The sequence below is a fragment of the Vigna unguiculata genome, chromosome 3, assembly GCF_037176805.1.
Source record: "Vigna unguiculata cultivar grain cowpea cultivar isolate G323 ecotype 2 chromosome 3, ASM3717680v1, whole genome shotgun sequence".
Taxonomy (NCBI): domain Eukaryota; kingdom Viridiplantae; phylum Streptophyta; class Magnoliopsida; order Fabales; family Fabaceae; genus Vigna; species Vigna unguiculata.
In genome coordinates this window covers 21989236-22133414 of record NC_140794.1, presented here as the reverse complement: position 1 = coordinate 22133414, position 144179 = coordinate 21989236, and the positions used below count along the sequence as shown (strand labels likewise).

The window sequence follows — 144179 nt, the reverse complement described above, 5'->3', positions numbered from 1 at the left end:
TGATATATTTTCTAAAAGCCAACATGCTAGAACATTGTGTACTCCACTCTCTGATGTTACATATAATTTTTTGGCTGGAGAAGACTTAACAATTCTGGAAGAGTACAATGTCATAAAGATAGACATGTAGTTCCAGATAGTAATGCTTCTCATCGACAAAATCTATTGCTTAGGTTTCAGATGGTTTTTTCAGAGCAGGAAAAAGGCAATCAATGCTCATTGAATAAGAGTAGTACTTGTGAACAATCTTCCTTAACTGCATCTCATTTTCATATGGCTGAAGAAATAAGTCAAGTTAGTAGTAATGCAGATACTGCAGACAATGGCCAAGGTATTAATTAATTTATATACTAGTAAATTTTAATATTCATTAATTCTTACTATTTTATATTATGACAGTTGAACAGAGCGTTAAAATGCGAAAAAGTCAACAACATCGAAAGAAAAAAACATATACAACTTTGGACACTGACTATTCCATACAATTAGATGAAAGATAAGATATCTACTAATTACATCCTTTACTTTACTATATTATTGGTTTTTTATATATGTTTACTAAATAAACAATACACATTCACTTCTTATGCAGATATAGATGACCTAGTATACATGTGCCCCTATTGTAAAGCATACATGTGGTATGAAGAAAGGATAGACAAGCATAAACATTTTGCAATTCCAAAGTTTCATTTGTGTTGTGGAAATGGAAAAGTGCAGTTACCTCTATTGAAGGATGCTCCTACTGTTTTGAAGCAATTATTGTTTGACTCCAACAGTAGAGAAGGAAAAAATTTCCAACAACATATTCGTACATATAATATGATGTTTGCTTTTACATCACCAGGTGCCAAAGTTGATAACAGCTATAACAATGGTCATGGTCCAACCAACCTAAGGATCCAAGGGCAAGCTTGTCATAGAATAGGTAGTTTGCTCCCACCTGCAGGACAAATGCATAAGTTTGCTCAGTTATATATTTATGATACTGAAAATGAAACACACAACAAAATCCAATCGTTAATGTACGTCAAGCTAAAGTTTTTTTATATTACCAATTTGATATTTTGATGCTGTATTAATTAAGATTCTATTCATTTTCAGAAATGACAACAAAATTGATGTAGATATTGTAAAAAAATTGACAAAAATGTTAGATGAATACAATGTTCATGCAAAATCATTTTGAGTTGCTAGAGACCGTTACAGAGAACAACCTTTCCATGACCTTAAATTAAGGCTAATTGCTGATAGGAATAAGGATGGAAAGTTATATAATATACCTAGCGTTTCTGAAGTAGCAGCACTAGTAGTTGGTGACGTTGATAGTGCTTCCCCGAGAGATATCATAATGGAAAATAGAAGTGAAAAATTGGAAAGAATTAACGAAATTCATACGAGCTACCTAGGATTCCAATATCCTTTACTATTCCCATACGGAGAAGATGGTTATAGGCATGATGTTATTCATCGAGTCACAAGTACTTCAAAAAACATGAAAAGAAATCGCTTGACAATAAGGAAATGGTTTTGCTTTCGGATTCAGAGTAGAGAATTAGAAGCACAGACACTACTAAGATCTAGGCGATTGTTCCAACAATTTGTTGTTGATGGATATACTATGCTAGAGTCTGAAAGGTTATCATTCATAAGAAACAACCAATCGAAGCTTAGAGTGGACAAGTACGATAACCTGTTCCAATCAAAATCAACTACCCAAGAAGAAGGATCTACGAAAGGCAAAAGAGTTGTACTACCTTCTACTTTTGTTGGTGGGACACGATTTATGGAACAACTTTATTTTGATGGAATGGCAATTTGCAGTCATGTTGGTTTTCCATATTTGTTTGTTACTTTTACATGCAATCCGAAGTGGCCTTAAATACACAGAATTGTATCACAACAAAATTTAGCTGCATCTGATAGACCAGACTTAATTGCAAGGGTTTTTCGAATCAAATTTGATCATCTTCTAACAGATCTTACGAAGAATCATTTGTTGGGCATGGTCATTGGATGTATATCTTTTTATTCCTATTATTTGATTACCTAAAAATATTTTTGTTCGTTGATATACTAATCGAATGAATTTACAATGCAGACATGTATACTATTGAATTCCAAAAGCGTGGTCTACCTCATGCTCATCTGCTTCTTTTTTTGCACCAGAATGACAAATATCCAACCGCTGATGATATTGATAAAGTTATATCAGCTGAAATTTTGTGCCCAATAGAAAATCCAAAACTACATCAATGTGTGAAGAAATATATGATTCATGGTCCTTGTGGAGTAGTAAATAAATCCCTTCCTTGCATGAAGAATGGTAAATGCTCACGGTTTTTTCCTAAAAAATTTCAGAGTAGTACAACTATTTCAGAAGATGGATTTCCACAATATCGAAGAAGAGATAATGGAGTCTATGTGGTCAAGAATCATGTTTCTTTAGAAAATCGATCTATGGTTCCAATATACTGATGCTGAACGTTTTGTATATAAATGTTTAGTAAAAAGTTTGTTTAAAATCCCATCAATGAAGAAGGTATGAAAGCAAGTTTTGAGGAATAACTTTATTTCATTTCTGTTGTTTAAAGGATTTTAACTTAAATTTTTTCTTTTGATATAGGAAGTTGTATGCGTGACTGTTGCAACGACTGTTAATGTATGGATAATGTTGTATGGCTGTTTGGGTGTGAATGTGTGGCTGTTACAGGAAGAACAATGGCGAGATCTGTCGTTTTCGCCCAAGCGAGCCTGTCTCGCCTAGGCGAGACTCGCAGAAACAGGCCTAGGTTCACACTCGAGCTCTCGCTCAGGCGGAGAGCTCTCGTTTTGAGCGAGGTACTACCTCGCTTAGGCGAGAGGGGCTCGCCTAAGCGAGAACGCGTGAGGGTTTGAGGCATGTCGCTGCAGTTGTGGCCCAGGCGAGGGACCTCACCTTCGGGCGAGTGGTGGCCTCGCTCAAGCGAGGAAGGCTCGCCTAAGCGAGAAAGTGCAGAAGGCTACTGTTCCTGTTTGTCGAGCTCTCGCTTAGGCGAAAAGAGCTCGCCTAAGCGAGAGACCCGCCTGAGCGAGATCTTTCTGCTTGAGCGAGCAGTTGGGCGAGAATGAGTTATGTCCTGTTTATTTCTCTGCTCTTGGATGAATGTCACATGTTTAGTTGGATTACTGTATTAAAGCATGTTTTGAGTGATGTTGCATGTATGGAATGGTTCATGGGCTGAATATGATGAGTTTTGTATGATTTTGGCATGAAATATGAATGAAGGTTGGTTATAAGTGTTGGCATGAGTTTGGTATGCATGACAAGTACACTCTTTGTTGGTGAAACATGATTTGTATGTGGTTATGGCGTAATTCCATGATAGTTTTGTGGTGGTGCCTCATTGGTTAGGGCGTAATTCCATGAAGCTCTAGGTGAGACCTCATGGTGGTGCCTCAGTTGGTCGGGACGTAATTCCATGACCCCTGTTAGTGGGAGTTCATGGTGGTGTCCCATTTCTATAATTTAGTAAGGATTCAAGGTAAGGATTGCATCCTGACACTCTAAAGAGTCAGTTAGTCTCTCATAGAGCGTACTGACTCGAGTGGTGAGAGTAGCAGGAGGCCTGGAACCCATTAAGGGCTAACCTTGTGTGTGGAGGGTCAAACATTGGAACAATTAGCTCGGTAGAGCAGATTGGTAGAGTAGTAAAGACCACCACAAGTACAAGCATCTGCTGAATCCGACTAATTATATGTATCCAGACGAGTCGCGTTTGAGTCTTAGTGTATTGAGTGCAAGTTAGAACATGATTGGTTGACATTTGCATCGTGGACTGCGAAATTGTATGTAATTGTATGATAAACTGTTTTCGATTCTAGCTTACCCTTTTGTTTGTTGCATGTTCTGTTTGTGTGGTTTTCTCTTTTTGCAATGATCATCAATTTATTGATGTGAGCATATGGGAGAAATCCTTGTGGTCAACAGGGGAATGGTGACTCCGCTGTATAGCTCGCCTGGGCTGGATTTCGCTTATTTGGGCTTTCCTTTTAGGGCTATGGCTCATGTATTGACTTGTCTTTTAAATCTTAATTTGATTACTATTAAACTTTGTACCCTGTCTTGTATTGGCATCGTGGTAAGCCTCAGGATTCCATTTTAAGTACCTTGGGTATCTTTAAGGAGTGATTTCATACTCCTCATCTTGGCTCCTTATATTATTCTGTGTAATATTCCATTTACTATGTTATTATTTAAATCGGGTGTTACATTCATCAATTTTGTTCAATTGGATCTTTTTTTGCTAACACCGTTTAAATCATTAACGGCCATGAACATTGACTGCCATATGTCACTTCGTAGTTTTTTTTTTTAATGTCCACGTGTCAACCCAATAGCGTGCCATATGTCAAAGTCAATGTTATAAATTCAATTTGGTCCCTATATTTGTTATTTTTGTTCAATTTAGTCCCAATTTTGTTTAAAATTGACCAATTTTGTCTCTATCGAAGATGTGACCAAATTTAATTTTTATATCAAAGTTATAATGATGTGAATTTTAGTATATTATATAAAAATATTTAATAAAAATGTGAATTTTAATATAAAAATTAAATTTGGTTTCAATTTGGAGAGGGACCAAATTGGTTCATGTTAACAAAAATTGGGACTAAATTGAACAAAAATAACAAATATAGGGACCAAATTGAATATAAAACATTGACTTTGACATGTGGCACGTTGTTGGGTTGACACGTGGACATTTTTAAAAAATTCAAAAAAAAAATTCAAAAAAATTCAAAAAAATCAAAAAAATCAAAAAAACCACGAAGTGACACGTGGCAATCACTATTCATGGTCGTTAATGATTTAAACGGTGTTAGCAAAAAAGGACCCAATTGAACAAAATTGACAAAAATTCGGACCTATTTGAACACAACCAAAATTATGACTTATTTGACAAAATTTGACGAAAATTGAGATCAAAAAGGTATTTTAACCTATAATTTTTGTAATGTTAGAAGGTCCCGATTGACCCATGTTTTGGTGTGGCCTCCATCCTTGATTAAAATTTCCTTAATGGCCATGATTACTCATATAGCTAACTTCCTCCTAAGATGTTCTTTGTATGGCACATTGTCCAATAGAATGGATTTCCCCATATAATTCACAGCCTTGCCCTAGTTGATATTGAGCTAGAGACGCATTTTGGTTCTTGAGGAAGTTGAGAAAGTTTCTTCATGAGAGTTTCAAGTTATTGGGTCATGATTTTGTTTTGAGCTAGCAAGGCATCTTGGGATTGAAGCTCTAAGACACCTTTCTTTTGCAAATGGGTTCTCTCATTATAAGTGTCATTGTCACTAGCTGTCATGTTCTCTACTAACTCGTAGGCTTCCTCCGATGTCTTCCACTTGATATTTCCTCCAGCTGAAGCATCCAACATAAGCTTCTTAAGGTTCATTGTTAAACAAAATGGGGTTCATGTTGACCCCAAGAAAGTCAAGGCCATCCAAGAATGACCTACTCCTAAAAATATTGGAGAGTTAGGAGCTTCCATGGATTGACAAGTTTTTATAGGAGATTTGTTCCTAACTTCTCTACTTTGGCTTCACCCCTTAATGAGTTAGTCAAGAAATATATGTCATTTGATTAGGGTAAAAAATAAGAGTCTGCTTTTTAGCAACTCAAAGAAAAACTCATTAATGCACCCATTCTACCCTCACCAGACTTTTCAAAAACTTTTGAACTAGAATGTGATGCATCGGGTGTAGGTGTAGGTGTTGTGTTGTTGCAAAGAGGTCACTCAATTGCTTACTTCAATGAAAAACTTAATGGTTTCTCCCTCAATTATCCCACCTATAATAAAGATTTATATGTTGTAGGTGTTGGGAACAATATCTATTGTCCAAGGAGTTTGTCATTTATGGTAACCATGAGTCGCTTAAATACTTGAAGGGTCAACACAAGCTTAATAAGAGACATGCTAAATGGATGGAATTCTTGGAACAATTTTCTTATGTGATAAAAAACAAGAAAGGCAAAAGAAATGTGGTGGGTGATACTTTGTTTATAAGGCATACCTTTTTTTCAAAATTGGGAGCCAAAATTCTTTGATTTAATCACATTCCAAAAATATATGCTAAAGATTTTGAGTTTTCATCCACCTATGTTGAAGTCTTGAAAGAGATCAAGGGGATTTCTATGTGAATGATGGGTAATTTTTTAAAGAAGGAAAAATTTGTATTCCCCAAGGTTTACAAAGAAAGTTCCTATTTCAAGAAACACATGAAGGGGGATTAATGGGTCGCTTTAGGGTAGAAAAAACCTTAGGTCTAATAAAAGAAAACTTCTTTTGGCCCCATATGAGTAAAAATTTTCAAAGTCATAGATGTATCTCTTGTTTACAATCAAAATGTATAACAATACCTCATGGACTTTATATCCCCTTGCTTGTTGCTTTAGCCCCTTAGGAGGATATCAATATGAATTCTTTTCCTAGGACTCCTAATAACCCAAATGGGAGGTGATTCCATTTTTGTGGTGGTTGATCATTTTAGCAAATTGGCACATTTTATACCCTACCACAAAGTTGATGATGCTAGCAACATTGCTAGGTTGTTCTTTAGAGATGTAGTAAAGCTTCATGCTATACCACGCATCATAGTATCTAATAGAGTCAATGATGAGTTCATATTTATGCCCTAATTTAATGTTTAATTCTGGATTTTTTAAGAATTTTGTTCTTAAAAGATTGATTTAATTTGGATTTCTTATAATTGGGTTTATTGAGCATGAGATCCAAAAACATGTTAAAAATAGCGTTTTAGTTGCATAAATGTTCTTTAGATATTTTGAGGTGTGTTAATGCAGTTGCAACTAAGTTGAGCTCATAGAGGTGTGGAAATAAATTGATTAAAGTTTCATGACGCCTTAAAGATAAATCCGAGAATAGAAAATTATCAAAATCACAAAAATTCAAGCCAAGCATTACATGAAGAAGCAAGAAAAGCTTGAAAACCTGAAGAAGTTTGGCTAAGCTAAGAAGAGGGAACAAGCGACAAAAAATTGGACCTTGCGGTTTTCTCTATCTTTTTTAGGAAAGGGACTTTGAAAATTCATAAATATTTATGATAAAAGATAATTTAGGGAAAATATGTCTTTAGATATTTTATTTGATATTTTTAAATAATTATCTTATTTAATTATATCATAAAATATCAAAAGATAATAACTACCACATCTTCTTAAATATGGCAAGATCTTCTTAAATCTTTTTAGATCTCCACAACAAACAAATATTTCTTGAAGATATTGGATTATTTAAAAGATAATTGGAAAAGATTGCAAATGGCTCATTTGAAAAATTAATGCAAATATTAGTTGGTGACAATTTATCATATATCTTTAAGTAATTAATTTATTTAATTATATCATAAATTGTCAACTAACTATATTTGTCAAATATTTTTAAATTGGCTATATCTCTCCAAATATTTTTAGATATTCATAACAATTATAAAGATAAATGATATTTATGAGATATTTGAGAGATTTTAACAACAGAAAAGCCTAGTCCAAGTCATATATAAAGAGACCAAGGGGAAGCAGAAAAAACAAGCTCGGAACTTTGGAGTTTAGGATCCCTTTACAGAGGCCTAATTTCGTTCTCTCTCCATTCTTCTCCTATTTTTATTTTATTTTGATTTCATGGAGTGAAGTTTCAAGGGTTGGTTCCACTGTAATTTCATTATGGATTCTAAAGTTAGAATGCAATAATTGGTTTGTTCATGTGATTGTTGTTTTGATTTATAACTTTCTATGTCTTTTGTATCTGAATCAAGTAAAGTTAATGATTTTTAATTTTAGCAAGTTAGCACGGTGTTAAATCTACATAACATATCAATCACATGAATTCAAGGATTTCTAATTTTAATTGAAAATGTACTTTGATTAAATTTAGAAACTTTCATGTGATTAAATGGGTTTTTGCCAATGATTGAGGATACACTTTGATTAAAGCTGAAAACTTTAACAAGAATTAATCAAGAATGTAATTTGGTTAATTAACTTTTTACTTGATATTAGAGGTAAAAGAAAATATATGATTAGGCGTAGTAATACTTAATTGAGAATGTACTTTGGTTAAATTTACTATGATTAATCTACAAAGTTCTTACTTTTAATTGAGAATGTACTCTAGTTAATAGAGAGAACGCCAACAAATTAATTGAGCAATAATTTTTCGATAACCGATGATGGATCTATTTTGAAAAAGCAATGGAATCAATCTATTTTCTTTACCATTTTTTTTAATATATTTTTATCTTTATCTTCTTCTATTATTTTTCCCAATATTATTTAACTAACCCCTTTTGTATAATTTTTATAAGAACTAATTTGTCAAAAATCAATTTCGTGTTTGTTAGGAGGCGACTTAGGGTTGACTATACCCATACTAATCTCTTGACTACTTTCTTAACAGAAAAGTAGTAAAGCTTCATGGTATATCCCGCACCATAATACCTGATAGAATCACCCAAATTGATGGAAAGACAAAAGTTATCAATAAATTTATCTATACTATGCTAAGGGCAATTTTGAAAGGAAACCACAAATTTTGGGATGAATATTTTTCCCATATTGAATTTGCTTACAATAGAGTAGTTCATAGGATTACTAAGGTATCTCATTTTGAGTCTATTTATGTATTTAATCCTCTCACTAGGTGGATTAACTACCACTTCCCACATCTTTTGAATTTGTTCATAAAGAACGGGTAGCAAAATCTAATTTTATAAACAAAATGAATGAAAGGGTTAAAAGACAAATTGAGCAACAAATTTAGAGGTATGAAAATACAATAATAAGGGGAGGAGAGAAGTTATATTTGTAGAAGGGGATTAGGTTTGGCTTCATCTAAGCAAAGATAGGTTTTCTAAGAAAATAAAATCCAAACTTAGTCCCCGGGGAGATGGTCCCTTTAAAGTTCTTAAGAGAGTGAACCATAATGCTTATAGGCTAGAGCTGCCTAGGGAATATGAAGTTCATACCACCTTTAGTGTCACTAACTTAATTCCTTTTATAGGTGCAACTAATGATGAGGCAAACACTTCAGATTTGAGGTTAAATCCTCCTCAAGAAGGAGGGGATGATGAGATACATCTAGCCAAGGGGCAAACCACCAAAGTTATTCCTAGGAGGATACAAGAAGAATGGGCCTCCTTTGAGCATATCAGGCATAAGTTAAGGTTCATCTAGGCTAAGGAGGATGTGAAGACCTAACCTAGAACTCTGTAATTGTAAATATTAGGTTAGGATTTAATTTTGGGCTTTGTATTATGGTCTAGTAGTATAGGATTTTCTTTAGGCCATGTATTGGGCCTTGGAGGGTTTATGGGCCTTAGAAGTATTTTGGACCAAGAAGAGTTAGGTTGGACCTTGGAGTGGTGCTCATATCATCTAGGGTTTTAACCCTAATTTGCGCCAAACTTGGTGGACAAGCTTTTCCAAGTAGCAATTACAAGCATGGTGCATGTGAATTTCTTAGGTGGCAAGTAACACCTTGCACATGCTCTCTTTTTTGCTCCAATTACAACATTTTAGGCCATTTTCCCCTCCCTTTTTCTAGACAACCTAGCTCTCCTTTTCTCCTATAAATAGAGAGCTCTAGGTCTTGTAAACTCATTCATGAAATTAGTAGAGTTATGTTGTTGAAATGCATCCACATTACTCTATCTTTGTGAATTAACTTAGGCTAGAGCTCCCCTTAGTGGTTTCCTTGAGTGTTGGCATAACCTCACTTGAGAGCACCTTTCCCTCACCATAGTTGAACCATTTCCTCTCATTTCTCTCTTGCTTCCGTGCATCATCACTCCATGGAGTTCTCCCTCACTTGCTTATGGACTTCAAGCTTGAAGATGGACTCATCAAGAATAAACCACATTTACATATTTTATATCTTACCACTATTGTGCACCATATAATATTGATTAGAGACCATATAATATCACAAACATAGTGTACCAAATATTTCTTTATACCAATAAAATAATTTTCGTAATAATAATATCAAAATCATAATAGTTTTAGAATAAAAGTTAGAATCACAATTATGCAACAGATAATTGTGAAAGAAAAAAAAATCACAAAATTATTTAACTCCTCTTACTTGGATTGTTATTCCCATCCCGTTTTGACTCAACTCGACCTTCAACTGGACTAACTCAACTTAACATTCGACTAAGCTAACTCATCTTAACCTTTGGTCAATAATCTCTTTACAACCTTCAGTTGAGCTGACATTGTTCAACCTTCGAACCAAGTCAACTCAACCCAACCCTAAGTCCGTATCGACTTGGGTCGATCTTCGGGTCGAGTTGACTCAACTTGACCTTTGGCTTGAGCCGACTTATCTTGATCTTTAGTCTAGGCCGACTTAGTTGGACCTCCAGCTCTGACAAACTTAGTTTTTCAGCTTGGCTCAATTCTTCGGCCTGATTGACTTGGCTCGACCCTAAGCCAAAGTTGTTTGGACTCAATTTTCAACCTGAACCATCTCACCTCGATCTTCAACCCATGTTGTCTTGGGCCGATCTTTGACTCAGATTGAATATTTTGACTTTCTTTACTCTTTTGTCCCCATGGACTTTTCTTATATTACCCTTTTAGTTTTGTGGATTCTTTTGACTGTCACCCATGTGACCAAAGGCCAAACCCTATATTCATTACACATGATACACATATTCATACTAAAAAAAGATAAAATTGGTAAATATTACTTTATTATTTAAATTTAATTTTATCCACATTTTAATATTTTTGTAAACTTTAATTTTAAAAATTTTAAAATACATATTTTTAAAATGAAATTTTATCTTAAAAGAGAAATTCAATTATTTTATCAATAAAAAATGAAATGTAAGATATTTTAATTATTTTATCCAAACAAAATATTTAAAAAATAAAAAAATTTAATTACAAATAATTTTAATATTATATACTTCAATTTCTTTAAATTGTTGAAATTCCCGTCTAAACACAAAAGTTAACTTCGTTTCGTTTCACATGGTTTAACCTATATGTTTTATGTGAACAGACTGTGTTTTTCTTTTTCTTTAAAAACATAATTGAAGCATTTCATTTGTCAAAAGCTACTAAACATTCATAATTAATAGGAAAAAAATTCTTAACTCTTATAGTTAAAACAATTAATATATTTCAGGAATAAATAAATAATATTTTCTTAAGAATATTGGTATTGAGTTACCATATCACTTAATCTTTAAATAAGGTAGCGTGTTTTTCAATCTTAGATGATTATTTATCTATTTTATTTTTTATTTCATGTTTTTTCTTATTCTTTGTGTGGACCAAGAGTCACTTCTAACCATGACTTTGATTGCTTGATTTGGTTACTATTAGATCTTCACAAACTCAAGGATTTCTATCAAGTAAACTTTTACTACAACGTTTGATTCTTTCAAGTCACCAATTAAGCACTATTAACAAATTTCTTTCTTAAGTATGTGTAATCAGCACCGATAACATTTAGGAATTGCAGGTTATTGTATTCTCATCCAAACCTTCGACTTATTTGGATAATCTTAAGAAGAAACCATTTACTAATCGGTTCATGTCCTCATGAAAGTAGACAAGCGAGTCGATTGCATATTATATTGTTACCTTTTTTTTTTTATTAACTTTGAATTTAATGTGGATGTGATAAGTTAATAAGACGCCAAATTACACTTATATCAAGTTTAAATTTTTTTTTGGTCTGTGTTCTATTAAATTTTTTGTAGTTAATTTTTTGTAAACAAGATTATAAAATTTAATAATATAAAATATAGATAGATGTAATTGTAGATTAACTGACATTTTTTTATTACTTCGCTTTAAAATTATAAAATAATAGTTTTCCATTTTAAGTTCAAAAAACATCAAAACGAAAAATATATTTTTGTGATACATAAATATTTTTCAAGAATTATTAGATACATAAATATTTTTGTGAAAGTCACATAAATGAAATCACACATTCTAAAGATTAACAAGTTTTTAACCTATGCAAATGCACAAAATATATATATATATATATATATATATATATATATATATATATATATATATATATATATATATAAAAGAACGTTGAAAAAGACAAATTTAAAGAGACATAGGTTAAATCTATAATGACATACAAATATTTTCTTTTTACTATCTTTTATTCCTATAATATTTTGCGTTTGATAGGACCTAAATTGCTAATAAGAAAACCAAAAATAAGACAACTCCAAATTATTATTATTTTTAATTTAAAATCAAACAATTAAAATCTAAGGATAAAAACGAAAGAGAGAGCAGATGTACCATTGTCTATATGCGAAGGTATTCTTACGTGGCGGCTGCTAGCCAGCTTTCATCTTATCCACTACCAACATCTGGACCCCATTTCGCGAGCAACTTCCAACACCCATCAAATTTAATAAAATGTTTCAAGAATAATCTAACCACGGTAATTTTCACAAGCACATCCCATAAATTTAATAAACCCAAATCATCTAGAAAAATAAAATCTTCATTATATAAAAAGAAACTTCACATTTTATGCGCATCCATGCATCCCAATCTTCTTGGTTCCAACTTTTGTAATAACTTTTCTCTTTCTTCCTCAACCACACCAGACACACTTTCATGCTATCTACCTTTTCCACCTCTTCTAGCGATTACTTTCACCTTTTCCACTGCTATCTACTTCTTTAACTTTCTTCACCTCCACTATCCCTTAAAGCAATGCACAACTTATCACACAACTTATATTATCTGAATATTTTCTGTTTTATAACCCAAAATTACAACAGATTCGTTACAACACATTAACTGAAAACCGAAAGTGTTACAAAAAAAAAAAAACCTAGTCTAACATTGTAACATCGTTCGTGATTTGAGGAAACATTTTCTGGAGATTTTCGGAGGATTTAAAATTTAGTTTTGCTTCCTGTTGCTAATCTTAATAAAACTGCAACAACCTCTTTAAATATGCTTGTCCAAGATAAAATTTGCCATAGAAGGGCCACAATCGTTTGGAAAAGCTTGATAAACCTTGAAGGAAGAAATTACACTCATCGAAAAATGTACGCAAGTACTCACAAGATTTCCTCTACAACAATCGGCATTAATAAACTTTCAACTTCAAAATAGAAGTATAAATTTCAGGAATTTTAAAAACCGGTTTTGTGCTTCAAGAACCAAGAAATATATCGATCAACATGATTTTGCTCTAAATGATTAGGATTTATTTTCGAGAGGGAAATTTCGATCAAAATATTCGCCGAGAGCCTGAATCACCAACGTGCCAGCACTCTGCTCAATTAGCCACTACCCATTGCATATGCTGAAGGGCACGCATCAAAAAATTCAGAATTCGACAATAACCTAGATCAGAACCTACCCATTTCGAGCCCAACCTTGAAATTGTTAAAATATTTTATTAAACCATGCAGAATTATGAACAAACACTGTATGACAAAGCCTAAGAGCCAACTGGAGAAGCCATGACATTGGTGTGACTACACCAGGTGGTGCAAAGAAAGGAAACTAAAACACCAAGAGGACTTCCAAGAACATACTTCACACAATCATCTGGTGAAGAGAATTTGCAGCAGCTCTAAGATCATCATATCCAATGCTTACCTAACCAGAAAAAGAAAAAAAAAAGGATGGCAAGAGAGGGGGAAAGGAGAAAACGGGGCAGGGGACGGAGAAAAGAGTGCAAAACAAGGGGGAAATTTAGTTGTGATCAACCGAGACTAAAAAACCCTACTCCTAAAAAGGAGAAAAAACCCAGAATTTCTTTAGCACCTTTTAGGAACAAACTCTAATTTTTCAAAATCATAAGTCGTAACCATACCAAGTCAACTGGATAAATGTGTTCCACAAAATATTTTCTCAGAAAAAATTTAAAAGTTGTACCACTACTCAGCAACAAGCTCATATTTTTCAAAACCAGAATTGAAGTTGTAACACCAAATCAAAATCAAATCAAGCAAACTCAACACAAAAAAAAAAAAACTAAACACAATCATTAAGATGACACTGAAAGCCACTCAATTTACAAATAATTGTAAAATTAATAAAAAGAAAAAGCATCATCGTGCACAGGGCAACATAAAGAACTAAGTAAACACCACGGACAAGACTGACAATTAAATCGAAGATGCTACACAAAATGAACCACCCAATAGTTTCACGAAGAATTACCTGTTGAAATCATTTGCATTTCAGCATTTACTTAAGTAAAAACTGTAACTCAGCCAATTCTCAAACGCAACATGGTGAAACTCATTGCAGCAACATCCAGGTTCAGTTGACCTTTAATAGAAGCTTTACCTAACCATGACAATTTCTTGGGGGGGAAATAAAAAAGAAAGAAAACAAAAGGAAAATGGGGAAAAATGTAGGAAAATATAAGCCACCAGATGATGGTAAAAAAATTGAAAAACAATACGTAGAGTAAATGCATTCATATAAAATACTAAAGTTAACAAGCCTCCCATATTGCTCTCAACTTGCTAGAAGAAAAACAAGTATGCTCTAAACCATAGAGCATCAGAATCTGGCTGCATACCTTCATTTACACAAGAGAAAAATCAACCCAGCATAATTGTATCTCAAAGCTCCAACAGATTTCAATGAGAATAACCTGCATTTGTTTTGGATATAACATGCCCACCATACCACAAAACATGAGTAAACAAAACGGAGCCAAAGGTTGGCCACATCAAATAACGATGCTCGCAACTAAACAAGATCATACCACAAAAATTGGTCATACCAGCTACTGGAATATAAATATAACCGATGAGGAGACAAACTAAAAGATTTCAGTAGTTTCAATTTAACACATTATTGCGATCATTAGCCAAACAAGTTTTAGATGCACATAATCGGACACTGGTTTAAAAGGGTTTCTCCCTCTACACTATCTTCGAAGAACTAGTAACCAAAAATATTAAGACACCATCAAATTTTTAAAAAAATATCAAAGCCAGACATAGCAAAAATTACCTTTAATAAAAAGAATATTATACTTAAAATAACATTCCAACATACATCAATCAAGCAGTATGCACTGTTGATCATGACTATAACAGGAAACTTCTTGAAACCTTAAACCACACCAACAGCTGTGGGATTCTACACCTGATCTTTTCCAATCAGACCTGCAAAAAAGAAATAAACAACCGAAGATGTTCATAAGCCAACAGAGAATAATCTGGGGACCAATCAAATAGTGGAGGCATCATCCTAAGAATCGCAACCCTCCCAAGAAACTGTAAATTCCTCGGAAAGATCTTGCTCAGTAAATCTTCAACATAGAAAGTCATGATCCTTGCAATTATACTATAGTGACAAGTAACAATAGCAGTCTTGGTTGGGTGGCACCGCTTCCTGATCAGCTTTGTAAGTAGTGAGCTTCAATTATCCTTGCTCCTTAGATACTTCTCATTCAAGACCAAATAACAGAAATCTGTACCAATAGCTATATTGTTAGCACTATCAGAAAGCCAGGTAGAATTTGGATTATCATTTGGAACCAATAACCCTGCAACACAGAAAGTACTGAGTATTAAAAAACAGGCAATGACAATGTATAATCACTTCTTTTCCTGTATGTAAGGTCATTAGTCATTACCAATCCATGTTTGCTTAATATTTTACATTTCCCACTTCTTCCACGCATATCCATCCTGCATCAAAAGAGTTCTCAGATTTTTAACCCTAACTGAACGAAATTAACAACTTTTGACAACAAGACTTCCTGTACCTGGGTTATCATCAGCTTCATTTGACCCTTCTAACCTGTAGTTACCATTCACTGATGTCAGCATCCCAGTATCATTAAGCATGATTGAGTCCTTGACATCTCCAGAAAGTTTTGAGTTTTCTTCACAGGTAGCATCGTCTCCATCATTCAAATTATGCTTAACTTCCGCAGATCCAGAATCAGACTGTGATTTCTCCTTTGAATCATAATCCTCGAAATTTCCTTGGAAGGACCCACTCCCATCAAATTGTTCTGATTTTGATTTAGGTGGGGTTTTCTTTTGATGATCTGATTTTTCATCTCTATTTGCATATTTATCACTGGAGTGATGCTTGACTTCAGGGAACTTTGAACTGGACTGTTTCAGTTCAAAATTTCTCTCATCCAAATTAATATGGGGTGAAGTGCCTCTTTTGTCCAGCTCACCTTCTAATGATATTGACCTTGAACGCCTTCTATCTCGATGTTTTGATTTCTTATCTCTACTTTCACCAGATTTATCTTTAGAGCGATGCTTCCCTTCAACAGATTTTGACCTGCCCCTTCTAGAATCCCGTTGTTTTGACTTTTCTTTTTTGCTTTCATCCACCCTGACATCAGACTGATCCCTATTTTCTGTAGATCTTGACCTAGAGTGCCTTTTATCATTATGCCTTGATCTTCTATATCTGTTTTGATCCAATCTCTCAGGTGAATCATGCTTATCATCCACAGATTTAGACCTTGAGCGTTTTTTGTATCTGGATCTACTTTCATCCACTTTTCTTGGCGATGACCGGCTCCTTCTGTGAGGCTTTTCATCCACAGACACTGACCTGGATCGCCTTCTCTCTTTATGTTTAGATTTTCCATGCAAGATTTCTTCATTTTTGCTATAGTGAAGCCTATTATCGTCTGATGATCTTGACCTTGAGCGCCTTCTGTTTCTTAATTTCTTTTCATCAGTCTTTGGAGAAGACCTACCTCTGTGACGGCTTGGAGAGCCTGAATCAGCACGTGACTGTTTCCTTGCTCTATGAGGTGAAGTTTCTCTATGACGTTTTGGAGAAACAGATGATTTACGTGTATGAGGACTAACACTCCTACTTTTGTTCCTTCTAGAAGCAGATAAACGATAATCAAGTGATCTATCCAAATCTCGTTTTCTGTATCTATCACTATGTTCCCTAATATCTCTATAGCGCCTTTCCCTTTCATAGCTCGAGTAATGATGGGACCTCAATGGTGACCGAGAACGATGATCCCTAGAATGACGAACAGGTGAATAAGAGCGAGATCTCCTCCTTCTCCGGTAATTGATAGGAGATCTTGATTTTGAACGAGATCTTCCACGAGGTGGAGAGGGAGATCTGCCAAAGGAAATTAAATCTTAGATTAGACAGAAAACTTTGTAAAGAGCATAATGTGACAACGACATGCATAAATTAAAAAATATAAATAACAAGACTTTTCACCACAATTTAATTAAATTTAAAAATGAATCCATTATCAATGACAATGATAGACTTGAAAATTGCCCGGCCGTCAACAACATATTTCTAAATGCAATTAGTTTTTCTTCTGCCCAATTTTTACTTTATATTTAGCATCTACATGCACATACATAACCCTACCATATCCAGCAAGCAATAAAGAAACCTCATTTGGATCAAATATCAAGGACAGCTTATTGGTAGGAGGGTATCTTGTCAATAATCAAATCAAAAGCTCAACAACGTATATCAGTTGAAATTCATATCCAACTGCACATAACTTCTCTAATGAAAAAACTCCCTTTCACAAAAAGGGATGTGGTTCATAAAATTCTTATTTAGCTCAATAATTGGATGTAGGGAAACTAAATTCTTATTTAGTTCAATAATTGGATGTGGTTCATAAAAAGAACTATGCCTTATTTGTCAAAAACCTTATGTTCAATCAAGGTCTGATTAACTAAAACGTGTATTGTGTAGCTAAAAAAGTACTCATATAGACTATAGATATTTCAAGTGTGTTCTAACAATGACATAATACTAGATATATACTATTGGACCAGCACAGGACCATCATGGGGGTCCTACAGGAGCGGCATTTGGCGGGTTCCAATTAGGATAGTTGATAAATGACACATCAGTTGCAAGTTGTTGCAAATGTTTTCTAAAAATACTATATCTTCCATAATCCTGGACATAATAACATATACAGAAACAATTGTCCCAGTTTTGCCAAAATTTTACACCATTAATTCAAACTAAATGAGTTCATGATTCCTACTTCCAATATATATAGGAAATACTAGTACTTCCCTGAATAAAAATAAATCAAAGAACTCAAAGAAATAAAAGTTTTGAAATACGATCAAGACAAAAAGCATATGTTATCCTCAAAATAATTCACTGAAGTAAACAAACCTGGATTTTTGCTTCGCCTCTTTTGCTTCACTTTCAAGTCCATCAGGATTCAATTTCTTACTTATTTCTGCGGCTCGGGCTGCAGCTAGCTCTGTGGCAGATTTCATGGTTGCAGCTCGATTAGCAGCCTGCTGGGCAGTCATGGTTTGTTGCATCAACAATGCTTGCTGGAATTGCATCTGTTGCATTGCAACAGCTTGCTGCATCATCAGAGGAAGAGATGATGAAGCAAGTGAAGAATTCACAGCCGATGGCTTTTGTGGAAGTGATTTCGCCATTTCAACATTCAAAGGGCGGCCCCCAACATCTATATTGTTTAACGCCAGAGCAGCAGTTGCCTCTTCAGGCTTTGAGTATTCTATATAAGCAAAATGCTTTGAATCAGTGATCGTACATTCAACAACAGTGCCACAGAATGCAAAGAGTTGCTTTAGCTGTTCCACAGTGAGAAGAGGGCTAAGATTGCTAACTTGAAGGGTTTTCTTCAATGCATCATCTTTACTAGACTTTTCAGGAGAACCTGATTGTGGTAACAAATACAATTATAAGAAAAAACTAGGAAATAGTAAAAACACAATTGGGAAAAAATATCACAGTTGAAATGAAAAAAATCAAGGAGACATCTTTCATCTAGTGAAATGAAAAAATACAACCAACAGAAAACAAAATTGGCATGTCAACAGCATACCAGAAGAATCTTTCGCAGACTGAGCTTGCACCTGAGCTGCATGCGCTTGAAGGGCTTGGGCAGCAACTATTGCCTGAGCTGCAGCCATTGCAGCAGCAGAAGGTGCCATAGGAGCTTGGCTAAGTGTTCCCATTGAGGTTGTCGCAGCTAAGGCAGTCATAAGCAAATTATGAGGTGGGTGATTCAACTTACAATCTACTTTTGCACAACGCCCATTAAGGTAATCTCGACAAACTTCCCCAAGTGAGGCCCCAATGCCAGGCAAAATAGCACCCCCAGAAGCTCCAGCAACAACCCCTGGAATCATTCCCAACAATCCAGGGAATGCCCCTGAAACTGACCCAGAGTAATTTGGCATGTTGGGCATAGTTTGATTAACCAGGTTTGGAAATGTAGATGCAGGAGCTAAACCCAGCAGCCCTCCGCTACCATTACCTAACCACAAAAATCAAAGCATTGAAAATTGACCACAATGAGGATCACTAAACCAAGAAGCATATGCGCAGCAACAATGTTATCTTCAAGTTTTGTTTAAATAAAAAAAAAATGTAATATTGTACACAGAGCATAACACAATTTCAACAGTGGAAGAGAAGCTTAGCAACAGGTTCAATATTTCTCTCTTTCCTTTCTGTGACTACCCAAAACTCCACCTACGCATAAACAGTCCGAAGCCAAGGCAAAGTAAGAGGGTTGCATTAAGCCTTTGCCAGACAAAGTAAAACCCATTAATATACTGAACATGAATTACTCAAACAACACCCATTTAACTGATCAAATGATATAATAATGTGATCCATGTAGCAAACTTCCACTGGGGGAATAAGACTTTTGTTGTTTGTTTATTAGTACCCATTATACCAGACAAACCAATACAACACGTGATATAAAAACCATTCAAGTGGAATTGCTAACCAAACAATAGAACAACTCAAAAGAACCACATCAGAGCAACATATACATTATATTGAAAAAGGGAAAGTAGTACCTGCTGCACTGAAAAACACAGGAAAGGGACTCCCCATGATAGGCCTCCCGTTACACTCAACACTGACCATATAATTCCCTCGCTTGGGCACCACATATGTCACAGTGTAAGTTCCATCGCCCATATCCTTCACCATTCCTTCTTGCTCAGACCCTCCAACACCCAACCCAGGCGTCACCCTCACCTTGATTTGCGCACCCCCGTTGGAAACCTTCCTCTCATCGCCGTCCTTAGCAACCACCACAAACGATGACGGAGCGCACGCCGTTCCCCCGGCGATCCCGGTCCCCGCGGCAGTGCACTTGGAGGGATCGACGGGTCCAATTGGCTTATGAGCCAGGTCCTCGTACTCCTCCGACTCGCTGTCCGATTGAACGACACCCCCAACCTTCTCGCGATTCTTCTCCAAACCCTTGAACGTGGCCTCGAACGCCGCCTTCGCCGCCGCGGCCTTCTCCGCCTCGCTCTTCAGCTTCGCCTCCTCCGCTTGCTTCATCCAAATCGGTTTCGCCGCGCTCGAACCCCGATCCCCCATCAAACCTACCTTAAACACCAATCGCCAATAAATAATACCAAAACCTAATTTTGGGGAAGGGGATTTTCGGTAAATTTATTTTAATTCGGAAAAATACGAAATATCGAACACGACACGAGGAAACCCTAGAGTAAAAAATAAAAATATGAATAATGATAATGTGTGGAATTTGAAAGATTGAACAAAGAGAAAAAGAAAAGGCGTGGAAATGAATGGAAATTATTGTCAGGGTTTGACGGAAGATGGAGGGTAAATTGGGAAAAGAGATAAAATGGGAGAAGGTGTACCTTTTTCTGTTCGTTGTGACGGCTAGGTTTGGTATTGGAGCTTCGGGGGCTAAGTCTGAGCGAAGAAGATTGAGTTAGTCACAGGCTGACATATATATAAGCGAACATGCTACAAATAAATAATATAACTATGATAAAAAAAATTATATCATCCAACTTTAAAAAAAAACATTAATATTACAATTTTCATTGTTTTTGTAATAACAATCATTTCACAAATCATCATGTTAATAAAAAAATTGGTTGGCTCTGTATTCAGTGTTACTTATGCATACTAAGGGGGTATGCATTATTTTTAACATATTATTAGAAGATTTTTTAATAAAATATTTGTAACGTTTCGTTAAGACTTTTAAATTTAAATAATATACAAAAGTATTGTTATTTAATTTAGGTTAGTGAGATTTTGTTTTAGAAATAAACAAAATATAATTGTATTACAACTTTCCATAAGTACTATTACATTTAAAACATAGATAAGGTGACTTACTAAATTCTGTCATAATTTATTTTCTCTTATATTGTTTCTTTTTTAATTCCTTAAATAACACTGTAAATATTGTTTGCAATCATAACACATCTTATTATAGACAATGATACTTTAATCCACTTTTTTTAACCCACTTTTAATCTATTACTTCAATTAACATTAGATCATCACATCACATTATTAAAAAGAATCAAAATAGATGATTAAAGTACTGAGTTAAAAATAGGTCAAAAAAGATGGATTAAAATATCATTTTCCTTTTATTATTCATATCAGAACTCGGTGTTTGAGAAGCTAAACTTTAATCATAATTTGTATGTTAAAGTGGAAATTCGGGTACAAATCACATTCCGTTTTGAATCATTAAAATATAAATAAATGTAATAATTTTAACAAAAAAGTAATATTTTTGAACTAAGATATTGAATATTAAAAAATGTATTTAGAAAATGAAGAAAAGTTAGAAACAAATAAATTTGGTATTTAGAATGAAAAAATACAAATATAATTAAAATATTTATTAACCAATAAAAATAATTTTATATTTCTCAAATTAATCAAAAAATCGACTAAATAATAAGTTAATTTTTTTTGTATTATGTAATTTTGTATTTCATAAATTAATAAAAATTTATTAAATAATTAAGTTAATTTTTTTTATTCTGCAATTATATTTATATATGGAAATGTGGATAAAATTTGTGTTTAATAAATATGATGGAAGATATTAAAATATTAATTTATATATTTTGGAAAAACTTATAAATATAAAAAAAACATTAATAATGATTTTTTTTATAATTTTATCTTTAATTTGAATTAACAATCTTAATAATGATTTTAATATAATTAAATACAAAAATAAATTGAAGAAGTAAAAATTAAATTTGGATTTGAATTAAAATTGTGTATAAGTGAATTATTTATTGATTTTGTATTTTATGTTAATGACATAACATGATAGAATGTTGAGTCTAGACACTCAAGTGTGCTAAAAATATAAAGGTATTTAATAATTGAACTTCATTTTATAAAACAAATCACATTTTTTTCTAAATACATATTTTTAGTTCTTTCAACCTTATTTCTTATTTCTAACTTCAATCTTTATTTGAATGTAAAATATTAGAGACTACAGGATTGCTCTTGGTAAAAAGCTCTACAAAACTCACTCCCTGATTATAAAGTTAAATAGAGTAAGATCTTGTTTAATTCCTTTATAGGTATTGAGTCACATGTAGTAGTGCATGTGATTGAAGGTTGCTCTTGGTGAATCTTTATTGCTCTTTGATGAAAAGGTTGTGTTTAGGATTCTAATCAGAGTTTTGATCCATTATTTAGGTGATATTGTGTGATATAGGTCTTTAGGGAGGAACTACATGAGTAGAGGAATTTGTCTCAGGTGAGGGAAGTTGATTTTCTAGCTTTATGATTTTTGTAATTCATTTTCATGTGTGTTGGTTGATAATAGAATGAGCTGAAGTTGTGTGATTGATTGGTAATGTTGATTTGGTGAATTTAATTTAGGAGATGAAGGAGTTCTAGATTTGCATGATCATGTGAGAATTGGAAATGTTGGAATCCTATGTTGTAAAATTTGTGATTATGGCTTATTATAACTGGAATTGGTAATTTTAATTGAGTTTGGCATGTTGGTAAATGACTTGAAACATGCGAGGAAGTTTTAGGTTGTGTTGGGCACCGTCAAATTGCAAAATTTGAATTTTTGCATTATGCAAATTCGATGGGTGAGCATTATATCTCATTGGGCAAGTTAGATTTTACTATTACGAGTCATCTCAAAAAAATTGGGATTCTCGTTTCGTTAACCATCACATCAAACTAAAATTTTGATAGCTGGGATCTTTGTTTTAAAGTCTATAATTAGAAAAGTTAGACTCTTATGTTTGCTCTATTTTAGGTTTTTTTTTATGAAGAACATTTCTACTTGATGTGGGTTGTTTTGCAATTATTTGTGGATAGTGTATGAAGTTTATTACTATAGAATGTGGTAAATGTTGAAATACAAAGAATACTTATGAGAATGAAGGTTTTGTGGAAATGTAATTTAATGAGGAGGTTATGCATGTGGTGGATTTGAATGATTCAAGGAGGTGTTATCAGGTATGAGGAATGTTGTGTTTGAATTGTATGGCATATAATGTATGGTCATATAATCCCTATAGAGGAATTGTATGGCATGTAAGTCTAGTATTATGCATTTACTAAGGACACTCTTTGGAAGTTATTCTTATACTGTACTAGACTCTCGTACTCGTATAGAGGAAGGAGTATAGGTGGTGAAGATGGAAGGAGATTTTTATAGTTAGGCTTAGGATCATGGCCTCCATTTATTTTATGCTATAAGTGAACTCACTTTGTGATGAGAGGGGGATACCATGTATCATTACTAGAATTGTAACACTAAGGATTACATTTTTTTTTACATGACAAAACAAAGCTTCTAGAGTCCAAGTGGATGCATAAATCCAAATATCGAGTATAGTGAATGGTATGATAACTAGATCATTAAATGTTATGTTTTGGTTGGTTGAGATGTTGAGTTATAAGTTGTTTATCTATGCTCATGTAAACATTAGCTTACCCTATTTTTGTTTGTGGTTGTGTTTTCTTTTCCTTTGCGATAATCAACATTTTGGCGCGAGCAGAGCATGTTTTAGGAGTTAGAAGTGGTAGCTAGTAGGAGTGGATGCGCTTTGGAGTAGTATCTATTTCCTTAGTTCAATGAAAATACATAATATATAATATTTAGTATTGCTCATAGCCTTGTGGCATTTTGTGTAAAAATGGTGATATTTATAGAAAATCTTGGAGGAACTTAATTGTGAAAGACTATGATTATTACAACTATTTTATATTTGTGTATGCTTGAATCTCATCCATATGGCCAGGTTTGCTTTATTTTAAATTATGTAATAATCCTAGATAGTATAAATGTTTATTTTCTCGGGTTGTTACATCAAGATTATTAGGATAATGATTTCATGTGTATCATGTTTAATAATATAAACATCTCTTTGGACCACATGTTTTCTTATGTCTATTTTAGTCTTAATTTTGGAGGATTATAGATGACCTTTAGAATTTCTTCTTTTTGCAAGGTTGGGGCAAACTTGTGGACTTTTGCATGTTAGCTAATAATCTTTTATTGGAATTGTGGTATACATGTTTTCATGTAGTAAGAATGTGAGAAAGTGCTAATGAAAAGTATAACATCCATGATTTTTATTAGCATTGAAAGCATAACACATGGTTATACTTCGTTTGTAAAAAGCAAGCTTTGTTAAAAACAACAAATCATGAAAGATGTGAGTGTTTCATTTGTCAAATGATATAACATTGTGCAATCTCATTTCTATGTCTCATAAACATTTACACACTCAGACGATGCATACAATTTTAAGCTAACATCATACTTCATGAATATCTATATGATTATTTTATGTTGCAATGGATATTCATTCCTTATGTCTGACCAAGACAATCCACTTTAAAGCTTATGTCACATCAATGACTACTTGGAAATCGTGCTAAAGTTATTTTACTTCACCAACTTTCTCACTTTTTCTTTATTAACTTAGAAGAATTGTCCATATTGTACGAATATGCGCTTTACTTAATTCCAAGTAAAGACTCTTTGATCAAGACCTTATAAATCCAACCAACTATCAAGATGTTGCTCAAAGAAGAGAAGTATTAATGAACACATGGAGCGCACTTAATGCATCTTTTACACCAAATCTACTCAAATGCAAGGAAAACGTTCAAGTGAGTGTGAAGCTAACTCATTTTCGTTTTTTCTTCCATTTCACCAATTAGACTTTGCTTTTGTTCATCTTTTATCGATTAATTTATGTTTTACAACATATTTTATTAATTAGGTTCAATTTTAATCCAATTTTTTGTTTATTTTTGTTTCATTTTTTCAGTTCCCAATTTTGATTTTGTTTTGTCAATTAGTTTTTTTTTTCATTAATAACGCACCTACTGGATTTTAGTTTACATTATGTTTCATTGATTATTTTTTGTTCTACCATTTTCTTTTAATTTTAAGTACTGTTACATTTTTTATTCAAGTTTTACTTTCTAATTTCGTATTCAATAATTCTAATTTTGAGTTACAAATCATTAGTTTTCTATTTTCACAATTTTGTTTTCTGGTAATCTCATGTTAGATATCATTGTCATTACATGAATATTTTATTAAAATAAAAAATAAAAAAGGAAAGAAAAACACGAGGAACCAGACTAAACCCATGATAAAATTACATTACACACATAGCAAAAAAAACTATTTGGAAAAGAACTCATGATTTCCTTCACAAAATCATTCCATACTTTGAACTTCATATATCAGGAAAAAGACAAATTCCTCAACATATTCAAAATTTTATCATTAGTTAATCATCTCACATTCCAAACAAGACTTTTAATTTTTAGAAGTTTTTGCTTTAAAGGATTTAGTGTTAGTTTTCTTGTAGTTTGAATTGGCTCATCATCATTCTCAGTATTAGAATCTTCCCCCTCATTAATCATATTAGCCCATTTAGAAGTTATTTTCAATTCCTCCACAAAATGAGACTCCTTAGACATTAAAGGATCAGGAATTGTCACTGAACTACTATTAGTTGAATCTAATTGGTGTAAACCTTGCAAACTAACAAACCACCATTGATGTAACATCCTCCAAAGAAGGCATATCAACTAAGAAATTAGATTTCACTAACGAACCACCATTGATGTAGGTTCATTTTAGCTTTTATGAAATATTGGATTTGATAGCTTAAGAAAACCTAAAGAAGATCCCCACTGGACATTAAGATAGCCAAGTTATCTAGATGTGAAAGTTCATTTTTAGAGTGATGGGGAGTGATGGTTTGATCAAAGAAACAAAACATGATAACAACATAAATCCAATTGTCGAATTGAAATGGTGGAAAACAAGCACGAAATGGAAGCAAAGAAGATGATAATGGTGAGCTGAAGCACGCCACTAAAAGTAAGGCCAAAGGCCATAAATCCTTAGAGATGAGTGGTGTTGTGCCGCCACTTCAATCTATCTCAAGATAAGGCTTAGAAGTTTCACTCCATCACTCCGAAAGGAGGAGACTCTCACAAGATTGAATAACAAGAGTGTTTATTTTTCAAAATGATCAACCCTCTTACAAGTCTAAGAACACCCCTTATATAGAAAAGTTTAGGGGCTTATAAGCAAATAAAAGATACATAAGGATGTCTCTACAAAATCCTAAGCTTAGCTTTTAAAAACTAGGTCAAATTAGGTTACAAAATGAGACAAAAGGAGCTAACTGTTGTGTGTGCAAAGGAAATTTCGTCCAAGCTCTAATGTTGTGTTTGGATTTGGGGAAGTATTGCTAGTCAAACGGAAGAGCGAGTGTCACGTTGTTTGGATTGATCAATTTGCAGCCATTTGTAAGCACCAATTTACGAATAACCCCTCTCAAAGGCCACCCGCAAAAATGCGAGAAATGAAGAGAAAGTTACGCTACAAATGTAAAAGTACTTGTTTGACCTTCAAATTATAAACCATAAAAAGTACAAATAAATTATGAAAATGAAAATAAAAGTTAAAAGTGAAGAATATAATTAAAATTAAATTCTGAAACTAAACCGAGTTGATTCTTTCTCCCACAAAATCAATTATAGTTGATATTATATATATATATATATATATAGTAATTACATATTAAATGTAAGAATATTATAATAATAATAATAATATTATAATGATAATATATATTATAATAACTATATGTAATTAATATTTTTTTAATAATAATAATAATTATTATTATTATTATTAATAATATTATTATTATTAGTTTTATTATTATTATTAGAAACATAAATTGATTTTTTATAATATGTTATACGTAAGTTTTTTTAAAAATGAATTAACTATATAAAATAAAATAAACTATTTCAGGTTATTAACGACAATATTATTAAATTATATTTTTTTAATTTTACATAAAAAATTTCAATTTTATTTTAATATTATTTCTTTTATTTATACTAAAGGGTAAAATAGTAATCATATAATTTAATCTATTAAAATAAAAATATATTAAATTTTACCAATCACATCATACACAATTTGCACAAACTTTCCACTCATATTTACTCAAATCATATTATTTTTCCCTTAACCCAAATAACCATATTTTCACCTACAAATCAACTGAAAGCAATGTAAATCCACTTCCCCAAATTCACACCCCAATCCAAACATAACATAAAGGAAGTCAAGAAATGTGTCTCATATGTCTCCAAAAAGGTGCTTAAAACAAAGGAGACCAAATGGTACAAGGTGGTACAACGTAAATGGTGCTTTATGTGCTTTCCTCTTCCTTCACCTATGCTCCACATCATCTCCACTTTACACCTAGGATTGTGCCACATCATCCAATCCTTCTTAGCCTAATTAAACCTACAAAACATATAAACATGGATTAGCATGATGACTTAGGTTAAGTCAACTCTAGTCAACAAGTTAACCAAGATTAAGTCAACCTAGTCAACTTAGGGAAATTCAAACATAATGAAAGCTAAGACAATGGAAGAGATTCGATAACTCTCATGAGGGTTCTCCTAACCATATTTCTTGGCCCACCATCCTTGGTAGGGGTCAAACCTACATCAACCATCAAGATTCCTAACAAGAGAAGATCCATTCACAATAGAAATATTATCATGATCAACTACCATTGGCTTAGTTTGTGACTGAGCAACAAGTTGTACCATAGGCTCCATTATAGGCTCCTTCACAAGCTTCACCACTTAAGATAAAGAGCCATTAGTCCCATCTTGTGCATAAATCATCTTAGGACAATAATGTTGCTGTATTTTTGCGCAAGCAATTTTCTCCCCACCAAAAATAACATTAGCATCCTGTTGTAATGTCTACAATTAGATAGATCATGACCAATCATTTTTCAATTTGAACAAATAGAGACAATTTCTCATATTCCACATCAACAATAAATGCAAATCTTGGTTTTTCCACCAAAATTTGATTAGGAAAATTGGATAACAAATCAACATCAACCAAGACACGTGCAAAGAAACCTTGAGACTTATTATTAGTATAATCATCTAAAGATAAAGGTCTACTAATTCCACATACTATTGAGAAAATCGCTTTTGGCTGCCAATACTCTAAAGGAAGGCCATGAATGCAAATCCCATATTGAGTTTTCGTGAGTTTCATGGAAGTTGGGACAAACTCTTTTGTCTAAGAAAAACACTAAGAATGCCAAGAGATAAATTCCAAGTTCCAACAACCAAAACCCTTTGCATGTCTTCTAAAGAAGAAAAAGCAAATCCATAAGAACCTTTGCCCTTTTGGAATTGTCTTCCATTGATCCAAATGCTTCCAAGCCACAACAACTTTTTTACAAAGGTCTAAATGCGTAAGCGGTTTATGCCCTTTTGTTAACAAAATACGCCTATGCAAATAACTTATGGGTTATTCATTATATTTATCTAATCTTAGAATAATAACAATGAATCCAAGATCATAAGTAACCCCTCGAACCCACTTAATTAAATCTTCACGTGTGGGAAAAATCTCATCAGTTGTAAAGTTAGGTGTATAATCTCCTTCTCAGATATCATTAATAAAAGAAGAAAATTTTGATACCAAGTTTGAATTTACTAAACTCAAATTTACTTGAGAATCCAAAAAATTCAAATGAAAATATTCCATAATTATAATCACCTAAAATAATACAATAATATGCATAACATAATCATACAAAACTTAAAATAATTAATTAACAAAAAACACAAAAAATATAAAAACTAAATTAAATAATTAAATAATTTATTAATGTGTTAAAAAAATAGAAAATAATTAATAAATCAATATTTTTAATATAAAGAAATACATATTCAATATGTAAAAAATGTAAAATAAAAATTACACCTTGAAAAATAAATTTAAAAACAAATTAAGATAAAATAAAACATATTAACTAAGTCAAGAAAGTGTTCATGTTATATGGCCATGTTAATTAGTTTATGTGTGCATGCAACTATTCATGGAGGTTACTTTGTGGCCATCAATATAGGGTTTGAGAATTTCGCTGGTTTATAGAAACATCAACCAGTACTAGCCATAACAGTTTGAGTGGACAAATCCATTTTGTACACATGCTCAGTTGATGGGTATGACAACAACAAAGTATTGATTGTTTTTCAAAAGTCCACTTTTGTGGTGCGAAAGCCATTGAAAAACCAATTGTTTATGACTTCTCAAGGTAGAAAGGAGAAATAGCAACCGTTAAGAATAATGATAAGATGAAGCTCCATTGTTGCAAACCATAGAGTGAACTTTGATAATAAGGTGTTGGTGGCGTGGGATCAAGACAATGTAAAATCTGCCACCACTAAATACCGGATGTCGACAATCGATAAACATATCAACCAAAAGTTGACATCTGCTTCACAACAAACATACATCCGTTGTTTTCTTATTACACCAGCTATAAACATCCGGTGTATGTGCATATCGAATGCCCAAATCTGATCATTGGTGTAATCTTTTTTAGAAAATAAAAAACAAAAAAAATATTACTTGCATACCAGATGTCGACAATCGGTAAGAATCAACCGGAAGTCGACATTCGCTTCACAAACAACATGAGATATGTTTTCTTATTACACTGAATGTCGACATTCGATTTATGTGCATATCAGTTGTTGACATCTGGTACATGTTATAATCTTTAAAAAAAATGAAAACAAAAACTTGTATACCAGATGTCGACATCTGGTATTCATATAAACCAGATTTCGACATCTAACTTTTGGATGTAATGGATGTTGATTGCAACACCCTAGGCAAATATTACTTGATAAATCAAATATCGTATAATTTTATTTGTGTAGTTAAAATAATATATAAAGTTCCCAAGCGCAGAAAAATTTAAAACTTATATCGCTGAAGTTCAATTACATTTAATCATCCTTATTATAAATCCTTAATAGAGAAAAGCATCATACAACTTTATTACAAAATGTTTGTAAATAAAACATAAAGTAAATCCCTCATAGTCTATCCCGCTTTGTCTCTAAGCATCAACGTCCTCACCTGGATTCACATCTGCTCCTACGTGACAAGTCACACGATCATCACCAAAAACAAATAGAAAAGGTGAGCTGAACAAAATATAAAATAAATAATGAGAATTAACACCCACCCAAGAACCTAACATATTTCTTTATGCATATACTTCATTTTACCTTTTTCCCCAATCTCATAACCTATATAAGAAGGATTCACATACACACACACACACACACACTTTAGTCGTAAATGATTATCATGCTTCCACAAACCTACTAGCTCGTGGTCCAACTCTACGGATCTCCCCGCCCGTAGTCTATCTATATTAACCTACCCGCTCGTAGTCCAACATGCGTGAACACCTGCTATGAACCTCGCCGCTCATAACAACCTCAAGTGTGAGCACGAAATATACGACTGCCCCCCACTTGTATCCCCACACAAGAGTACAATTGATAAGGACCTCCTCGCCCGAATCAATCACGCATTTCCAACTCCATTATGAACCTCCCCGCTCATAAGTAATTACAACATATCCCAAACCAAACCATCAAGCCATCCATGCAAAATCATTTGCAACAGACCCCTGCCCCTACACTATTGTCTGGCACTGTTGATAATGTAGATTTCTACCATTATCTTGGCTATCTTTTGCTAACAAAATCAATTCCTCTTGAGCTTTTTATCTATTTTATCCTCACTTTTACTTTGCTTTTGTGAATAAATACAATATGGGTTACATAGATCGAATTATACCACTAATCCTCTTTTTGTGACCAATTTAGTGATAGGAAGCTTTTGTCTCAAGCCAAAGAAGATGTCAACCAGAGAAGAAAGAAGAAAAAAAAGCCAAAATTGAACATATAAATATAGCAGTTCAAGGCTGAGCGGCAGAAATCAAGGCTGAGCGCAATTCTTCTCGCATTTTTCAGCGTTGAGCGCCAGTTAATTTGCATTTTTGGACGCTCAGTGCGAGCATTCAGCCTTATTTGGTTCACAGTTTTAGGCACTGAGCGCTAGAAGCCAATGTTGAGCGCTGATGGGCTTGCATTTTTTGGAGGTGCGTTACGGCTTGTGGGAACAACTCTTTATTCCTTTTTATATCTCTTTCTCTTTCATTTCTTCCATTTGTAAGCTTAAGTTCTCCATGACAATGGAGAGCTAAATCCATTTTTTTTAGGTTAGATGTAGCCACTGCACTCTTATATAATTACAATGCTTTGAATATATAAATGTCTCTTTCATTAAATGCTAGTCTTTTTGTTTCTTCACTTAATGCTTGCATTGATTTGGCCATCCATTGCATGATATTTGGTTTATTGTGGGTGGAAATATCTTTTGAAACCTTGATTTGGAATAAGAAAACTCAATGGAACTTGTACCTAGGAATGGGGCTTGACCCATTGGTTGTCTTAAACCCTAGTGCATAAAGCAAATTTGCTTATTAAGAGTTCAAGGAATTGACTCTTTGATGAAGGATTATCTTGTTTCCTTTTAAGATTATGAATATGGTGAATAGTTGTTTAAAGAAAACTCAAGGAATTCCCTACTGGACATTAAGATAGAAGGCTATCTAGATGTGAAGGTTCCTTTCCAAGAGTTCAATAGGAGAAGAGATAGCTTAAGGTGCTTATAAACGAAAATAACAAGAGAAAGACCAAAAACAAAAATACAATGAAAGAATAAGAACAAATAAAATGGAAGAGAAGATAATAGTGGATATGGAAGTGGAGTACGCCACTCATAGAGGGGGCAAAGCAAACCAACCTCTAGAGATGAGTGTATGGTGTCGCCACTTGCATAACAAGATAAGGCAAGAGTTCTTCCTCTCCTAGAAGGAGGGCTTAGCTCACGGGACAATGGTTGAAACAAAAGTGTTTAGATTCAAAGTATTCAACCCTTTTACAAGTGGTAGAACTCCCCTTAAACAGATAGTCTTGGGGGCCTCTAAGCAAAATACAAAAGATGAAAAGGCCTAACTAGAAAAGCAAGGAAAACCCTAATTCTAGAAGCATCTTCAAGCTAGGCACAAAATGAGATGGTGGTGCTTCTTCCAATGAGGATTCTCGGCCAAAAGGGTGGAGGAAGAGAAAAAAGTGGTCTCCAAATCATGCAAATAAGCATAAAGATCAAAAGAGACAAAAGGTACAATGTCTACTTTTGCTTTATGCTTTTTGCTTTTGCTTTACTCTCTCCTCTACATCATTCATGCTCTCCAATCACCATGCGCCACCTATCAAGCTTGTCTCTACAAAATTAACCTACAAATCAACTAAAACAAGGATTAACATGTTGACTTAAGTTTAATTAATTTTGGTCAATGAGTCAACCATAGTCAAAGGTCAACAAGTCAACTAAGTCAACTTAGGGAAATCAAGAAATTAAGATGGAAAATAAAGAAAGAGACATAGAAGAAGGATCATCCCCTTTAGTCATGCTCCTAGTAATTCTCCTTGGGGTAGTCTCCATAGTTCTTTGAGTGGTCAATCCTTCATCACTCTTAATAAGGAAATTTAGGCTCAATCCATTAAGAAATTAGGGTTTGAGTAAATTTTTGGGTTGGCATTAGCATATTAATGTAGAAGAGGTAAAATTGTAGTTGCATGAGAGCATAATTGGTGAATTCTAACCCCGACAATATAAATTCATATCATTTCTAATCTTTTCCATTCATTAAGTGCCTCTAACTTCCAAAGTTCAATTTTAATCATTTATGAAAAATTTAATTTCCTACACGAAACTCAAAATATGGATTCATTCTTTAGTTTAAATTAGTCACTAATTACACAATTATTTAGCATACACGAGTCTCTTGGGAAACGATATCTGAGTCTTACCAGTTACTACGTGTGTGACTTGGTACACTTGCCAAAGTTGTAACAAGTTTTTGGCACCGTTGCTGGGGACCCGTGTCTAATATTATAGTTTTGTGTGATTTTTGACTTATTTAAACTTAATTTTTTTGTTCATATTTCTTGTTTTGGTTTTGTTAGATACACACGTTATTTGGGCTAACTTGTAGTTCAAGCTTGTTTTTGTTGTTATTCTATAGTGTATACATGGTAGAATCCATACAAGGAGGATTGTGTCTTCAGAACCACTCCTTGTTGATCCTGAGATAGAGAAAACTGCCCGCAGAAACAATAGTGCCACTAGGCGACGATGAGCTTAAGCACAACAAATTGCCCCTCACTCTTCTGCTTCAGACACTCTTTAGTCTACTTCTCAGAATCTTGATTCATTTTTAGAGGAAGAAATGACTAAAAATCCTCATGGTGATGGTAGAGGTCGTAAAAGACGAACTTTGGAAGATTATGCGACGTTCACAAGCCATATCAACTTCAACAGTATTGCTCGGCCAATAGTCAATGCCACCAATATGGAGATGAAACTGACTCTTATTCACCTAGTTTAGAGTAATCAGTTCAGTGACCTGTCTCATGAAAATCCATACACTCATATGGCCACATTCCTAGAGATTTGCAACACTGTGAAAATCCATCAAGTTCTCGATGAAGCCATACGCCTGAGTCTCTTCCCTTTCTTCCTAGCAGGACCTGCTAAAGCCTGGCTGAATTCCTTTCTTGAGAATAGTCTCACTAACTGGGATGATGTGGTTGCAAAGTTCGTAAGAAAATATTTTCCCCAGTCCAAGGTCAACAAGGGAAAACAGGAAATATTAGCATTCCAGCAAGATATGAATGAGTTCTTAGGCCAAGCATGGGATAGATTCAAAGGAATGTTAAGAAAAACTCTCATTCATGGATTTGATCAACCTACACAACTTACTCTTTTCTTGGCGGGCCTTAAATCCCAGTCAAAGCTGATGTTGGATGCCTTGACCGGAGGAAGTATCAAGTGGAAGACACTAAAGGAAGCTTATGAGTTGATAGAGAATATGGCAGCTAATGATAATGAAGCCTATACTGAGAGAGCCTATTCTCAAAAGAAGGGTATTCTAAAGCTTCAATCTCAAGATGCTCTGTTGGCTCAGAATAAGATCATGACTCAGCAACTAGAGACCTTCATGATGAAATTGTCACAACTTTCCCAAGAGCTTCAAAATACCTCTATAACTCAAATCCAACAAGTGCAAAGTTGTGAGTTGTGTGGAGGAAACCATACCAATAGGCAATCAAGGCTGACTTGGGAACTATAATTAAGGATGGAGACCTCACCAGAATTAGACCAAGCAGGACTTTCTAATAGACTCCCACATCAACAAACTTACCAACAACCTCTTTGACTGATAGAACTTCAAAGCTTTAAGACATAATGTAGCAGTTCTTGCAAATGTCAATACAAAATCAACAGAACATTAATGCATCAATTAAAAATTTGGAGGTGCAAGTGGGGCAATTAGCAAAGTAATTGGCGGACCAACAAGGTGGATCATTTTCTGCAAATACTCAAGCCAACCCCAAAGGACAATGTCAAGCTATTTTCATTAGAAGTGGGAAGGAGGTTGGGCTAGATTCTAAAGAAAAGGTGGAAGCTGGAGAAAAGAAAAAGAATGAAGAAGCAATTCAAAAGGAAGAAGTTGATGAAGAAATTGTAGCAGAGGAGAAAGTTAATAAAAGAGAGGAAAATGAAAAAGAGAAAAAGAAAAAAGGGAAAGTTGTTGTGAAAACCCTTCCCTATCCTCATAACCCTTCAAGAAAAGAGAAGGAGAAACAATTAGCTCGGTTCAAATACATATTCAAGCAACTTGGGATCAAGATTCTCTTTTCTGAAGCATTGTAAGAAATACCTTCTTATGCAAAGTTCATGAAGGATTTCCTCGGTAAAAAGAAGAAGTACATAGAAGAGGAAACCACTGAGGTGCAAGGGAATTGTATTGCTATTATTCAAAAGACCCTTCCTCCAAAGTTCAATGATCCAAATAGCTTCACCATCCCCTGCACCATTGAAAATCATGATATGGGGAAAGTTCTAGTTGACTTAGGAGCTAGCATTAATTTGATGCCCCTATCTGCGCTTAAGAAGATTGGTGGTCTTGAAGCTAAACCAACAAGAATGACCTTGCAATTGGCAGATAGGTCCATTAAATACCCCTATGGTGTGGTGGAGGATGTTGTGGTAAAAAGAGATAAGCTCAAATTTCCAGTAGATTTTGTGGTGCTGGAAATGGAGGAGGATGAAGGTGTACCGCTCATTCTTGGGAGGCCATTCATGAAAACATCTAAGGTTGTCATCAATGTGGATGAGGGAACGCTGAAATTAAAAGACCAAGATGAGGAAGTGACTTTCCATGTTGTTGAAGTTATGCAAGAATCCAGTGAGGAACAGACTAGTCTTAAGGTCATTAATGAAATTTTAGCTGTGACTAGTAGACCATGACAAGCTTCAAGACTACTTGAAAAGTGCTCCAATTTCTTCTTTGTGAAAGTGCATGAAGAGAGGGAAGAGAAAGATCATGTTCTAGTTCACCACCACTCTTTGATGGGAACTAATGGGCTTAGACCCGACCAACAAATTGTGATGAGAAAGGAACATTTGAAGATTCAAGTTAAAATGGGCAAGGTTGTGGGTTATTAAAGACATCAAAGTTGATGGAAGGATTGAAATTGAAGCTCCTTATTTTAGAAGGACTAAATTGGTGACTAGTGATCAATTGAAGTTGTATATGTGTTAGGTTGAGAAGCAGCACACCAAAAGCACCAACCAAGCTTAAGTGCATTAACTGTCAGGCTCATGACGTTAAATAAGCGCTTCCTAGGAGGCAACCCAATGTTCTCAACCCTTTCTTTATTTCAATTTGTTGTTTTGAGTCTTGTGAAATTTTATGTGTTTGTGAAATTTGGTAGTTAAGTTGAGCATGTTTTTCTCTGTTTTAAGTCATGTGTGCATCAAGCCTTTGATGTATTGTCAATGTGGTCTTTAGGTGTGTTTTAGGTTAGTCTTAGCATTTATTTTTGTTTGAATGCATGTTTGCATGAATGTCGAGTGCCTAGGTTCAAAGGTTGAGAGAAAAAGCATAGAATTCATAACCACTGCAGCTCTGACGCTCAACCTTGATCTGTAGCGCTCAGCCTCAGCCACGAAAGTGACCACTGCAGCTTCATCGCTCAACGTCAGATTTTAGCGCTCAATGCCACACCAGAAAATCAACAACCTTTGTTTTAACTGATACAGTTCTAAGCGTTGTTGCAAGACGCTCAACGCTGGCTCGTGGTGTAGGTCTGATGCTTTTTGGGATAGTTTGGACAATGTCTTGGGCCCATTCACACCCTCATCCATTCTTTGTCTCAAATTCGCTCTCCCACTCTCGAACCCTACCTCTCCAATCCCCAATCTCTCATTTTCAAACCCTAAACCTTGATTTTCCCCCAATTCTGCCGCTCACCACCGCTCATCCCTGTCTCCATCACTCCCATTCTCAGTTTTACACACCACCACTCAGCCCTACCCTGCCTCTAGCACTCTCGTTTTCATCACCACCCCATTACCATTCGCTCCATTCATTATTCCTCTGCACCCACACGAAACACCACTTTCGTGCCTCCATCCACGCACACAAACCTCACTCACGCTCCCTCTACACCCACACCAGTCACGTTTACACTCTCCATCGTTGCTCACCGCTCAGCCTGCCATTTTCGTATTCCCTTACTTACGCACTCACCTTCATCAATTGCACGAATTCACTGCTAACCTTCATCACCTTCAATCACTACACGAATCTAAACCACCATTGCCAACCCAGTTCGCGAACCAACACCTCTGCAAACCACCACCAACCCAATTCCAGGAGCAAGCTTCTTTCTCAATCCACTAAACCAGGCATTCCTCTCCTTTGCATTCATTCACGTAAATGTTCATGTTTTTATTTTTCATTCATTGTGTAATTGTTGTTTTTTTGTGCATTCTATTGTGATGTGCTAATTTTATGAATTGTGTGAATAATTATTTAGGCCATTTCCATGTCTTTGTGCTTCAAAGAGTGATGTTGCTAAGGTTGGGCTGTTTAAGCCATGTTTTTGTCATTGAGTTGAATCCTCTTGTGATGTTCACTGCCTAGTAAGTCTAACTATCATGTTCACCATTTGTTGTTATATCTTGTGTTGTCATGTGAATATGTGTTGGCTGGGTCAAATTCTGGACCATTATTGTATGTGCCTGCAGTGTTGGCCAGTGTTACTCTTTTAAGGCCATTATTTTGGTTGTTGCTCAAGGGCAATGGTTTAGTTATGCTAACCTTGTTTTGCTGAGTCTTGTTTTGTGGGGCGCCAAAATGCCCCTATTTTGTGTTTTTGCATTATCTAGTTCAATGTTGATGACCTTGGTTTTGATTGAGTGTGAATTGAGTGGAAATTTAAGATGCCTATGTTTGGTGTCTATTTTTGTGCCTTTTCTCACAATTTTTGGCTACCAGATTTTAGACTACTATAGTCTTTTTGCTGCTCATTATCCAATTTAGTTGCTGACATTTCAATGCCACTATACCTTTTTGTGAATACCTATTTTACAAGATGTCATCTTCTTCAACTCCTAATCGCCACAAGGCAACTACTGGCCAATCCTCCTAAGGTCAAAAGAGGAAGGAAAAATTCTATTCCCATCGCTTCCTCACCAAGGAGCATGAGGAAAATTACGACTTGGTTCAAAACCGATGGCTCTTGATGGAGAAGCCCCTGGCCTGTTACCTGGAGAAGTGCCTGAATTCATAGAAGAATTCCTTTGCAAAGGGTGGAATAACTTGGGATTGTATCCAGCTCCGACAAACATAGCTATAGTGAAAGAGTTATATGTTAATGCAAAGCAAATCCATGATGAAGATCCCTTCTTTATCTATGTTAGAGGAAGACGCGTCCCTTTTGATGTTAAAACTATCAACACATTCTTGGGAACGAACTGGAAATCGGGCAACACACCTTGCTAATATGCCCAATTATTCAATGCTGATGTTGACTACACAAAGATTGAGCGGACTTTATGCATCTTGGGGGGAACATTTGAATTGAACAAGAACCAACAACCCATCAAAATCCTACGATCGAATCTCACTTCAAGGAGTAAGATGTGGCTGACCCTTATACACGCCAATATGACCCCATGCTCACACGTCTCGAACATCACCATGAGCCGGTCCATTATCCTCTACGCCATTCTCACTGGCAGACCTTTGAATGTTGGTAGACTCATTGCAAATGAAATCCACTAGTGTGCCCATGTTGCCATGCCTAAAGCTCCTCTTGGGCACCCATCTTTGATCACTTATCTATGTGAGTTGGCTGGGGTTGACACCTCCATTCCACCTTTCGAGAGGCCCCATGCACCAATTGAAAATGGTTACTACACACAACATTGCTTGCTAGTCGAAGGGAGGGACCTGCTGCACCACCATTCAATCCTGACTAACAACCAACTACCCCTCCCCTTGATGCATGACAGATCATGCAGTTGCAGATGCAATCCCTGGACCTCAAGCTAAATGCCCTCCACCGGTTGGAAGTGGTACACACGGAGATGATCTGAGATGTGTCTTTAGCCATGTTTGAGCTGCATCTTTTATCTGCTAAGGAAGTTGAGGCTAGAGTAGCATGACCTAGGGACCAGGCCAACCTTTCTAGAGGAGGAGGAGCAACTTCCTCTGCTGCAGCTGCTGATGATGAGGAGGAGGATAAGTCTAATGATGAGGAGAAGCCCGATAATGATGAAGAGGAGGGGTCCAATGATGATTCCTCCGCTAGGAGCGAGGATAACGTCTCACGGGATGCTCTTGGAGCTGATAGATGACTCCCTTTTGTAGGACTTGTGTTTGTGAATAGTCCTGATTTTCAATTATGCTTTTAGATTTCAATTTAAATTTTGGTTTTAACTTTCATTTCATAGTTTTTGAATTTTGTAGCTTGGTTGGTGAACTAATCTTCTTTTGCATTGACTTGGTATAGTGATGCTTGATTTTAATTGTGATAAATGATTTTGACATATGTTGACAATTGTGGAACCCAAAGTACCCTGTGAGAGATTGTGTCCTAGAGTTGATTTGTGTGAATGCTATCACTGTGGACTCATAATTAATTTTGCTTGAGTTCATTTGCTAATCATTTACTTGCATGCTACAGATGATCAAGGCCATCTTTCTTTTTCCTGTTATATAATTGAGCCAATCTTTTTCAAGTAGATTTCTTGCGCAAACCCTTTTAGTCTTTGAGCCTTAAAGATAAAATGTGTCATTCCTTGAACCCTGAGCATAATGAACATTTCAACTACCTTACTTTGAGCTTGAGAGAGCAAATAATTGTTAGTCATGAGTATGGTTCAAGTTTAGGGGAATTATTGCTGATATAAGGGAGCATGAGAAAATGTGTAAAGCTTTTGGTTCAATTCATAAAAAAAAAAAAGTTGCTGCAAAGAATAAAAATTGTTGAAAGCAAGTTGGGAATTGGTTTCATTTGTTCATAGAGAAGGGAGAAAAATACTTTCATGATTTGATTAGTTGTTCTCTTAGCTTAAGGTACTTTTGTTATCCTGAAAAACCAAATTTCCTTCTTAGCCTAGCCACGATACAAGCCATAAAAGCCCTTGTGATGATAGCATGTTTGTGAAAGTTTTAGGCATTTTGAACAAAAAGCAAAGTTATATTGTGTGACATTGTGATGGTGGAGAGAATGTTATTTATATGCATACACTAGTGGGATTGAGTGAAACACTTGTTCTTGTGAGAAGTGGTTCCCATTTATCAAGGAAACATTTTGCCATGATTGTTGATCCCTTATAAACTTTTGCATGTTCTTGTGAGCACCATAGCTTAAGCTCGCCTTGCTAATGAAACACATATGTCAAAAAATCTTTCAAATAAGAGCAAGCACGATTGATATCTGTTTTGGTTGTTTAATCATGTTTTCTTGAGTTGCTAGACCATTGCAATTGTGTTATTCATCTAGGCCAAGTTACCCTTTTTGCTTGAGGACAAACAAGGTTTTAAGTTTGGGGGAGTTGATAATGTAGATTTCTACCATTATCTTGGCTATCTTTTGTTAACAAAATCAACTCCTCTTGAGCTTTTTACCCATTTAATCCTCACTTTTACTTACTTTTGTGAATAAATACTATATGGGTTACATAGATCTAATTATACCACTAATCCCTATTTTTGTGACCAATTTAATGATAAGAAGCTTTTGTCTCAAGCCAAACAAGTTGTCAACCAGAGAAGAAACAAGAAAAAAAGGCCAAAATTGAAGATATGAACATAGTAGTTCAAGGTTGAGCACTAGAAATCAAGGCTAAACACCATTTTTCTTGCATTTTTCAACACTGAGCGCCAGAATCAGCGTTGAGTGCTAGTTAATTCGCATTTCTAGACGCTCAATGCCAACGCTCAGCCCCATTTGATTCGCATTTTTTGGCGTTGAGCGCCAAAAGCCAGTGTTGAGCATTGATGGGCTCGCATTTTCTGGACGCTAAGCGGTGCGGGGACAACGATGAGCGACACTTGTGCTGATGTGGCCATTTTAACCTATTTCTTCTGGTTTGCTCGAAGGGAATGGATCTTTGGCAGTGGTAGGCATGAGCAAACTTGTTTTGGAGAGCTTGGAGGTGTGCTAAGGCATGTGGGAACGACTCATTCTTCCTCTTTGTATCTCTTTCTCTCCCATTTCTTCCATTTGTAAGCTTGAGCTCTCCATGACAATGGAGAGCTAAACCAATTTTTGTTGGGGTTAGATGTATCCACTACACTGTTATGTAATTGCAATGCTTTGAATATATAAATGCATATTTCATTGAATGCTAGTCTTTTTGTTTCTTCACTTAATGCTTGCATTGATTTGGCCATCCATTGCATGATATTTGGTTCATTGGGTGTGAAAATATCTTTTGAAACCTTGATTTGGCACAAGAAAACTCAATGGAGCTTGTACCTAGGAATAGGGCTTGACCCATTGGTTGTCTTAAACCCTAGTGCATAAAGTAAATTTGAATTGACTCTTAATAAGGAAATTTAGGCTCAATCCATTAAGGAATTAGGGTTTGAGTAAATTTTTGGGTTGACATTAGCATATTAATGTAGAGGATGTAAAATTGTAGTTGCATGAGAGCATAGTTGGTGAATACTAACCCCGACAATATCAATTCATATCATTTCTAATCTTTTCCATTCACTAAGTGCCTCTAACTTCCAAAGTTCAATTTTAATCATTTATGCAAAATTTAATTTCTTACATGAAACTCAAAATATGGATTCATTCTTTAGTTTAAATTAGTCTATAATTACGCAATTATTTAGTATACACGAGTCTCTCAAGAAAAGATATCTCGATCTTACCGGTTACTACTTGCGCGACTTGGTAAAATTGCCAAAGTCATAACACTACCTAAGCGCAACCAGGCGAAATTGTGCTCTAGACCGTCTGACAGTATTCCCTTGTAGCTAGGCACCATGCATCTAGTGACCCCTTTATTTGTGGTTTATCGCTTGGAGGATGAATCCTTACCACCAGGCGATACGTGTTGTAGGGACTCCCTACTGCCAAGCGCTACACTAGTAGGGCGAATCGTACTAGTTTAGGCACTGCAGACTGTTTTATCACACATCAAGCATCACAATACTTACTTAGAATACCAATTACACATCTTCACAACTCAACATACATCAAATTACATTATCACAATCCTTAAGAATCCATAAATCATAAGCATTCATGCACTCAAACTTTGGTGATATGACATCCCTTAAGAGTAGCCTAGCATATGCTTGAAACATGTGAACATAGGAACTAGTATATCAATCATCGTACAATTTTACCAACATCACATCAAATATGATACATTTCCACCCTAAAGTACCTCATCCCAATTCAAGATTCATTCCAACCACATGATACCCAATTCATACACAAGTGCACCTTATTAGTTATTTGATTAGATTATTGGATCATACATGTAAATGAAGCAGTCCTAAATTGCCACTCCTAGGCTTCTAAAACATGCAATCAGTTTACTGATATCAACAATACCTCTTCTATTCTCTTCCATTATATGATTCAAACCAATACAAGTCATATTATATCCCATATCCCTAGTGCATGCATTAAACCCACTCATTTTTAAACATGTACTCTATATCATGACATTATTTATAGGATTCAGGATAAGTCCCAATAGTTTAAATTTGTTGCTAAAGTAGACAACCAAAACAAGATGTTAGTCATCGTCTATCGCCCGGCGGCAAAACCCGTACCGCTAAGCGGTGCATTAGTTTTCTGGGAATCCTAGAATTCCCTTGCACCTGATTGAAACCCTAAATCTTCTAGAACACGATTCAATCATCCAATTTCATATAATTTACATACAATTATATCTCTAGCATGCATACACACTCAATTAATCCATACACTTGCTAAATAGCCAATTTAGTAATATGCGCAACACATTTCGCATCCATCCCCAAATCCTCATAAAACCTTCATGTTCATGATCCCTCCCCAATCATCAAATCATCACAAGTAGGGAAACATTCCCAGTAAATTATATAATTAAACAAACAAATAATAGCACAAAAATTTTCAGATTATCCAGGCATATAACAGAACACCCCTAAAAAGGCAGATTGCACCAAAAATCAGTTTGTACCGCCTAGTGGGCCTTCATTGCTGCCAGACAGTTTTTTGTAGAACCCAAAAAATTGGGTGAAAACAGAATGAGTTGCGTGGCGTGCCTCCTTAGCTGCCAAGCGATTTTTGAACAGGAGGCCAAAAACTTCAAAAAAACAACACAGAGAAGAGGAAATTGAGACGCTCAAACCACAATATAACGCAGAACATATTATTCAAAGTAAAATCACGCAAGGATAACTCCCATTACCTAAAGACTCCTTTCTAGCACTCAATCTATCTCACTATATCACAATTTCATTGTTCTCTCTTCCTCCCCTTGTAGGCACATTCACTAACCTTATGCTTTCTCACAACCTCTATCTCCTCTCTCTTTCAGCCCCAATATAAATAAAATAAATAAAAATTAATTTATTAAAACTAAAGTTAATAGCCATTACTTAGGTATTTTACTGCACTACAACTATGCTTCCACATTCACAATATATTTGTAAAATAAAACAATTCAAATATCACACTAATGACACATACAAGAGTCAAATCCAAGTCCTTTCAACATCCCTAAGTACTCTCAATCACTTGAGCTAGTATTATTCTTTGTCCATGACTTGTCAATTAATTCTTTTAGGATTACTTCCAACCCACAATTATTTGTAATTTATTTATTATTATTATTTATCCCAACTTTCTGGGTCTTACATTGACAATCAATATGTTTTTCATTATGTTTTCTTATAACGGAGATCCACATCTAGTGTTTAATGAAACTTTTTGTTTTTTAAAGCCACTTATACGAAGAATGCACGAACAAGATAATTAACAAGTGACTTCAACAAACAACACAACAACTATAGCTATGCATGCAATGCAAATAAAACGTGTCCAATCAAAATACATCTTGTTGAAAATAACTCGTACCTGTAAATATGTCAATGATACAGATGAACAATGAGAAATAGAAAGACAGGAGTGGGATTGGGGACCATAACTTGGAACAGGCAGGGACTACAATGTTGATATTGAAGTTCAACACAAAGCAACACACTAAAACATTTAAAAAAAAAAAAACCGTTAGAGGATGTTGAAGAGTAGAGATCCGAGTGTTTTTTCAAAATGTGAAAACTTTAGAGGTGCAAGGTTTTAGTTAAAAAATATGGAAGGACAATTATTTTTTTAATTACCCTCACCTACTTTGATATAAATGTAATCAATGCAGATATTTAGGAATATAAAAAAAGTTATTTGTGTAAAGAAAAACCTCGTAGAGTTAAAACAAAAAAAATAAAATTGGGTCATGCCATTGCCCAAGTCATTGGCCCAAGCCATAGAACCTCGGGTTGATGTTCATCATATTTTAAGTATTTACATACTATATCATATGTTGAAATTAAGTGAAGTAAATAAATTTCAAATATGAATTTCAACGACTCAATTAATTAAGTTTTATTTTTGAAAAATTGTTAAAAGTGTAATTGTATTATATTTTAACTTTTATTACTAAAAATGTATTAAATACTTCTATGTATATTTATATTGATGTTAGTTAGGCATGTTAACAAAAGTATCTTAAAACATCATTAAGGAAATAAATATTTATTATTAGTGCGTGAGAAACATGAAATCCACATGATAATTTTTTATTTATTAAAATACATTACTACTTATTAATTAATCTGACATAATAAAATCCTTGTGTAACACTTACTGTTATTTATGACATAAGACTCACTCTAACAGTTACAGCCCACTAGAAAATTGTATAAAGTGGTACTAGTAATTATCATATTATATTTATTATAATATCAAATATTAATAATGCAAAAAGGTGTTAGAAAGCGTGAATTACGGAAACTCTTAATTTGGGGTAATTGTTTCAGCAAGGCATGCGTGACAACAAAGGGTTGTGTTGCTTCTTGTGTGTCTGTTCCATCAGAATTCCATGATCTCTTTTTCCGTCACCTTTGGCATCAACGATTAAGGCTTCAGTTTACATGCTCAGCAGAACCCTTTCCTTTGATTCTGAGTCATGATTTTCTAGCCGAAAAGTTGTGTGTGAGGTGTCAACAAGGTGTATAACTTATCCTTCTAAGGTGTCTCTATGTGCATCTTTATCTTCATTCCATCAATTAATTTTCTTCTTTAATTATTAATTTTGTATGCATATTCAATGGCTTATAGGGTCAAGGGATCGAATTGAACATCTTGGCCCTGCAATTCCTCTATTAGTTTCATCAGAGGATATTTTTTGGTATCATTTGTCTGGTTGTGACAAATGGGGGCATCTTCTGACAACGTTGACAACGTAACGGGGTTTATTCTGGCTGTCTCTTCCAGCATTTTCATTGGCTCCAGCTTCATAATAAAAAAAATGGGGCTAAAGAAGGCTGGGGCTACAGGGAAAAGAGCAGGTTCATGATTCCTCTCATGTTTTTTCTTTTCTTTTTCGCATGACAAGTGTTGAATTATTATTTTTTCAATTCTTATTTTTGTTTTTGTTTGACCAGCTTCGGGAGGGCATGCATATCTCTATGAACCTTTTTGGTGGTTTGGAATGATCTCTAGTAAGTGAATTTCAGTCTTTTTAAACTATTTCACTTCTGCATTTACTGGAGTAATGTACCGTGTAATATTCTTAACTGCAACACATGCATAAACCACCTACCTACTTGTTTTAATCTGTATAGGATTTCTTGCTGTGACCAATTGTGTTGCATGTTTGACCTAATTCTTTTTTAAATGTGTGATTGTATTCATCATGTTACTTTATATGATATACTTCATTTTGGACCTTTTTTCTAATCAGTTGTGCAGTTGAGTCATGTAGCTTCTAGACAAGATTTTAAGGTTTGGTGGCCTTGCCATGTCACCTTTTAGTATTAATTCTTTTTCTCAGGTAAAAACCGTGTTTTTAGCTTGAATATGATGCTTGAGCTTCTTAAATTTTCCAATTAAATGAAAGGTTTTGTTATCTTTATTTCTGTCTATCAGGGAATTACCATTTTACAGTTAAGGGTACAAGGATGTAGAATAATTTCTACATATTTGGGCTACCAAAAATTCTTGATTTCTAATCGATTTCTATCTCTAGTAACAAGTATGTAAGAGTAGAGATATTCTGGTCCTTTTACTCCACCAAGAATTGCATAAAGTGATGGTCTGAGATTATTACTCCTCCCTCTCTTGCAAAGATACAAACAGTGGAAGGATGATGACTATTTCCTTTTTCCATTCTTCTATGATATAATCTGATAAATGTTGACTTTATGTTTTATTTGTTCTTACTTTTGATGATAGTACATTACAAGTTACGAATAAAAGCAACGACCGAAGTAGGTGGACTTGACTTGCGAATTTTTATATTTGATGAAGCTTTGAAAGTTCAAGATTCGGACTGTTTTTATCATAAACTCATGAAAAATTTAGTCAGACGAAGGACTGACTGGGGTTTCATACTTTTACATTATATACAGTTGGGGAATATCTATACACCCCTTTTTTGTTTTATGCTGGCTTCCATATTCATGAGATTTTGTGAAAGAAATAAGCTTCTAATCTATTCAAACCTTAAGTAATGTTGAGTACGTGTCACTGCCGCTGTTTGTTACTGTTACATGTTCAAGAATTGAAGTTTCAACTTCATATGATTACAAAAAATGCCTTGGCAAAAATCGATGTTGGGCAATCTTACGCACGTGTGTTTTTGTGTGTCTATACATCTTTGTACTCTATAACCAGAAATAACGTATCTGCAAATATTCTCACTTCTTACTAATCTGATGAAAAATTCATCTACTAATTCATTATGTATGCTTAAATTTCGTAGTGATTGTTGGGGAAATAGCCAATTTTGCAGCCTATGCCTTTGCTCCTGCACTACTTGTAACTCCTTTGGGAGCTTTGAGTATAATTTTCAGGTACGGGGACATTGTATTCTTCGTGGCATTTGCTTCCTTTGAGACAATTGTGGATGCGCATCATCATCCATCAAATTTGAATTTGGATGCTGTTTTCATTTAAGAAATAATTGCAAACTAATATCACGATGCAGTGCAGTACTAGCTCACTTTATCCTAAAGGAGAGGTTGCACATATTTGGTGTGCTTGGATGTGCTCTCTGTGTGGTGGGATCTACAACTATTGTGTTGCATGCTCCCCATGAAAGAGATATTCACTCTGTTAAGGAAGTGTGGGAACTTGCTACAGAACCTGGTAACTTTTATCCCTGATTGCTTGGTTTCAACATTCTTAACCATTGAATGGATTCAAGGCATTTATGTATGATTAATTATGCTGACATTGACTTCTTTTATTCATCAACAGGATTTTTGATCTACAGCTGCGTAGTTGTGGTTGTGGTTTGCGTCCTTATTTTCTATTTTGTTCCACGATATGGGCAAAGCCATCTGATTGTATATGTTGGAATATGCTCTCTCACAGGCTCAATTACGGTATCCATTATATCCTCAATGCTCATAATATACCTACCCTCTTAAAGTTAATTTTGTTCCTTGTTGGGTAGGTTATGAGTGTGAAAGCAGTTTCAATAGCTTTGAAGCTCACATTTGAAGGCAACAACCAATTCGTTTACTTTCAGACCTGGTTCTTTACAATTATTGTCATAGGATGTTGTCTTCTGCAGATTAACTACTTGAACAAGGTAAACTTTAACTTATCTTTACTACATGTACCGTTGGTGACATGTATTCCAAAGTACGACTCGATATAATTATGCTAAAGTTAAATTTATTTTTCAAAACCTTTTGTATTGGTGATTAGAGTACTAGCATTGAAAATACTATTTTGTTTTTTCTAAGATCTTTAACATTTGAACTTGATGATTAGTTTGTATGTTATGCTTAAAAATATCTAACTATGCTTTTGTACAGGATTCTGTCATTTGCTAAATGGAAATGTCTGCACTTTTAATCTAATATTTGGCATTTGGAAAAGTTATAAGTTATAATAAAAGGTTTTCTGTGGTTTATTTATCTTAATTGACATTGAACTAGTTCATTTCCTTCCATGTTCAGTTAAAGATGAATAATACTCAACATGCAATACTTTAGAAATGGCATGGCACATACTCTGTGCACTTTCTTTAATAATTATAGTCAAGAATGCTAAAATCCTTGAAATAAGTGTAATGAGTTACTAGTTCAAGACAATATGATTATTGATTGTAATGCTATTTATTTATTTATTTTGGAGACATATTTCAGGCTTTGGACACTTTTAACACCGCAGTTGTATCACCAACTTACTATGTCATGTTTACGTCATTCACCATTTTTGCCAGCATAATGATGTTTAAGGTAACTAATTACATATTTTATATTGCTTTATACTTTTAGTTTAAAATGTGCTTGGGGATGCTACTATTTTTTTTTTATTAAGTCACTAGCATCAGTATATTATCTGCAACCCCAATTATGTTGACACCTTCGATAACATCAATAATCTGCAACATACTTAGATATTGTTGGTAAGAAAAATAAAATGTAGTATGTCGAAAGTAAGTCAATACATCTATTATCCTCTCTATGAGATACTTGAAACTTCGTCTTCATAAGAGCCATACAACCATCTATTGAAAAGTCTCCAAGGAATACAATATTAGCCCATTTCCAAAAGTTAGCACCCATTTCACATATTCATTTAAAACAATATCAATAACAAAAAGCCTGCTTTCACTTGGTGGATTCAGCCACATTATCAATATATGCCATTGTGCTTCCAAATCCTCAAATTTTGGAAGAACTATATATTATATTAAAATGCCTACGGGATATATAGCACGATAAGGACAAAATCCAATTTAGGTACTTCAGATATAAGATTCTTGTTTCACCTAGTTTTAGTTAGACTACGAAGAAAACTAAACTACCGGCGGAGTCAGAATTAATTTGACGAAAAATAAAATTTTTCCTTGTCATGATTTGCTTATAACTTGATAGTTTTTATTGTATATTTCAACTAGAGTGGTAACATTTCTAGAATTTGGATCGATCAAGGTTTACCCCCTTCGCAATCATGTCTAGAATAGGATTTTTCATAGCATTTAAAAGACCAAGAGTATACAGCGCAATCTAAGAAAAATTGAAGTTCTATTAAAACATACGGTGACAAATTATAATTCTTCTAAGGTTGAAAGGATTTAACATTTATAAGGAAGGATATGTTAATGATTACCTAGAAGATGCTTGAGTATGGTTATTACAAATTTATAATGAGCAATGAGATCATTAGAGAAATCATTACCGTACACCCTAGTAACATGAATAGAATAATGGATGATGAAATTTTGACAAGGTTACAATGCATGATTAACATCTACGATTGGTCAATTATCTGCATTGCTATATTGTCTTGTACACTCATCTCAAATCTGCAGTATAATTGCTCTTAAATAATATCTTCATCGGTAGTTTGCAAATGGATTGCAAATCATTAACTGCTTTTCTGCTTTGTTGATTTTCTACAGGAGTGGGACACACAGCATGCATCACAAATTGCTACTGAGATTTGTGGCTTTGTCACAATTTTATCTGGGACCTTTCTTCTTCACAAAACCAAAGATATGGGTAATAAACCCATACAGACTCCGGTTTTTACAACTCCAGAACGTGAGGATAATATCACATCGACTTGATAGCCATGTTGAGTTTAAACTTTAGCCTGGAAAACAGGGGTTTTTCATCTTTGTTTCCAAACTACAGAGGGTTTTCAAATCCTTTGAAGATTAAGCTATATATGAAATTTCAAGAAGAAGGTCAAAGAATGAGTGGTATTTATTGGTTTTAACTAGCTTGTAGTGTTAGGAAAGACAAATTAGAAAGTAAGAAGAGATAAATGTTACAAGCAGACAATATTAGAGATTAATATCATAATTTAGTTTCCTGTAATCTTTTTCTTTCGATTTTCCCTTTGGCAATTTCTATGAGCAGATGATTTTTGTGTGAAATTGTGAATAGCTAATACTCTAAAGTTAGTCTTCATATGAGATCACGATCCTTGAAATCCATTTGAAAGTCTTGTTATGGTCTTCACACCTCAATGTTGTCTTGACTCATGAATGAAAGAAAAAAGGTTGAATATTCATTTGGCTAGGTCTAATGTATATTTAAGATAAATATACATGTGTACATGTATATTTAAGATCAATTAAAAAGGATAAAGTCAATTTTCAAAAGATATTTTTCTAGCTAGGTCTAACGTAATATGCTTGATAGAAAGGACGAAAATAATAAAAAAATGAGATAATTTGTTAACTCCATTTGTTTATACTATGTTAGAATTATGTATATTCATAGCAAGATCAATCTTAGCTGAAATAAGGTAGTAAGTGGCACTTTTAGATAATTAATTATATAGCAACTATCATATAAAATTCCTCCCCTAGAACATAGATTAACCACTCTAACTTGGTGGTCAATTCACAAAATTTGAGTACGTAAAAGGAGAAAAAAAAAGATTAAATATGTTTTTGTTCTTTCAAGTTTCATTAAAATTTGGAATTAGTCCCTCTTCGAAAATTTTAAACAGTTTAGTCCTTCATTTTTATAAATACATGAATTTAGTCATTTTAATCAAATTTTGTTAAGTTTATTTGTCATTTCAAATGCGTTTTATGATAATATTTGAGTTAATATTGAAGCGAAAATATGTCAAATGGTATAAATAATCCAAATACTATCATGAGATGTACTTGAAAGGACAGATAAACTTAACAAAATTTGGTTAAAATGACTAAATCTACGCATTTATAAAAATGAAAGACTAAAATGATCCAAATTTTTGAAGAGAGACCAATTTCAAATTTCACTCAAATTTAAAGGACAAAAACATATTTAAAAAAAAATATATATAATAAGAATGGAGGATTGAATTGTATATCTAAAACTTTCGAAAATTTTCGTTATTCACCGTGATAAACATATTCATAACTTTTTTGTAGTAATAGTATGCTTTAATGAAATTTGATTTTGTTGATAAAGAATTAGAGGTATCTTCAATAACAGATCTATTTGACAAAAACTTTAAGGTATTGTTAGATTTGTTGATCCATTAAACAAAATAAAATGAAAAAATACGTGAACAGCAGGATTCGAACCTGCGCGGCAGAGCCCACATGATTTCTAGTCATGCCCGATAACCACTCCGGCATGTCCACAACTTTGATAGGCGCTTTCCAAGCTTTTATTTTATATAATGTAAATAATCTGATAAAATTTACTATTATTCTGGAAATAAAATTGGCCGGAAAATTTTTGGTTGCAGCTTTGGAATATAGCTTCTGGTCACTTCATTCTCCAGTGAATTATTATTTGGATATTTTCTCGAGAAAAATTAACTTTCCGGGAAAGTCACGCCGCACCTCTTATTCCAATTCCGAAACCGGCAAAGGTAAGCAAGCTCCATCCTTTTTTTTTTTTTTTTTATGTTTTTACATTTTCGTAGAGGTCATTCGATTAACTGATCGCTAGGTTAAATTCGCGGATTGAAAAGGCGAAAAAAAAAAAATTAAAGCAACTTGCACGATCTTGGCGTTCTCGATGCAATCAGAATCGCTATCGGAAAAGGTTTTGGTGCTCACGGAGGAGGAGGAGGAAGAAGAAGAGGAAGATTGCGCAAGCGTTAGCGTAGGGATTATTGGTTCCCGATGATTCCTCCGAGACGGAAGAAATGGACCGAGGCCGAGGAGAAAACCCTAATCGACAAGTACGGGGAGATGGTGGCGGACGGTTCGCTGGCGAAGATGCGGACTCGCGAGAAGAAGTTCAAGCCGATTGCTTGTCACGTGAATTCGGTGCACCACGTGCGCGATCCAGTGGCGTACCCTTGGCAGTGGAGTTGGAAGGACGTTTCGACGAAGGTGCAGAACATGAGGCACCAGTATCTACTGGTGAAGCAGAAGATCAAGAGGCCTGAGTTTTCGGGGTCCGGAGGAGGTGATTGTGATGATGGGAGTGAGTTTGATTGGGTGGAGGGGCTTACTCATTGGTCTAACTTTCTAAGGTACAAGGATGTGTTTGGGGATGTTGCACTTGTCGTTGGTGGTCATGGTGGCAATGAGTTGATGGCGATTGAGGATGGGGATCACGTGGATCGCCATGGGGATCATGGAGATGGGTTTCTTGCTGGTGGTGGGGGGATGGACATGGTTGAGTTTGGGCAGATGGGTCATTCTGGGGATGGTGATTTTGGGGCTGCTATGGATGGTGTTGACAATGAGGTGATGGGGTTGGGGTTTGAGTATGAGGCGGAGGAAGGGGAGGTGAATTACAATGGGAGTGGTCGGGAGAGGGAAGATGCGGCGGAGAATGGTTTTGTGTTTGAGGAGGAAGGGGAGGTGAATGGGTCAAGTTTGAAGAAGAGGAAGGTGGTGAAGGGGATGGAAAAGAAAGTGTGGCGGATTCTTGGTAACCAACTGGGGCAGTTGAGGGAAATGGAGGCGCGGTTTGAGCAGCGTGAGGTGGAGAGGGAGCGTGAGAGGCAGAGGAGGGAGAACTTGCGAGTGGAGCTTGATAAACAGTGGGAGAAGAAACTGGAGGAGAGGGAAAAGGAGAGGGAGGAGAGGGACAAGGAAAGGGACAAGCTTAGGAGGCAGAGAATGGCGGAGTGGGAAGCTATGGAGAAGGAAAATGAAGAGATGGAAAGGAAAAGAAGAGAGGAAGAATTGATTCATGAGAGGGAATGTGAGGAAAGAATGAATTGCAGGAGGCTAGAATGGAAGAAGAGGGTTGACGAGATGCTAAGCCAGCACCGAGCAGAAATGGGCCAGATGCAGACTCGGTTTCTTCACGAGCAACAAAATCTTACTAGCCAATTGCTTGGTCTATTCTCTCAATGGCCTGCCCAACCTGCTGGCCTATCTGATCATACTAGTGCCAGCAACCATTATCTTTCACAAATGATGCAAAATTTGCATCATGTGAATGGAATTGTTCATGGTGACACTAGGGTCGAGGGAGATAATCAAGAAGATCAATTCATTGTTGATGGATGATGTATCTCTTCTGCCATTTTGCGCATCCGGAAACATTTCTGTCACAAGAAGTGTCGAAAAAGTGCACATAACTGTGGAATGCATTTTTCATTGTACTTTCTTCAATTAAGTATGATTGTATACCTTGTAGTTTATAATATTTTAGTGTAACTAATTCATATAAATAATGCTCTTCATTTCTTGTTTTTGTCTGTACCGAACTACGAAGCCGAGTGTAAAGGTAACGTTTTTTGTCCAATACATGTTTTAATGCTTCTATTCTCACTTTCTATAATTTGAGGACCAATTTCTGTTTGATTTTTAATGTGCTATTCAGCCCTTTATAATGCTAATGAAACAGTAGATGATATCTAGACTTGTTCATTCTTTGTTAGTGTTTCCTGTTATACTTTCATATCCTGTATCCTATCCAAATTTTAACAATAAGGCAATCTTGGCCTTGTTTAACCCTTGTGCATGTGTCAGATGTGTTTTAAAGGGGATCTCATGGAGTAAAGAATCTGAGAGGTGTATTTAGATTTACTTTTTCTTCCTTACTTTTATACTCTTACATAGTAAACTTGTACTCTGTCATTGTTCTCTTTGTGATCGTTAGTTACTAGTGTTCTTCATATTTTGATTTCTTGTGTTGATTTCTAGTTTTGTTCTGCAAGATTATGGTGAGGAGCTACAATGAAGTTGATTGGTAACTTTACCAGAATCTTTTGTATAATATTTTTTAAATTGACATATATAGCTCATCTCGTCGTACCCTAATAGAAAATACCCTCTCGCATTCACCCTATTAGCCAACAATACATATTCACAAAACTGTCCCGTTTCCTGGAGTTTCATATTCTTTGCTAGTTGTTTAACCGCAAGACTTAACATTTGTTTTATTTTACAGTTACTAACATCAACTATTTGTATCGACTTTTAACTTCCAACCATGTTTCTTAACTGTCAAATGTTACCCATTGATAACTTTTGGTCTTCTCTTATATTATCCTAAATTCCCTGTACTTTTTTGGTGAAGTTTCCATTATTTTTAGAAGTATAGACAAACGAGTCAGTTTGGGTAAAATTTCAGAACAAGCATTTATTGAAGAAAATTCATTGTACTTTTTCAAGGAGTTAGACGGGAGTGCTTGAACTTGTTAGACAGTTGAGGTAAGTTAATTTTATACTAAATTACTAGGTTATTTTATGTACATATTATCTTCTTCAGGTAAACATATAGTTGGCGAGAGCTCCACCTGAAGGCTGTGGTTCTTATTTGAGAACATTCATGCATACGGAAAGCCCCACCTGAAGATTTTAGAAATTTCTTTGGCTTTACAATTTTTGGTTGGGACGGGGGAATTCCGACGATTGCCCAGCTTTTTGGTGTTATTTTTTAACGAACTTTTTCATAAAAGATTTTTAAGAGAAAAATAAAAATTAAATTAACTGTTTTACAAGTTAACTTAATTTATAGAAATTTTGTGTATAATTTTTTAAAATCTTTTATTTTTAACTTGGAGATAAACTAGCTTTAACCTCTGTAAATTTTATTTATTTTATTTTATAATTTTCTCTTGTTGAAATTCCTTTTGAAAAGGATGATTCTGGAAGGATTTTAACTGTCTTGTCATCTCTTGCTATGGTTGGCATTGTATTAACATGAATGACACCCTTGTCCATATAGAAGATTGATTTTCTGGGCAGACAGTGGGATTAAAATTTCTAATTCAAGAATTGAAGAAATCATCGCGACTGGTTTTGATTTATCTCTGACCGTTTGAAGAAGTTGAACATACCTCCCGATGTAGCCAGACATACGTGACTCTGATTTGAGTAAAATAATCCTCATAAATATGGTTAAATCAGCTATTGTAAGAGTAAAGGAATTCCTGAAAAGATGTTGCGGAGGCAATTGAATAATTTTTCGCTCCAAAAATTTGTTTTGGTCATTTATTCCATAAATAACTCTCATGATTAAAAAAAAATAGAGGAAAAAACAAAAATGAACTTTTCAATATCTCTTTTATAAGTTAAAAGTTATGATACACATATATCATCTATATATTGGATATGACACATATTTAATATGCTAATACACTAATTTTGAAAATAATAGGACATGACACGTGATATATGCATATTGAAAAATATATAATTTTTCTTAGAAACATAAAAAATATATGATTATTCTTGTATGAATTCAAATTAAAATCAAATATATTAAATATTTTTAACATAAAAATTTATAAATTATTCTCATCATAAAAATATTATTAATTTTTATATTAAATACTTCATTAATAAATATTGGTAAAGTATCCTAAAATATCAGATACGGAATACGTGACACAAATTGAAGTATAAATATATCATAGATTAAAAATAAAAGTTTAAAGAAATGAGAAACTTTGCATAGGTCACACTATACGTTGCCACATTGTTGAGTTGAGGTAGAAGGTAATTTTTGTGACAACAAAAAGGCATCAATGCACATTACATATATATAGTCATATGAGGACACTAGATGTAATCCACACAAAACGAGGAGTTGTGCTTGAACCATGATAAGTTCATTACACATCAAGCATGCAATTTATGGAGTCTAGTAGTGTACAATGACCCAATCAAAGTGCCCCATTTCTTGTGTAATGCATGTGGTGTATCCATTCAACCAGTTCTAATATGGACCCTTGTTTTACTTTTGTCACATAAAAAGGTAACTATGAAATGGTGATATGTGCATCTTATCAATGTCACATTGACCTCTTAGACTAAATACAAGCGTGGCATAACAAAACAATAGTTCACATAAAATCTCGACATATAGAAGATCCATATTCAATTAATAATAAACGATGAATTGTTTTAAGAGAAATACACAAATATGGGGATTTAAAACAAACTTCATTAAATAGAAAAAATAAGAACGTAACAAACAAATTGTACTAACATTGAATTGAAGACTAACAAGTGAATAAAATTTGAACTCAAAAAATGGTTAAAAAAAACTACAATAAAAAGATAAAGTCACTCTAAGTTTAATTAATCACAAAAGTTTAATTAATCGAAAAGGAAAGACTTCCAAGAAGTAGGAATTGGTTTTATACTATGTTTGTGGATAATAGTCATCATCTTAATGTATAACTCAACTTTCATGCTCTCATCTTACGACTTATTGTGTTCCTTTAGAGAATTTGTCTTATCTTTCATTTTTAGTTTGATTTTGCAATTTTTAACAATTTTTAGGAGATGTGGTAAATAAGGTTTAGGATACATGTTTGGAGCTAAAACTCATATTTCTCACACTTTGACCTTTGTTGATTGTTTTTGCTCATAACATTTTTTACATATGTCCAATTGAGCTTAAATTTGTTGTGCTGGATTCTAGACCCAACAAGATTTAATTTGAGTACAACAACATAGTTTTTAGAGCTTTGAGATGAATGCAATTCAAGTTGAAGATCATAACATTTTGTAATGGTAGAGAAAATAACTAGTGTAGGTTAAGTGTTTCTTTTATATTTTAGTGCATTTAGCAATTCTTAGACTAGGTTTATTTTTATTTTTACTTGTACAATTGGGTTCAACATGGAGTGGTCCATGAGAACTGAGCTAGGATAGAAAATCCCAAATTTTTATGCCAGCAGACAAGAAAATTAGCATGTGCACACATACACAATAAATGTCAAATTGTTATGTCAGCAGACAAGAGAATTAGTGGGCGCGCACACATACACAAACACAACAAATCCCAAATTGCTATGTTAGCAGACAAGAGAATTAGCGCGTGCCCACATACACACACACACTTGGAAATTTATTTTTTGACAATGTCGACGTGACATCACTTCATTGGATGAAAGAAATATTTGATGTGACTTGAAAATGGAACAAAAAGGTTTAGTGTGACTTGAAAAGAAAGCTTTGTCAAAGTTTGTCAAAGTATTATAGTCACACACACAAATGAGTGGGGTGAATTGGTTTGAGGTTAAAGTTTTGATTTTTAAAACTTTTCAACTATTCAAAATTTGTTTTTAATAAACTTAAATTTTATATGAAGCTATAATCAAATATCAAAGTATGAATCTCAAGGAAAGTATGTAAATGTTTAATCTTTCTCAATAGTAGCGAAATAAAGAGGACTTGCACAACCACCCAGAACTGCATATACACGTGTAGAGGAGTGGAGATGCATGACAAGTTTAGGTTCCTCACCAGGGTATGTTAGGTAAGAGGCAAAATAGTTCAATATGATAGGGACAACATTTGAGAGTTCTTTGGGGCAGCTGGAGCAATGTCTCATGAAGAGAAGGAATAATTTCAAAGCCTAATGAGGGATGTCACCCCTGAATAGCTCATTGCATTGTTATTCGTACCAGGGAGGACCTTTGAGTTGGAAAGGACAGGGCAACCATAGAGGATACCAAGGAGTAGTATGAAGACTTTAACACGAATATGGGTCACATTTCTATTTTCAAATGTGACCTCCAACTCTCATGTATCTAGTCTCACTATGGAGAATGCACAATTGATCTACTGCATTATGCAGGGCTATTTATTGGACGTGGCATACCTCGTCACAAAAAATATTTTTAAGATAGTTGTCTTAGAGCCAACATCAAGGGGTACTGCAAAGCCCCTAGCATTCTTAAGTTTGTTCACTACATTGTGCATAATGCAAGGAGTGGACATCTCCACTCATCCAAAGACAAAACAAAGGTTGCCAATTAATAAAGGTTATATACAGGCCAACTACGCAAATGAATTGGACAATGTGCAAGACCCAATGCCACAATCACAACCCAATGCTAGAGCTTAGTTTCAATTCCAATAGTTCAAACAATAGGAAGAAGCTCCACAATCCATCTTGTCATCTATCTCTTGTGTGCAACAACAACTAGCAGCCAACCATAGAGCTTAAACAACCATCCACCATATTCTCTTCAGCTTTGACCAATAACCCCTTTTATGCATGTCCCCTGAAGAATTTAGGATGTTCACAACTTGGCCTGGGGTCAATCCTTTTGAACAAGGGGGTTGATGCAACAACAACAATAAAATAACCCCAACAACCCTAACAAAAAACCAACCACAACAACACTAAGACCCAAGCAACAACACCAACAATGAAGTTAGTGAATAAATTTTTTTTAACTTTTCTGCACTTTAAATTTTGTCTTTAAAATTTTGTTTTAGAGTAGATTGTTTGATAGTTTGTATGCATGACCTTAGGTGATTATGTCTTAGGTGATTGTAAATACTTTTTGGAACATGGTTGGACTAGGTGATTGTACACACTCTTTGGAACTAGCAAAAATAGAATTGAACACACTCTTTGGAACTGTTTTGGAACATTAGAGATTGCAAGGAAGGAAAGATTGAAAAACCATTAGTGCTTAGTGAGAATCTAACACAATGCAAGGTAGTTCATGGCTAGGAGTTAACAAAGAGAAGTGAATTTGCCTTTGTGAGATGAGTGAGTCAAACACTTAATGGGAGAATGAAAGAGGCACCTTAGTGATTGAGCTACTGGTTTTGTGTTGAACTTTTTTATGTCTATTAAGTATGGTTGGCAAAGAAACGATCAGGACAAGTTTCTTGTGGAAAATACTACAAAAGCCAAAGCCAAATAGCTACCCTGCAGAACTTTGAATGAAAATACCTTGTTGAACCTTAGCCTGAAACACATACCATGAGTCTTAAATTGTAAGTAATCCAACCTTCTCATTATTTGGAAGGATGAAACAAATGTGTGTGTGTGTGTGCGTGCCATGAAAGGAAAATTGTGAGCTATGAAGGGGTGAAAAAGAAAAAAGTTAGGGTATGTTAAAAACATACCCAAGAAGAAGGAAATATAGCAAAAATTATTGAGTTGAGACACCTTAATAAAGAAAAGCAATGCATTAAACTAAGTCAATAAAAGGTGTACTCAATGGGAATGTACGAAAAAGAAAATGGGCTGCAAGAAAGAAAGAAAAAAGGCTGGAACAAACTCTAACTCATGGCATTAGCATATTTTTATTGTTTATTTTCCTTTTTAGCAATGAGTCTTGCTCATCTTGTAGAACAAAGTTCTTTGATAGCTCAACCACGTTACAAGCCCCAAAAGGCCTTAATGATCTTTGCCACTTATGTGTAGATGATAACTAAAAATGAAATACAAAGCTAAGTAGACAATTGCAAAGGTGTTGAGAGTGTAAACACTTTAAACACTTGGGAGGATACATTCTTGCATACTAAAAGGAAAATTCATTGAGACTCTGTGTTGATTCTGGGATGTGAATATGAACTGCATTTGTGTTTTGACTGATTATACATGATTTTCAATTAAGTATTGTGATTACATTCTCTTTAGTTTGGAATCAAAGAATATGAAATATGAGTTCTTATGCAAACCATGATTAGATATTTTTTTTGTTTTTGGGAAACCATTATGTGGATATGAATAGGCTTTTCTTGGGGACAAGTGATAATGTTGTCATTGACGCGATCAAATTAATACTACTTATCTATAACAACTTCAATATTGTTAAGAAAGTAGCCAACAAAATAGAAAGGATAAAGTAACCCAAAGTCGTTTCCTAACGAACACGGAATTGATTTCTAAAAAATTAGTTCTTATAAAAACTATACAAAAGAGTTAATTAAATGAAACAAGGAATGAAAGAATAAAATTTGAAAAAGATAAAAAAATAAAAAGATAAAACAACAATGATAAAGAATAATAGATTGATTCCACTGCTTTCTCAAAATAGATCCATCATCGGTTATCTAAAGATTATTGCTCAATTAATTATTGTTGTAGATTTACAAGTTAATCAATGTAAATTCTTAATTAATTTGTTGGTGTTCTCATTATTACCCAAAGTAAATTCTCAATCAAAAGTAAGAACTTTGTAGATTAATCATAGTAAATTTAACCAAAGTAGATTCTCAATTAAATATTACTATCCTTAATTATGTCCATTCTTTTACCTTTAAAATCAAGCAAAAAGCTAATTAACCAAAGTCCATTCTTGATTAATTCTAGTTAAAGTTTTCACCTCTAATCAAAGTACATTCTCAATCATCGGTAAAAACCCATGCAATCACATGAAAGTTTATAAATTTAATCAAAGTAAATTCTCCATTAAAATTAAAAACCTTTGAACTCATATGATTGATATGCATATAAATTAAAACATCTCACTAATTAGTTATGATGCAAAAATCATTACTTTTCACGTGATTCAAAAATAAAAGACAGATGAATTAAAACTTCAACAATAATAAAAAGAAGGTTAAAATACTCCGTTGATCCTCATTTTTGTATCAAAATCTCAATTTGGTCCTCGTATTTTTATTAGTCTCAATTAGGTCCTCATTTTTGTAAATTAGTATCAATTAGGTCCTCAGAATCTACAATGAAATTACAATGGAATCAACCCAATAAGTTTAGCACTTCATGAAATGCAAAATAAAATAAAATAGAAGAAGAAAGGAGAGAGGAAGAAATTAGGCCCCTCTAAAGGTTCCTAAATTCTGATGTGCCGAGCTTGTTTCTTCTACTTCCCCCTTGGTCTCTTTATATAGGACTTGGACTGAGCTTTTTTGTTGCTAAAATCTCTCAAATATAGTTTAAGATAAAGATAAATATTATTTATCTTCATAGTTATTATAAATATTTAACAATATTTGGAGAGATAGTCAGTTTTTAAAAATATTTAGCAAATATAGTTGGTTAATAATTTATGATATAATTAAATAAATTAATTATTTAAAGATATCTGATAAATTATCACCAAATAATATTAGTTTTCTAAATAAGCCATTTTCAATACTGTAGTCTAACTTTGCTAGGAAATCCGAAAAGATGAATATTGGCACTTAAACTCCTCTTGTTTGGCCAATCTTTGACCATATTTGAACATTTTGACCATCTTTTACCCATTGACTGTTTAATGAGGAGCTGGATTTTGAGTTGCTGAATCATGACACGTGTCAACATATGGTTGGACAAATTTGAAAATTAGGGATTGCCACATGGCATGATCTGAGTGCCTCATAGTTGATGAGTGGAAAGGGGGGTGAAAATAGACAAAGTTAGAGGTGTAAAAGTAGGTTTTATGTAGCCCATTTGGAAATAGGGGAGTGTATAAGTAATGTATGGGGTGCAAAAGTGATTTTTCCAGAACTTGTTGATTTTAGCCTTATTTAAAGGTGGTTTGTAACTTCAATCAATTTATTTTTCCACCATAAATGAGCTTAATCTTAACTTCAGCTACATCAATAAACGTTAAAATATTTAAAAATAATTTATGCAACTAAAATCACTTTTTAAGACATTTTTATCACACAAGTACAAATAGCCTAATTATTAGAACTGTTAATTAAATCACTTTTTAAGCACAAAAATTTAATTAAATACCCAGAATTAAACATTAAATGAGGGAAAAAATACGCACTCATCATACTCACACACTTATCCTGTTGCACTCCTAAGAAAAATTGAGTAATTTCAAAACTTTGTTCTGAGGTATTTTATTTCATATTTATACTGGATAAAAGGAATGAACATCACTAGAAATGAATCAATATTCTAGAAATCAAGTTATCATGCAAATACAAATGGAAATATTCTATTTTTCACACAAGAGTTAATCTTTTGAATTTACAAGAAAATCAAATATGAAAGATATCACTCAAGATAAAGTGTATATTTTCTCTCCAAAATTTGGTCAAGTGTTTTTGCTTGTATTTTCACTCAAAATACTCATGCAAGTAAACTCTCATTATACTTAACAAGACTCTAATATTCACAAACTTTCAAAGAAGTATGCATTCAAAGATCATGAGGATTTTTCATAGGTTATAAAGGGACCATGGCAAAGGTAGGAAAAATTTTAGGATTTTTGGGTTTTTGAAATAGTAATGTAGGAAGAATAATGGGGCATAATTTCAAAAACAACTTTTTTTCGTTTATTGCTTTGTTGCTCCTTTTGAAGAGCAATTATTTTTATTTTTCTAATTTTTTTTAAAACTCCATCATTTTTCCCTTTCTTTTTGCCATTTTTATTAATTTGTGGGTGAGGTACTCACCCGCACACTTTATTCCTCAACCATTCCTGACACAACCCACTAGCTCCTTCTTTCTTCATAAGGTAGAATATGGTCTTTTTCTTTTCAAGGTTATGCAATAGGCTTAAAACAAGAAAAAGAGGTTTAAAAGCTCAAAGGGGCTACCAATTGATTAATATGAAGGTGGACTTATTTGGCCAAGTAGCTAAAAATAAGAAATGCATCAGTCATATCAAATCATGCATATTCACCTAAGATGCACAATAAAATAATCAAGCTAAACATTTAAGTATAAACAAAACATGAGCAAGTCCCTCAAGAAAAATAGGAATGACACATGATGGTCCATCCTTTGCATTAAGGCTCAAGACTCATAAGGTCAAAACACTTTCACAAAATATTTAATCAAGAAATTATCAAATCAACTTAATTAGCAATTCATAGAAACAATCCACTCATATCAACATGACTTTTATTTTTCCAAAATTATGATCATCCCAATTATTGAATCAAATCCTAAAAATCCAATGTCAATATGTTTTATTGAAAGCAGGGAAATATTTTTGGTGGATTTCTCATGAGACATATTGTTTAAAAGTTTCACTTAGTAAAAAGTTAATACTTTCACAATTTTCTCAAAAAGAAATTACAATTTTTTTTATGAAAACAAAAACAAAAATTGAAAAACAGAAAAGAGAAAAATTCTACGAACAACTTGTCTCCCCCACACTTATTTCAAAAAAATGTTCTTGATGGACTTATTTTGGGGAGGAAACGGAAATTTTATGACTTTTGGCTCAATCTGGCCATATGTCAAAATTTATTTTCTTTAACTTTTTTAGATACAAGTTAGCTTGTACAATTTTTTTAATTTTTATTTTTATAAAAACTAAAAACAAAAACACATATTTTTGATTTTTTTAATATTTTTAAAATTAAAGACAGAAAATAAATATGTATCCATTTTTAATTTTCTATCAACAATGTTTTCAAAAGAATTTGAATCTAACATCTTTACCTATTGCAACAACCTTTCTTCTTTCTCTGCAGCCAGGTGAACAAAACTCACCACCGAAAACTTATTTGCATCATTCACATCAACAAACTTGATGTGTGGAGTGTGTGGCTGCAACTCAATTTGAATATCATCAGGTGCATTCAGATGGTTAACCAAATCATCAATAATCCTTATAATCTCATCTTGTGAGCAAAAATTTTCACTTGAAGTTGTTGACTCTGTTGCTTTATCATTAACCAAGTCAATTGTAGTAGTATATGCTTCAACTGCATCTTCGAATATCGTTGTTTCTTCAACTGCACTTGGTTCCTCCATTGTATTGTTCTCACAACTTTGCTCTTGAAAAAGATCATTTGTACTCATATCATCATTAAAAAATAAAACTTTATATTCACATTGAGCAACATCATATCCCTCAATAGATATGTTAGTGTGAGAATCTTTAATTTCTTCATCAGCAAATTCAACAACATCTTTAATAAAATTAATATGTCCATCAGTAGACATATTACATTGAGCAACATTATATCTGTCGATAGATATATCAGTGTGATGTGATTCTGATATTTGTTGATCTAACATTTGAATTGTGTACTCGTTCACATCAGTGCTCAATTGTTCCATCCTTTGATTCATGCTCCTTAACATTATCATTTCATCCCTTTGCTTAACTATCGTCTTCATAAGTTTTTCTAAAGTGGCCTCCACAACTTTATCTTTCATTAGTTTACTTAAATCTTCTAACATTTTTTCAGCTCTAGTGGCCAACTTTAGAAGCATATCTTCTATTTCATGACGAAGTGCTCTAAATTTTAGGATTTCAGCAAATCTCGGATGGCATTGGAGGGTGGTATTAACAGTACAAAGTAATTCTATAAAGTTGTTGTTACTTGCATCCTCCATCATGTCGTACAATACTTTATCATTTACATACCATTTTTGCTCAATATCTTTGCATCGTTGATCAGCTCGTAACCTTTCATCTATGGTGTCTAATTTCTCTCTCAGTCCATCTATTAATAACACAACTTCCCTATAGGATAGTCCATTGATTGTTGCAACTTGTTGTGATGGTGCATTTTGTTGTTGTTGAGAACCAAATGGAACATATGATGGTTGAGGTGAACACTTAGAATATGGTTGTTGCTCATGGTATGATGGTTGCTCATATTACACAAAAGATGATCTAGGATATATATCATTTAGTTGATGTATAGTTAACCTACTTAAATCAGGTGCAGAAGTAGGTGTAACCATTTGTTGTTGATAATCATATGAATCACGTGGTTGTTGTGGATAGTAATCATAGTTCACTTGAAAATCACACTATTGATTATTTTCATATGAAAAACTATTTTTCATTTTTTAGAGAGGTTTTCTAAAAATAAATAAGTTGAAAGGTTGTTGAGTAGACTTCCAGGAAAGAGAGATGCGTCTTAATGGACAACTTAAGTACCTTATCTTTCCTTAGCCAGAGTGTTTTTCAACTAGTTTCACAAATTTCACAACAAAAATCCTCAAACAAAAATTATGCTTAAAAATAAAATAAAAATGACTAAAGAAAATAAAAATAAATGTTCGGAAAAAAAATAAAGAAAAATAAAATGTTAAGGATAAAAAAAATAAAACAAAACAACAATAAAAAAAATAAAATAAGAAGTAAAATGATAAAAATTCTAACAGTATTCCCCGGCAACGGCGCCAAATTTGATAATGCTGTCGTTGACACGATCAAATTAATACTACTTATCTATAACAACTGTAGTATTATTAAGAAAGTACCAACAAAATATAAAGGATAAAGTAACCCAAAGTCGCCTCCCAACGAACACGGAATTGATTTCTAACAAATTAGTTCTTGTAAAAACTATATAAAAGTTAGTCAAATGAAACAAGAAAGAAAGAAATAAAATTTGAAAAAGATAAAAAAGTAAAAACATAAAAAATAGTGATAAAGAAAAATAGATTGATTTCACTGCCTTTTAGATTAATCATAGTAAATTTAACCAAAGTACATTCTCAATTAAATATTACTATCCTTAATCATGTCCATTCTTTTACCTCTAAAATCAAGCAAAAAGCTAATTAACCAAATACATTCTTGATTAATTCTAGTTAAAGTTTTCACCTCTAGTCAAAGTACATTCTCAATCATTGGTAAAAGCCCATTCAATCACATGAAAGTTTATAAATTTAATCAAAGTAAATTCTCAATTAAAATTTAAAACCTTTGAACTCATATAATTGATATGCATATAGATTAAAACATCTCACTAATTAGTTATGATGTAAAAACCATTACTTTCACGTGATTCAAAGATAAAAGACATAGATGAATTAAAACCTCAACAATAATAAAAAAAACAAATAAATTATTTCATTCTAACCTTAGAATCCATAATGAAATTACAATGGAATCAACTCAAGAAGTTTAGCATTCCATGAAATGCAAAATAAAATAAAAATAGAAGAAGAAATGAGAGAGAAAGAAATTAGGCCCCCCTAAGGGTTCCTAAATTCCGATGTGCCAAGCATGTTTCTTCTGCTTCCTCTTTGGTCTCCTTATATAGGACTTGGTGATGTGAATTGCATATGGCCCAAATGGAGGATAACTAACGCACCACGTTGATGTAATTTAATTTATTTAAATAAGGCCCCAATGTTTTGTGTAATTTGTTGACCAAATTGTGTTTTGGGTTAACCAATTAATGAGCTTTAGTTTTTCTTTATTTTTAAGTTAAATAAGGGCCCATTTTCCAACTTAAGAACCAACCTTTGGAAGACCAAGAAGACCTTTGTTGAATGGTTGTGGATGACTTTTGGTTGCCTTAAATTCAGTTACAATCAGCAATTCAGTAGTGAATTATTATTAACTTGAGTGGATCATTAATAGCTTTAATGGGTTGTAATTAAAAATTATGTCTCTTTTGTAATTCTGATGGTTAAAGCTCCTATATAAACTAAATTATTCTTATCAATGAAATCAAGTTGAGTTTTGTTCAGAAAACTATTAGAGTTTACCTCTTTTATTTTAGTGAGAGTGATTCTCCTATGTTCTTGAGTGATTCAGGAACCCCTGAGTTTTATCAAAGGTCCTTCCTCCCTTTGTGTGTTTAAACTCATATGCTTATCTTCCATTCTTAGAAATGTGACGTCTATCAATTTTCACTTCATCTTCTTATCTATTTCCGTTTTCTTGTTTTAAACAATTTCTCAAATTTCTTACTTATTAGTATTCCAACATAGATAGATCCATAAAACGAATCTACCCCTTTAGGTTCACATAACTTGGATTAGGCTTTTCTGTTGCTAAAATCTCTCAAATATAAGATAAAGATAAAGATAAATATTATTTATCTTTATAGTTATTATAAATATTTAACAATATTTGGAGAGATAGTTAGTTTTAAAAATATTTGGCAAATATAAGTGGTTAATAATTTGATATAATTAAATAAATTAATTATTTAAAGATATCTGATAAATTATCACCAAATAATATTAGTTTTCTAAATAAGCCATTTTTAATCCTATAGTCCAACTTTGCTGGGAAATCCGACAAGATGAATATTTGCACTTAAACTCCTCTTGTTTGGCCAGTCTTTGACCAGATTTGAACATTTTGACCATCTTTGACCCATTGACTATCTAATGAGGAGTTGGATTTTGAGTTGCTGGATCGTGACACATGTCAACATATGGTTAGACATATTTGAAAGTTAGGGATTGCCACATGACATGATCTGAGTGCCTCTTAGTTTAGGAGTGGAAAGAGGGGTGAAAATAAACAAAGTCAGGGTGTAGAAGTAGGTTTCCTGTAGCTCATTTGGAAATAGGAGAGTGTATAAGTAATGTATGGGGTGCAAAAGTGATTTTTCTAGAACTTGCTGATTTTAGCCTTATTTAAAGGTGGTTTGTAACTTCAATCAATTTATTTTTCCACCTTAAGTGAGCTTAATCTTAACTCCAGCTGCATCAACAAACGTTAAAATATCCAAAAATAATTTATGCAACTAAAATCACTTTTTAAGACAGTTTTATCACACAAGTTCAAATAGCCTAATAATCAGAACTGTCAATTAGATCACTCTTTAAGCATACAAATTCAATTAAATACCCAAAATTAAATACTAAATGAGAGCAAAAATACGCATTCATCAACAAACAAAAAACTAAAGTTGGGATATGTTGTTAGATATCTAGTTTACTTAATATTGCATATCATTTTGACACTTAGCTTCTTTGAATTTGACATAAATCTTAGTGAAACAACCCCTTTTACTTTAGATTATATGGGAAACCATTATGTGGATATGAATAGGCTTTTCTTGGGAACAAGCAAAAAACTAAAGTTGGGATATGTTGATAAATGTCTAGTTGACTTAATATTTCATATCATTTTGACACTTAGCTTCTATGAATTTGACATAAATCTTAGTAAAACAACCCCTTTTACTTTAGATTATACGGGAAATCGTTATGTGGATATGAATAAGCTTTTCTTGGGGACAAGCAAAAAACTAAAGTTGGGATATGTTGATAAATGTATAGTTTACTTAATATTGCATATCATTTTGACACTTAGCTTCTATGAATTTGAAATAAATCTTAAATTCATTTAAACTAAACAAAAACGTTTCATAAAGGAAAAAAACTGAAAAATGGAGTGTTAACACATTTTTTTTAACTGAACAACAAAGTGTAAATGGATTTCATTACAGAATCGGAATCAAAGGTTTACAAGAGATAAAGAGAATGTTAGAAATTTAAATGGTGTAAGGAATCTAACTCAGATCATCCTCGACCACTTTGTGTTCGTGGTTGATCCAAGTATAGCTACATCATACACTAGGGAAGACTCAATCCCACTGGCCACTTTGTGCTCGTTGGAATGTGAGTAACCCTTATACAATGACCCTCAATCTCTCACTTACACCAAGAACATTGAACCCTAGCTCTCACCAAGCATTTATCTCTCACATACTACCAGGGCTCCCCCTCAAACCCTAATTCATCCCTTTTAAACCCCTTTTAGAAAGTGAGCCAAAAACCAAGAAAAATTCCTAACCTGATTCCGTTGCCCTGAATCCAGAATCGCAAGTCTTAAACCAAAGGTTTTGCGCCCTTGATCAATTTAATTTCTCCTTCTTCGTTCATCATGACTTAACCGTCTCACGCTCCATTTTGATCTTCAAATCGTCTCCTTTGATCACGATCAGAGCCTACGTTGGCCTCCCTCGGATCAGATTCCCATATAAGCTTTCTCTCGTATCAGGTTTCAACATGAAGGGCTGCGACATCAGATTTGGTTCCGGTGCGCATGTTGTAGAGAGCTCACCTCTTTTGATCAGCACCGTAAACTGGATCAACCACTAATAAGTGAAACGTGCATTTTGATGAGAGGAGGGCTGGTCAAGGCTTTATTTGACCAAGGCAGCAGGGACTGATATGCAAATAAGAAAAGAAACAAGTCAGGTTTTAAAATTGAATTTCAGTAAAATTAAAGAACTTCCTAGCAAACAAAGCTAATTTATTCTACAAAAGGGGAATTCTAAAGAAATAAAACTAAATGCAAAAAAAAATCTATTAAAACTATCTTTTTTATCACATTTTATTGAAAACTAAATTTTCCTAAGCAATTAACAAAAAACTAGTTAATTAAAGACAAACTAAAATTTATTTAAACTAAAAAGAACGTTTTAGAAAGGAAAACTAACACAAAATGGAGTGTTAACACTACATTATCAATTTGTCCAACTTTATCACCATTCCATTAACAAACTCGATTAGAGCATAAGTCATTATTTTATGAAACTAAATCCTTGTGGATATGACCTTGTTGTACTACAATTGCACAAATACACTTGTTGGAAAAATTAGATTCTTAATGGACCATCAACACTTACTTCGAAAGACTTTTGTTCCACTGGTTAAAACTCAACCATTTGAGTACAACTCTCACCAACTTACTCTACATAGAGAAACACATTAGATTAGGAATTTGAGCACACCCACAAGACCTCAAACACCCATAAAATTTTACCAACTTCAAGAAGAAAACATGCAAGCATAGTCAAACCACATGAAAGCATCCCTTCAAACTAAAAAAACTAAGAAAAGCTACAATGGACTTACCTCCAACCACTTCTAACTATTTCCATAGCAATTCCTGCTCACAGCAAGCCCATAATGACTCTTTGATCTCAAATCAAACGAGTAGCTTACCTGCAATCCTAGAGAAAAGCGAGAGAGAAACGCGAAAAACAAGATTTTAGGGAGAAGAACTGTTGGTTAACAATACAACTCAATACTTGTGAATTGTGTTTTCTAAGTATGTTTTTCTTAAAATGATCAAACACAGAGTTACACATATTAAGCTTCTTGACCCTCTCATGAAAACTTGTCCTTTTTTATTCTACCTCATCACTTTGTTGTCACACTCACGCGTCAATGAAGCACCTTCTCCACATAGCCAACATGCAACTGAACAAATCAATACAAATAATGTCTAATGCTAACCACCACCACCACCACTCGTTTAACCAGTGTAGTTGCATATATCTTCTGTTATTCGAATTCACACTCATGATGTCTTCCCAATGTCAACATACTCAACATCTGACTAGTGCAACTACACCTCTCATCTAAGACTCAACCAACACTACCAACACAATAAAACCCTACCACAAGGCACCACCTCATCTACCACCAACACCAAACTTATTTACTCTTTTATCAACTATTTTGACAGTCCTTATAAATGTTGACTCTAAATTGAAGAAAAATATAGAAGAATAAATTTATCAACCTCATTTTGCCTAACCCACTGGGAGCTTATTGCATTTAATGAACTTTTCTAGAATAGACATTGTTTATATAGTAGGTAGACTCAATGTTTTAATGAGGATAATTGAGATGTACTTAGAAAACTTATGGGATAATTGTGAGGTACTATGTATTATGTCATTAAATATAATAGATTCTAGTTGGTTCAATAGATCATATGAGTCAAAAATTCACAAGTGGTTATTTGTTTACATTTGAGGGTGGTGCAATACATAAATGTAAACCAATAAAACAATTATTGCAAGATTGACAATGAAATCAAAATTTGTTACTCTTAAAATGATTGAAAGTTAAATTGAGTGGTTGAAAAACTTCCTATTAAATATTCCATTAAGAATGAAACCAACTTCATCAATGTCAATATATTGTGATTTCTAGTCAATAATGACTATAGCTAAAAACAAGTTTTACATAAAAAAAAAGATATGTAAAATTGAGAGATAGTTTGATAAAGTAGGTTCTAAAGAGTTGAATAATTTCCATTGATTATATTAAGTTAAATCATAATTTAACAGATCCTTTGATCAAACCTTTAAAGAGAAACATGAGTTTAGAAATATCAAGGGGAATGAAACTCAAGTCAAATAAAAATAAAAGAGTGATGGAAATCTAACCTTGGTGATTGGAGATCCCATTAATAACATTTTATATGGGTAAAAATAAAGTCACTTGTTAATTTTGCTTGCACTAAATTGATTTAAATAAATTTTGTGCATACCTATGATGTGTCAAAGTGTTAGATATTGCATTATTGAGATAACAAACTTTATTGTTAAATTCTATGTGGTACAAGGAACCTTAACTTTTAACAAAGTTTTTAATAATTTTACAAGTGATATCTAATTTGTAACATACATGTAACAAAGTAACGCATATTAGTGTTAAGTGAGGCCACTTGTATGAGATATCTTGATAAGATCTCTAGATCACTTGTAAATGTTGGACAGATACATGATCTAATAAGTATAACACAAAGATAATAACAAGAATTGGGGTGTATACTTTGATTGATTAACCCCTAACACACACTAAGTGATTTTTTTTATTCATATTATATAAACTACATTATGTGTTAATTTAAGCTTGGTTCATATAACTTGTTATTTATTTCTTTTTGCCTTTTGTAATATATGGGTGATTGTTCTAATTTGAGAACTAATAAAGAAGCACTGAATATGGTCTCAATTTATTGTTTTTCGAAGAGTTTGCATACCAAGACAGTTCATATATCTTCAAAGTGTATAACAATGATTGTGAGCCTCACAAGTATGAAGCTTTGAGTCTCATTTAGACTTTTGGTGCATGTTTCAATTCAAACTTTTGCAAATTTCCCCTTGCGTGTGCGATAAAGAGGTCTAAGCCATTTGTTTTATTTCATTATTTTTATCTTTTATTAATATAAATGCTTATCTGTTTTTCTATTTTGGCTATGCTAGCATTGGGCTATCTTGGCTCCATGTTTGCGGGGTTCTTGTTTTCAGGAGTAGTTTAAGAGTTTGGGAGGTTTAAAATAAATTTAAAAATAATAGGTTTTTATTTAAAATTTATTTTTCGAGATTTTTTTATGCAAAATTATTAATTAAATTGTTGTAATTAATTTATTTAAGTTTCACATTGTTCTCCAATTCCAACTCGTGTTCATCCCTTTTTTAATTAGAGACTTCATGTCCATTATCCATCAAAAGACTAAACCCTAACCTAGTTAATAATCAACAATTTAATTCAAACAAATATTTCAATTCCTCATCAAAATATATGTAGAAAAGCTCTCAAGATCAATAAATTAAAAAGTATCAAAAAATAAAATCAGACAAAAGAAAAACATTCCAACTCCTAATACAAATTTAACAAATAAAATAAAAACAAAAAACATAAATAGAAAGAAAAATAATAAATAAGATTAAATTGAAAAAAGAAATAATACAACCACAAACTAATATGTGACACAATTGTGACTTGACACGTGAATAATTTTTTTGAAATTAAAAATTTTTTTAAAATTAAAAAATTAAAAAAATTAAAAATAAGTAAAAAGAACCAAGAATTAATACTGTTTAAAAACATTATTTATTAATATTATTAGTGAAAAGAACTAAATTAATTAAAATTTGATAAAAATAAAAATTTAATTAAACATAAAATAAAAATAAAATCAACTTAAATAAAAATATAGAAAATAGAAACTAAATTTATATTATATATATATATATATATATATATATATATATATATATATATATATATGTGGGAATAGCAGTTGAAAAGATAAATATGTAGACGAAAACAATGGATAAGTGAGAGACAAATTTCATAGTCATCTTGAATAAACTCTAAACTCTACTAGAAGAAAGAATCAATCGTTTATTCCAAATTTTCTATAGTTTTCAACGGTGGTTGCTGTTGCGAACTACACACGAAAAGTCTCTTGCAGAAGAGCAATGTTGAAGAAGATGTTGCGGAGTTCCAGTTCCAGAGGAGGATTAGGAAATAATATGAAGGAGATGATAGTGGCAATGATATTTTTGTGTGTTTGCTTAGTAACAATCGAGTACGGAGTAAGAGTGACGGAGGCAGAAGAGTATTTCAAACCGTTCAATGTCACCTACGACCATCGCGCTCTCATCCTCGACGGCAAACGCCGCATGCTCATTTCCGCCGGAATCCACTATCCACGCGCCACTCCCGAGGTCTTAATTCCTCATCTTAATTTAACTCTTCGCCATGGATGAACTGAAACTAATATAACAGTAAGATGAAACCGCAATTTAACTGAATCATAGAAGTTTTCTCTCTCTTTTATTTTCTAATTTTTTCTCTGTGTTTAATTGAGTTTTGTTAGAGCTTGTTTGCTCTGTTTGTTTTGTTGCTATTGTTTCAGTGCCTCCATCAACCTAGATTGTTCTCAAAAGTCAATTTAGAAACTAATGCTGTTTTTTTCTCAGCATCGTGAATGAGCTTTTGAAAAAAAAAAGAAAAAAAGAATTCGATTATCATGGACATCCGAGATTTAGCACAAGTGAGCTTGCGTTTTGAATTTCTTATTTGTCTGGGTAGAAATTGAAAACTCTTCTGAAACTAAATCGACAAATTAACCACAATTCTTTTATCAGTCTCGTATAACCATAATAGGATATGGAAGTGTCTTATTGTGCATTTGGTATGATGTTAGATGTGGCCTGACTTGATTGCAAAGAGCAAGGAAGGTGGAGCGGATGTGATTGAAACTTACGTTTTCTGGAATGGGCATGAGCCAGTGAGAGGACAGGTGGAAAATTATATTTCTCCCCGCTTTCCGAGCAGTGACCTTGTCTTGTATCTCCAACTATGTATTTGATATTTTTTATTAATACTAAGTATCAATTTCCTTTTTCTTTTGATGTGCTTGCACTTATGCAGTATAATTTTGAAGGGAGATATGATCTAGTGAAGTTTGTGAAGTTAGCTGCAGCTCATGGACTCTATTTCTTTCTCCGTATAGGCCCTTATGCGTGTGCCGAATGGAACTTTGGGTCTCAGCCTTTTCATATATTATCGTTTAGCACTTTTTTGTTTCTTAAACTTGATGTTTCCATATAGAAAAACAAGAGATTATATGATGATAGTTAATTAATTACACTTCTAAACTGGAAAAATCCTTACTTAACTTTTATGCCATGCTCTAGAAATTTTACATTCTTTTCTTGTTGGAAGTCCTTGTCGTAATGTTTTGTTGTGAGAAACAGTTTTCATTTAATCATTTACGTTTAATGCGAGGCATAATTTATCTTTGTTGATAATATGTCAAATTGGAAGTTAGTACACTTTTTGGTTTATGTATATCAGGGGTGGAAATTAGTGTTAAAGTACAGCCAAAGCACTAAAATGGTGCAACTTTATTTGGAAACTACTGATCTGGTTACCTTTTGTAAAAAAATAGGTAAATGGTAAGTTGTGCTTTTTAGTAGAACTTTGATCCTTTTGTTTTTTGTTTATTTATTTTAGTAATAAAGTTGTGCTTTGAAACAAGGTTTTAGTATTTTTTTTAATATAGAAATTGTGCTGTGAAACTTAATTTTAATATTATTATAATGTAGAAGTTGTGCTTTAAATTAGGATTTTAGTTTTTTTTTTAAGGTGAAGTTATGATTACATGCATAATTTTTAGTGTAAATTAAATTATTCTAAAGTTGTGCTAGCATGATTTTCATTTTTTTTTCAAAATGAAGTCGTGTGCACTTTTATATGGCCTCGGATGAGAATATGGAGAACCTTTAAATTATGAATGGCGATTACTACAGGGCTCACAACAGTCACAGGTTGTGCTATGTTATCTGACAAACATGAGATTAAACATGTTCATTAACTGTGTGTGTATAGTTTGGTCCTACTTGATAACTTAGCACACCCGTGTGTATATTAGCAAGGGTTAAATGAATTGTTTCAGTTGTTGCACCTCTCTTTTTCTCATCGGATGTCAGTATAAAAGTGCATGGATCTTGATGGTTGCAACTGAAGTCATGCTTGTTGGCACGATTTTAGTGTGTAAATTAAATGACATTAAAGTTATGCTTACAATGACAGCTTCTTTGTGAAATCATTCTTTTAAGTATGACTTATCCATTATATGCCATAATGAATTGCACTAGATGTACCTTAAACAATGATCCTAACACTTTGTAGTTTTAAAACTGCTTTCCACTCCTTTTTCTAATGGTTTGTTGTAAACTTATTTTAATTGTTAATTAGTTTTAACCTGTTAAAAATAAATAAACTTAGTATATTCTCAAAGAAGGTTCTTTCAAAAACGAAAATCCAGAGTGAGGATAATTTCTGCTTCACACAAAGGAAATAAACACAAACTTCTACATTGCTGGTATTATTATTGGTACTTGATGGGAACATAAGTTATGTTTTGTCTGTGATAATACATGTTGATCTTGCTTGTTTCTCTATTTGCATATTGCCTGTTTTGCATCACCACTGTCTTGATTTTTTTTTTATCATCATCACCACTGTCTTGATGCTACCCATCTGTTATGTATTGAAACCTGTGTAGTTGGAACAATATGCATAGGGATTTCAGACTTCACGTCCCTCCTACACTCATTGATTCACCTTCTTTAGATTTTGCTTGTGTTTTAGTTGTTTTCCTTTGTTTTTTTTTTTTTTTTTCTCTTTTGGGTATATTACACTCACCTCTAGTTTGCTTATTTCTCTTCAGCAAGGCTTATTTCTCTTTTTAAAAGTAAATAAGTATTTGACAAGTTTTTTGTTGATTTATGTGCTGTGTTTGCAGGGGTTTCCCAGTGTGGTTGCGTGATATCCCTGGTATTGAATTTCGAACAAACAATGAACCTTTCAAGGTGGACTGCTTTGTTGGTTGACATTAGTCTCTTCTTTTGTTTGTTTGTAAACAGATTTTTGTCATTTGTTTCTTGTACTCCTTTTTTCATATGTGATTTTTATATGGTTTTTTCAGCATTCTCAGTTATGAACTGTGATTGACTTAACAACCATCTGTTCTTTATTGGGAAAAACTCAAATCTCACATGGGCTAGAATATATAAAAAGGGTTTAGCTAGAACTAAACCCATATTCCACGGTTCTGGAGTTAGCACAAACTCCTCTTAGTGTGTGCTTGTGCACACGCTTTTATATCCTGTAATGCACCTCAATGCTTGAGTGTAGGGGTGGGATTTTTGTGAACTCCTAAAATCATGGAATAAATGTGAATATAATTGGAAAGGATTGTGTTAACATGATTTTGATAGACTTTTTTTTTTCTTTTTTTTAAACCTAGGAGGAGATGAAGCGCTTTGTCTCCAAGTTGGTGAATATGATGAGAGAGGAAATGCTGTTTTCTTGGCAAGGTGGTCCTATAATTTTATTGCAGGTGGGAAAAATGTAGATTTTAGTCATTATATAACATCAATTGATTTTATTTTTCATAGTCCTGCTAGTGAAAAAATTGGCAATGAAATTACAACTGTCTCTATATTATTGTTTCAACTCATTGCATTTGTGTTTCTGTTGGATCCCAGATACTTGAGAAAGAAGGGATTAAATAACAGAGAAATATAGATTTTTATGTTTGTTACTATTAGTCGAAATTCTTCTTTCTTTTTTCTGGTATAGATTATTGAGGAAATGTATTCTTTTATACAGTGTCCTGGTGAAACCAAGTAGGGGGTTATAAAATTGAGTATGCGTAAAATGGAGTTTGGTGTATAAAAGGAGAGTGCTCCTTTTGGGGGTAGACTCGTTTACCTTGGTCATTTTGTATTGTTGGATACTTGAGAAATAGGGGTATTTCAGTGTACTTTTTCTAAAAACAGGGAGGAGCTTTTGTTTTCAAGAAATAGTTTGGTAATTCAAGAAAGGGAGTCGTAACAGTTTCTGTGCTAGGTAGGTTTTATTTTTAGTAGGTGTGAGCTGCTTTTAGATTATTGATAACTGAATACAACACTTCTATTTTTGTCTTCTAATTTCTTCAATGTTTATCTGAATCACCTATCTAGGTGATGATGTTATATAATACAGGTATCCAATATGTAGAACTTGTATGTGAGATTTTCGTTGTTGATGCTTGTTATGTGGTTCTTTTTCTGTATTGATGTATTCTGATTACGATATCCAATTTTCAAATTATTTAGTTCTCAAACTTATGAACACACTTAAATATTTCGTGTTAGATAACTATTGATTATGTTTTATTCTGTTGTCTTGGAATTAGCTCATGCAAGTGTTAAATATGATGCTTCCCTTTGTCGAAGGCAATCTTTAACTAAGCATGTGACTGAATTTCCAGATTGAGAATGAATACGGGAACATTGAGAGCTCCTATGGCAAAGGAGGTAAAGAGTATGTTAAGTGGGCGGCTAAGATGGCTCTAAGTCTTGGTGCTGGGGTCCCATGGGTCATGTGTAGACAACAGGATGCTCCATATGATATTGTAAATTATATCCCTTTCCACAATTGAAAACAACTGTTACTGGCATTTACCTATACTTACTAAAATTAAAATGTGTGCAGGTCTCTCCTATAGATTTTGAAAAAATAACAGAAAATGTAGTTAAAATTTTTTGTGTTTCAAAAAACCAACTACTCAAGTGGTTAATAAATCAATATTGTTGTACACAGATTGATACATGCAATGCATACTACTGTGATGGATTTAAACCAAACTCTCCTAACAAACCAACGATTTGGACAGAGAATTGGGATGGATGGTATGAACAAATACATCCTTCGAGGGACTACCTTTTAATATGAGCAATAGGGCTACTATTGCAGCATTACAAGGTGCAATAGAGGCCACCAGTAGCTGCCATAGAAGCTGCTATTCTCTTTTCTGAAACCCTATATTCAACCATATTAATTGGCTCTTTTACTGAAATGGAGTATTATTGCCCTCAACAAGCAGTGGTCTTTGGCAGCAACTCGTGGCTTAGTTCTCAGTTCTCAACATGTTAAATTGTCTACATGGTTCTCTGTATTCTTAAGTATGTTTGTTGTATATTTCTGTATCACCTGGGGGTAGGAGAGATTCTAGTTCTTTATATTATATCTCTGATATGCTTACTTACTTTGTCCAGTCCGAAGGTTTTCTTTCAATTTTCTAAACAGAATTATCAACTCTCTTGTCTTCTTTCTTTGCTACAAGATACTTTCCAATTTTCCACTGTAGCATTTTAAGGAGGTGACTTCAGTGATACAACATTCAACCATTACCTCACTTTCTATATGTACTGCTTGCTTGTTCTGTAATTTTGTAAATTATGTGGTTTGGAGAAGTGTCGTAATATTAGGAAAGTATTAACAAATTGGAGTACCCGAAACAAGGACCTAAAGGGTATATGTCTGATTATACTTTTAATGACTATAAATTCAAGTTTATCAGTCTGGTTAGCCAATATGTTTGCATTTTGTGTGCTTCTGTGTGTACTTGTATAAACCTATGTTGAACTTTTGATTGGAAACAGAAGGTAAAAAGAAACAGTATGTCGAGAGCTGATTCAGTATTTGACTGTGGTGATAAATATTTTGGTTGTGTCCAACTGATTTTGAAGGTATACACAATGGGGTGAAAAATTACCTCATAGACCTGTTGAAGACCTTGCTTTTGCAGTTGCAAGATTTTTCCAACGTGGCGGAAGCTTTCAAAATTATTACATGGTATGATAACTGTTCTTATTAGAAGTTTTGAGCTAACAATTCATTTTTAGCTTCTTTGTTGTTCTAACGTGATGGTTGTCTCATGAAGGATTCTTGTCCAATGTTTGTACTGGAGGGCTTTTTATTATATTGTTGTTCTTTTGGCACATTTTGCTACATATGTTCCATGTTTCTATCTTACTTTTTCCCATTTCTTGTTAATAAATTTGCTTTGTATTTTGAACATCAAATTGAATCTGTTAGGCAAGAGATTGAACTACCTAAACAACTTCAAAAGTATATGTTAGAAGAAGTAATAATAGAGGAGATTATAGGTGTAGGGTAGTTACGGGTTTTATTAACTCAAAGGTATAAATATGGTAAATAGTAAATTATTAGGATAAAGGTATCTTCATATTGATGAGGAGAAAATATTTTTAAAATCTTTCTATTCATTTTAACATATTTTTACATTCTTATTTTGAAAAATATAATAATCTAGGTGGTGATGCTAGGAATCTGAGTGAGTTTAAGTCTCACATTGAGTAGAAATGAGAAAATTGAGCATCGTATAAGGAAGAAGGCCCATAAACTCATTCCCATAAGGTTATATAGGCTTGGCTCAAGTCTAATTCGTACTAAATCTCTTGGGTGAATCCCCCTCGAAGACCCAATAGTGGTATCAAAGGCGATGATTCAACTTGGTGTCCAGCTTAAACGAGTCAATATGATCTTTGTTTGAAAGTCTTCCTGACAAAGTTTTAGACAAATCTGTCCTATTTTCTTTGAATGGCGGTACAAGGAACGGTCACTAGTAAGGTCCTCGTGGTTAGAAATGCTTTCACTTGAGGGAGATGTACCAATGTCGAAGGGACTTATACTTGAGGAAAAGTTTGACAGGAATTTAAGTTTAAGTCTAAGTCTCACATTGAGTAAAAATGATAAAGTTAAGCACCATAAAAGAAAGAAGACCCATTCATAAACCTATTGTCTTAAGGTTATAGTTGGAGGTAGTGTCAATCTCTTATGTGGATTTGACTCATGCGTTATTGGTATTGGATCTCCCTTGTGCATTCCTCCTCGAAGGACCCAACAGGTGATAATGCATTTCTTTATTTCTTTAAGCAGTTCAAGTATAATTAACCCTCTACGACTAATAAGGACTGGTAGCTTTCACATATATAGAGGCTGGAAACAACTTTTTCTGTAAGGAGTGACCCCTTGAATGGTTAGCAAGGTCTAGCCCTAAGCTTAGGTTAACTTTAATTAGTATGTAGGGAAGCCCTTGAACCAGTATTGAGGAGGTTTAGGGAAAATTGTTATGACATAATTGTAGAAACCAGATGAGAAACTCAAACAAGAAAGAAAACTCAAATAGAGAAAATAGGGAATTTCGAATAGCATCTTCTCCCTCACACTGAGGTAGGGGTGTCAAAATGGGTGGCCAACCTGCCAGCCTAATAAAACAGGATGGGTCATGTTAGAATTTTCAACTCGTAGTCTGTCCCAGGCTTGCTAGCTCGTTTTATTTATTTTATTTATTTTTTTACGTGTTTTAAATTAAAAATTAAAATTAAAATTATTAAAAAGATTAAAGTTTTTATATAATATTTTTGTAAACTTGCAATACTATTATAATTTAAATTATTAGCATTTACAAATTAAGTTCTAATTATTAGCTATAATAGAGTAATCTAACATGGAAATGTAATAATTATTTTAATTTATCTAATTAGAAATATGAGTTAATCAATTAAAAGCTTGAATATATATATATATATATATATATATATATATATATATATATTTATATATATATATATGATTAAATATTCTTTAAATATTTATTCGTAAGTATATATACAAACAAATTTTAAAAATAAAATAAATGAATATAAAAAATAAAAAGTAAAAAAATAGAGTAGAGGGGTTGGTTACAATTTTTGGCCCATTTTTTTGTGGTTGGCCAACTTGGCCCAACTCATTTTTTGTGGGCCAAAGTCGGGGTGGCCAAAACGGGTCAAACTAGCCCGTTTTGCCACCCTTACGCCGATGCATATACATTTCGAGCGTACGACCAAGCATTGATGAGTGGTTCGAGAGTGACCTGATAGCAAGAATAGACCTAACAAGCAACAATTTTTTCTACGATATGCTCTAACCGATGATTCTGATACCATATTAAGAAGTGAAGTTTAAGTCTAACCATACCCATAAAATTGGTTTGTAAGGTGAGGTTTGCATCTACTTTATATACTGTAAATTGGCCTTATCACTTTGTCAACTGAATGTCAAAAATGTTTCCCTCAACATTGGCCTTAAGGTAAGGCTGCCCTTCAACATTAGCCTCTTTATTAGGGGGAGCCTATTTCAGATCCTGAACAGTACAAAAGATTGGTTAGAAAATTAAATTACCTTATAGTTACTCGTCCTGGCATTTCTTTTGCAGTCAGTGTGGTGAGTCTATTTCTCAATGCCCCATGTCAAGATCATTGGAATGTAGTCATCTGTGTATTAAAGTACATGAGAGGATCTCCTGGAAAAGGTTTGTTATATGGTTCCAATAACCATACAAGAGTTATTTGCTATTCAGATGGTAATTGGGCAGGATCTTCTTCTGATAGAAGATCTAATTCCGGGTATTGTGTTTTCATTGATGGTAACTTGATTTCTTGGAAGAGTAAGATACAAAGTGTTGGGGTGAGATCTCGTGTAGAAGCAAAGTATAGAGTTATGGCCTCAGCCACTTGTGAACTTGTGTGGCTTAAGCAATTGCTTAGAGAGTTATAGTTTGGAGATGTCACTTATATGTGACAATTAGGTTGCGCTTCATATCAGTTCTAATCCTCTCTTTCACGAGAGGAACCAACACATTGAGTTCAACTGTCATTTCATTCGAGAAAATATTGTATCTGGGAACATCAAAACTGAATTCGTTAACTCAAATGATCAATTAGCAAATATTTTCACTAAGTGTTTAAGGTGTCAAGAATTGATTATATTTGTAACAAGCTTGGTACATACGACTTATATGCACCAGTTTGATAGGGAGTGTTAATATATCGCATTTTATGTTAATTAGGGAAACATAGCGTCTATTGTGTATTAGGGAAAAATAGACATTGTTTGATATTGGTGGATATTGTTGATATTGTTTATAACAATATCTTCTATTTACCATATTTATGTTTGGTTGTCATATATACTTTTATCACTCTTTATTATAAATACATTCACCTTATGTGTCTTTTAAACACAAAGATTAACCCTATACAGTTTTTCTCAATATTTAACATGAAAGGAATAGTGATACAGTTTGTTGCAACTTGTTGTGTTTTCCAATGCAACAAGTATCAAGCTTCGAGTCCAGCTTGGCTACTGCAACCATTTCCTATTGCCTTTGATGATTTAAATGTCTTATTTTGCTCTTGCATTCTATAGGATGCCCTGTTCTTTGTTTTGTTCTTCCATTTATTTCTTTATGGTAACTAATTTTGATGAAAATAACCTTAAAAATCAGTATGGTGATATCTTTTAATAGCTGCTTTTCTTATTATATTTCAAAATTACTCAGGATGAATATCTACTGATATAGAGGGTTTATCTAAATATGATGTATATTTTAGTCTCTGTAGATGAGTATTAGTAACCCACATCTTGACAGGCTATTTTATGTTACAGTATTTTGGTGGAACAAATTTTGGCCGCACTGCAGGGGGGCCCTTGCAAATTACAAGTTATGATTATGATGCCCCAATTGATGAGTATGGTATGTGTAAGAATAATAATAAGATTGTTGTTTAGATGGTAGCTAATGCGATTATATGTCCTATAGCAGTTAACATGGTTGATGAACCCTTTTTTTCTAGGTCTTCTGCATGAGCCAAAATGGGGTCACTTGAAAGATTTACATACTGCGTTGAAGCTTTGTGAGCCTGCCCTGGTTTCCGCTAATTCACCAACATATATAAAATTGGGTCCAAAGCAGGAGGTTCGAGCTTAGCATGAAATAAATAAATATTTCATAGAAGTTTTAATCATTATGATTTACTGCATTTAATATTTTATTGGTCGTAGCTATAGTTAGAGACCTACCAATATTTATTGGTAGTAGATAGTGACTCACTAATAGCTCATATCTAAAGTCTTCTGATGCAAGTATGTTCGGGATTTGTTAAAGATATTATTTGGAAAGACAAAACATATTCAAGATTTATTTTCACTTTCAAAAAGAGAAAGTCATTTCCGAAAATATTTAAAAGCCTTGTCATTGTTTACCAAGTCTCTTAAGAGATCTTGTGTTGATGATATATGTAACAAGCTTCTCTCCTATGATGCATATGTTCCAACTTCAGGAAAAGTGTTATAGATGAGTTGATTATGTTAAATATTTGATTTGATTATAATAAATAGAGATTGATATGATGTGATAGTAAAATGATTTTATTAAATGTTTCCCATTATTAGATACTGATTTTATTCCTTATTATTATATCTCTTCTTCAACATAGATAAGAATACTTGTATGTAGGGTTGACAAATTAACCAATTTTTGCAGATATTGTCCAATCCCGTCCCAACAAAATTTTCCTGTATTGAAATATTGATTACAACAAAAAAACAAACTCTTAAAGTACTAACGTGACAGAGTGAAGAGTATTATCGTATTTACTGAAAGTAGTGAAAATTAGGTATAGGATTAATTCCCCTTGTGTAGAAAATACACATAGGATAATATATTTATAATAAAGAATAATAAAGAAAAATATGGTCTAAACCCATATACACATGATATTGTAACTAACATAAGATATTGTAAGTAACAATTGTAAACTAATAATATCTTAACAATATTTAACAGTATCAAAGTAACAAAGTGAAGCTGTCTTAAAGCTGATAGTTGTCCTTTACACTAATAGCCCCCCCACAAACTCAATGAGGTTGAAAATTAGAAATAAAATCAACAACATTGAGTTTGGAACACAAAAACAAAAATCGACTTGGAGAAAGTTGTTTAGTAAGAGAATTAGCCTGTTAAATTTTATACATAAAGAATGAATGCATCTTATATATACAAAAAACTATAATTAGAAACTACATTGATAACCTAGGTGTCCCATTGATAACCTATTCCTACTATTTCCAAAACTACATTACTGTTATTATTCCCAATATTTGTATTCAATTTTTCTGTGCTTCATTATTCGTTCACAAAGAATGTATTTTACTTAGGGACAATGCTTCTGTATATTTTTCTAGTTAGTTTATTACAGTATGTCTTCACAAGCACATGTAGCCAATCCCACCATGTGCCGTAAGGTTTGCTTGTAGTATGTAAAATTATATAGGTGATTTTATTTTCTGAATCACTTTTGTTCGTCAAATTCAGGCACATATATACCAAGCAAATGTTCACCCTGATGGATTGAACTTGTCTTTCTTTGAATCTCCTAGCATATGCTCAGCATTTCTTGCCAACATCGATGAAAAAAGAGAGGCAACAGTGACATTTCGTGGTCGAAGATACACTATACCACCATGGTCTGTGAGTGTGTTGCCAGATTGCACAAATACAGTTTTCAATACTGCCAAGGTTGGGTTTGCAAAAGTTGGCTTGACATAAATTAGTTTCTCCTCTCTATATATGTGTGTGAAAGTTATTTTATTAATGATTTACTTTTGCTTAATGATTTAGTGATATTCACCTTTATACATATGTATGTGTGTGTATATATATATATATATATATGTATGCAAGGAAGGATAAAGTTAGTAAAAGAAACCTTTTCGAAGTTATATTCATCTTCACCCTTTACTTAACCTAATTTTGAATACTTGTTGGAACCATTAGATTAAAAAAAGTTAAAGGGTGAAAATCTTAGTGTTGAAATAACACCAATATAGACACAATTGAGAGGCTAAAGAGTACTTAGAAAAATAAAAGAGTAATGAATTTGAGAGAGTGAATTTCCCTCTTAGGATCCCATATTTATAATAATTTTGGGTACATAAGATAGAATGTAAGGGAGAGCAAAGAAGAGAGTCTGAAAAAATAGGTTTAGGATTAGGAACTAGGTACAACACAAAGGACACAACAACTTTACGATAAATTATATTTAAGACTATTTATTTTAACATTCTCCCTTATGTTCGAGCTACAAATTGTATGTACCAAGCTTAAAAGAAATAAATCTATCCGATGTCATCTCAAGGGTTTAATATATCTACAAGTGTAATATTGATCCGACAAACTAAGTCTAGATTTCCTTGGACAACAACTTTTCTTGAATAAAATGACAATCAATTTCTGATATGTTTAGTCTTCTCATAGAACACTAGATTGGAAGCGATGTGGAGAGTAGCTTGGTTATCACAATACATCTTCATTGGTTGAATCTTACAAAAATCTAGTTCTCGTAGGATCTATCTTGCCCGTATAAGCTTACAATTGAAGATGCCATTGTCCTACACTCAGGTTCAACATATGATTGGACAACAACATTTTGGTTCTTACTTTTCCAAGAGATAATATTTTCTCCAAAGAAAACACAATTAGGGTTCCCTTTTCATTGTCATTTGTCAATGGTTGTCTCTGTTCTCTACATTGTCACTCTTGTTGTTGGTTGCACAATCATTGTAGTAGTGTAGTTTCATTCTTGTCATTCGTTGCACCCTCGATCTTCACAGCCTTCTTGTGAAGCCTTGGTGTTGCCTTGGTAAGGGGTAGTGTTTTGTGCGAGATGAAGTTTAAGGGCTAGGGTAGGGTTTCTATGTTGGCCTTATGTGTCTCAAAGTCCAACAACTTTTTTGTTATATTAAACATAATAATACTAGAAAAACATAAAAAATATTTAAAATATATAATATGATAAACTAATAATAATGATAATATTTCAGTAAGAAAATATAAAAAGTTATTTGTAACATCATATAACAATTATTTATTATATTATTTACAACAAATATTTAAATATTCTTTTATCCAAAGTAAACTTGTAACTCTTACGAGTTTACGATTTGAGTTTACAATTTGACTTTACGATCCAAGTTTACAATACTCTCATTTGAGTTTACAATTTGACTTTACGATCCAAGTTTACAATACTCTAATGAGTTTATAAAATCTTGAGTTTGAAAACCTTGTCTAATACCATATCAAATTTAGAAAGTAATATATTTCTTTTGGATTTCAATAATGAGGTCATTGGTCCTATAATAAGTACACGAGCCCGCTGTTTATTTTAGGAAATATAAAGAGTTAATTCTAAGGAAACAAATACCTATAATTATGGGATTTTTTCTAAATACATAACTTTAGTTTTAATAGCAAGATACACTTGTAATAACGAATAAAATTATAGCAAGGACAAAATTAAAAACTTTCTAAATACATAATGAGCGGTATGGTTTTGACAAATTGAAATCCTTGTTCTCTATTGGTTTTGCAATTTGTATTGTGAAAATGGTTAATACTACACTTCTAGGATTATTATATTATTTTCGGTTTATCTGAAACTTTCTTCTTTAAATTTGCACAGGTTAGAGCTCAAACTTCTGTCAAACTAGTAGAATTTGATTTGCCAACTGTCTCCAATATTTTCCCAGCCCAGCAAAGTAGCCACCGCAATGGTATCTACTACCTGTCAAAGTCTTGGATGACTACAAAAGAGCCACTCGATATTTGGAGTAAGAGCAGTTTCACTGTTGAAGGTATATGGGAGCACTTGAATGTGACAAAGGATCAATCTGACTATCTTTGGTATTCAACCAGGTCATTATTCCCTGCTGAATACTCTACAATGATACCTGATGTGTCACATTATATATTTTTTGGCTTGTTTTACTTTCACTATATGGTACATGCGCTGTGTATTATGCCTTACTTTTACCAAAAATGAATGTTTTACCTGTTATTTGTCTTCTTTTGGATAAAAGAGGAATTCACTATAGCTATAGGTTTCAAGGACCAACTTTCTTGAAAACTTAAGGGTTTAGGCTAAAGGTCACGGAGTTTTGAAGCATGGACAATGCACAGGCCCACAATACCGGCTTAAGTTTAGCTTTTTTATTACAATGGCAGTGACAAACTACTTGGTCATAGAATGTTACTGTGTCAACGACTAACTTTACTAGAAGTTGAAGTTAGGTGATGGCTTATGAATGATTTTATTTCTAACAAAAGATGCATGAAAGATTGTGGAGAAGATATCTTCAGTACAGTTTTCCCTTTGTATATCTGCCAAAGGAATTCCATCCATGAAAACATGATCTGGATTCCATAAAGCTGCAATAAAATAAACAAAAAATTCATCAAAATTTAAAGTATTTTTAAATTTGATTCAATGGTTTTCTAATTATATTTTCATTAATGTGTATATAATGCAGAATATCCGTTTCAGACAGTGACATTTTATTTTGGGAGGAAAATGATGTCCGTCCAAAACTTACAATAGATGGTGTCCGTGATATACTGCGAGTATTTGTCAATGGCCAGCTTATCGGTAACTGTAGTATTATATGTCTTCTGTTTTAATCGAAGTTCTATTCTGGATAATGCACTATGTAACTTACGTAGAAAGATTCTTGGAAGGAATCATAGCATGTGCATTTTGTTTTGAAGTTCAGCGATGCTTGGGAAAAATAACACTCACGCTCTAGATAGTGTTTGTTTGACACTTCAGATAGAGCTGTCAAAATGGGTTGGAACCCGCGAGTCAACCCGGCTCACCAGGGTTCGGGCCGGGTTAATTTGAAATTTTTTTACAAATTTCAATACGGGCTGATTTTTGACCCGGTTCATCTAGAACCCGGCTCACCCGGGTTGAACCCGTGGTGAGCCGGTTTGGCTCATCAACCAGCAGTGGATCACACAAGTGTTTTTTATTTTTTTTATTAAATTGGACTTTACATTTAAGTCATATTAGGTTGTTTTTTTATTCAACACAAATAATTTGTATTTTTTTTATTTTGGTTTGTGTTTGGATTGTATTAAAGTTTATTTAGATTTTAATTAGAATTACAATTTAGTTTTGATTGAAAAAAAATAAAAAAATTGTATTTTTTTAATTAAGTGAACCCCTGAGCCAACCCGTTTAACCTGCCAACCCGTGGTGGGCCGGGCTGGGTTCGAATTTTTTTGACTCGCTAAAAAGTGAGCCGGGTTAGATTGGCTCACTAAATCATCAACCCGTGATGGGTCAAGCCGGGTCGGGCCGAGTTACCCGTTTTGACAGCTTTAACTTCAGAGGAATTATATTATGTACAAATGGTTTATTTGTGTTTATTTATATTAGAGATATGATTTGAGTATTTCATAAATACAGAGATATAATATGATTTGATGAGCAAATATCTTATCTAATATTTCCATTATTTAATATTTATTTTGTTCATATTGTTGTATATATTCTACATTATAATAAGAATACTCATGTACACCACACAATTACAAGCAATCTTTTCAATATGATCAGAGTCTTGCATAGCAAGGTTTATTGAGCCTACTATATCATGCCACACACTATCAAATCCATAAATATTTAGTCCTATGCTTTGATACCATCTTAAAAGGTGGATTTAGGCCTAACTCTATCCTACAATTTGGGTGGTTGAGTTAGGCATAAATCAACATTCTAAGAATTTAGTATCCTTGGACTTTTGTTGTTGTTAGCTCTTGATTGAGACTCTATCCCTTTGAATCTGTCATTTGTTATAAAATTTGGCATGTTTGAAATGTACGGGGATACCTCGGTTAGATTTTGTTTGTTATGAACCACTTATCCCATAAATTTAATTTTTAGGTAAAGAAACGTGAAAGGTTTGATACTATATCTCTTACATGTTTTATCCTGCACAAGTTGCATGCACATGCACATGCTCGACTGACTTTTCGGAAATTTAACTTTTTAGTAGAAGAGAGTTTATCCTGCATCACAACCCAATGCTTGAGTTGTTAGCTAGATATTGGCTAAACTAACTGAAACTGGAGAACAACTTGACAAGTGATAGAAACAAGTAAGAAATTGTATTATTATTATCAAAATGTGTTAGAAGTGGAGTTTACGCCTAATTCATTCCTACAAAACTGGCTTGTAAAATGAGGTTTGCATCCCAGTTATATTCTATGAAATTGTCTTATCTCTAGTTGATGTAGGACTTCCAACACATCCCCTCACGCCGAGGTATATACATCTTTTGCGTGGGACTAGAAATTAATGAGTGGTTCGTTAGCAGTCCGATAGCGGGTGGAACAGAATGTCCAAGAAATCTCGTTAGGATAGACTTTTTTTTAAACAATGGCTCTGATACCATGTTGAATATAGAGAAAATAGGATTTGATATTAATCTCCCTTGTGTACAGACCACACATAGAGGTACAACTAAAAAAAGTAACTAAAAATAAATAAAGTAAATAGAAGAAATTGTTTGATATTGTGATTAACAATATCTACGAATATCTTAACAATATCAAACAATATCTAACAAAATGAAAATAGGAAACTTGAGCAGAAGTGCTTTATAATGCTTTGGATGGGTACCAGAGTCACACACTCCTCCTGAGAGATCCTCTCCTTAGCTAATTTCCTTGTTCTTTCTTTTTTCCACTCTCCCCCACTACACACAACTATGCCCATGCAAAAACGTCCTCTCTCTTCTGTAACTAATTTTCATTCCCTGGCCCCACTTTCTTTCTTCTATAATATATTTTCCAAATTTTGGGCCTAACCTGACTTATGTCTCTAAGTTTCTCCTCCTGCTGCGTCAGCCCACTATCCAGGGTCCTATCAGCAAGCATATACAATAGCTAGAAAAAGTATATCCCAAACAATCTTTAATTTCAAATTTACCAGAAATTTTTATGGAATTTTGTATGTTCTGAATATATTGTGTGTCTAATGCAGACCATACAATATGTATTTATACTATTAAATAAAATCTATTACAATAAAGGCACATAATACTATGTAATCAATCATCCTAATATGTAACGGTTGATTTCCAAGACATCTGTAACCACTGATTATATTTTAACAATTTTCTTCTATAATTATAATATCCCTAAACTTACAAACTGTTGTTCAAAGTATAAAAACAGTCTAGCAAAATCTTGAAAATAGTTTATATAATTTCAATGCTAAAATATTATACAATCCAACATATATTCAACACTAGTCTTTCACAGTATAGATATAAAATGCCCAGACTCCAAAATAAAGCCAACATCATTTGAGAATAAGCTGCTTCAACAAATATCCATTAGAGATCCTCTATGTACATATAAGAGCTCCTTGCTCATGTTTTCAACATAGATCCTACTTCCGGGTATAAGAAAGAACCAAGACCTTCCTTTTAGTAAAAGATGGGTTTGCTTTTGCTTCGGTTAGAGTAAAACCTTTAGCCCAGCTCCCCCGTTTTCCAGTGCAAAGCACTTTATTGATGATTGTGGGTGTAACCTTATGGAAATAAACACAGCCTACTCAACTAGTAACCTACAACTCAGCTTTCTAGTGCTTTGGGTAAATAAACGAGAGAGAACACAAAATATAATTAAGGGCATAACAACCTCAGTTCCCAAAAGGGGGAGCAGTAATGGATGAGCAATTTATTCCCTTCAAAACAAATTATAAATATACTATGAAGTTGAAGATGATTACTCTAAATAAATAATGAGTACAAGTAAAAAGAATTATAAATTAACGGATGTAAATATAATGACATTTATGTCACATATGCATGATAAAATTTGTGTGAAGAAAATAAATTAGCAATTTGTAAAACGTATAAAAGTTACATAGTAAAATACTATTGGTTTAGTTACATGAGAGAACCAAAATGAGGTGTCTCCAGCCTTGTGCATGGCATTGTGTCTCCTTAAGAAGATGTTGTCATTTACCAGACAAGTCTTTCTACTCTCTAATTAATGATCATCATCTATCTTGTCATGTCATCAAGGGGGAATCCCGTCGATAGTTCATGTCATACAGAGGTGGCTCCATTCAAGAGTAGCCTTTTTCTGGATCATATTATAGAATTGTATATGTTCTGAATGTATTGTGTATAATGTAGAGCATACAATATGTATTTATACTATTGAATAGAATCAATTACAATAAAGGTACATAATATGATAGAATCAATCATCCTAATTTACGAGATTATGTAACAGTTGATTTTTTAAAAATCTATAACCGCTAATTATATTCTAAAACATATGATAAGGTCCACTCCAGCAATTACCCCCATTAATATCTATGAAATTACAACATAAATCATAGAGCTTTTCTGTACAAATCAAATTTATTGCAAATGATCAGTATATCAATCTCATAGTTTTCATATACAGATGCCACTCAACACATTGGAAATAATTTTACCTTTAACAGTTTGTATATATAATCATGTCATTTGAACTAAAAACTTTTAATATCAGCATCTCTATGTGTTCAAATATGATATGAAAGACTTGTTTCGCACATAAAAGATATTAAATGATGATACTATGATAAAATAATTAAAATAGGAACAATAGAAAGAAGAAATAAAATAGAAGCTATTCTTCATGATCATTACAATCTTACTAAACCACTCTTTCGGGAACACCAGATCGAGCTAGTTAGTATCCCAAGAATATCAAGTATACCTTTATATAAAAATATGCTAAAAATATATTTTTTTTAAAATTGTAGATTGTGGTTATACCACGGATATTTTTTTAAGGACTAAGTAGTGTTATTGTCTCTATAAAGCACTATCCCTAACTTCAGACAATGGGTCCCCAATCTTTTCAAAACAAAGCATCAGTTGTATCATAATTGTTGTGCTTTAGAGGTTTAATATTTATTTCTTTTGTTTATATATATATATATATATATATATATATATATATATATTCATGTAGTTTAATTTCTTGTCCAAGTGAAGGTAATGCTGTTGGCCAATGGATCAAGGTGGTTCAGTCTCTTCAATTTCTCCCAGGATACAATGATTTAACACTGTTAACTCAAACAGTTGGTTTGCAGGTGAAATTCCTAGTATATTTTTAACATTTATCATTTTGTATAATGCAAGACTGTCTATTTTTCAAGTGTAACGTGTTGTGTATGTATTTGGCGATTGCTTAAATTTCATAATTCATACACTGATATTGTCTTTGATCAATAAAACTAGTTCATTTTGATAAGATGTATAATGTCAAATATTATGCCTACGTAATGATGGAAAATATTAATCACATCCATTAGTCTATTAATTATTGCATTGTATTATAATTTATAGTTGGAATCTAGTTCTACCTTGCAAGAACAATTTCTGAAGTGAGGACTATCCAAACATTACAAACATTACTTAAGCCTTAGGTCTAGTTGAGGTGGAACTATATCCACCCATCAAACCTGTAACAATGACGGTACAAGACATATATTAAGGCGGGCCCAGGGTGATGGCAATAAAGGCACATTCAAACATAGTTTTAATTGATACCTCTATCGTTATATGGTTTTAGTTATATATGTTATGCTCTTTGCCATTAGTGAGTTGATGACAGCGGATTATCTAATGTGTTCACATTAATATGAACAGCTTACTCCAGTCCATCTGTGACTTTTCTTCAGCATATTCTCCTATAAAACAATTGAGGGATAGAAATTACTGACTATACATATATTCTCATTTGAAACAATATTGCAGAATTATGGTGCATTTATTGAGAAGGATGGAGCAGGGATCAGAGGTACAATAAAGATCACTGGATTTAAAAATGGAGATATAGATCTTTCAAAGTCATTATGGACCCATCAGGTATGTATATAATATTTAAACCCTGTACTCATCCCAAATAACTATATGAATTATTAGCTGGTTTTTAGAGAAAAATACTACTAGGTCTATGCGTAGTACACTACAGCTTTATTCTGAAAGATTTAGCAAATACACAAGCCCAATGCACATGCTTTCTCTATCTCTCGTTTCTAGATGGTTCCTTATTGAATTTGGACATACCACAATTGACCTTCTGATTTAAATGACCAACTTTCAAATGTTTTCTAGGGTGAGTCAATCAGTTAGTTCCACACAGAGTGTTAGTACTAGATGTACATTAGCTAATTACGAATACTAGAGCTGCACTCTTTGTAAATAAACCTGTGTGCACCAATTAATTCAAGACTATTTCAAAGATAATTAACGCAAATTAGTCAAATCAATTTACAAGAGAAAAATGAAGATACCAGTACTTCCTAAGATGCATTGAACTTAGCTAGACAAAGCATCTAGGGTCATCTAAGCTAACTGCTAAAATAAAAATTAAAAAAGCTCTTATATCCTAATATATTCCCATTTCAAATAATATTTCTGAATATTAAGTTTCTCTTACATGCCCTTGTACGAATATGTTTAAATTTTTGCCTGTTTGAGGTTTTTTTGTATCTTCAAGGATTTCAACCTTGTCATGGTAAATCTGATAATATAATTTTCGAAAAAAAAAATTCATAGTTTTGATTCTTTGTATGAGTTGGTCATTCTAGTTCTGCCTTCACTCCAATGCTACTTTAGTGGTGTGCTTTCTAGGTGTGTCATGGTTTGATTATCTTTATTCAAAGCTCATTTCCTTGTTCTATATTTTCATCTTATGTCCTTACATTCTATATTTGTGGAATTGTACTTCCTATATTATGAGGAATTTGAAAATATTAGTTCCACTTTATTCAATTTTATCCCAGGTTGGGCTGCAGGGCGAGTTTTTAAAATTTTACAGTGAAGAGAATGAAAATTCAGAGTGGGTAGAATTAACCCCTGAGGGCATCCCATCCACATTTACATGGTACAAGGTAATCATGATCTGTTGAAGTGATTTCTCTGTGAGAACTGTTGTAGTGTGAAAGAAAATAGAAAAGGAAAATAGCCTACAAGTTATTTACATTGATTTTGTTATAAATATCATATCACTCATGAACCTCCGAGGACTTAAGCCCCTTAGAAAGTTGGTTCTTGGCATGGTATTAGCGCCTCTATGACCAAGTAAGAAGTTTCATACTAGCTTCCCTCTTTTTCTTTCTCTTGATGAAGCTTAATTTAAGAAGGCCAGAATACTAACAAAACATTTATAAAACAAGAATCACCCATACCTGATTTTCAAACAATTGTTTTAACCTGATATAGTTCCCCTTTTCAATATTTTTGTGATCTATTTTAGGAAGATTCATGATTCCCGTGCATTTTACGTTGTACCTGTATTTGCCTAAAAAAAATTTAAGTTATCTATTTATTGTAGTTATTATGCTCAACGCACTACTCCAGAATTAGTGAATCTAAAATCATGATATGAATTCTGAGATTAAGAAGGTGCAAAGTAAGCCCATTGGCCATTCTTTTGTAATGCTATTTTGTTTATCTTAACACCTAACAATAACACCTATTTATTTTAAGCAGGCATACTTTGATGTTCCTGGTGGCCTAGATCCAGTTGCTCTTGACTTGAAAAGCATGGGGAAAGGTCAGGCTTGGGTGAATGGTCACCATATAGGAAGATACTGGACTCGGGTTTCTCCAAAAAGTGGATGTAAACAAGTCTGTGATTATCGTGGAGCATATGATTCTGACAAGTGTACAACAAATTGTGGAAAACCGACCCAAACCTTGTATGTAATCTCGAAGGGGCTAAAACTGTTGGTTTCATGATTTCATCTAATTCCACAAGACTTTACTTACAAATTATAAATAGCAGCTCACGGCATCATTTATCTCATGTTGATTGTTATGTACATTATTGTACATAAAGACTAATTACTAAATGAGGAAAATATTATTTTATGTTCCTATGATATTTAATTAATACTTCCTTTATTGAGTTTGCAAGGATTATTAGAATGATTTTTAAGAGTATACCCCATTACTTATTGTGTACATTAATACTGGAAATTTCTAGTATTGTGCTTTCCTTAACTTCTGAGTTATTGGTCTACAGGTACCATGTGCCACGATCATGGTTGAGAGCATCAAACAATTTACTGGTTATCTTGGAAGAAACCGGAGGAAATCCGTTTGAGATTTCTGTCAAGGTACATTTGTCCAGAATAATATGTGCTCAAGTGTCAGAATCCAACTATCCACCTGTGCAGAAGTTGGTAAATGCGGATCTCATTGGTGAAGAAGTTTCTGCTAATAATATGATACCTGAACTTCAGTTATATTGTCAAGAAGGACATACAATATCCTCCATAACATTTGCTAGCTTTGGTAACCCACGAGGTAGTTGTCAGAATTTTTCTAGAGGAAACTGCCACGCTCCTAGTTCCATGTCAATAGTCTCCAAGGTAACTAACTCTATTTTGGATACCTTGTCTAGTACCTCTGAAAAGTAAAATTGTTGACATAGTTTTTATGCAAGAAAGCAAATGCTCCACAAGTTTCTGGGGTTGTGGACTTGGGTAAAAGCTATGATGCAAGAAGCTTTCCAAAATTCTTAACCCAATAATTTGTTTAAGTATTACAATTAAAAGCTACTGTTATCACTATCTGTAGGCTTAGAAAGTTATTGCTGCCACTATATAGTCTGTATTACGAAGCGTTTTACGTCTTATAGCCGCAGACTTGTAGAGCTTTGATGAAAACAATATTGTGGTTCAGTGGAAAAAAACGAGCCTAATAATAGTAGTAGGAGCCATGTTTTGCAAAATCCTACCCTTTCCAGTGCCAAAAATCTATTTGATGTTGCCTGATTTTGGGTGACACTTTTGATAATTTGCAGGAATGCCAAGGGAAAAACAGGTGCTCCATCAAAATCTTAGATACTGTATTCGGAGGTGACCCATGTCCGGGTGTTGAGAAAACGTTGTCTGTGGAAGCAAGATGCACATCGTTATTGAGTGCTACTTTGTTTCAAGAGGCTGTAAGTAGCTCCTAAAATGTTGTTCGGTGTGAATCTAATGCATGAGTCAACTAACTAGACAATGGTGCTAATAAATGTCATTTTTAGTTCATAGTTCTTGTCTTTAAAACATCTGTGGGCAAATAAGAATCCGTTGTTTAATGAAAGTTACAGAATTAGCACACAGATCTCTTCCAACCTAAAACATCTTTTTTTGAAAGGGAAGAATTCCCAGGCAATAAAAAAAGACAAAAGATTGACCTTTCCCATCACTGGAAACTAATGTTTAATCTTGAAACTATACAATGTGCAATAGCTTTTTCACCGTTAAACCGTCTGTTTTTAAAATAATATATTCAAACAAGGTGATTTAAGGACAAAAGACCACAACATATATAAAAAAAATGTTATTTGAATTAACTGAAATTTGTTCATTTGAATTCAAAGAAATGTACACGGTAAAAAGTTAACACTTTTCTAAAATTTTGAAAGTCATACCAAGCTTGTAAAACAGTAGCATTTTTTTACAAACTTTCTATCATCAACGAAGGGTAGTTGAAACCAATAACTCGGTATATCTGATACATTACTCTCCATACAAGCATTTTCGAAAAGGCATAAAGACTACTACTTCCACGAGTTTTTGCCATAAAATGATTAGCTTTTGAATTAATTTTTTAAAATCATCTTAACGGCAACCCCTAACACCTAAAGATACCTGCCAACGATTGTTAAGAAGCAATTTCCTAGATATTTACCTCCTGGGGTTGCATAAGGACAAAACTTGTAAATTATTTTCAGGAAGAATAGTTTTAAATATTCCTACAAATACAAAAATAGAATTAAATGCATTTCCTACATACAAAATTTTAAATGCCTACAAGGAAATGGCATTAACCTTCCAAGAATTCCAAAGTATTCCCAAGAAAATTTTTACACCAAAAATATATTGCCTAGAGAATAGTATTCACAGCGAGCTACTCCAGGGAATCTTAAAAGTTGAAGCAAAGGGTGACCCTGCTACAATATAATCAAAACTCAGTTAAACATCACTCTAGACAGTCCAATACACAGATCAACTTCAAATATTTGGCTGAGATGACTTCCGCTCTGTGAAAGCAAGCAAACCATCATTTCACACAGATGAGGACAATCATAACCGTACTAAACAAGGAAAGCAAGTTTCACTTCAAACGTCTGATCTTTTTTGTCGCGTTGATAATGTTTTGACCAATCTCCGGGTGTTTAAACTCCAACAATTTATGAAGTTTAATAGAAGCTTCAGAGAAACAGTTATCCTCAATACAGGACTCCGATTTGAGTGCAAAATGAACCTCATTGACGTCCTCATCAAGCTGGAGACAGAAAAGGTGCCTGAAAACCTGTACAAAGACAAGACAAGAAAAAACAGTGATATTACAGAATTACTAGACTCTAAGCACAGTAAAGATCTTGCTTTCTGTTGACAAGACATGGTGAGAAAATCATTCCATAATCAATACTTCATAATTAGCACACAGTCCATAACACCATGCAGGGGAAATAAATAGTGAACGACCTAAAAATGTCTCTTCATAAAAGAAACAATAATATACAAGAAAAAGTAGGCTGACATTTTCAATAATACTAAATAGAAAATGTCATTCAAAACCGAAATGATGTCAGTTACCAAGAATGATATCATCTCACATTAGCACCAAGATTATGCCCATAATCATAACGTCAAGCACTAATCAAGTATTAGGATGACCGGATCAGGTTAACCTTTGCCCATCTATATAAAAAGCCCATTTATTACTCATTTACCTATCTCAGACTAATAGAATCTGTGAAGGTCTTGGCCAAGTTGGAAGAGGAGACATTGTCTTGTAGGACCATCTCGGCTCTTGTAAGTACAGAAGCAATATTTGTATAGCATTTGTAATCTTCAACACACAGGCTATTCTACTATCCCAATATAGGATTAATTCTAATAGGTATATTATACGTCCATCTCATTAATGCAAATCAAGATAATTAAACCAGGATTCAAGTCGAGAATCAAAATGTAAATTCTTAGAATTCGATAGTTGTGAAGTCAAAAAGGAAATTTTTAGAGTCGTAAATTGAATTATGTATAGAAGGCATAAAGAAACAATTGATAAATGAAAAATATACAATCTTTTTCAACCTCATGTCTATTGGCACTATCAAGGTTGTCGTATCATATCCGTAGTATTGTTCTTGAACTAGGTGGTTCGTCAATATCTCATTCTGAAAAGGCACCCTCTAGGATTAAGGGATGAAGGTAGGTAAAACACCCTTGACCTAGATTTCTAAATGATATGGGATTTTAGAGCTATTCTAAAAGGGTTGGAGTGTCTACTTGAATCGTGAGAGTCACCATATCTAACATATTGTTTGCTTAAATTGTGATTCAAAAAGGACCCAATTCAGTCTCTGGAGCGATTCAAAAAGCAATTTCCATTGGCAGAGGTTTCAATAGGACAAGTCATATTGTTTACCTGACACTAACTACACCGATGCAGATGATACCATTAAAAAGATATAAGCATGAAAGCTTTCAAACAGCTGAGATTCTCCATCTGAAGACTTGGCCAACAGGACAATATATTGGGATTACAATTTTTACGTTAATAACAAGTATTGCCATTTCACAAAGGAAATCTCATACCCAATTGAACTCTTCAAAATAATTACGAAATTATCTCAGCATCTATGAAATTCCCCAATAAAAAATAAGTCATACGTCAGAAACAATCATAGAAAATAGACTTTAAGCTTAATTCAATCTAATAAAACCAACTTGGTAAGGTGATATTTGCACACTAATTGTATACTATAACTTTATTTTATCTCTAGTTGATATGAGATTTCCAACAAACTCCCTCACACCAAGGATTGGACATCTCAAGTGTGGGAATAAATGGGTCCAATGGCAAGTAGCATGACAAGTCCAACAATAATCTTTGATAGCATTTTAGAAAGTAGACTTTAAACCTAACTCAATCTCATACAATTGTAAGATATGGCTTGCATCCACTTATATATTATAATTTGACCATACATTTAATCAATGTTGGATCTCCAACAATTGGTATGATTGATTGTCACCACAGCAATAGTAGGCAAACTTAATTACCTCTTAAATTTGGAGATACACAAGATGCTCCACTAATATGTGGCAATGAAGCTACCATTTACATTGATAGTGTTTGGTGTTTGCCATCATTTTATGTCATTAATGGTGTTAGAATAAATAGTCTTAAATAAGGATTTATTGCATTGTGTGTTGGAACTAGTACCTAGGAGCACGCTTTAGATCTAGTTCCTAGGAGTATCTTCTAGAGTTCTCTTCTCTTCTCTCATCCATTGTATCTAATGTATCCCAAACTACAATAAATATGAAAACCTAAGAGAGGGAAAAATACACCCTATTAAATTCACTCTAAATATTCTTCATTTTAATCTTAAATAATTGGATAGAAAAACTTCAAAGGAAAACATATGCTCCACTCTCTAAGTATGTTAATGTTTCCATGGCCAGATGGGACTTCCATGTTTATACACACTGCCACTTCACGATCTCCTTATATTACCCAACCTTGGGGAACCTTTGGCCATTATAAATTTTGCTTTTCACAAGAAAAGGACAAACCTTATACGATTATAAAGGGTCAAGTGGTCAACATAAGTTTCACTGCCAAAATACCAAAAGCATAAAAAAACTGCATTTAATCGGTTCAAAGGAAAAAAAAAAGGAAAAAAATAAGAGATGCTGTTAAACACGCTAATAATAAATCTTTAATCAAACAAATTAAAGATCCAGACATAAAAACTCAATCCAAACTGAATATCATGGCACTCATTTGTTTACCTTTTTCATTTTTGATAGAGCCGTATCCTTAATGGCTTGGGACCGTGACACCAAATTGACAACGAAGAGACCATTCTCCGACAACTTATCCTTTACAGTCTCAAGAAAAGACTCATCCAGAAAATCTGGAGCAGGGCATGCCAATCCCGAGCTGTACAAAATATGTAATAAATAAATAGGATTCTTTAAAATCATAAAAGATATTATTTCAAATCCTGTGACGGCCTGATACCATTTTTCTTGGCCATGCTTTAATATCTTAATGTAATAACAAAATGCATAATTCAGTTCACCTTGGGTCCGAAGAGTCAACATCAACAATAATAATATCAACTTTTGTAAGTTCTACACCAGCATGAGACACGGTAGAACTTTCATTTAGAGACTCTGTGTAGCTACGGTCATTACTTCCATGAATTTGAGCTGCTCCTGAATTGTCAATCGCTTGGACAAATTGGATCCCATCAGCTATGTGCACCTGGATTCACCGAAGTAACAAGATTCAATAACCCATATTGTGATATCCTATCATGAGACTAATTCAAAAAATTCTAAAATTATAGTGTTTTAGAATTCTGGACACAGTCCCCTGACCCCACAAATAAAACAGAAGTTGTTCAGTCTGTAGTTGCACATGTTTACATACCCTCACATTTGGTTTTAGAAAAACAAAGAAAAATCATGAAACCAAAATTACTTGCAACAGTCAACATTGCATGATTACTAGGGGTGGGTCAGTTAGCAATCAGCCTTCACTTTGCCCAGTCCTAATTTACATTTATGTTCCACAATAGGTCAAGAGAAATATAAGAATACATACTTAACTACCTTTAGTCGTTCATCCTCCACAAAACTGAAGTAATCCTTTGCAATATCAACAATCACGGGGTCTAACTCCACAGTCTGTATATAAAAATTGTTATCAAACCATGTGATATTAATCATTTAGAAGAATTAATCATTAAGGACGTGATCTGAACTCCAATAATTTCCCCTGACTGCACAACTGGGAAAAACATATTACCTCAACTTCTAAAAAGGGGACACAACCATGAAGAAACATGGGAAGTAAACCTGCTCCAAGACCTATTATTACTGCTTTTACCTGAGATATGACACTTGAATATATCAGAAATAATGAACAAGAGAATGTTTTAGAGCATGTAAACTTGCAAAGAATTTGAAACAAGTTAATTTTGCATGTATTTACAATTACCAATTATTGGAAACAACGGTATTAAATGTAACTAGGAAATAGTTTGTGCATCACTTGTTAATTTATCTTTCCATACATGAACTTTCACTCCAACAAAGACAAAATTCCCTGAACTTGATACTGTATCAGACAAGTGAAACGACCCAATCAGCATCAGGATAGCCAATTCCATAACTTTATCCATTATACATTCCCATCTACTTCAGATATGCGCCAAAAATCACTTCAACCATAAAAGACACTCACTTCAACCATTAAGGTGGTAAATAAAGCCCCTAAACAGAATGGCCTTTTACATAGTCAGCACCAAAGTGATTAACACTAAAAATTTAGGGAATGCGGGTTTACTCTTATAAAATTCCTTTAAAATTAAAGATAAAGCAGAGATTGCACCATAAAAGGTTCTTGGTAAAAAAAATATATAAATAATTAGAGAATAGTTACTGTAATAATCATCAAGTACTCTTTGAACATATCATTAACCGGTTGAAATATTAAATTGTCTAACAGTGGAAATATTTTATCAAAACTAGAAGTTGCTTTATTGCAATTTCCCTGAATAAAAGCCAGAAATACTTGCCATTTTTCCACTTGATGCCACAGTTTCCATATAAGAAGATATCAACGTGAATCCAGAAATAATTCCTGTATGATAAGAACTAGCTACATAGCCATGATAGACTGTCAACTGGTTACTTGCTCCTGAAAAATCAGGAAAAAAATTAGTGGCAAGAGAAACACAAAGCAAATATTGCAAGCTAAAACAGGAACAGTGTTGACACTGTAAGAATCCTCTCTTTTTTAATACTTTCGTTAAACCATTTTTAACACATCATTTTCATCCAAAATCCTCATGCATGAAACAAACATTTTAAGTACTAGCATTTAATGATTTATCTATATTATGTAATATAATTATTTACCAATATTTTATATTCTTTTAAACAGTTTTAAATATTGAGTTTATAATCTTTAATGGCATAAAATATAAAAAAAAAAAAACCCTCCTGGAAAAAAAAGTGTACTTATCTATGATTAATTAATATTGTTTGGGCTGGATAGTGGCCTAATACCTACTGCAAAGTCTGACCTAAAACGCAACATCTAATCTGACCCTAAAAGCAAGGAAACCCTAATCTTTTTCCTCCCATCAGCCCCACCTATCCACCATCTTTCGAAAAAGTCTTCTACCTAACCCCTTTCTCTTCAAACTGCTCACAAGTAGCATAATTGGAAACAGCAAAGGAAACATTGCCAAAAAGTTAGGTTGCATAAGAGAGAAGTGTCCCACGGGATTCAGATCACTCTGATTCAGATTAATTAATATTCATTTTACTTTATGGGAAAGTCAATTTCATTGCTTTTTATTCATGGTTTTCTCTTCTAAAAGGCCTTTCTAGAGAAGATTGTCCAAATAGCCCTAAGACAAAATGATGATATCAGTGTTTCGACCAACACATGTATTGATGATTTAATACATAATTTTCAAAAGACCTCTCATTGGATTCACAATGTTACGGAAGAGATATTGAATTCAGAACTAAAAGGTTTGTCCTACCATCATTGTCAAATGAAGCGTAGGAAGGAAGTATGCACAACTAAATACATAACACAACACTATCCAAAACATTTTTATAGAAGCAAAAAGGTATAATTATTGATTTGGTCCCCCAATTTTTTGAATTGGTTCAATTTGGTCTCCGAGTTTTTGGAAGGTTCAATTTGGTACCCTTATTTTTTAAAGTGGTTAAGTTTAGTACCTCCCACTATATTTCAATTAACGTCGTTTGTATATTGGTGAACTGTCACTGTGCAATAGAAATGTGAGTGAAGTTGTTAATTGGGTTAGTTTGTTTGTTGGGTGTAGTTAACATCATTTTAGTCTTTCTGTTGATGTTTCCTTGATCAAGTGTACTCAGTATGTTATTAAAATTAGTTGTTTAATTTGTTGCAAAGTGACAACTCACCACTATACAAACAGCATGAACTGGAATATAACAGGAGGTATTAAATTGATCCACTTTAAAAAATAAGGGTATCAAATTGAACCTTTCAAAAACTCGGGGACCAAATTGAACAAACTCAAAATTGGAAGACCAAATCAATAATTATACCAAGAAAAAAATAGCAAACTGAAAGGGTTACAATGAGATCATTCCTCTTGGGCTTCGTTAAATTTACATAGAAAATCAATTTTGCATCATGAACATATTTCAATGTAAAATATGAAGCTAAGATTATTTTGGACAAACATCTCAATTATTTTCAATTGTTCAAATCAATTCTACCCAAATATAAAGTAATCGGGCACTTTATGATATGAATCATATATTAACAAACTCGGGCTTTATCAATAATGTCAGAGCAACACTTGGAGGAGTTGCAAAAGCAATAAACAGTTTAAATACACCAGAGTCAAAGGGAAAATAATTACCAACATTGTGTCTCTGAGATCCACTTTTTCTAGATTTGGAAGATGCATTGTTTTTCTTCCTCCCTGTCTCACTAACCAATTTTGTAGGCAGCAGTTCATCTTTTAGAAGAGCTTCAGATTGCACCAAATTTGCAGCTCTCTCAAAAACAAGGCGTCGAAAGACCAAATCTCTAGAAGGAAAAATACAATTGACTTCACGATCAACATTTTCATAAATTACATCTTCAACAATAATTGATCCAGTTAATGAAGATGTGACCTGCAAAACACAACCACAAATGATAAAAGTAGAATATGCCGATCATTTTAAATCAAGCAAGACATCACAAGAATGAGCATCCATGTAAAACGTAGGAACCGCACAATTAAAAGACTCTTAGATCAATAAAGCAGGTGGATAAACAGAAAAAAAAGAAAAAGATAAACATATTAAGAAAAGAGACCAGTAGAGCCCCAACTCCCTGTAATGACCATTGAAACCAAGGGCTGAACACCATAAAAAGAAGCTTGATAAGAAGTAAAGAATGATGTTTCTTCCAGAATGCTAGAGATAATAATCTCACAGCCTTCTTAGGCTGAGAGACTTGAACTACGCAAACAAAAAAAAAAACCAATTTTATTGATAACAAATACACAAATATCACTCAGAGCTACTCTATTTGAAACAATTAATCTCTCTAAAATAAGGAAACAAAATATACTAAAATAAATAAGAAGATTCTAAAGATATTTTAACCTCTTTTTCTTATATATTCTCTTTAAGTTACCTTGTTCATGAAGGATAAGAGTTCATTCAATATTATTGGCCCTAAGGCTCAATGTGCTCAATTCTTAATTCAAGAGCAAGAAATCACATGACTCCATTTCCTCTTGATTGATTATGTCTCAGCTGATCTTTGTTATTTATAGATGAAAATTACATTAGTTATATCTAGGTAATTGATGCTATCAGCTCTAGGTAATTAATGCTAACAACTCATAGGTACAACTACTAACCACTAACATTAAATACATATTCTAACAACTACCTATATTTAATACATATTCTAACACTCCCCCTCAAGCTATAATACACAAATTGTATTTACCAAGCTTGGAAAAAAAAAATTCAATTCAAGATGCCCTAAAGGATTTTTTAACACGTGCAAGTTGATCATTGGATCCAACAAAATTAGCATAAATTTCCTTGGACAACAACTTTTCTCGAACAAAATGATAATCAATCTCTATGTGTTTAGTCCTTTCATGGAACACTGGATTGGAAGCAATGTGGAGAGCACCTTGGTTATCACAATACATCTTCATTGGCTTAATCTAACATAAATCTAATTCTTGGAGGAATGGGTTTACCCATATAAGCTCCCAACTGAGGGATACCATTGCCCTATACTCAGTTGCAGCAATTGACCATGCAACAACATTTTGTTTTTTACACTTCCAAAAGATAATATTTCCTACAAAGAAAACACGACATCTTGAAGTAGAGCATTTGTCCATAAGAGACCCAGCCCAATCAGCATCACACTATCCAAAGACTTGGGTATTTCCTTTATCTTCATAAAGTAATCCTCCTCTTAGAGCTTTTTTAAGATATTTAAGAATTTGAAAGACAACATTCCAATGATCAATACAAGGAATCTAGATGAATTGACTCACAACTCCTATTGCAAAACATCAATCTGGTCTCGTAACAGTAAGATAAATAAGTTTTCTAACCAGTCTTCTATATCTTTTTGGCTCAGAGAAAGCTTCTCCTTGTTTTGCCATTAATTTTTTATTTGGATCCATAAGATAATCTACTGGTCTACAATCGATCATTCCCGTCTCTTTTAGGATATCAAGAGACTATTTCTTTTGACAAATTACAACTCCTTCCTTTGATTGAGCTACTTCTATGACAGAAAATATTTGAAACTTCCAAAATCCTTTGTCTGAAAAATGAAAAATCATTTGCCGTAATGACTATACCATCGACATAAATCATTAAGTACACACATTTTCTAGGGGAGATGCGACAATAGAAAATACAATGATTTGGCTCGCTACTTTTCAACCCAAAATTTTGAACAATATGGCTGAATTTTCCAAATCAAGCACATGTAGATTGCTTGAGACCATAGACAGAACAACGAAGTTTACAAACTAAACTAGACTCCCACTTAGCAATAAACCTAGGAGGTTGCTCCATGTAAACTTTTTTCTCAAGATCGTCGAGTAGAAAATCATTCTTAATATCTAATTAATGAAGAGGCCAATGATGAATGCTTGCCATGGCATAGGAAAGTCTGATAGTAGTCATTTTGGTCACTAGAGAGAAAATATCACATTAGTGAAGCCCATAGATCCGGGTATGTCCTTTTGCTACCAATCGAGCTTTTTTAGGCAGTCAACTTCACCATTAGGTCCAGCTTTTATAGAGTTCCATGTACTATTATGTTCAAGAGCCTGCAATTCATCAACCATGACTTATTACCATCCAAGATGACCAAGTGCCTCTTTAACATTTTTAGGAATGGTAATGGAAGAGGTGATCAAAGAACAATTTAGGGGCCAAATGATGATAGCTCAGAAAATTGTAAATAGCATGAGGATTGCACGTAGAGTGAGTACCTTTACAAATCGAAATAGCCAATTGAGATCCTCATTATCAAGAGATGTATGGGATGACGATGGTGAAGGACTAATGAAGAGGACTCACCTTTGGTCATTGGACCACCCAATTACTAGAGTCAATTGTTGGGAGGTGATAAGGGGAGGAGATGAATTTGAATTTTTCAAAGACATTAGAACTATGGTAGGAGTAGGACACACAAAGGGCTCAACAGAAGCCAGAGGCAAGACCTGTTAGAAGAATATGGAACCTTATTGTCCAAAGAAGAAGAGGACATTTTATTAATAAGATAGAAAGAATGGCATCACCCCAGTAATGGACAAGAACATTAGCACCAAGTAGTAAAGTATGAGTAGTTTCAACTAAGTGTCTATTCTTTCTCTCTGCTATACCATTTTGTTGAGGTGTGCGAGGACATGTGGACTGGTGTAAAATGCCATGTGAGTTTAAAAGAATGGAAAAACCAAATTGGTACTTGATTTCATTAAGGAATGACACGAAGATATTCAAAAGTTCAGATCGATTTTTTCATTAAGTAAACTCAAGTACAAGAATAGTGACAAAACAGGAAAAACCCAAAGGATGAAACCTAACTAGACCCCAAATATCAAAATTTATCCTAAGTGCCGCCAATTCTCTTACAAAAAGAACATCGAGGATGTTTTTATCCACTTTGAGAAAAGTAAGACTTATTTAAGGAAGAATTCAACAACATTAAGTATTACAGCAACAACCTACACGCCACACTCAGTGCCAACTTTGTGGAGAAGATGTAAAGATGTTCCGCTGACAAAAAGGTTCTTAGCGGCACGACAATAGCTAGCTGACAATGGCCATGGTGGGCAATAGACAGTGGCTAGCAAACAGCTAACAGCAATAGCAGAGAATAATATTGGATGGTGGTGGGCAACCGCAAAACTAGAAAAATGGGATCGACCCGCTCTAATACAACCTTAAAACTGAAAAAAAGAGAAAAAGAGCTTAAGAGATTGATCATCTCTAAATTTATCTTTGTTATTTATAGATGAAAATTACATATGAAATATCTAGGTAATTAATGCTAACAACTCTAGATAATTAGTGCTAACAACCAATAAGTACAATTGCTAACGACTTACATTAAATACCTATTCCAACAACTACCTATATTTAATACATATTCTAACAGCATGACTAGAGACCAATTATTGGAGGTGCAAATGGTGATAGTGTATCCATTTGCAGACCCAAGAATACAACTTAAGAACCATTATATTAAAGGATTTTTTTTTGTTCAACCACTAGCCTAATAATTTATCACTAAAGAAACTCACAAAATATTTAAAATGCTTGTAACATTTTATCTTGTGTTTTTCAAGTCATTGTGTCATGAGGATGATTTTAATTGCTAAAGAGAAAAATGAGTTGTATCTATTTGATTCCAAGGATCAAAATGAAACAATGGTCATAAGCCAACAAACAACATCAGAAACATAGGTTGGTTCCCAAATATGGCTTAATCATAGAGAACTCTTACTTCAGAAACATAGGTTAGTTCCCAAACAATGGTCATACCGAACTCATTTGTGTACCAAAGAGTGCTAAGTCGTTCAAATATGATATTTGTCAATTGCCAAAGCACTACTAGGCATCTTATCCCATTGGTAATAACAATATTACCAATTCCTCATCGCACTTGGGGACTTGTCTAGGAATATATTTCACCTCCTTTCTTATTGTCATGACAAAGTCTGTGTTGGAAATTTCTCCATCAAGCATAACAACCATCTAAATTTTTTCTCCCTTATTGTAAATAGTGTATTATCAAGATATCCTTAATATGTTTGTATTGATTAGTAGAAAATATCTTTTAAATTTAATTGTTATAAATAAAGGTGACGAGAATATAATCAATAAAACAATTTTGTTTCCTTACATAGCTCAAGTTGGCATTAGATCTATTGGACCTATCGTGTCACTCGCTATAAAGACCACCCATAAGTATTTAGTCTCACACCTATGATATCTACTCCTTAATGTGGAAGGATGTGTTAAAGATAACACATGTAATAGATATATGACAATTAAAGTATATAAATGGGTGCACATCAACTTACCACTTGGTTTATAAGGTTGAGTTGGATTTAAAATATAATTCCTAAGATCTCGTTTCAATAAAAACATACTTCTACTGGTGGCAAATTTCCTTTTCTTAAGATTTGTACCCTATTTCAATTATACTCATGGTTCAAGCCATAAGAAATTTGAAGATTCTTCCTTTTTCCATGACTTTAGCAATTAGAGATCTCACATCGACTATAAATAAGATAAATTAAAAGTAAATAAATGGATGAAAACCTCATCTTGCAAGTCGATTTTGTAAGGTTCAGTTAGACTTAAAGTCTACCTAAGATGATATCAAAGTCATCCAAAACCTATCCTAGCAAGATTTGCTTTTTGTTGAGTCTTATCATGTCATCCATTATCGAGTCACTATCAGACTACCCACTGATGTCTAGTACCACACTCGAGATGTATGTCCCGGCGTGAGGGGAGTGTATTGAAGAACTCATCACTAGAGATAAAGCAAATTACTATATATAAGTGAACACAAACCTAACTTTAAAAGCTGATTTTGTAAGATTGAGTTAGGCTTAAAGTCCATTTCTTAAGATTAGCATTTGCCCTGTACATCTTCAAATTTTGGTAATGATTTAATTCAATCCACAACCCATTTAAAATTCCTTATATTCTTATTCACAGAGAGGACCATATTTCATACTAAACATTATGCTCTCAATGTCATGGCAAGCAAGAAAATCTTTTTTCAAAGAGAAAGTGTCATTTAAGTCATTCTAATAGGTTCACAAAAACAGAGAGAATAATAACACTCAGAGATGAACAAAAGTAGGTAAAGATTTTATTAGGAGCTGAATTTCCAAAGAAAACGAAAGATATACACTAAGTGAGACAATCCAATTGGCTTACCAGCCTAACCCAAGTTCCTCACCAAAATATTTCCCCCCCTTCATGTATGGCTCCCCCGCACAATAAAAAGGTTTGCCACTCTCAGACCTTGCCTCCCACTCACTCACTCACTCTCTGCCAACAAGGCAGAACTGTTTCACTAAATTATTGGAAATATCTTGTGGTCGCCACTTATTGGTTTCCACTTCCTTTTCTTATAGACATTTTGTATATGCCTATATGGCCCTCGATATACTCATCTTTATCAACACATTCCCCTTTAAAAATCACCTTGTCCTCAAAATGTGAAAATCAGGGAAGGCTTCCTTCATTTTGGACATGAACTCCCATGAATTTTCACATTCTGGAATGTTTTTCCACTTAACCAAAACTTCCTTCTCTGGTTGCACCTATAACTCTAATTCTTCACTAACATAAGTAGGTAATGGCTGGACTTCTGTTGCAGTGATCGTAGGTTTCAGTAGAGATACGTGGAAAACGGGATGTACTTTGCTTCCCTATGCCAGTTTCAATCTATATGCCACCTCCCTAATTTTTTCTGTAATTTCATATGGGCCATAAAATTTAAGGTTGAGTTTCTGATTAACCTTATTTGCCAATTTCTTCAATTTGTAGGGTTGAATCTTCAAGTACACTATATCTCCCACCTTATGACTTGTCTCCTATGCTTGTCGGCAAGTTGTTTCATGCTGTTTTGGGCTTGAGCCAATTGGTCCTTCCAATTGCTTAACATCATTCCTATCTTCAATCATCCAAGCAACCTCTTCTATGGGGAGAAATTCTGATAAGACAACATAAATCCTTCTCCTTTATCATTAAGAGCCTTCACCATAGTTTTCCACAAAGCTTGCGATTTACAAAGGGAGGGATCATCTTTTATCATTCTCTTCTCTTTCTGTTGTTCCCACTTCCACACCAAATTTCTAAAATTAGCTCTCACATTTCCCAAGCTAGCCAACCAATCCCAAAACTATATTTGTCCCTCCCAACTCCATTAAAAAGAAATTTTGCACTATGGAAACCCCCTAATCTCCAATTCTAGTTGTTTGCATATTCCTTTGTTAATCACCTTATCTCTCGTGCCTACTTCAACCACAAATTTTGTTGTCTCATTCACTTCCAGTTTGAGGTGGTTAACCAATTTCTTTGAGATGAAGTTCGATGATGCTACAAGCCACTAGTACTAGAATCTCCATTCCTCCAAGCCTCGCTTTCACCTTGAAAGATTGATTCGAAGTTAGACCCTCTTTGCTTTGGGGTGAGATTTGTAACACTTTAGCTTGGAGGGTTTCAATTTTTTTCCTCCTCTCCTTCACTGCTCTCAGTTTCCTCTCCTTTAGATTGTTCTACTAGTACAAATTTATAGTGTTTCAATTTGCACACATGATCTTGACCCAAAGTCTCTCCACATTTGAAACACAACCCTTTTCTACTTCTTTCTCTCAACTCTGCTTGTGAGAGCCTTCCTCCCTCTACTACTTTCTTCTCATTCCCTTCACTCTCCACCGATTTACTACTTTCACCTTCTCTATTCCCTCCTTTTTCCCACCTCGTGAAGCCTCTATTAGTTTTGGCCATAGATTTTTCACCTATTTTCCTCTCCCAACTCATCAACCCTACTTTCCGCAAAGCATTACTTTTCTCCTCTAATGCCTTATCCATCAACTCCACCAACATGCCCACATGTGGAGTTATAGTTCAATTTGGATTTCCTCCTTCAACCCATTGAGGAATATCCCTTTCAATATAATCCTCTCCTCTTTCTTCAAGGAAGCAGATTCCCTTTCAAATTTCTCCCTATATTTCATAATTGAGATTATTTATTTAAGGCTCAGCTATGGCCTGAAAGGGTTTCGCACCAACCCTGATTGGAACCTTCTAATCAAAGCATCTTTGAATTCCTCCCAGTTGCGTTCTTGATTTTGCTCTTCCTACCATTGGTACTAGTTCAACACTCTATCTTCCAAAGCAATAACGACGACATCTAGTTTTTCTTCTTTTCCCACTAAATTCAGTTTAAAATATCGTTTCGAATGAACGATCTACCCGTAAGCATCTTCCCCCCCTAAATATCAAAATTTGCAGTTTCCTACCCCCAAAGTCTTGCGATGAGTCACTCTACTCATGCTTCGAGAGGTGTAGCTTGTTCGGTCGTTTGTCTCCTCACTGTCAACCTCTCCATCCATCCCTACATTCCTTTTTTCTCTTCTGCATGGTCGACGTTGGTGGGGTCTACTACACCGAGACCAGTTGCGAGAAATAATCAAGTTTTTTAGCTCCTCCAGTTGTTGTTCAAGCCCATCTATGCGTTTTTCCATGGCGTTGCGGGTGAAGACCAAGCACTCCCCGAACCGTGCTCTGAATACCAATTGATAGGTTCACGGAAACAGAGACAATAATAACACTCGGAGATGAATAAAAGTAGGGAAGGATTTTATTAGGAGCTGAATTTGTGAAGAAAACGAAAGAGATACATTGAGGGAGACAATCCAATTGCCTTCCCAACCCAACCCAAATTTCACACCAAAATATTTCCCACCCCCTTCACGTATGGCTCCCCCACACGATAAAAAGGTCTAACACTCTCAAACCTTGTCTCCCACTCACTCCCTCACTCTCTGTCAATAAGGCAGAACCATTTCACTAAATCATTGGAAATATCTCATGGCCCCCACTTATGGGTTTCCACTTTTCATATAGACATTTTGTATTTGCTTATTATGGCCCTCAATATTCTCATCTTTATCACATTCCACATCTCCTTAACAAAGTAACTATCTCATTGACATCTTGTTATTGATATCAGATAACGAAAAATATCGTAGACCCAAAAATCTTTAATAAAGTTATAACGAAAACCATATCAGGTTATGGCAAAAACAAGTTGCTCAAAAGATTTGATATTATATCTAGAAATGGTAGCAACTGGCAGCGGCGGTGGTGGCGACTGGCAAGCAACAAGGCAGTGGCGAAACGGGTTTTCCATGGCAGCCTATTTTCACATGGCGACTGGCGGTGGTGGAACAGTAATGGTGGAAAAAGCGGGGTGGAGAAAGAAGACAAGAACTTGAACAAAAGTGACCAAGAGAAGAAATGGCCAACTGCAGCTTGGAAAAAAAATAAGGTAGCAAAGTGGAAGGGAAGTGGCGTGGGATAAAGAAGAGATCGGCAGCAGCACACACTAACCCTAACTATCGTTATGAGTTTTTTGAGTGTTTGAAAAATAAGGTCAAAAATTGGGCCAGGCCCCAGTAAAACAATTATTTAATCTAACCTAATTTACAAAAGCCCTCCTCTATTATTTTTTTAGCTTTACCCAATTACTACCACCACCTAGGCAGCAACATTACATTTGTATTCTCAATGTTTAAAACACATGGTTCAAAATTTGGTTTGGCCCAATAAAATTTAATTTAACTTATAATACACATAACTTTAACCACCCCTCTCTCTTATTATTCTTTAGCCTCCCTTGAGTTAGCCCAGTAAAATTTAATTTAACTTAATACACACAATAACCACCGCTCTCTTATTCTTCTTCAGCCTCCCTTTGCCCTTGCTACTTATTACCACCAACAGCCATTGCAAGCTGGTTGCCACCACCGCCAATTGCCGTCAGTTGCCATTTCTAGACATAATATCTATCAAATCTTTTGCATTAGAATTATATGTGGGATATTATGTTTTATTTTGACAACCTTGTTTCTTCCATAACTAGGGATGTCAAAAAAATCCGTACCCGCGTGTATCCGCAGACAAAACCCGCAACGGGTAGGAAATGAATGTTAGAATTATTACCTATTGTATCATTAACCCTATGTGTAGGGTGTTGAGTGTGGGAAACTACCTACTGCCGTATCTACTATTGCATGTAATCATGCCTAGTATCTTAGAGTAGTCTTTTCATATATTTTCATATGTACTTGCTTGCTTCATTATAAATAGAAGAGGAGGAGAGTGGTACTGTTGTCCACTACTCATATTTTAAAGTCTCAGTCTCAAGTTGGTATCAAAGCGGGTCGATCCCGCTCTGGTTTCTGTCTCATCTGGTCCGTCACCGCTGTCCACGGTTGATCGCCGTTAGTCACCGCCGTTGTCCGCGGCTGTCTAAGTTCGGTTAACCTCGTTTCTGAACTACCCAACACTGTCAAACAACTTCTCAACACTGTCCGCCACTGTCTGCGTCCTCCGTCGCTGTTCGCCGCCGTCTGCCGCCGTCCGTCGCCGTCCGACGACGCAGTTCCGTCCGGAAACCACCGGATCTGAACCGCCTCTCCGTGCGACAGCCAACCCCGCCGGTGTCGCAGGCAGCGCCGTCGCCACGCGCCTCCACGTGCGTCTTCTCTGTTCCCGTCACCTGTTCGTCGTCGCGCCACCTCCGTCGCCGTCGCCGGAGCCTCCTCTACCCGTTTTGACCATCAAATCTCTGTTCCGGTGAAGTTCAGTAGCACCTCTTGTGGAAATCGTCCCTTTCGAATTCGAAAATCGTCACTGTTTCACTGTTTTTGTTTATTCTCTTGATCATATCATGGCCACTGGAGGAACTGGGAGTGCTATTTCATTCTCCGGAAGCCCCTGCATTACGTCCGAGAAACTAAATGGCCAAAATTACTTATCTTGGTCTGCTGCCGTCGAGATGTGGTTTCTCGGTCAAGGACACCACGAACACCTTGAGAAAGATGGCAGCCACGTACCTTCTGAAAAAGCTGAACAGTGGAAACAAGCGGATTTCCAACTATGTGCTCTATTGTGGCAGCCGGTGGAACCACGACTTTTGATGTCCCTACGGGCCTTCAAAACTTGCCACTCGTTTTGGAAGCGAACTCAGAATATCTATGCAAATGATATTCAACGCCTCTATGATTCGGCGAACAAGTTGGCATCTATGAAAATGACTAACCATGATATGATGTCATTCATGAATGACGCTCAAGCTGCTGTGGAAGAACTACGAATGTTCTTGGAAGTCGACTCTCTAGATGAAATGAAGAAAAAGCTTGACAAGTACTATATGGTAATGATCCTCCGCGCTATACACCCAGACTTTAATCATATCCGAGATCAGCTTTTGACCTCTCATGAGGTTCCTTCCATGGAAACTTTGATCTCCCGCATGATACGTGTTCCAACTCTTCAAACTCCAGAAACTCTTGCTGTAATGGAACCATTTGTCATGGTTGCCACCCGAGGAAGAGGAGGTCGTGGAACTAGAGGAGGTGGACGTGGAGGTCGTGGGCGTCCTCAGTGTACGTATTGTAAAAGGATGGGTCATACCCAAGAAAACTGCTACACTTTACATGGATTTCCTGCCAAAACAGCCAATGTCTCCCAGGCAGAGACTACTGACTCCAAGTTCACTGAGGACGAGTATCAAGAGTACCTACGCCTCAAATTCAACAGCTTGGCACAATCATCTCAAGCTCCAAGTACATCAACTGTTTGCATCTCTCAATCCATGGAAGGTCACAATTCATGGGTAATTGACTCTGGTGCTTCTAATCACATTTCTGGTAATACCTCCTTGTTCTTAACCATTTCATTCCAAGAAAAATCTCATTTTATAACCCTCGCAAATGGTTCTAAAACATCCTCAAAGGGAGTCGGTCAAGTCATCTTATCTCCGTCCTTAAATCTAAAATCTGTCCTTTTTGTCCCTAATTGTCCTTTCAATTTAATTTCCTTAAGTCAGTTAACCAAAACATTGAATTGCTCTGTAACCTTCGATAACAAATCTTTTGTTATACAGGAGCGTGGCTCGGGGAGACGGATTGGAGAAGGATATGAAGCAGGCGGATTATACCATTTTGGATCTCGTCCACGTGTGTCATGTGTTGCAGCCCCCAATCCTAAAATGTTACATGATCGGCTTGGTCACCCTCACCTGTCCAAGTTAAAGAAAATGTTTCCTGAACTTAGTCGTCTCCAGACTTTAGAATGTGAGTCATGTCAACTAGGAAAACATGTTAGATCTACCTTTCCTAAAAGATCTCAATCAAAGTGTACTTCTAGTTTTTCTGTCATCCATTCCGATATTTGGGGACCTAGTCGTGTCTCATCTTTTGGCTTTAGGTATTTTGTTACTTTCATTGATGAATATTCGAGATGTACTTGGGTTTATCTTATGAAAGATCGTTCTGAATTATTATCCCTCTTCACATCCTTTTTGAATGAAATCAAGAATCAATTTGGTCAAGTAATTAAAATCTTAAGAAGTGACAATGCCAAAGAGTATTTTTCGTCTGCTCTTTCTAATGTTTTGAGTTCCCATGGTATCCTGCACCAGTCTACTTGTCCTCATACGCCACAACAAAATGGTATAGCAGAAAGAAAAAATCGACACTTAGTTGAAACTGCTCGTACCCTTTTGCTTAGTGCCAACGTTCCTGTCCATCACTGGGGAGATGCCATCTTAACTGCAGGTTTTCTTATTAATCGGATGCCATCTTCCTCTCTCAATCATAAGGTCCCTTTCTCCATTCTGTTTCCAGACAATCCTCTCTTTCACACTTCTCCTAGAGCTTTTGGTTGTGTATGTTTTGTTCATGACATGTCTCCCAGGTTAGACAAGCTTTCCGCTCGCTCTCTCAAATGTGTTTTCTTGGGCTATTCACGACTTCAAAAAGGGTATCGATGTTACTCTCCTGAAACCAAGAAATATTACATGTCTGCCAATGTTACATTTTTTGAACAGACCCCTTACTTCTCTCCATCTGTTCAAGATGTCCATGTCATACAGCAGGTCCTTCCTATTCCCGTGGTTGAGTACAATATTTCCAATGTCCCTGTCCCTCCAAGTCTCGACCAAAGTCCTCCTTAGCCATCATCTCCACCTATTGATTCTCTCCAACACAGGACGTCGACGAATAGTCCAGTTGTTCAAGAACATGGTGAATCCCCTACTTCAGATTCTTCTCCCTCGTCTCTTGATCCCACGACTCCTGGTGAAGGTGATTCAGGTTGGCCCATTGCTCTCAGAAAAGGTACTCGTTCCTCTCGAAATCCACATCCCATTTATAATTTTCTTAGCTATCACCGATTATCGCCTTCCTATTGTTCACTTTTATCCTCAGTGTCTTCTGTTGTTATTCCCAAAAATGTGAATGAAGCACTTGATCATCCTGGATGGCGACAAGCCATGATTGCAGAGATGCAGGCTCTTGAAAGCAATCATACTTGGGAGCTCGTGCCCCTCCCTTCGGGTAAGAAGGCTGTTGGTTGTCGATGGGTGTATGCAATTAAAGTTGGCCCCGATGGTCAGGTTGATCGACTCAAAGCCCGATTGGTTGCAAAAGGGTACACTCAGGTTTATGGCCTTGACTATTGTGACACCTTCTCTCCCGTGGCCAAGATGACTACTATTCGCCTCTTCTTTGCAATGGCAGCAATTCGTCACTGGCCTCTTCATCAATTGGATATCAAAAATGCCTTCCTTCATGATGATCTTGAGGAGGAAGTTTACATGGAGCAACCTCCTGGGTTTGTTGCTCAGGGGGAGTCTGGTATGGTATGCAAATTGCATCGATCTTTATATGGCCTCAAACAATCACCACGAGCTTGGTTTGGAAAATTCAGCTCCATTGTTCAGAAATTTGGGTTAAGACGCAGTGAGGCAGATCACTCAGTCTTTTACAAACATACCTCTCCTGGGAAATGTGTCTACCTAATAGTATGTGTTGATGATATTGTTATTACAGGAAATGATACTACTGGAATATCTCAACTGAAGGAGCACTTGTGTAAACATTTTCAAACCAAGGATCTCGGAAGCCTCAAATACTTCTTGGGCATTTGAAGTAGCTCAGTCAAAAGATGGAGTTGTAATCTCTCAAAGGAAATATGCTCTTGATATATTACAAGAAACAGGTATGATTGACTGCAGACCAGTAGAGAGTCCTATGGACCCAAATCAGAAGTTAACAACAGAAGAAGGCGAATTATTCTCCGATCCAGAGAGATATAGGAGGCTCGTTGGAAAGTTAATTTATCTCACTATTACGAGGCCTGATCTATCTTTCACAGTTGGAATTGTTAGCCAGTTTATGCAGACTCCATGTCTTGGACATTGGAATGCCATCATCCGTATTTTAAGGTACCTCAAGAAGGCTCCAGGACAAGGTTTGCTATATGAAGATAAAGGAAATGTTCGAATCTCTGGGTACTGTGATGCTGATTGGGCAGGCTCTCCTATTGACAGACGCTCTACTACGGGATATTGTGTCCTCCTTGGAGGAAATGTTATCTCTTGGAAAAGTAAGAAGCAAAATGTAGTGGCTCGATCCACTGTTGAAGCTGAATATCGGGCAATGGCGTCTCTCACGTGTGAACTCATATGGGTAAAGCAATTTCTTCGAGAGCTTAACTTCTGTGAAATTCAGACCATGAAGATGTATTGTGACAACCAGGCTGCTCTCCACATTGCATCAAATCCAGTGTTTCATGAGAGAACTAAACACATAGAAATTGACTGCCACTTTGTTCGAGAAAAATTGATAACCAAGGAAATTTGTACTGAGTTCGTTGGGTCAAATGACCAACTTGCAGATGTGTTGACCAAGTCATTAAGGGGACCTCGGATTGAGTTCATTTGTTCCAAGCTTGGTTCATACAATTTGTATGCTCCAGCTTGAGGGGGAGTGTTAGAATTATTACCTATTGTATCATTAACCCTATGTGTAGGGTGTTGAGTGTGGGAAACTACCTACTGCTGTATCTACTATTGCATGTAATCATGCCTAGTATCTTAGAGTATTCTTTTCATATCTTTTCATATGTACTTGCTTGCTTCATTATAAATAGAAGAGGAGGAGAGTGGTACTGTTGTCCACTACTCATATTTTAAAGTCTCAGTCTCAAGTATGAATATTGAAAATGGATACCCGCGAGTAACGGGGGTATTATTTATATCTGCTTGTTAACGGGATGGGTACGTGTGTCACAGTATCCGTACCCGTGGATACCCGTACCCGTTATACTCTAATTTAAATTAAAAAAAATTATTAATATTTTCTTTTATAAATACTAGCGGGTACCCATGGATATTAGAAAAATATGTAGGTACCTGCATAACGAAAATCCGCACGGATATGAATAGGGTACGGGGCGGATATTTATCCAACGGGTAGGGTACGGGGGAGCTACTACCCGTACTCTACCCGCCCTGTTGACATCCCTAGCCATAACCCAATATGGTTTTCGTTATAACTTTATCAAGGATTTTTGGGTCTTCGATATTTTCTATTATCCAATATCAATAACATTGGCATTGACAATAGTGGTTGGCAATGGTTGTTGGTGGTAGTAAGTAGCAAGGGCAAAGGGAGGCTGAAAAAGAATAAAAGAGGGGTGGCTAAAGTTGTGTGTATTAAGTGAAATTAAATTTGACTAGGCCTAACCCAAGGGAGGCCGAAGAAGAATGAGAGAGGGGTGGTTAAAGTTGTGTATTAAATTAAATTAAATTTTATTGGGCCTAACCCAATTTGTAACCATGTGTTTTAAAACATTCAGAACACAAATATAACATTCCTGCCTAGGTTGTGGCAGTAACTGGTAAAGGTAAAAGAATGATAGAGGAGGGTTTTGGTAAATTAGGTTAGGTTAAATAAATGTTTTACTGGGCCTACCAATATTTTTACCTTATTTTTCAAACACTCAAAAAACACATAAGAATACAATTAGGGTTAGTGTGTCATTGCCTATCTCTTCTTTCTCCCATGCCACTTCTCTTCCACTTTGCTACTCTTTTATTCTCCAAGTCGCAGCTGCCCATTTCTTCTCTTGGTCTCTGTTGTTCAAGTTCTTGTCTTCTTTCTCCACTCCGCTTTTTCCGCCATTATCATTCCTCCACCACCATCCAAAAAGCAGTCACCACGTAAAACGCGTTTCGCCACCATCTTTTTGTGGAGGCAGGTTGGGAAATTGATGCTAGTTTCTGCCATGGCCAAAATTTGATAACACTGTATCTTATCTTAAGAACCATGGAATGTCGCATCCAGGTCATAAATAGTCAATCTTCATTATCCCAACTCACAAAATTAGTGCATCTGACCATAGTCCTCCACCCTTAATGTTGTCTATTCTTAACCATCCTTTGAGAATTCTCCAAATGTACTACTATCACTGCAAATAATTTCGGCCATCAAACTAATAGGAACCCACCATGTTTAGAAGATCATTAAGGCCATAAGGTATGAATTTCACCATCAACATTGTAAATAGAAAACAAGGTCAGAGATATCGTAGATATACTCAAATAGACCCAATTTGCAAGAGAATTAAATAACTTAGATTTATTCAAAACGGAGCCAACGGAAGTCATTAGCATTCTTTACGAACTCAAAGGGTGATGTTGGCAATGGCAACAAATGGACGTTGTTGGAACTAGGTGTGTGAGTTAAACATGGCAATATGTGTTGGGACATATGATGACTCCTTTGAATATATGTTGTGATCGTCAATGTGGGGCGCATGTCTCTAGCTCATCACCAACCCCAAGATAGGGGGTAGTTGAGCAAACAACAGGGGTGCACAATGTTTCTCTATTTGCATCGCAACAAAAACAAAGCTCGAAGATCGAGAGCTCCAATACCAACTTGAACTACACAAGGAACCAAGAAAATAATTTTGTTGATAACAATCACACCAATTACAATTGAGCTCCTCTATATGTAACGACCAATCTCTCTAAAATAAGGAAACAAAGTATGTAAAAAGAAATATTAAGATTCTGAAGATACTTTCTATTAATTGATACCTTAATCTTGAAGATATTTATATCTCAATAAACTACTATTTACAACAGAGTTCACTAGATCAAATTCAAAAGAACAAAACAGAAACAATATTATGTTTATAGTTACTAACCTTGTGAATGATGTTTCGTTCCTTGAGCCCCTCACTTGCCATCATGAAACTGTAGGCATGTATACAAGAATTTATGAGAAAAAAATGCAATTCAGAGTGTTCAATGTGAGTTTGTTTCAGCTTATTTTGAAGAAATAATAGCTTGTTAGTCAACTTCTAGGGAGATATTTTGACCAAAACAAAATAATTACTTCCACAGGAATAATCTGAACCAAACGTGCTAAAAGTAAGACAACAGCACTTGTAAAAAATGGTTTACAGTATAGTAACAGCTATAATGCATAATAGAACATGTTTGAATATTTTGGTATCCATAGAAAATAGGAAAAAACTAAACATTTACGTTAACATTGTTAGAAATAAATGACAAAACACAAAAGTGCAACTGTAGAAGATACAGACGGTATTTGAGCTCCATTCTCATTTTCTGCAGGTGCCAACGGTGTAACTAGCGGAGACAAATCCTTCTAAAAAGGGATGACAAACACAATTCAGTAAAAAAACATCACAGCTAACATTTAAATGACATGTCCATGAGGTATAACTTGATGTTTCTACCTGAATCTCCTCCATGCTGGTATCTGAATGGCTGGCATCCAAGAAAACCTATAGTCACAGATCAGCCAGGAAGCTTCAATTAGAAAAGTAACATGACATATTAAAAAATACCAGCAAACTGTAATTGTATTAATAGCATTGTACCATTATGAGCCGAGCAGCTTTGGAGCTTCTGACCACCATCCACTGTCCTTCTTCAGAATAGAAAAGCCATTCCCGTGCACGAATCTGAGATTTAACATTCAGTCATCAAATTCAAACAAAAAAACTTCATAATTGGAAGCCCTAGGTGTAAACTGCAGATAGATATCAAAGAGTTGACATCTTGTGGAATCAGCTCTATAGATGCATATCAATGCACATCTTACTCAAAATAATAAATAAATTAAAGTGAAAAAACCGAAAAAGAAAGAACCTAAGAAATAGTTGAAACCTCTTCTATCTGCCAACAAACCAGCATCCCTACCTCTATAACAAACATGCACATTCAAAAACAAGACTATGCAATCAACAAAAAGGTAAAAGATATCTCTGCAAAAACACACCTTAGGCACAATGAAAATCCCACAATGATATGTAAAAGGTTCAGCCAGTTCCTCAGCATCAAGAATTACAGCCCTATAAGAAAAAGTAGAGCACCCTGGTCCACCCAAAGTTATCTGCAATCGCCGACCTTGAGAAAGCTTTAGCAGTTCCTCTTGCAGATCTTCCACAGAATATAATATCCCAGAGTCACTAGAGTACTTTTCACGAATTAGATTCTCATTTTGAAGGGCTTCGCTAAATCCAGAAACCTTGATAAAATGAAAACAAAAAAAAAAGACCAAAACAGAAAATGATAAAAAGTTAAGTTAGAAATAGAATATCTACAAAATATCTTAGAAAACCTTCAAAGTAATTTGAAAATATTATGAATATATTACATTATTAACTGGTCCTCTAAGCTCTAACTAAGAAGCAATCTTAGGAGATGTCCCCAATTGTTTCCTGATGAATTTAGGATTACAAATCTTTTTGTTCAGTGGTTTGAACTTGCATTAGCAGTACTTGGTATCTTACATCAAATGAATTCCATATCACAATATTCAGAGCCCTTTATCTATTCCTCCTTCCTATATAAACCTTAAAACTTTAACAACTAATAACAACTGTAACATTAATCATCCATAACTACTTATTTTATGAAAGCTCTTACACCTGAGAGAACTTAACAAAAAGTAGTAGTGCAGATATTCTACCTGTTTTGAGTTACAATTAAGAGAAGAATTATGAAGCAATGATGTAATCTGATGCACTGCAGTAGATAGCTCCTTCTCCACAACCACCATAAACGTTTCAAGGCTAGGTTTACCAGAAGACTTTAAAGGTATGGCATCGACACTCATTTTCCACCCAAGTCGGAACTTTGAGAAAAGTAGATCTGGAAATTGTGAATTAATTATATTTCCAGTCGCACAAAATCAAGCATGTCAAAAAATGAAAAAGATAGCATGTAAAACAGTAGCAAATTATTTCATTGCAATGCAAAGGAAAAACAGATACAATCAATTGAAACAGAAACTAAGATAACAACAGCATCTCCTCTAGTTTCGATGGCATGTTTCTTTTATAGCATGTCAAACAGAAGATAGGAAGGGTTATGTGCCATAAACAGTTTATATGGGTGACTAACACCACCAAAAAATAAATTATGACTCCAAGTTCTGTGGAGTTTAGGAAGTGGGTACCCCATGCAACCTTCTTCCAAGTATCAATCAGCCAGGATTCTTATATTTCTAATACATAAAGGAGAGTATGAAATGCAGGTACCTCTTATGAACATTGTTCCAAGTATCTTTTACTAAGAACTAATGTAGCTTACACACAAACAAAGTGGAAGCCAAGGCAACCTGACATCCAATGTGAAAAAAGATAGGAAATGAAATGATAGTCAGGTTAGAATTGATCCATTCTGTTAGGATAGAAGGAAATTCACTTGATCCACTCGGTTCTATAGAATTGTGGTTTAAACATCAACAAAGTTCCCCTTTTTTAAATATTTCTGAGATTATCGCAGATCGGTTTTTATATCACGTCTTTATCACCCTGACCACTAACAGACCCACATCTTTCACGGGCAAGAGGTTCTATGGTTGCCAAGAGAGCTTAAGCTACAATAATCCAGCCTTTCAGTCTAAGGGTGCTTGCCAATATTATGACAGATTAATGATAATCAATGAAGCACTGCTGACTCGAAAAAAGCCAGTTTAAATTAACTCGGCTAAAGGGTGTCATAGAACCCATTAACCAAAGCTCAAACAAAACCAACCTTTGGTGCTTTATCGGGTATTTCCAGATCAGTGGGTAAAATATAACAGATCAGAAAGGACAGTCAGGTTGATGTTGCTAACATGCTTGGAAAGTGATACTTCCTATGATAAGAATGAGTCGAATGGTGCATGTAAGAACAAACTCAACACTAGAACTAAACCCTATCCAGATTCAATTAACGACAGACAAAGCTTCAGAGTTCCATTAAAGAAAAATAACAATTCTGCAATTGAAGCGCAAGCACTAAAAACCAGTCAAAAAAACACCATCACAACTTGTTAGTGTATTCAATTATATTATCTGCATATCACATTTTTTTCACTAATATTTTATGGTAAAAAATTATTTAGAAAACTCACTTAGTACATGAGATTCAGCAAGGGTGAGGCACACAAACTTGCCCCCAGGCTTTAAAACTCTCTTCACCTGAATATTAAAAAAAAAAACAAAAACTATGTTACTAACACACAATAACCAATCCACAAAATCAACTATTATTTAGGCCATGTTTGTATCTCTCCTATATAAGCAAGGAAAATAAGAAAGTAAAATTCATTGGATTTCTTTGTAATTCAACTGTAATGAAAAAGTGCTCTCTCATCCAACTTCTCCAAAATTAATGTGCCTTGACTTACGGAAAGCCTAATCCATTTTACATTCTTATTTTCTTCTCTTAAAAGCAGCAGTTCAACTTTAATAACAGAGCGTTCTCTCGTCCAACTTCTCCAAAAACTATTGTGCTTTAGGGAATACCCGACTCGTTTCACATTAATATTTTCCACCCTTAAAAGTGCTAATAGAGACAAGATGATCGACAGATACACCCATAATGGTAAAACAAAACAGAGAAAAACCTACCTCAGATAGGTACTGGTTCCCCAACTTGGGGCCAAGCTCGGGCTCCATCAAAGCATCTAATCCACCTTTATCAATAACCGCAATGAAGCTCTCGTCCTCAAACTGCACCATCCAAAAAAAAAAGAACCGGTAAGAAAAAAAAAAGCCAAATAGAGCAGCAAAACCAAAAGAGCGGGCGGGGGAGAGACCTGCATCGCGGTGATGTCCATGACGCGCCAGCGCATGAGCGGGCGGTCGCGGACGTTGCGGCGGAGCATGTCGGAGATGACGACCTTGGAGAAGTCGACATTCGTGATGGCAGTGTGGCCGGCATCGTAGAGGTGCTCGGAGAGGCGGGAGTTGCCGCAGGCGGGGACGAGGAGGGGGAGGGGAAGAGGGTGTGCGAGGGTACGGAGGAGGGAGAGGAGAGGGTCTCGGAGTTGGGGCCACTCTGCGTACCACTCGAAGGAATCGGCGCGGAGGGTGAAGAACTTGTCCCAGTTCTCTTTGCTAGTGAAGTCTCCCAGGGTTTCAAGAATGTCCTCTGCTGCTGAACCTTTCTTCTTCGCCTTTGATCCCATTTTCTCACCTTCTTCTCTCCTTCTGTCACTATCCCACTCGGCGCTTCACTTCGCTGTGTAACTTCGTTCTATGCTCTACTAAAACCCTCCTAAATCCTAGTTCCACAAAGTCTCCCTCAAAAGTAGCTGTCTAACTTATTTAATCTTTTCAATTTTGTTTAATTACTCTTTTTCACCTCAAAAATTTCTAATCATTTCAATTATGTATTTAATTATTTTAATAAATTCACTTCAATTGAAGTTAATAAACATCAATTATATCCGTTGAGAATTCATTCATAATGTTTTTGTTTATTAACTTTAATTGAAAATTAGAATTATTTTATCTTCAAAAAGTTCGCTTAATTTAGTCTTCAATTTAAAAGATGTATGATTTTAATTATTTTAATAAAACAAAAATAGTTTATTTGACGTTTCAATTCATAATAACATTTGAGTTGTTTACACAGTTTCAAACATTTTTGTTTTAATGTTAGTTAATAAATATGTTTGAAATGACACATAAACTTAATAAAATTTATTTTAAAAGATTAAATTCACGTATTTCTAAGATTGAGGGACTAAATTGGGTCAAAATTTTGAATAGGGATTAATTCTAATTTACACGGAAAATTAAGGGACTAAAATATATTTAAACATAATAACATATAATATAACTTAGTACTTTTGAACATCTCTAACAAACCATTTCATTCCACCATAGATCAAAACTCTTCCAAGTGATTCATTCAAACAATTAGTGAATGCAAATTTATGCGTTTATTTAACCTTGAATCTTGGTTTCTTAATTTGTTTCTATGCTTAAAATATTCCTTTAATTAGTATTTGTTATAATTAGGCTTATTAATTAAATTGATTAAAGTTTTATGACACCTTCAAGATTAAGCCAAAAATAGCATACAATCAAAGCTACAAGAAGTCAAGCCAAGCATCACATGAAAATGGAAAAATAGCGTGAAAAAGTGAAAAAAAAAAGAGATATTGAAAAGGTAGGCTTGCCCAATGAGCTGGCTATGCACCTAGTGAGTTTGTTCAAGAGGCAAATGATGTCTAGTTGTAAAATCCTTGAGAATAGCAAGTGATGGAGTAGATGGGGTGTTTGCCTAAGCTGGTCAAATGAGTTGAGTGTGGGTAGATGAGATGGAAAGTGTTAAAAAAGTCTAGGGTTAGACGACCCTTCATGTTAGATGAGTGAAGTGCTAGACGCTCAAGGGTGTTAGACCTTATGTGTGCACAACATGCGTCATGGTGAACATTGCATGGCTTAGCCCGTTAAACGAGGTCCTGTGTTGGGGGAAGTTGAGAATAGAGACAAAGGAAAGACACGTGGAGGATAGAGAAAATACCTGGAGGGAAAATGTGGCCTAACACTTCGATACGATATTGTCCTTTCTAAGGATAAAACTGACTCTGACAGTAATATAGCATTGCTTTTCTTTTCATTGTTGAATAGGTGCAAAGCATGCCAAATGGTATTGTGTTGTCTTTCTAAAAAGGCAATATCGAACTATATTAGGTTAAGGGAAGCTTAGTAACAAGCCTTATTTCTCATACATTTTTTTCTCTCGTTCTTGTTGAGTTCCCTCTTTTCTCTCTAAGTTTCTTCTTCGCTAGTGTTAGTTGTGCTTGTTAAGTCATAATGTGAGGGTGTGATGGTCTTCATAATCCTTGTTTGAGGAAGGTTCAATGTGAGAAGATGTTGTGTAAGCTTGTACTTGTGTTGTGTGATTGGTAGAAGTTAAGTGACATGTCTTGAATTTTGTTAGTGTTCATTAGTCAAAGTGTTATTTTTTCCATTCTAGAATAGCTAATTTGAGCATATTAGGTTAGATTCCTCACTCAGGGACATTTTCGCATTTTCATAGAATTAGTGTTTGTAGAGTGTTTTTAAACATCATTTGAGTGTGGTTGCATCATATTTTGAGTCCTAGGATCTTAGGTTAGTCAAACCTAGTATTAAGAGTCAAAATTTGCTCATTTAGCTTTTAACCCACGACATAGTTAACTTTAAAGTTGACTTTTTGAAATTCTTCCAAATTGAGTGATTTGACCTTATGGATTCATTATAAATGCCTAATTACACTTGTTGGAAGTGCTCAAACACCTAAATTTGAGGTTTAGGGCCAATTGAGCAAAATTCTTAGCTTTCATGTTTTTTGTCATTTTAGCTTAGTTGTTCAAGTAGTATCTAGGTAGAACCAATCCTTCCACTTGAGTTTTTGATCAATTTCCAGGTCCTCTATCCTTAGGAAAAGTTTAATTAAAGTTTTGAAGGCCTAGAAGTTCACATAGAAGAAAGGTCAAGTTGGTGGCAAAGCATGAAGTGTGCAAAAGTGGCATGTTTGACCTTAGAGTTGACTTTTGCCATTTGGACCCCAAATCAAGAGCAAATCATTTGGAGAACTATATGACACTAAATGTACTGGCTTGGGCCTTGGGATTGCCAAAAATCTGAGAGGAGGTTGTACATTGGCAAAGCATGAAGTCCGCAAAAGTAACATGTTTGACCTTAAAGTTGACTATTGTCATTTGGACCCTAAATCAAGAGCCAATCATTTGGAGCACTTTAGGACGCTAAATGTGACTAGTTTGGGCCTTGGGATTGCCAAAAATGAGAGGGGCTGCACTTTGAAGTTTGGGCTCATTTGGTGAGGGGTGGCTTAATGTAGGGTAGGTTTTAAAGTAGATTTGTTTGGTGGCATAGGGGGGACGACCCAACAACTTTCTAGGGAGGTTGTGTAAGACTCGAGGAATTTAAATAATTATTTAATGAATGCGGGTAAGAGAAGTCTTTATAACATTAGTTATTAGTCTTTATGATATGGAATAGTACCAGCTTAAATGGTTGAGAGTGTTTGATTGTGTTGAAAGGACTTGGGTTCAAGTCTTGTGTACGCCAAATTGTGTGTTTAATTGCTTGTTGTTTTAGTAATATATTTTTAGTGGTGTGTGATATTAAATTCCTAAAGGTGTAAGAATTATCATGAAACATGAATTGGTTGAATTGGTTGTGCATTGACTTTCTAATTGAATGGTTATGTGTTCAAACTTGGGCTATCCCATACCCAACCTAGTTGTTTCTTAGATAAAATAAATTATAATGGTAAAATTTACATTTTAGATTATAATACCAAATAAAATTTCATGAGAACCAACACATTTATTAAATTTGCAAACATTAATGAAACCTAGTTGATAAAATTTAAAAATATTTTTTAAAAAATATAAAAGGAAAACAAATATTCATATTAAAATATATTTTAAATGTTTGTTTACTTCAATCTTTTAAATTCCAATGAATCTCTTTTTTATACACTCATAAAATTTATAATACATTACTTGATCAAAATGATACAAAGAACAAATAATAATCATAATAATATAATTTTAACATAGATCTTGTATCTTTTGAACTTCAATTATGTTTGATGGTGATAAAAAAATATTCATGACAATTACATTAAATTTTTATATTGTAGTAAATAAAAGTTATTTATACAATTATAGTGAAAGAATTACAATATGATTGATAATGAGTTAGAAAATAAAAAATAATTAGATAAAATATATCGAAATAGTATTCTACATAATAAAAATAAACAACAAATAAAATTATTAAAAAAATTAACAAATGTTTACAAACAATTTGAGAGATCGAAAGAAATCGCACAAAGGAAAACAAATGTATAATTAAGGATATGATAAGTTGAAAAATATCTTAGAGATCTAAGAAAACTTTTCAAATATCAACATATATACTCAATGGTTGAGAAATAACAAAAATTATTTTAGCGAAACAAAAGAGTTCTTCAAATGAAACAAAAACTAATAATAATAAGTAAAGATTTTTTTTTATATTACCTGTAAAGGAAGGGTTTGTGCTATTAAATACTTAAATTGAGAGTATTAAACATTCTCATATGAAAGGAAAATATATAATAAATAAAAATATTCAAATGTGAGGCATAAAAAAAATTTAATTGACATATATCTTTTTAACATAATTACATAAAGGTTATGACAAGATGAAAAATATAATTGAGATTCGAATGAGTTTCATGACAAACCAAATAATTAAAAGAAATAAAAAATAATATATATATATATATATATATATATATATATGGTTACTTAATTAATTGTAAATATTTTAATAATTTAAACGGAGATGGGTATTATGGCGGGGATATGTAAATCCCCATACCCAATTAAAAAAGTCGGGGATTCCCCATACCCATACCTATACCCAGTCAATGCGGGGATTCCCCATCAAAACGGGAACGGGTTCGGACAATACCCACATGGGCAGGTTTATTTGCCATCTCTACCTGCGTAATGTGTTCTTCGAGTTATATATGAATGTGACCTAATTGCACAATGAGAGTGGCTTGGCATAGATTTGGGGTTGTCGTAGGGAAAGGGAAAACTGGGTTTTTTTTTTTCAGAACCTGATATGCCGCGCGGCGCATGATCTGTCAGCAGGCGATAATTGAAGTTTTTCAGTTTAGCGTTTGGCTGCATGGGCATGCAGAGGTTGATTGTTGTGATCTTAATGTAATTCAAGTTGATGGGAATTGATGTAGGATTACCTTGTTCCTTTTAGAAGATTAATGAATATGGTGATGATTGATTAAGAAAACCAAGGAAATCCCCACTAGACATTAAGATAGCAAGCTATCTAGATGTGAAGGTTCCTTTCCAAGGTTCTAGAGAGGAGAAGAATGGATTGATGGAAATTAAGAAACCAAAAGAAAAAACATACAAGAGAGAAAAGAGAAACCGAGAAGAGTAATGAAAACTTAAAAATGAAAAGCAAGGAAAAAGGGAGGGATGGAGGATTCACGCCACTACAAGGCTAGGCTAGAAGAAGCCATGGAAACCTTGAAGATGAGTGGTGTATGCCGCCACTTTCCAAGGCAAGATAAGGCTTGAAAGAACTCCACTCCCTAAGGAGGAATGCTCTCAAAAAAAGGTTGATACACAAAGGTGTTTAATTTTTCCAAAATGCTCAACCCTTGTACAAGTGTTAGAGGTCCCCTTAAATAGAAGTGTCTAGGGGCCTCTTAGCATAAACAAATAAGCTAAAAAGGATTATAATGCAAATAACAAAAACCTAAAGTCTAGAAAGTAGGTCAACAAAGGAGAACATGGACACATTCTAGAAGCCTTCTTGGCCAAGGTAAGGTGGATGCTCCTTCTAGATGTTTCTAGACTTCTTGGTGGCAATGGCATGTGGTCATCCTCTCTAGATGTTTCTGGAAAGATTTGCTCCCTTCTCTTTCCTCCACAGATGCTCTCCAAAAGCCATCTAAATGTGCCACTTGTCCTTCCTTGTCCCACCTTTTAATGAACCTACAAAGTTTCATTTGAATTAACATGTTGGCTTTAGGATAAGCTAATCCTTTGAGTCAACAAGTCAACCCAAAGTCAAGGTCAACATGTCAACTTAAAAATAGTCAACCAAGCCAACTTAATAGAATTTTAAACTAAAGAAAATAAAAGCAAAGGTCAAGTTTTCGGGCTGAGTCTATAGGTCAAGTTTACTCGTCGAATTTACATGTTGAGGTTATGGGTTGTGAATAGGAATCGTGATTTACAAGTCGAATTGGTTAATGGAGTTTTTGGGTGTAGTTCAAGAGTCATTTTTTCGTGCTTAGTTTAGTATTTGAGTGTACAGGTCGAGTTTACAGGGTGCATTTACGAGTGGAGTTTATAGGCCATGTGTTATATGGGTTCATGATTGTGAATCGAGTTTTATGGGTCGAATTGGTTGGTCAATTTTACAAGTCTACTTGACGAGTCGATTTGTTTGGTTGAGTCTACTGGTTGTGTTTTCAGGTTGAGTTTACGAGTTCAATTTGCAGGTCATGTTTACTCATTGAGTTTACGGGTCGAGTGTATGTGTCAAGGTTACGTGTCATGATTTTGAATCATGTTCTACGTGTCAAAATGGTTGGCCGAGTTTTTGGGTCTGGTTCACGAGTTGACTTTTTGGGTTGAGTTTGCGGTTCGTGATTACAGGTCAGGTTGACGGGTCAATTTTAGAGGTTGTATTTTTGGTTCGAGTTTACGGTTGAATTTACAATTCGATTGTACGGGTCGTGTTTATAGGACATGTTTACAAGTCGACTTTATTGGATAGGTTTGTTGGTCGACTTTACGAGTCGGGTTTTCAGGTCGAGTTTACGGGTGGGGTTTACGGGCCTAACTTACTGGTCGTGTTTACGGGTTGAGTTTATGAGTATAGTTTACAAGTAAATTTTACCTATTAAGTTTACTGGTCTAGATTACGGGCAACTTTACATGTGAGGTTTAGGAGTCGAGTTTACAGATCGTATTTTATAGGTCCATTTTTTTGGTCAAGTTTATGAATTAAGTTTACAGATCGAGTTTACGGGTCGTGATTATGGGTCATATTTTACGGGGTCAAATTATTTGGTCGATTTTACAGGTCGTGTTTTTGATTCGAGTTTATAGGTCGATTGTACAGGTCTTGTTTGTGGGTCAAGTTTATGAGTTGAGTTTACGTGTCAAAGTTATGGGTTGTGATTACAAATCATGTTTTATGGGGCGAATTGGTTTGTAAGGTTCACAGGTCTAGTTCACGGGTCTATTTTTCAGGCTAAGTCTACAGGTCGAGTTGACGAGTCAAGTTTACTGGTCGAATTTACGTGTTGAGGTTATGGGAGGCATCCAATCCCAAGACTAGATGATATGTTGGATGAATTACATGGAACTCAAATCTTTTCAAAAATAGACCTCAAAAGTGGTTATCACCAAACTTGTATTCAAAAAGGTGATGAGTGGAAAACCACTTTTAAAACAAAATTTGGTCTATATGAATGGTTAGTCATGCCCTTTGGCCTAACCAATGCTTCTAGTACATTCATGCGCTTAATGAATCATGTCTTGCGTGATTGCATAAGAAAGTTTGTGGTTGTCTATTTTGATGACATTTTGGTGTATAGTACAAGCTCTAGTCTTCATGTGGGTCATCTTAGAGTTGTATTATCTCTTCTTCGAGACCACCAACTCTATGCTAATATTGACAAGTGCGCTTTCTGTGTAGAGAGTGTCATCTTTTTGGGATTTGTGGTCAATAAGAGTGGGGTACATGTTGACCCCGCAAAAATCAAGGCCATTCAAGAATGGCCTGTGCCAAAGAATGTTGGGTACATTAGAAGCTTTCATGGATTAGCTAGTTTTTATAGAAGATTTGTTCCCAACTTCTCCACCATTGCTTCACCCCTCAATGAGCTTGTTAAGAAAGACATATCTTTTGAGTGAGGTTGATTGAGGTTGTACCCGATCAAATTAAAACAAATAAATGCAATATGTGGTAACCAACCAGAGTCGTCTCCCAACGACCAATGTTCTTGTTCAAAGCTTCATTTTCCAGACAAACACAACACTATAACACAAGGGGGTTTGACAAATTCAGTTTCAATATAACGGGGGGGGGGGGGGGGTTGGCACTTAATTGAACAAAATTTAAAATGTATTGATTCCTTGATTCCACTAAAAATCCATCACACAGATTACCAAATTACTTGTTCTATTTGATTTTGCTCTCATGAACCATAAGTTAATCAACTAAGCAAAAATTACCATGAATTCATTATGTCATTAAGCACAACAAATTGCAGGCAGCTAACGCCCACATATTAAAGCAAGCTGTGATAGAACCTATAAACATTAATAATGAATACAAGCTATTAATGTGCACAAAACAGGAATTTGAGATTAAACATGCATAAAAAACGCATCATGAAAACGCAACCTGAACCAGAGTCAAATCCGAACACAACCCAGAAACGACCAACAATCTCAAAGTTTCTTTTCAATTTCTTCAAGGAATCAACACAAAAAGCTTAGCTAGACATGGAAATTGAGCATACAAGCCCTTCAAAATAGGATTCACAAAAACATAACATCAATTCCCACTAGACATTAAAATAACAAGCTATCTAGATGTGAAGGTTCATTTCTCAAGCTTATGAAAGGAAGAAGAGAGTTGGATTCAAGCTTCAACTCACACGACATTAACAACTCTTAAAAAAGAAAATGGAAGAAGAAACATTAAAAATGGAAAGCATAGAAGATGAAGTATGGAAGAAGCACGCCACTCATAGGGGGGATCTAAGCCAACCAAGCCCTAGAGATGAGTGATGGTGCCGCCACTTGCAAGCAAGATAAGGCAAATGTGAGTTCATTTCTAGGACGGAGAGTTCACGGAAAAACAATGGTTGAAACACAATAGTTTAGCAACAAAATGATCAACCCTTTTACATGTCTAGGAACACCCCTTATATAGAAGAGTTTAGGGGCCTCTAAGAAAATAAAAGATACCTAAGGATGTCTCTACAAAAACCTAACCCTAGCTTCTAGAAACTAGGTCAAATAAGGTTACAAAAAATGAGAGACAAAAGAGCTAACTATGGTGTGTGCAAGGCTAATTTCGTTCTAGCACAAAAGGAGACAAGGAATGTGTCTCATATGTCCCCAAAAAGTGGCCAAAGTGTGCTAAAAAGAAAGGAGACCAAAGGTACATAGGTACACTTGCTTCATGCCTTTTACTTTATGCTTTATGCCTTTGCTTTACTCTCTCCTCCATATCATTTATGCTCCCCAATCACCATGGGCCACCTAGCATTGCTTTCTTACTCCTAATTAACCTACAAAGCAAATAAACATAGTTTAGCATGTTGGCTTAAGTCAAGTCAACTATAGTCAACAAGTCAAACCTAGTCAAAGGTCAACAAGTCAACTAAAGTTGATTCAACTAAGTCAACTTAGGGAATCAAAACTAACAAACACAAATGAAAGGGATGAAGGATTAATGAACTTCCTTTCTAAACATGCTTAGTTTTCTTAAGCATGTGCCTCCATCCTTGGTTGGGGTCAATCCTTCATCATCCTCCCCTCCTTGGAGAGAATTTGACCACAAATACTTTAAGCCTTTGTAGATGGAGCTTGACTTGATTTGGGGGAGGATTTGCGCCTTCCTTTTTTGAGCTCTTCTTCCATCCCTTCTAAGGATATTAACCTTAGCTTTGGTTAGGCCATCTTTATTTTCTAGAGTACTCTTCCTCTCTTGCTTGTGCTTTGGGCCTTCTTTTTTGGCTTGGGAAGAGAAGGAAGGGTGATGCACATCTTGCTTTGGAAGATTTTTTTTGTAGGCAAGTAACACCTTGGTGAAAGCTTGCCCCTTTTGTTTTACTTCTTTATCTTTTATTATTATATTTCTATCCTTATTAACTTCTTGAGGTGATAGAGGTTGTAAAGTTGTCTTTTTCCCATTTGTGAAGAAAATGTATTGGTTGGTATGACCATCATGTAGAGTTTGTTTATCAAATTGCCATGGTCTACCTAGTAAGATATGTGTGACTTCCATGGGAACAACATCACATAACACCTCATCTTTGTAGCTTCCTATAGAGAAGTTAATTAGGACTTGTTTATTGACATCTATTTCTCCCTCTTTACTTATCCAAGCAAGCTTATAGGGCTTAACATGAGGAATGGTCTCTAAGATAAGCTTTTCCACCAACCTTGTGCTAGCTACATTGGTACTACTTCCTCCATCAATAATTAGAGAGCAAACCCATTTGTTAATTTTGCATCTAGATTGAAAAATGTTTTCTCTTTGAGTTGGCTCAAGCTCACTTTGATCTTGACCTATCATGCGCCTTAATAACACAGGGTCTTTCTAAAAAAATTTAGTTTTACTAGAGGAAGAAGATTCTTTTGAAAGAGAATGGGGAGATGAGTGTTCACATTCAACATCATTACTCTTCTTTAAGATCATGGTCCTTTTGGTTGGGCAATTTAAAGCAATGTGATTATAACCCAAACATTTAAAAAATTTAATGGAACTTGATCTTTGAGAAGTGGAATGGTGAATGTGATCACTTGGTGACTTACTTTTACTTGGTGGTTCTTGATGAGAGTTAGAAGGGAACTTATCATGTTTCTTTTTATCCTTTCCCTTCCATGAGTGACTAAAGTAGTGGTTGGGTGAGTAACTCTTCTTTGCCCTTCTTTTTCTTTTCAATTGAATTTCAATCCCAAGGGCAAGTGTGAAAACATTTTCAAGAGTGGAGTACTCATACAACTCTACTTGGTCTTGTATGTCTCTCCTAAGACCACTCACAAATCTTTTTATTTTCTCTTTGTTAGTTTCTTTTATTTCAACTCTACGCATTTGAGACTCTAATTCTTTAAAGTACTCACTCTCACTCACACTCATAGGACCTAGGGGAAGCCTTTGGAGCTTCAAAAGAAGTTCCTTCCTATAGGAGGGAGGAACAAATCTAGCGCACATAAGAGTTTTAATGTCCATCCAAGAAGCCGCGGGTGGCCCTTGGTCATAATTCTTACAAACTTTATGCCACCAAGTATTGGCATACTCCAAAAATCCTAAAACTACTAGATCAACTTGTGCTTGATCCTTTACATGATTTTCATTGAAAATTTGCTCAACTTTAGCTTCCCAATTAAGGAAGATTTTGGGATCACTTCCACCATAGAACTTAGGAATCTTTGGAGTTTGCTTCTCTTGTGATGGGTTGCGCCTAGAATGCCTTCTTTTCCTAGCCTCTCTTTCTTACTCCCTAGCTTCAAGCCTTTGAATGTGCTCTTGGATTCTTAGGTCACTTTGCTCCTTGTCTTTTCTCAATTGTTCAAAGGCCTCCTTCCTAGACAACTCCAAATCCCGAAGCAATCTCATCAATGTGTTGTTTTTGTTCGGTGTAGGTGCATTTGATAAACTTGCCATGATTCCTACAACAAAAACACTCAAATCCGAGACAAAATAAATGGATTAGAGGTTAGACAACATGAAAACCGAGACCAAATCCAACCCAAAATGTAAGCCAAGTGTTTAGATCACTCTCCCAAAGTAATAAGGCAAGACTAGCACTCAAAATCCACCAAAGAGTGAAGCAAACACTTTTAAAAACTTGTTCAAAACCTTTCAAATGCAAGACAAATGATTCGGCCACAACATCTCAAGAGTTTAAAGAAAAGAAAACTACTAAGACAAAACAAAGAACACCTAGTGACAAGCAAGAAAAGCACAAAAACAAGGAAAGCTAAATTATAAAGAAGAAAAGTTTGAGACAAAAATTTTAACAAGACTAAAACAAGAAAAACACATTTTAAAGACTCTATGGAAAGCACTTGACAAGCATCTTCAAGTCTTAAATCATGCATACACCAAGAAAGATCATAACCATGTTAAAACATCGAGCTAATTAGCCAATATCACCCAATTCTCAAGTATGAAAACTAGTAGCATAACACCTAGTGAAAAACACACTTTTAGTTCACCAAGGAGCAAGGTTGCTCTCGATTTTTAGGCAAAAATTGGTGCAAAATTTTCTTCTTTCACAACTAGTTTCATAAAATGGTGAGAAAGAGTTTTAGGTGGCTTGGACACTTAGATCCTCAAGTTTTAGGCCAAAATCAATTTCATGGAGCATACATCAAGCAAGACATAAAGTGAAAGCAAGATTCAAATACTTGGAAAAACAAGAATAAGAAAACTTCAAGTTAACATATGACATATGACTCAAGCAAAAGTTAGACACATTTAAAGACTCAACATGACATACACAAAGACACAAAGACACAAACATGTAGCTATCATGCATTTAAACTCATGGATTTGAGGCTCAAAGACTAAGCATCCAAAGACATGTTATCCAACCAAATTTAGGAGCTTAAAGAGGTGCAAAAACCGTAGCCAAACTGCCATAACAAAACCTGAAAACGCTGATTCACGTATTCTTGGCAGATCTGACATTTGCTCACTAATTTGATCATAACTTTCTCCATAGAACTCCAAATGCGTTGGTTCTTTTTTTTTTCTGGAAACTAGACTCAAAGATCTTTCTTTTGACACCAAAGACGTAATTTTTGGACCGCTGAGCTGGTGCAATTTAATGTTTTAAAATTGTCACGTTTTCTGCCAGCACTGTTTTTGTGTGTCATGGAAGTGGATTTGAACCATACCAAGATAGCTACAACAAGACAAGGTTAACACATGAAAAACACCATATCCAAGATAACCTAGGCTCTAGATACCAAATGATAAAGGATTATCTTGTTCTTTTTTAAGATTATTGAATATGGTGTGAGTTGATTAAGAAAGCTAAGTGAAATCTTCACTGGACATTAAGATAGCATGCTATCTAGATGTGAAGGTTCCTTTCACAAAGCTCAAGAAAAGAAGATGATGGATTGATTCAAAACAAAAAGGAAATGGAAGGCATATAAACCATAAAAAACCAAGAACAATTAAAGGAAGAAGAAAACATAAAATGGATAGGAAATAAATTGTAAAAATGTGAGAAACACGCCACTACAAGGCTAGGCTAGAAGCCATGGCAACCTTGAAGATGAGTGGATGTGTGCCGCCACTTGCTATGTAAGATAAGGCTTAAAAGTATTCACTCCCTAGGGAGGAAACTCTTACAAATGGTTGAGACACAATAGTGTTTTTACTTCAAAATGTTCAACCCTTTTACATGTCTAGGAGCACCCCTTATATAGAAGAGTTTAGGGGCCTCTAAGCAAATAAAAGATACCTAAGGATGTCTCTACAAAAACCTAACCCTAGCTTCTAGAAACTAGGTCAAATAAGGTTACAAAAAATGAGAGACAAAAGAGCTAACTATGGTGTGTGCAATGCTAATTTCGTTCTAGCACAAAAGGAGACAAAGAATGTGTCTCATATGTCCCCAAAAAGTGGCCAAAGTGTGCTAAAAACAAAGGAGTACATAAGTACATTTGCTTCATGCCTTTTACTTTATGCTTTATGTCTTTGCTTTACTCTTTCCTCCACATCATTTATGCTCCCCAATCACCATGGGCCACCTAACATTGCTTTCTTACTCCTAATTAACCTACAAAGCAAATAAATATAGATTAGCATGTTGGCTTAAGTCAAGTCAACTATAGTCAACAAGTCAAACCTAGTCAAAGGTCAACAAGTCAACTAAAGTTGATTCAACTAAGTCAACTTTGGGAATCAAAAATAACAAACACAAATGAAAGGGTGAAGGATTAATGAACTTCCTTTCTAAACATGCTTAGTCTTCTTAAGCATGTGTCTCCATCCTTGGTTGGGGTCAATCCTTCATCAAACCCTAACTTGGGTATTATTCAAACGCAATTTCAAGACCAAAAGAGAAATCTAAAGCTTTAATAGAACAAAAATCGCTGTTGTGATATAAAAACCAAAAACCCCATACATAGGTGTTATTCCAAGTCAATACAATTCACAAAACGAGATGCCTAAGCTAGCAAATGAGTTCAAAACCCACATTGGGTGCTGTCAAATGTGCATAAAAATAGTAAAAATAGGTGCTAAAACGTGAAAAACGAAAGAAGCACCTCCATGGTCACCCACCAAAGCTCCAAAACGTGAAAATGGAGGTTGGAGAAGAAAAAGTGCGGCTGCCATATTAAAAGACCTAAAAATCTCGTAGTCACATCAATTATGCCACTCAGGGCTGCAAAATTACAAATTGCCATTCTAGCCAGCAGAATTAAAAAAGTGCTAGTATAGGTTAAAATTGTTGGCCCAATGACGTGGCGATGATGTGAAAATCACGTGGCAACTCTCTCTTGACCTTCAGATAAATGTCAAGCTCCAAAATTTGGTCCACATAATACCTAAAAGCAATTTTAAACAATGATTGGACCAATTAATGTCAAATTACTCAAAATTTAGGATAATGGCCCAATAAAGCCTGATTGACGAAAATGCACTAAGAACAACAATTTATCACTGAACCACTATCAAGATAGGCACAAAAGGCAGTTGAATAAGGGAAAATACTAACTCATTAAGAAGAAAGCATAAAATGGAAAGGAAAGGAATGATAAAAATAGAGGATTCACGCCACTACAAGGCTAGGCTAGAAGAAGCCATGACAACCTTGAAGATGAATGGTGTATGCCGCCACTTGCCAAGGCAAGATAAGGCTTGAAAGAACTCCGCTCCCTAAGGAGGATTGCTCTCACAAAAAAGGTTGATACACAAAGGTGTTTAATTTCTCCAAAATTTTCAACCCTTGTACAAATGTTAGAGGTCCCCTTAAATAGAAGTGTCTAGGGGCCTCTTAGAAAAAACAAATAAGCTAAAAAGGATTATAATGCAAATAACAAAACCTAAAGTCTAGAAAGTATGTCAACAAAGGAGAACATGGACACATTCTAGAAGCCTTCTTGGCCAAGGCAAGGTGGATGCTCCTTCTAGATGTTTCTAGACTTCTTGGTGGCCAAGGCATGTGGTCATCCTTTCTAGATATTTCTAGAAAGCTTTGTTCCCTTCTCTTTTCTCCACATGTGCTCTCCAAAAGCCATCTAAATGCACACTTTATCCTTCCTTGTCCCACCTCTTAATGAACCTGCAAAACAAGTTACATTTGAATTAACATGTTGACTTTAAGTTAAGCTAATCCTTTGAGTCAAAAAGTCAACCCAAAGTCAAGATCAACAAGTCAACTTAAAAATAGTCAACCAAGCCAACTTAATGGAATTTTAAACTAAAGAAAATAAAAGCAAAGAAAGGGATCAAGGAACCCCCTTTCTTCTAAGCATGTGCCATGGGCCATCATCCTTGGTAGGGATCAATCCTTTATCAGGAATAAGGCAATTAAACTTTGGTGATTTGGATTGAGTAAGGATTAGGATAAGATGATGTGTTATGCTAAGGTGTAGGTGTGAATTGATATTAAAATGGTAGTTAGAAATGGAATAAGGGATAATGGTAATTGGAATTTTAGACTGTGGAAAACGTAGTTTTATTTAGGAAAGGACGTCGAGGCATTGGATCATTTCACTATGGCGGATTAAAGACTAATTAAGTTGCATGAGTTGACTTAAGGAATATTTAAGGCAAAGGTATGACATATGTACAACGGGGAACACATGGTGCTATTGGAGCTGAGATACTATGTAGGTGTGGTTTCCATAAGTTAGACTAATCCTTAAGTTAAGATAAAGGGGCTTAGGAGTGAATCATATGCCTTTAATATAGGAAGTCGTGAAGGAAAGTATAAGGAATTGAATCACGGATAGAGTGGCAAGGCATATGAAATCAGGCACGAATTATGAACGTACCTTAATTCATTTGGAAGTAATTTGGATTGCAGAACAATCCATTTCGGGTGCCAAAACCAACAAAACTACGCTACTGGTATGGCGCCTAGTGACATACGAGTGTCCGCTAGACGATAGGACTAGCAAGGGTGTCTCTACAATGTGTGGCGCTTGACGGGAGCTGTTAACCGCCAGACGATAGACCTTGAGATAGTGGGTCTGAGTGAAGCCTGACGCCTGGTGACAAGGGTGTCCTGCCAGGCGGTCTACGCAGGCGATAGCGTTGTAGCCAGGAACTTTTCTTGTTTTTGTTATCATGTTGTGATGCGAGACTTGGATCAAGAGATGTTGCACCATGAGCACGTAGGTTCATGGATGGTGGTGAACGCGTGATGATATGAGCGAGGAGGTTCATATCCTGATACTCTCGTGTGGGAATACGAGTAGGGAGGTTCGTATGTTTCGTGCTCACACTTAAGAGATGCTGCGAGCAGGGAGGTTCGTAGCTGGTAGATCACGTGTGTTGGACTACGGGCGGGGAGGTTCATAGAGTTAGACTACGAGCGGGAAGGTTCCTAGAGGCAGGACTATGAGCGGGGCGGGGGGGGGGGGGGTTCGTAGAGGTAGGACCACGAGCGAGCATGTTCGTGGGAGCATCATATAACCTGAGTCCATGGTCAATTATTTGTGTGAATGGAAGGTTGAAAAGCCTTGGGGTATTAAGGTTTTGGCCAAGAACTAATTAGAATAAAATAGTTGGGTGTATTTTGATTTTATTAATTTATGTGTTAATTATTTATGAGCTCACCCTTTCTATTTGTGTTTGGTGATGATCATATGACTTATCACACAGGAGCAAATGATGTTCCAAGTGATGTTGTTGATGCGTAGCGATGGAGTGAGAGCTAGCATGGGACTTCTGGATAGGGATTTTTTATTATGTTTTTTTATCCAGTCGATTTATTGGAACCTGTAATACATTTATGAAGTGGTTTATTTAATTTTAAGCGTGTTGAATAATTTTTAAATTTTCCCGCGTTTGGGAGTAATAAAATTATGACATTTGATTTTCAATTATCATCATTTATTTTAATTAAGTAATTTCTAGTAGGGACGTTACAAGCTATAAGTTTCTTAGACAATTCCATGACCATATTTTGACAACACCACACCACCTCATGTAGCAAACCCGAAATTCCCTCAAGAATCACCCATTTCACTCCATTTTTTCCTTTGGAAGGTTGGATAGCTAAAGCCTTGGTAAGAGGAAGGTTGGACCAACTCTTTGTACTCATTTTTGGTATTGTAATATGAATTTGAGCTTGAATGAATGAAAATTCAGAACTGTTCATTTGGTCTATGATTTCATAATGTTCATTATCATTTTCCACTAAACCATCACTTTGGATACCACTTTTTAAGCTTGAAATCCACCATACCTTACCAAATCTAGGTTATGCCTATGAATTGGTGTGTCCTAAAGACCTTTATACATCATTGTTTCAAAGTAAACAAGATGAATGGGTTGGATTCAAGACCAATGGTAGTAGCCAAGCTCATTTCAGTCATATTTCTCGACTTCATTGCACTCTTGCCACAATTTTGAGTTTCTTTTCATTCCACCACTTCACACATATCATTGTTAAGTTTCTTTAATTGTTTGCAAGTTTAATTTTGAGTTTCCATCATCAAATCACCAAAATCCCAATTTTGCACCCTTTTCATGATTCACACATACCATAGTTACTATTCCATTGAAATTCTCACTCATTTCTTAATCATTTTGAGTTCTGTAAATTCATGCATACTCTTGGGATGATTCCCAAACATTTTTAACCATCACACCCAATTCCATCACCATTTCATCAATTCACATTTTTCTACATTTTTCTCGTTCCCGTTCAACATAGATACATTGTTCCATTCAAATTTTGCATGATTTAAGCTTTTTGATTTGTTCTTGAGTTTCGTTCATCATCCTTGGATGTTCCTCAAGAAATTTGAATCATCAATTTCACATTTCCTTCCATGAATCGCCGAACTCAAATACATCTCATCAATTCACGTTTTTTTATAACTCAATGATAGCGCAATTTCAATTATTTTTTTTGCAAATTGTTTTGGGGGTTTCATTCATGGCATCATGATGAAGATTTTTGCACTTTTAATTGCATTTTCATTGCACGAGTTGCTCGAATTCGCGTTTCTACTCAAGTTTGGGAATTAAGGTTCATGAAATTGGGAACTTTGTGTGTAGTGCACCAAATCGAGTGATTCTAGTTTCTAAATGCAATTGAGATCAATTATAATCATTTTGCATCATTACATTTTCAATTGCATCATTGAAAGATCCCAATCTGAGGTTACCATGCACCTTACTCATGAATATGTTCTTGATTTTGGGCAAATTTCGAATTTCATGAATTTGGACCAATTTAACCATTGCATTAGCCTAGTTTTGATCATTAAACATGTTTTGAGCATTTAGGATTAGCTAATTTATCACTCCCTACCATTTTGTGCCTTACATGTCATACATTCATTCATAGTTCTTAGCATTTTTTGCAGTTGATGATTTTAAGTTTTATATTTTTAAGAGTTGATTTTGAGTAAATTTTCCCACGACAATTCAAGCACAAATATTGCATTTAACTTTAGCCATGTCCATGAATTCATTTCCAAGGTTCTCCTTGTATTGCATTTTTAAGGAGAAATTGGATTTGACTAAGTCTTTTAGGCAACAAAAAGGCTCTATCAAATGGTGCCATTATCGAGGACATGGCGAGTTTAGATGATTAGTTAGTGTATTGAGTTGTGTTTGATTGGTTTTGATTTTTGTTATTTTTCTTTTAACTTTTCATTTCCTTAGAATAAGAACTTCGGGTTCAGAGTATGCACAATTTATTGGTGCATTTCATTTAATTTTCGTACTTTTGTTGTTGATTAGGGAACAATGGTTCCCCTTACACATTGAGGACAATATGTGATTCAAGTGTGTAGGGGTGGATTCTAGTTTTGAGCCATGATCTTCGTATCCTTTGAATTTCCAATTGTTTGTAACATTAGAAGCCTTGAATAAATTTGATCTTCCAATCTTTTTCTCCTTGCCCTTGTCATAGGTCCTTTGAATTGTAAAATTTCATCTTCAAGTTCTTCTTGTATGGAATTTGGGGATAATCCTCTATCATTCCCTCCTCCTTAAAGAGAGTTTGTCCTCAAATTTGTACTACTTCAAGTTTAGGAGATAGTCTTCTATCATACCCTCCTTCTTAAAGCAAATTTATCCTCAAATTTGTCTTACTTGAAGATTCCTTATCATTCTCCCCTTTATCAAGAGAATTCAACCCGAATTCTAGAAGGTCCTACAAGGTCAAATACCCACCTTATAGTGATATTGTTAATAGTCTACAGTTGCTACACATCCTTCACAATCCTTCTTTCTTAGGTACCAGAATTACTGCACATTATACTTCTTGAGAAGTTTCTCCATACCTAAAGACAAAGAAGCTTGCATAGAAGACAAATAAATATTGTTAGGCATAAAAAAAAGGCTCCATCACTCTATTTATCTCTTTTTCTCTTAAGAAAAGACTTTTATCACTCTTTATTTTTTTTTACTATCCTTTCCCATGCCTTTTTCTGGAATTTTTTTCTCTTCCTTTTTTTCTCTCTTACTCTCTTCTTACTCTCATCTTAATTTGATCTTCACAAACATCTGTAGGAGATAAAGGTGTTAGGGACACCTTCTGCTCTTAAATAGGAAATAATACTTATTAGTTAGACCATCATGGGTTACCTTTTTATCATATTGCAAGGCCTGTCCAACGAAAAGTGATTCGCTTCCAGAGGTACCACATCACACACTACCCCAACGACATATTTACCTGTAGAGAAAGCAATGTTCACCTATTTATGTACCACCAATTCTCCATCCTCACTCAACCATTGCAAAGCATAAGGACTAGGATGTATAGATGTCCCCAAAACAAGCTTTTCCACTAACCGTTTACTTGCTACATTTGTAGAACTTTCTCCATCAATGATGAGTGAACACAGCTTTCCCATAACTATATATCTAGAATGGAAAATATTTATAATTTGGGTCTCATATTTCTCCTTATTCATACTACCCAAGAACCTCCTAACCATCAAGAGATCTCCCTCCAAAGTTGGTACTTCACACTTTCTTTCCTCCCCATCACTACTAGATGATTCAAATGATTCACCCGTGAAATACTCACTAATGTACTCACCATTCTTCAACAACATCATAGTTCTTTTGTTGGGACATTCAACTACTATATGTCCTCTACCCAAACATTTAAAACATTTTTTTTAACTAGAACGTGAAGAATGATCATTATTAGATTGAGAAGTTATTTACCATTTGAAGACTCCTTCTCCTTAGATTTAGGAATGGTAGAAGTAACTTCCTCATTCTTATATTTCTCCTTATCTCTCCATGAGGGGGATGACTTCCTATAAGCGCTTCTTCTCTTGAGTTATTGTTCATCTTTGGTGGCTTGGTGAATAAGATCCTCTAAGGTCTCATAATGGTGCATTTCCACCATGTCCTGAATCTTCATATTTAATCCATTCAAGAATCTAGCCATTATAGCAATAGTTGTTTCTTCCACTCCAGCTTTCATCAAGGTAACCTTCATCTCTTGAACATACTCTTCAACACTCTTATTTCTTTAAGTAAGTCTTTGTAATTTGTTGAAGATCTCTTTTTTATAATGAAGAGGCATAAATCTTTCCTTTATAGCTACCTTTATTTGCTCCCATGTAGAGATTGACAATTGTCTTCTTCTAACTATGTCCATGGTAATTTGATTCCACCAATTCATACAATAACCTTCAAACTCCAAGGATGCTATAAGAACCTTATCATCTTCTTCATAACCGTAAGAGTTGAAGATTTGGTCAAGCTTCATTTCCCATGACAGATAGGCTTTTGGGTCATTAGCTCCATTAAATTTAGCGATTATGATCTTCCCCCACATCTTATCTCTTCTAGGTGTATGGTTCTCAAACTTCTCTCGTCTTTGGCCTCGCCTTGGTCCAAAACCATCCTCCTCTTCATCATTATCCCTCTTAAGTGAGTGGTTCCCAAACGCCTCTCGTGTTTGACCTCTCCTTGGTCTAAAAACATGTGCATATTCATCATTAAGAGAAGAATGGTCTAAATCATCATGTCTCCTCCTTCTTCTCTCCACCCCTCTAATCTCACACTCACATCTTCATTAAACTTTTGGAGCCTTGCAAAGTGTTGTTGATTGTGTTGTTGCATTTAATTCATTTGTAATGTGAGCTTATCAAGTGCAACCATAATTCTCGTAGTGTTAGGTGATGGAGGGTCACTATTCTAGGAATAAGTCATGTGCTATAAGAAAATGTTAGTAATAATAATTCTTTTTTTCGGACTTCACCACTCTTCTAAGTTTTTCACTCAATTTTTCACTCGTGTATCACACGTATAAGCTTTTTCTTGAATGTACTCTCTTACCTTTTACCACTCAAATTCCCTTTAGGGCTTGACAAAGAACTCTAGTAGCTTAAGCAAAGAATGAACAAACAATGTGAAAAGCATTGTGTGATCTAAATCTTGATTCAAGAGGTTAAAGAAAATACAAAACTCTAGACAAAATTTCAAGAAATTTTAAAGACACAACACAATAAATTAAATCAATAAACCACAAATAAAATTGCAGCAAAATTTTGTATTGGACTACATTTTTTTATCCTTACTTTCCTTTTTTTTCTTTTCTTTCAATATATATATATATATATATATATATATATATATATATATATATATATATATATATATATATATATATATATATATATATATATATTTCCTTTTGACTTTGATCCATTATTCTTTTTGTTCTTTTCAATTTGGCAGTTCAACACATAAACAAATAAAACTAAACAAATTGTCTTTCAAATCCCTCAAACTCGTAAATTAATGTAATTATACTTGCAAAAGTTAATTGGGACTACAATTAACAAAAAAAAAAGCACACAAAAACAAATAATTTCCACA

At 34.5% G+C, this 144179-nt stretch overlaps 6 protein-coding genes, 1 non-coding gene and 1 pseudogene across 11 annotated transcripts; 5 read left to right on the top strand and 3 right to left on the bottom strand.

Annotated features, from left to right (window-relative positions):
• Positions 1-13450: 13450 nt before the first annotated feature.
• LOC114177999 (RNA recognition motif (RRM)-containing protein) lies at positions 13451-20817 on the bottom strand. 4 transcript variants are annotated; one of them, XM_028063656.2, is made up of 10 exons: positions 20698-20817; positions 19876-20415; positions 18888-19322; positions 18200-18719; positions 15810-17158; positions 15678-15732; positions 15050-15587; positions 14610-14684; positions 14243-14387; positions 13451-13675 (listed from the first exon to the last, which is right to left on the bottom strand). In XM_028063656.2, exons 2-6 carry the CDS (start codon positions 20408-20410, stop codon positions 15692-15694), a joined length of 2880 nt encoding a protein of 959 aa, XP_027919457.2. In that variant the 5' UTR covers positions 20411-20415; positions 20698-20817; the 3' UTR covers positions 13451-13675; positions 14243-14387; positions 14610-14684; positions 15050-15587; positions 15678-15691. The 4 variants fall into 4 exon arrangements, with proteins under 4 accessions (XP_027919457.2, XP_027919455.2, XP_085526890.1 ...); XM_028063654.2 differs by having other exon boundaries at positions 15095-15587; XM_085670764.1 differs by having other exon boundaries at positions 14610-15587.
• Positions 20818-35066: 14249 nt separating this feature from the next.
• LOC146887595 (uncharacterized) lies at positions 35067-35639 on the top strand. The gene has a single exon (XM_085670295.1). The coding sequence runs from the start codon at positions 35067-35069 to the stop codon at positions 35637-35639; it is 573 nt and encodes a 190-aa protein (XP_085526421.1).
• Positions 35640-44710: 9071 nt separating this feature from the next.
• Positions 44711-49761, top strand: LOC114176102 (putative magnesium transporter NIPA1). The gene is made up of 9 exons (XM_028061033.2): positions 44711-44927; positions 45038-45267; positions 45364-45420; positions 46683-46773; positions 46908-47068; positions 47180-47307; positions 47379-47516; positions 48079-48171; positions 49341-49761. The coding sequence occupies exons 2-9, from the start codon at positions 45132-45134 to the stop codon at positions 49506-49508; spliced, it is 972 nt and encodes a 323-aa protein (XP_027916834.1). The 5' UTR covers positions 44711-44927; positions 45038-45131; the 3' UTR covers positions 49509-49761.
• A 1187-nt stretch (positions 49762-50948) lies between these two features.
• On the bottom strand, positions 50949-51029 carry TRNAS-AGA (transfer RNA serine (anticodon AGA)). Its single transcript has one exon. It is a non-coding gene; the product is annotated as a tRNA-Ser (tRNA).
• A 75-nt stretch (positions 51030-51104) lies between these two features.
• LOC114178758 (uncharacterized) lies at positions 51105-53103 on the top strand. 2 transcript variants are annotated; one of them, XM_028064834.2, is made up of 2 exons: positions 51105-51262; positions 51343-53103. In XM_028064834.2, exon 2 carries the CDS (start codon positions 51519-51521, stop codon positions 52863-52865), a length of 1347 nt encoding a protein of 448 aa, XP_027920635.2. In that variant the 5' UTR covers positions 51105-51262; positions 51343-51518; the 3' UTR covers positions 52866-53103. The 2 variants fall into 2 exon arrangements, with proteins under 2 accessions (XP_027920635.2, XP_027920636.2); XM_028064835.2 differs by having other exon boundaries at positions 51112-51262; positions 51365-53103.
• An 18941-nt stretch (positions 53104-72044) lies between these two features.
• On the top strand, positions 72045-94877 carry BGAL9 (beta galactosidase 9). The gene is made up of 19 exons (XM_028061337.2): positions 72045-72455; positions 72938-73033; positions 73165-73277; positions 75044-75110; positions 75548-75640; positions 76556-76699; positions 76888-76976; positions 77817-77922; positions 81583-81670; positions 81771-81892; positions 83291-83494; positions 85440-85672; positions 86287-86402; positions 90823-90920; positions 91588-91698; positions 92619-92726; positions 93328-93536; positions 93863-94211; positions 94646-94877. Exons 1-19 carry the CDS (start codon positions 72207-72209, stop codon positions 94799-94801), a joined length of 2751 nt encoding a protein of 916 aa, XP_027917138.2. The 5' UTR covers positions 72045-72206; the 3' UTR covers positions 94802-94877.
• Positions 94878-95532: 655 nt separating this feature from the next.
• LOC114176681 (S-adenosyl-L-methionine-dependent methyltransferases superfamily protein) lies at positions 95533-123119 on the bottom strand. Its single transcript, XM_028061792.2, has 16 exons — positions 122645-123119; positions 122457-122558; positions 121958-122024; positions 120527-120708; positions 119834-120082; positions 119433-119516; positions 119289-119336; positions 119133-119197; positions 118731-118779; positions 102293-102551; positions 100439-100560; positions 99667-99747; positions 99471-99545; positions 98936-99120; positions 98643-98793; positions 95533-96147 (listed from the first exon to the last, which is right to left on the bottom strand). The coding sequence occupies exons 1-16, from the start codon at positions 123014-123016 to the stop codon at positions 95950-95952; spliced, it is 2289 nt and encodes a 762-aa protein (XP_027917593.1). The 5' UTR covers positions 123017-123119; the 3' UTR covers positions 95533-95949.
• LOC146887594 (secreted RxLR effector protein 161 pseudogene) lies at positions 115661-116589 on the top strand (annotated as a pseudogene).
• Positions 123120-144179: the final 21060 nt, after the last annotated feature.

What these genes read in the sequence shown, in the direction of transcription:
- LOC114177999 (XM_085670764.1), bottom strand. Translation starts at nt 20,410, where the DNA reads ATGGGGGATCGGGGTTCGAGCGCGGCGAAACCGATTTGGATGAAGCAA. An exon ending in TGTGTTTTTCAGTGCAGCAG is followed by an intron (nt 19,323 to 19,875) that starts GTACTACTTTCC and finishes TTTTGTGGTTAG; the next exon opens with GTAATGGTAGCGGAGGGCTG. An exon ending in GAGGCGAAGCAAAAATCCAG is followed by an intron (nt 17,159 to 18,199) that starts GTTTGTTTACTT and finishes TTCCTTTGGCAG; the next exon opens with ATCTCCCTCTCCACCTCGTG.
- LOC114176102 (XM_028061033.2), top strand. Translation starts at nt 45,132, where the DNA reads ATGGGGGCATCTTCTGACAACGTTGACAACGTAACGGGGTTTATTCTG. An exon ending in AGATTAACTACTTGAACAAG is followed by an intron (nt 47,517 to 48,078) that starts GTAAACTTTAAC and finishes GACATATTTCAG; the next exon opens with GCTTTGGACACTTTTAACAC. An exon ending in CCAGCATAATGATGTTTAAG is followed by an intron (nt 48,172 to 49,340) that starts GTAACTAATTAC and finishes GATTTTCTACAG; the next exon opens with GAGTGGGACACACAGCATGC.
- LOC114178758 (XM_028064834.2), top strand. Translation starts at nt 51,519, where the DNA reads ATGATTCCTCCGAGACGGAAGAAATGGACCGAGGCCGAGGAGAAAACC.
- BGAL9 (XM_028061337.2), top strand. Translation starts at nt 72,207, where the DNA reads ATGTTGAAGAAGATGTTGCGGAGTTCCAGTTCCAGAGGAGGATTAGGA. An exon ending in ATCCACGCGCCACTCCCGAG is followed by an intron (nt 72,456 to 72,937) that starts GTCTTAATTCCT and finishes GTATGATGTTAG; the next exon opens with ATGTGGCCTGACTTGATTGC. An exon ending in CCACATTTACATGGTACAAG is followed by an intron (nt 92,727 to 93,327) that starts GTAATCATGATC and finishes TATTTTAAGCAG; the next exon opens with GCATACTTTGATGTTCCTGG.
- LOC146887595 (XM_085670295.1), top strand. Translation starts at nt 35,067, where the DNA reads ATGAAGGATTTCCTCGGTAAAAAGAAGAAGTACATAGAAGAGGAAACC.
- LOC114176681 (XM_028061792.2), bottom strand. Translation starts at nt 123,016, where the DNA reads ATGGGATCAAAGGCGAAGAAGAAAGGTTCAGCAGCAGAGGACATTCTT. An exon ending in GGAACCAGTACCTATCTGAG is followed by an intron (nt 122,025 to 122,456) that starts GTAGGTTTTTCT and finishes TTTAATATTCAG; the next exon opens with GTGAAGAGAGTTTTAAAGCC. An exon ending in AAGCTGCTCGGCTCATAATG is followed by an intron (nt 119,337 to 119,432) that starts GTACAATGCTAT and finishes CTGTGACTATAG; the next exon opens with GTTTTCTTGGATGCCAGCCA.